We start from the raw sequence: 143,692 nt of genomic DNA on the forward strand, positions 1-143,692 counted from the left end.
AAAAAATCATCTCTCCAATTTCTCAATGTGAACAATGCTTTTTAATTGGCTTCAATTTTGTATGTGCTGGTAAAATAGTTTTCACCACAGTAAATCCCAAGCAGGACTAAAAGTCAATACTTTTGTGCAGGTTTTCAGTAGTAGAGTCTATGTAATGATTAGTAATATATAATGTAATTAATTTTATATCAATATTTGACACAATAAAATAATGCAGGTACGTGTAATTGATGATACATTGCTTTCTGAGAAGCTCATAGTTGTTCTCTGTGCCATAAAATCATTGTTCCTTTTTGGAGTGATTTGAAACTTTTTTTCCCTCAGGGCTCCCCTTCCGAAATTTCACAGAGTAGTAGGTGCAGGCATCTGCTGGGGTGACGTTGCTGATACGGATGGAAAATCTAGGATGGCATAGAGACCAGACAGAGGTTAGAGAGAACAAGGAGGAAGGAGGTGGGCTGCCATGGAATGGTGACTGTAATCATCATTAATTGAAGGAAGCAAGAGGTAGGATGCTGTGAACAGGATGATCCCCTCCTCCCGCCCTCCCTTCCTTCCTTTTTTAATTGAAGTGTAATTGACATATAACATTATATTGGTTTCAGGTGCACAACAAAATGATTCAGTATTTGTATACATTGTGTGTGCTACAGGAAATAAGAATGAAAATAGAATTTCACAATTTCCACATTCTAATGTAATTATTTAAAAATCTTTACCGGAGAATATTTACTCTATTGAAGCTATTACTAAACACAAGTGTTATATATTAAAAGACCATCTTTGGGAATTCCCTGGTGGTCCAGTGGTTAGGACTCCGGGCTTCCACTGCAGGGGACCCGGGTTCGATCCCTGGTCAGGGAACTAAGATCCCACAAGCCACAGTGCTGCCAAAAAAAAAAAAAAAAGCCATCTTCATTAATAGATTAGAATGAATTATTCCTTTCCTATTTTCTCTCACTACATTTTGTGTGTGTATTATGTCTTATTTTATGTCTATATCTATTTATTATTTTATATTTATATTTTGTATGTTTATTTATATTTATACAGTTTCTGTATTTATTAGCTAGTAAGCTCCTGAAGGGTAAGGCTAGTATTATGTTCATGGTCATCATCTTCTACAGTATGTTACACAAACAAGCACTCAAATGTTTACTACAGTGACTGGAAATCATTTGAGTCATTTAACTTGTTCAGTGCCTATTATGTGCCAGAGAATAAGTGATGAACAATACAAAATACAGCCTTCCCTGAGAGCTTACAGTCTAGTGGGAGGAAGACAGACAGTAAACAAAATAAATACATAAGGTATAAAGTCTGTCAGCTGGTGGTAAGTGCTGTGGAGAAAAAGAAAGGAGGGGAGTGGGACAGAGTATTAAAATCTGAGTAAAGACTTCAAGAAGTGAGAGGGCAGGCCCTGTCTACCTGGGGAGCGGGCAGAGCATTGCTGGGGAGGGGACAGCAAGCGTGACCGCTCTGAGGCTGGCACATGCCTAGGGTGGACACAGGACAGCGGGAGGCCAGTGTGGTGGACAGAGTGAACAAGCTGGCAAGTGCAAGGAGAAAGGGCCAGGTCATGGGGCCTTCTAGGCCAGGGTAAGGACCTTGAGGTTGACTCTGAGATGATAAGAGGGCTTCAAGTGAGGGGTTCATTTGCTTACATTGAAGAAGTTCAGTCTGGCTTTTGAGTTTGTATTAGGCTATAGGAGGACAAGAGTGGAAATAGGGAGCATAGTTAAGAGAGGAGTGTAAGAAAACAAGTGACAGACGGTGGTGGCTTGGACCAGGACCTCAGCAGTGGAATTGGTAAGCAGGGGTTAAATTCTGGATGTTATTTTCACCAAGATTTATGGGGAGCGAGAGGAAGAGAACCATCAAGGATGGCTCCAAGGTATTTGGAGGAAAGTGGGAGGATGGAGTTAACTGAGGGGAGAAGGCTGAGGGCACGGGTTTGGAAGAGATACCAGCAGCTCTGTTGTGGACACACCTACCACACTAAGACCCCTACATACGAACATTCAAGTTGTGAACTTTCAAAGACGCGAATGTGCATTCGCATGTCCAATCACGTATTAGTTCATGTGTCTGGTGTACACTGTCACACGCAGCTTGCCCTCCGTCTCCTATTGCTGACAATCCTTCAGCTCTACCATCTCCCACCTCCTCTCCCTCCTCCAGTCAGTAACTCTTCTTGCCTGTTCACTCGATGCCAGCCCCTGGATGCCAGCTGTTGTACTGTACTACTGTACTTTCCAAGGGACTGTACTGTAAGATTAAAAGTGTTTTCTTTATTTTTTGTGTTTGTTTGTTTTTCATGTATTATTTGTGTGAAAAGTATTATAAACCTTTTACAGTATAGTACTATATAGCCGATTGTGTTACTTGGGTACCTAGGCTAATTTTGTTGGACTTACGAACATGCACTCAGAACGGAACTCGTTCGTATGTGGGGGACTGATTGTATTAGATATCTAAGTGGAAATGCAAATAGTATATGAGAGATGATCTCGAGTTCAGAAGAGAGATCCAGTTTGGAGATATAAATGAGGGGGTTTTCAATCTACTGGTGGTATTTGAAATACTGGGACTGTCTGAGCTACAGGTGAGTGATTGTAGACAGAGAACCCTGAGGGACTCCAAAGTTACAGCGTGAGGGAGACGAGGAAATAGCGAAGGCCGGTACTAGACACTACAAGAAGAAGGTATTTCAAGGGGAAGGGAATGATCAACCCTGTCACATGCTGCTAGGAGGTCAGGTAGAAAGATGAGACAAAGGCTGAGACTGGCCTTTGGATTTAGCAATTAGAAGTTTAACGGGGACTTGACACGAGCCAATGGGGAAGCCAGTTTGGAATGGGTTCAAGAGAGTGGGAGGAGAGGAATTGGAGCTACTGGTAGAGAGGGAATGGGAAATGGGGAGGTAGCTGAAGAAGGAGTGGAATCAAGAGGGTTAAAAATGTCTTTTTTTTCCCCATGAATGGAGAAGTAGCCTGTCTGTGGGTGATGGGCATGATCAAGTACAGGAACAATTTGATGTCTTAAGAGAGTCAAGGGGGAATGGGCATGAGGGGGAGGGAGGGATTGGCCCTAGGTAAGAGCTGGGTAACACTTGTATCCAGGAGACAGGAGGGACGGACTGGGAAGGCAGAGTAGGAGACCACAGATGCAGGTAGAGAAGTAATTGCGGGGGAGAAAAATTAACTACCTAACAGGATAATGGATGAGTTCTCTCCATTTTCCAAACTCTCCAAAATATGTATTATTACATAGATTTGCAAGATATTAAAGGAAACAATCCTTGCTGACATATGGACTTGTGTGAGTAATGCAGTGAGAACAGTTTTAAAGCTTACTCTAGAAGCTACTCTAGGGTCAGAAGTGCCCTCTAGTGGTTCATTTAGACCTTTACTTTTTTTTCTTATTTTCTTGCTCTAGATAGAAGTGCAAAATAACACTATCCACATTTTATTTTTTTAAAAAACAATTACAGTTCACAGTTTAATTTAGAAAAATATCATGCATTGGGTAAAATAAACCCAAACCATCTGCAGTCCAAGCTGGAGTGACTATTAATTAATTATCATTGCTAAGGCTTTCTCTTGTAAATACATCATTCTCTCTGCCATACCGCCAGTATTTATGTACATTCTGCTTCTTGAATGAGTCATTTTATTAAACTCAGAGGAAGGACGACTGGTGGGCCGCTGCTGATCCAAGGCTGAAAAATCTTCTTGATGCTACGAAGAGTATAAACTCCTCATATTTTCCATTCCTTGTTTCACTTGATTTTGTTGTCATTGGGTTTCTTCTGCCTGGTATGTTCTCTCAACCTGGGTGAGTTAACTCATTTCCTCATGATCTTCCAGACTACCTTCAGTCTCCCATGCTATGCAATCTCACAGTGGGCTGTGCTTCTTTCTCCCTCATGCCATTTCCCTCAACTGCAATAAAACAGTCAATTCTGTAATGATTGTTTAATGTCTGTTTCTTCTGGTAAATCACGAGACCCGTAAGGGCTGAGAATGTGTGTGGCTTGTTCACCACTCTCTCCTCAGCACTTAGTTCAGTGCCCAGCGCATGAACAGACACTATCCTGCAGGAGGCTCTTGCCACGCCCCCATTAACATGGTTCAGATCCCACTGTGGAGGAGATTGTATTTCAGAAATAGAATTCTATTTCCTGAATACAATTGGCAATTGCTTTAGGTGTACCAGTAACAGATGTAATAATCTGTTACAAAACTGTTCCAGCTACTCTTTCAGTAGCTCAGTTTAAATTTCTAGCTGGCAAAGCAACGCTTTACAAAGAAGGCAGAATCCTTAGATATGACCCAGACCTTAACAGATCATTTTTTCCTAAATAGAACTAAGGGAAAGACAATAAGATGCCAATGCAGAGGAAATAATAATGAGACTATTTCACGTTGTACAGCCATATCTGTGACCCTAACAGACACAGGCCTACTTATTCCCAGATTTAGAAATATTCCGGCATCTCCAGGACTTAACTCAGCAACGGTATCTCTAAAATGGACAGGGTGCTAGTGTTTACCTACCTGAGGCCCTTAGGCCATCCCAGCCTCATCCTTAGACACCAGAGACTGAGAACAGGGGAATGGCGGGCTGTGAAGGATCGCACCACGGTTCCCTGGGTCCTAGACGTGTGGCTTGGAATTTAGTGGGAACAGAGTAAAATGCTCTGAGCAGGAAGTTGGGTTTGTGTCTATCTGGAAAGTCTGTTATTATCTTATCTTCTCCCACCCCCAAAACCTTCACCCCCACTCTAAATAGTTTAACTTCTTGGTGTTATAATAATTTTGGTGCAGTCTTTTTGTTGTGGGCCCTGAAAGAGGTCCTCTTCTATTGCTTGTCCAAAGGTAGCAGGGTTTTCCTAAAATCACTACTTGAACATTTAATGGAGGCATATATGATGATTAACCCCACTCAATAGGAATTTCTTTTATTCAGAACACCTTCAGATTAAACATCAGCATGAATACAAACACACATGAGTATATTTATGGCGTGTTCTGTCAAGCTTGCTGGTCCTTCCCTCATGAGGCTCTTCCCCATGTTGTTCACACGGACGGCTCCTTGTCATCCTTCAGGTCTCGGCTTACATGTCACTTACTCAGAGAGGCTTGGCCAGACCACCCAATCTAATTAGTTCCCTCCTCCTTTACTTTCTCTCATAGACCCTGTTATTTTTCTTTATACAATTCATCACAAGTGTTCACAGATTTTTTTGTGTTCGTTCACTTAATTCTGTCAATTCCATTAGGCTGTAAGGTTCTCAAGGGGAGGGGGCCTTGTTTGTTTTGTTCACTTTTGTATTCTTGAAGCCTAGCACGGGTGCCTGACATGTAGTAGGTGCTCTATAAAAAAATTGCTGAATAAATGAGTGAATACTTTCTTGGCTGTTTCATTTACACTTGTCCCTTGTACTGAGTTTTAGTTCCTGCTACTGCACTGTAACCCCCAAATTGATAAGAGAGAATTGCAGTGCCACTTCCCTCCATCACTGACTACTGAGATGGCAATTCCTTTGTGGAGAAGCTGCTGGCTTCTCCTGGGCGGTTGTCATGTACCCAAAGGTGCTCAATAATTCTGTTCACAATAGTATGACTGAGGCAATCAGGAGAGCTGTCAGAAATGCCTTTAAAAGTTACCCTCATTGGGTTCTTGGGCACCCGAAACTGTGAACTACTGACATAAGTAAGTGAGAATGAGCAGAATGTTGAAAAGGTGTGTGTGTGGGAAATGAAATTCAGATGTACACGTCCTTCCTTGCGCGCCAGGAAACTAACTGAGCCTCTTGCAGCAGCGCCTCTGCCCAATGGGGGGCGGCAGCATTCCAGCAACTCACTCCCTGAGGTTGTGTAGGCGGCAGGAGCGATTCGCGTTCAAAATCTTTTGACTCTACCCGCTCTCCGTAGCGCCTTAGCCCGCTAGAGTTTCAAGGCGCGTTGTTCTTTGACGAAGCTGAGTCCTATACACCGCCTGCTGCTTTCCAGAGCATGGCTTCTCCGAGTTCCTTCACCTACTGTTGCCCTCCATCTTCCTCCCCTGTCTGGTCAGAGCCGCTGTACAGTCTGAGGCCCGAGCACGCGCGGGAGCGGTTGCAGGACGACTCGGTAGAAACAGTCACGTCCATGGAACAGGTGAGCTGGCTTGACTGGGCGAGGCGCCCGCGCGGGGGCTTCTGGGAGCGGGAGTCTGGTCCTCAGGGCCGCCGGTGTGCGGAACCCACCGGGGAACTACAGCTCCCACAGTGCACCGCGGCGTCCCCCCTCTCTGGGAAGCTCCCGGCGCCCAGGCTTGGGCTGGAGAGTGGAATGCTTGTGGGGCCGGGTTGGGGAGGGGTCGTTGTCAAGGTTGGAGGGAGAGGACAGTACCTGGGTCCCCTCTGCCTTAGGGAGCGGAGAGAATCTTGTTCTGTGCCTGGAGGACTGAAGCAGCCCGGGTGGGTCGGACAGCCCACTCACTCCATTTTGCCAGCCATCGGGAGGTTCTCGTATGGATAATGCACTTTCCCCACCCTGCTCATAGTTTTGGGACATAGAGGGGAAAAGAAGTGGCCAGACTGCGGTCATGCCATTCCGTGATGTTTAATTTATGACCCACAGTGCCAGGTTTGACGCCTGCCTCGTGGGGGGACATTTTAGTAGCCATTCAATCATTTGAGCACCAGCAGTGTGTTGGTCACAATGTCGAACTCTGGAAATGCAAAGAAATAAAACAGCCCCTGATCAGGAGCATGGCACAGCCTGGTTGGGGAAGACAGAGAGGAAAACAGCACAGTTTGGGAAGTGCTGTAATAAGAGTGTGAATTTTGTACTACTTGCCATTCACTGAGGCCTCGAAGTAGATGGGACCTATCACTTTGAAACGTGTTTGCAGGATGAGTAGTGAATTATAGTTTTGTTTTTCTTCTCGTTCCTCAATTGGAATTGGTCCCAAGTTAGTTATTATGGAAATGGTTACCCATCTGTCACTAGGAGAAGTGATCAGAATGATTTTTTTTTAGCACTAACAAGTAAGCATCAGGCTGCTTACTAAAATAAGATCTTAGTAAGATCAATCCCTAGGCTTAATCTTAGAGGGACCTGCTTTGATTTTCATGCCTGAGGTTGGAAGCCTCAATTTTGGCAAAAATTAGTAATGATAATTATTATATTATATATTTATGACTAAAATAACAAAAACAAGGGCTTGAATACACACGTATATACATAGTAGCAGAGGGAATATTTTAACTGGAGATTTAAGTTTCATGGGTTTTAGGGTAGAAGGGAAACTTACCTTTTGAATCTAGCTTCCCAGGTTAGTTAGCCCACCAGTGTGTCCTTCTACAGAAATCTTCTGCAAATAATTGCAAAGAAATCTCCCATCAATGAAAAAGCTACTACAGGATCTTTGCAGTATTCCTAAGTGATGGATTGTTGAGTGGATTCAGGTCAAGCCTTTTTCTTTTTATCTGACCTAAGACTATGGGGTCACCTTTTGCGTAGTTAACTGAATTGACCCAGCAGATAAGGCTATGGATAGATAAAATGTTAGTGGAGAAAAGGGAATCAGAATTTGGTCTAATTTACGGACCAGAACAGAGACTTCCATGGTTAGAGGGGTAAGTCAAAAACGGGAGCATCACCAGGAGCTTTACTGATCTGCTCTTTCTCTTTTGCTTACACTTATTTTTTCAGTCACATGCCCTGCTTAGTTCCTATGAGGGAAGAACCAGCACTTATGTTCTAAGTGCTTAGATATAATGAGCGATGCAGAAATGGATGCAACAAGGTACTGGCCTGCAAAAGGGTTGACCAAGGTCTGGGCCACGTGTGGAAACTAGGTTCTGATATGGAGCACTGGTACTGTAGGATGTCTTTCAGATCTAGGCCCAACTGTGTGGTGGATAGTAAAGCATCTTATACTTCTTTTCCATGTCATTATTCCAGCTCACATTTTAAAAGTCTAGGATAAACAGTTCCAGATCATAGGAAGATAACATAGTATCTCATTCTCGTGGCGTCCTCAATGTTTTAATAATGATTATAGTGTCCATTTATTGGGTTCCATACCCAATAAATGCTCTCCATACATTGTATCATTCAATCCTTACACATTTTACAGATGAGAAGACTGAGTCTTAGAGAAGGACTAGGTTGGTAGGTTAATGATGATATAGTCATAAGAAAAAACAACCTTGCTAGGAGTTGTTTACAGAAGACACTGCTGTTATTCCTTTGGTTCTGACTGAAGATTCCATTTATTCTTAGGGGTTTACTGACAGCCAATTTTGTGCCATTGCCAATAAAAAATGCTTGTCACCTGCTTCCTATCTGATTATCAGGAGCCTGTTTATTTGCTTAACAATGATTTGATAATAGGAGTTAAACCTCTGAACAGTGGAAAGAGTCCTTAGCTATGGGTCCTTCTGTTCCATTCATTCATTTTCATTCATCCAACAAATACGTGAGTGCCTTCTTTGTGCCAGGCACTGTTCTAGACACTGGGCATAAGGGAGTGAACAAAAGAGGCCAAGTGGACGCCTTTATGAAATTTTTGTTCTAGGCCAGAGAGGCAGTCAATTAAAAAGGAGAAAAAAAAAATCTATCCATCTATCTATCTAATGTTAGAGAGAAGTGCTGTGGAGAAAAATAAAGCAAGATAAGGGAGATAGATGTGCCAGGCATGGGTGGGATAGGAGCAAGGGAGGTTTTTATATAAGGTGGTAAAGGAAACCTCTGCTGATGTAATGTTTTAGCTGAGAGCTGAAGTAGGTGAGGGGACAAGCCATGTGTGTATCTGGGGGAAAAGCATTCTGGGCAGAGAAGGCAGCAAGTACAAAGGACCTGAAGCAGGGGTGTGCCTGGTGAGCGGAGAGCCACTGAGTAGAGAGGTTAGCAAACAGAACAGGAGATAAGGTTGGATCTCGTACTTTCAGATACCCTGATTGAGATGGGAAGCCATTTGGCTGAATAGCTTCCATTTACCTCCCCAGATTCACTCTACCCTTTTCTACCCTGCTCTGTAGATGTGCCCCAGGAGGTGGACCTGCACTGACAGGCAACCTTGCTTTCTGCCTTCTGTTTGCATTTGGCCATGGGGAGTATTGATAGGGGATGAGAGTGAGGGAGAAGGATGAGACTGGCGTATATATTCCCTTCCCGCAGGATTGTGTGGGCTGGAGTGTCTCTAGACTTAAGGTCACATCTCCAATTAGGTGCCTTCTCCATGGAGCTCTCTGTCTCCCTCTCTACCCCTTCTCTTCACATTTCAGGTCTAGAAGGGGATGAAGTACCCTTGTGTTGCTAGCCCCTGTGTTATGATATGAACTCTCCTCAAATCACCCACTTTGAATGTGCCATCTGCTTCCTCCCAGGAGTCAGACTGATCTATGACTGGAGGGTTTTGACACAGTCTGTTGAGCATTTCAGCAGGCTCATTTAGGTCACTGTTGAGAGTAGATTGTGAGGAGACGAGCGTGGGTGCAGGGAAACCAGTTAGTGGCTGTTGCAGTACTGCAGGTGACACGTGATGGCAGCTTCGCCTCAGGGCTGTGGTAGTAGAGGTAATGAGCAGTGGTGAGATTCTGGGTATCTTTTGAAGGTCTCTGTTGTGACAGGCTGTTTTATTCCTTGACAAGCTGATGAATTTGATGCTCGGAGAACCTTTTATGACTCCAGAAAGCAAGATGTGGTTGTATTATTAGTGATTGTCTTCCTTTTTTGTGCCACCTGCAGTCACCCCATTGCAAATGCTCTGTGATTCAGGCCGGTAGGGTAATACTGGTACAATCTCAGAGGTAGCAGGTTTGCCAACAACAGTTGTTACTGAAGGTACTACTTTTGTTTTCCCTTTAGACTGCCCTTGAACAGGGGCAGAAACAGTCTCCATTTGAAATGGCATGATGTCATTAGACAACATTCAGTCAAGTGCCAGTCAACTCTGAGGGGAATCTAGAAGAATTATTTGTCTCAGTCAAAATTCTTTTCTCTTAGAGGGAAAAAAAAAAAAAAAAGAATATGCTGGAAGCAATCACAGAATGACTCAGCAGAGCATGTAATGAAGTGCTAAATTATGACTGCATTGCATGAGGATTTCAGGGAGTGGAAGCCGATCTGTCGTGGGGTGAGGCGGTCAGGACGACTTCATGGAGGATGTGGGACTGGGGTTAGGCTGTAAAGGATGGACTTGGGGCGGCAGCCATGCCAGTGGGAGGAGCTGTTACGAGGGAAAGACCTGGTTGGCTGTGGTAGGGAATTAGGTCAGCTGGATGGGTGGGGCTGACCTGGTGATGAATGAGTGCTGGTGGCGGGTGGGGACTGGATGAAGAGCCAGGCTAACGAGCTGGCTGCAAGTGACGGGCATTGCACCACTGCAGATCCTGAAGGAGGGAACATTAGGGATCCAGGAATGAATCCCGAACTCCTGCTGTTGACTTGTTTCAGGTTCTAGTATCTGAAAGATTATTAAACAGAGGTGGAGCAAGTCCCTAAATATAGTCACACTAACTAGATTTTTATGCTTCTGATAGACGGGACCAGAGCCCTGCTTGTTAAGTGGTCAGTAGGCTAGCTATGTGAATCAATTTTATCTTATTGAAATTCAGCATATACCATGTTGCCCAACTATAAGAAAGTGCAAATATCAAAATTTCCCCATTTTCCCTATTAAAAAGTCCCCTAAAGTGTTTTTTGGTCAACTCAAGAATACACATACTATTAGGTATGTAGGTAAACAAACCAAATGCTTGTTTACAAAATTTGCATTTTAAATTTAGGTACCTATGCCTATTTAAAATCACATACTTTATAAAATCACACTAATTTAGAAATACTGTTCTTTCTCCTCCTCATATTCATAAAACATTTGTCTTCAAACTCTTCACATCCATCTTTGACCTTTGTGTTTTTATCATCACTGGAGCTATACTTTGGATCAGTGAATATGTTTTTGCAGACCACACTTTCAGTTTTTTGAGATACATCCCTTTTAAATATGGGGAAGATATTGAATATTTTATCACAAGTTACAATTATAATTCTTTTACAGTGTGTCCAGTTGGTGCATATCTTTGATCATCGCAACTTAAACACTTTATTAACTTTTAAAGTGATCTTTAAAAGGGTTTACAGTGGCAGTTTGCACATGCAAGTGTGAGTTCATATCCCCAGGAATTAAATCTGTGTTTAATTTGTCTCCTTTCATTGATACCATCAGCTGACTTCTGTAGGCAGCCAACATCAGACCTTGACTGAGGTTGTTTCAGGATGATGTGTCAACCCCAACTCACACTTTGTATTCAAAATAAGGAATTGAAAGAACTCCCCACAGCAAGGGTTACTTTGTAAGGATTTCTTATAAGGTGACTTGTTTTTTCTGAGGGATAATTTTTTTTTAGGAAGAATCCTTTTCTTATAGTTAATCTATTAATGATTCTTTTCCCACATCTTCAGCATTAGCATGAGTCTCAGGCAGCAAATCTGCTTTCTGGAAGGGTCCTCCTCTGGGAGAGAGGGGGAGATGTAGGGAGAAGCGAAGGTCTATGATACGAAAGTTGGTGCATCATGAGATTTGCTTTAGATAGAAGCTGTGAAAGAGAAAATTCCAAATGCATTTGTTGTTTTTTACCACTCAGCTATGAATGGAAATTATTCTGTGCTTCCGATTGGATTTCTAGAAGAATTCCAGGAGCTATCTTTTAAACAGAGCTGTCAAGAATGCAGGCAGATGGTTAGATCTGCATCTATGTTGCCATGGCACCTAAGTCTTGGGGACGTGGGTGCAGTCACTTCATCTCTGACCCCTAGATTCTCACACAATCTCTCCATCGTTGAAAACCACAAAGTAATATACATACTAGTTTATATCATGTACACAGACTATACACACACACACAAATATATATTTATTAGTTTATATTATGTAAAGATACATGTGCATATACATCCATATAAATATATAGTAGGGGAGGAAAAAACCTTTTCCTCTACCCAGCTTAGGTTCTCTAGCTGGGGCCCTGTAAATTAGACTGACCAAAGACAGATTAACAAGAGAAAAATAAACAGAAATTTATTAACATGTGCATTGTTGTGTACACACGGGAGCACCTATCGATGAGTCACCCAAAGGGGTAGTTAGAACTTGAGTTTATATGCCATTTTAGGCTAAAACAAAGAAAAGGGTTTGGGGCTTCTGGGTTGGGGAGACAACTTATGTTTCCCCTAAGTCCAGGAAAAGTATGGTAAACAAGAGTTGTTTAGTAAGGTTTGTTATTCGGATTTAAGTCCGTGCCTACTCCATAGATAAGAGTTGTTAGGAGTCCTCCACTTCCTGTTGTGGAGAGGGAGACATCTTTACAAAAGGAAACTTAATGCCCTGTTTTTAGAGCTTTTCCTTCACCTCCTGGTTATCAATGGCCTTTAGCTCAAAATAATCCATATGCCAACGAGGCATATTTTGGGATGGCATATTCTAGGACTCCTCAATATGTATAGTCTTAACTTCAGCAAATGTAAAACCATTCTGTACTTAGCAACACCTAGCCAGTGCCCCGTCAGGAGCAGGGGTAAACTTCTGACAAGCTAGTAGACTTACCTCTGAACTCTTGTGTTCCCCTTTCGCCATATCCTAAGTGATCAAGTGCCTCATGACTGGAAAAGTGAGAGATGTACTGTTAGGACTTAGTTATGTTATAAAGAGGCTTGGGAGGGCAGGCAAGGGTTTTTCTAGGTATGTCTCTACTGGAGAGTTAGAATTGCTGGGTTGTAGGGTCTGTGCCTTTTCAGTGTTATTACCTGCTACCATGTTGCCCTCCATAGTGACTCTAGTAATTTAAGCACTAGTTAGTGGTGTACTGGAGATCTATTTTGTCCACATCCTCTCTAAGACTTGATATTGTTAGTGGTCAGCGGTCTTAATTTGGGAAAAAGAGTATCTTTTACATATGTTCCAAATATCTTCCCTTAGGCCCTTGTTTGCCTTTAACCTTGCTTATATTTATGTTCTTCTTTGTCTTTTTCCTTATAGTTTGGGTTTTTGAAGAAATCTTTCTCTATCCCAAGAATATAAAGATATTCTCCTATATGCTGTTTTAATGACTTGACTCAAGTTTTTCATGTTCAAATTTAATCAACCTGGAATTTATTTATTTATTTTTAGGATGAGAGGTAGGAAGTAATTTTTATACCAGCAACACTTACTGTCCATGTTTTTTCCTTTGATATTGGATTTTCCCATCTCTGCCTTAAACCAAGTTTTCATATATGCATGGGCTTTTAGGAATTCTTTAATGAAAAATGCTGTTAGAGGAGGATTATTGAATATTATAGCATAGTGATGATAAGTACCTGTCCTTTGAATGAGGCAGGTTACTGCTGATAACATAGCCTGTGGATCTGTAGGCCATTGGGAACTTTTTTCTAGTGTTCATTTTGGTTTAGGATTTAAACTTAGTTTTCCTTCGTTACTTCTGGAATACCTGATGTTAAAACAAGGTTTTTTTAAGGGAATTGGCAGTGAGGGCAGTGGGTCTCAAACCTGGCTGACCATTAGAATCACCTGGGGAGCTTTTGGTCTTCCCCACCACCCCGGGTTGTACCCTAGACCAGTTAAAACAGAACCTTTGAGGGTGGGACCCAGGCATCAGTATTTTTTAAGCTCCTCAGGTAATTCTAATATGCAGCCAGGGTTGAGAACCCATGGTTCATAAAGGATCTCAGCCTTGATAGAGAGGAATGCCAGCTGGTTAAGGAGACTAGGTCAACTCTGACCTCCCTCTGAATTTTGTACTCAAAGTATTAGGATATTTGTTCAGAGGAATGTTTTACCTTCTCACCTTCATTTATCCTTTGCTAATTAAGAAGAAGAAAAGTGTGGTGAGCAGGTTAAAAAAATCCCAGCAATAATTATAAGTTAAGAAAGTCCTATTTGAAGTCAAACTCAAGCATCAGCCTCTGAGCTGAAATCCAGTGATTGTTACCACTACTAAAAAAAAAAACCTTTGATCTATCAAAATCAGCATACATCAGAATCCTCTGGAGGACTTGTTAAAAAGAATCCTCTGGGTGGGCCCCATCCCAGTAGTTTCTGATTCTATACATCTATGACCTGAGAGTTTACATTTTTAACAAGATCAGCTTGGTTGCAGGTAAACTACCTCTGAGCTACTTGATCTAATGGTTGCTGTTGCTGGTTTTTTAATCCATTCTCCTATTGATGGACAACTGAGCTGTTGCCAGATTTTGGATATAATGAATAATGCTGCTATAAACATTCTCGTAGAAGTCTTTTTATGATCATGTGTTTTCATGGGTAAAAACCTACATGTGGAATTGTTGGATCACAGGGTAGGTGTATGTTTAGTTTTAAACGAAACTGCTGGCCTTTTCCAGAGTGATCAGACATGTCACACTCTCATCAGCAATGTGTGAGGGCTCTGGTTCCTCTACATCCTTGCCAACATTTGGTGTTTTCCCTCTTTTCAACTTTAGTCATTCTGCTGGTGGGTGTGGAGAGGTATTGTTAAAGAAAAAATTATTCATGACACTTGTTAAAGGAAGACTTTATTCAAGGAGGACTGCTATGATGGGGTTTTGCAGTAGGGGAGAGAGATTGGGCTCAAGTCTGAAAACAGCAAGGAAAGGTGGGAATTTATAGCCAAGGAGCAAGGTGGGGGGATTGGTGGATGGTAAATTAGTAAGAGGAATCATCAAGGGTAGGTGGGGATTCTGGCTAAACTGACTTAAAAGGATTCCTCGTGAAGGCAGGCCAAGGTGGTCAGACATCACTGGGGGATGGTGGAGGATGAGGAACCTGATCAGACAGTGGGGACGGGGGATTCTGGCTAAACCAACTTAGCAGGATTCTTGCTAAAAATAGGTGATACGATGATGGACACAGAAGTATAAAAGTCAAGGCCTAGTTGGGAGGAGGATTCAGAGGAGCCTGACGAAAGTTTGGTCAAGGAAAGTCTCTGCTGGTGTCACACTGTAGAGTATTTGCTTTTAAATGGACAGAAACACTCTCTAATTGGTTTAAACATTTATTTAGCTACTATACATATAAATGTACTGGTGTGTGTGTGTGCAGATGTATTTGACTTTTCAAAAATCTTTCTTATACCTAGGTAAAGTAGTTGTGATGGAATCTTGGTTCCTCCAACTTTTTATTACAAAAAATGTCAAATATACAGAAAAATTGACAGTATCTGTTTGTCCTCCACCTAATCCCCACCCCCCCCCCCCCCCCCCCGCCGGCTATATAAACTGTTCAAGGATAAATTTTAAAAGAAGATAAAATCATGACTCACACAAATATAAAATGAACACATGTCCAAGATTTTATTTGACTCATGGACCCAGTAAGATATTACAACTAGTTCAGACAGGAACTCAACATACCACCTTTACAGTCAGATAGGGATGCTGAAGTAAATTTGCAAATGGATGCAAAACTGGGCAATATTCATAGGGTTACAATTACTTGCATTTTACTAGATACAATTTGTATTTCTCTGGACAGAAATTGTTTGCATTACTATCAGTTTTCTGCAAATTCTACCTCTACAGAATTGTGAGATAGTCTTGTCAAGGACAAAGGTGGAGGGACTTCCCTGGCGGTCCAGTGGTTAAAGACTTCTTGCTTCCGCCACAGGGGGCATGGGTTCCATCCCTGGTCAGGGGAACTAAGATCTCACATGCTGTGCAGCTTGGCCCCCCCTCCCCAAAAAAGGACAAAGGTGGAGATAACCCAGTTGAAACCATGCACCTCAGATTGGGACTCAAACCCAGCCAAAACTCAGATTGGGACTTGAACCCACGAGGCCGGGACTTGAACCCAGCCAAAATCTGGATTGGGACTTGAACCCATGAGGCTGGGACTTGAACCTGGCCAAAACCCACAGTCTTCCAACTGAGATCACACACCTGGTTTCAGAACTTAATGAAGCTCAGGTTCTTGATGTCTCATCGCAGAAAGAATTCAGTGAGAGACAAAGTGATAGATAAGAAATGGATTTATTTAGAGAGAAACACACTTCACAGACAGAGTGTGGGCCATCTCAGAAGGTGAGAAAGGCACCAGGGTAAGGGGTTGTCAGTTTTTATAGGGGTGGGTAATTTCATAGGCTAATGAGTGGGAGGAGTATTTCAGCTATTTTGGGAAGGGGCGGGGATTTCCAGGAATTGGGCCACTGCCCACTTTTGGATCCTTATGGTCGGTCTTAGAACTGTCTTGGTGCCTGTGGGTGTGTCATTTAGCTTCCTGATGTGTTACAATGAGTGTATACTGAGGCTCAAGGTCTAGTGGAAGTTGACTTGTCTGCCATCTTGGACCCATGTGGTTCTAATCAGTTTATGTCATGTCCTCGGGCTATGTCATTCTTTCAAGGGTAGTGCCTTGCCCCCTTCCCTCCTGTTTCATTCCCCCCTCAGAGATTTTATCCCATATTCTTATGGGAAGCAGAAGGGCGATGGTCCGTCTTCTGTAACTGCTTCAGTAGGGGCGTCGACCCTGCCTGTCAGGGAGTAAAAATCTCTGGATGCCTGATCTAGGGGCCACAGGGGCAAGACAGCTCCTTGTTCTAAGTCAGTATGGGCTGGAATCCTCGCATAACCATCATCTTGGTGTGGAACTGTTGTAACTGCTTCCAAGGCCTTTCTATGAATCTCCTTGATGATGAAGCACTTTTTGTAACAGCATCAGAGTACAAAAATATCTGTAAATGACAAAAAGACTTAAAAAGCATGGTTAAACATCTGATAACAGTGTAATCGATAAAGAAACTTGGTTATAATAACCAGAATTACGAATGATTACATTTTTATTTTAAAATAAATGTTTTTTTGTTTTTTTGTTTTTAAGTTATACAATTTTTATTTATTTATTTATGGCTGTGTTGGGTCTTCGTTTCTGTGCGAGGGCTTTCTCCAGTTGCGGCAAGTGGGGACCACTCTTCATCGCGGTGCGCGGGCCTTTCATTATTGCGGCCTCTCCTGTTGCGGAGCAGAGGCTCCAGACGCGCAGGCTCAGTAATTGTGGCTCACGGGCCTAGTTGCTCCGCGGCATGTGGTATCTTCCCAGACCAGGGCTCGAACCCGTGTCCCCTGCATTGGCAGGCAGATTCTCAACCACTGCGCCACCAGGGAAGCCCCACGAATGATTACATTTAACTTAACATACCAAATAATCCTAGTTAAATATTTCTCTTTAAGATACCTCAGGGGCCCTCTAAAGTACCCCAAAGTTAGCTGGGAATCAAAAGAAACTTAATTAAAATTTGACATTTGGGAAGCTTGTCAAGAAGTTTCAAAACACTTGGTCAAATAAGATCATAGGTCACTGTGAGACAATACTTATTCCTTAACTAAAGTTACAGAAGATCTCAAAAACAAATACAGATCACTTAAAAGGCAAAGAAACTTATACCAAATCCAATCTTGTCCCAGCCCATTCCCAGCAAAATCCATTTACCCAACTAAATTTAATCCAGTCTTAGAAAATCCTGATCATGTATAACTCTTTTCAGTATTCATTCTTCACACCTTCTTTTACTAAAAACACATATCTTACATTTCTTAGAAGTTTTTTTCACATTGAGTTACTTTTCTTGTTGACAAATTTGTAACAGAAAAAGGTCTTATTTGACCTCTAATAAACCTAGGTACACCAGAAGGATTATACTTGACATTGATCATTGATGACTCTAACATGTCTGTGTTAATCAAACCAACAAGCTTAAGCCACCTTCAATACCAGATATCAGTTTAGTACTGAATATTTTTCAGATGACATGAACCTGAAATGCATTCTGGCCAGATTATTTTCTGTTTCTGAGTATATATAAGCACTTAATTTTTTTCCAGCCAATTAAGTAGAGCTCTTTTACGAATTCATTTTTGGCAATATCACACGCCTACAACACACATATAGATACATATGAACACACAAACAAACACAGAGGCCTCATAGTTCCCATTCCAAAATTTCAGTCCTGAGTCAGGTACAACATAAAACCTATCAGTTACAAGGGGTTGGATTCAAATTGGGCTTCTGGAAGATGGAACAAATCAAGGTCACCTATCTAGATGGCTAAACCCTTTTTACTAGTGTTTACAGAAAAGACACTTAGGATTTCTATTTATCCTTGACAAGTCAAGTTATAAATTACTTTACCCTCTTTTTTAAAATTTGCATTTAAAAAGGTGGCAGAGGTAAGGGTTCCTGAGAAGACCAGATGGGACACTTGCATCTCAAAGATACGGGCAAGTTCCTCCTAGGATGACTGTTTCCCCTTTGTTTAATACTTATAAGTCTCAAGATAAATAGGGAAGATTTGGGGAGTGGTAAAAGGATTGGTGGGTTTTGGATTATTTTTGGAGCCACACCTCTGGTCCTGTAAAAACTACATTTGTAAAACAAGGACAGTTTTGTTTTCTTTTTCAAAGAATTGGGTGGTTACCTCAATGATATTGAAGGACTGACCTACCCATTCATTTAAATTGGAAAGTTTTACTTTTCCTCCTTTAGCTTAGGGGAGAAGGCCTCTTCCAAAATTCCTATCAGGCTCTGAATATCAGCTGTGGTTAGTTTAGTCAGACCAGTGGCCTCCTGTTTTGGTAATCTATTTACAAACATTTTTGAGGATCTTCCCTAGGTTTAAGAAATATGTACCTGGGCTTCCCTGGTGGCGCAGTGGTTGGGAGTCTGCCTGCCAATGCAGGGGACACGGGTTCGAGCTCTGGTCTGGGAGGATCCCACATGCCGCGGAGCGACTGGGCCCGTGAGCCACAATTGCTGAGCCTGCGCGTCTGGAGCCTGTGCTTCGCCAACGGGAGAGGCCGCGATAGTGAGAGGCCCGCGCACGGCGATGAAGAGTGGCCCCCGCTCGCCGCAACTAGAGAAAGCCCTCGCGCGGAAACGAAGACCCAACACAGCCATAAAAATAAATAAATAATTAATTAATTAAAAAAAAAAAAAAAGAAATATGTACCTTATATTTAGACACTATATAACCCTTTTTACTTAGTAACCACTGGCTGGATACCTTTGGCCAAGCCCAGAACCTCGATATTGCACATTCCAGGGTCTACTAAGTCTTTTATTTTAGCTTCAGATTATCTGTTCCTTTTTGCTTTTTGTTAGAACAATTTGGTGATGAGGGTGGTTCCCTTGCCCCTCAAGAAACAGAGTGGCCCCTAACTTAGTTAATAAATGTCTTCCCATTAAAGGGATGGGACAGTCAGGCACAAACAGGAAGGAATGTAAAAACAGCTGGCCATTGATCTTGCACAAAAGGGGTTCCAGGAAGGTGTGCCCCTGTCTCTTCCCTAACAACCCCATTACGTATTCCTTATGATTGCTAAGGTTTCCAATCCTTTGGGTTAAGACCAAGGTTGCACCAGTGTCTTTAAGAAATTCTGTCAAGTGGCCCACTACATCAATGACCACCCAAGGCTCAACATTAGTTATGTGGATGGTATCTCTAGGCAGAGCCACTTTCGGCCTTGGGCCCCTTCAGTCTTCTGATTGCAAAACCATCAATGGCTGAGGGGCCCCCGTCACCCTCTGGCGTATGGGGCATTCCCTCTTCCAATGCCCTGGCTGTTTGCAAAGGGCACATCAATCACAATCCTCCCTCCAGTCCGTTGTATCCACACAGGGTACACTGGCCTTGTATGGCTACCCATGGGCTTTGTGGTCTGCCAGGGCCAGGTTGGCCCAGAAAAGCCAGCTTCCCCTTTGGTGGTCTCTGAGTAGACAAAGCCATTGCCGTCATTTGAGCCTTTTGCATATTTCTCTGGGTGCGTTCAGCCTTTTCGACCATATCCCTATTACTGAAAACCAAATAAGCCAGTTGGAACAAATTGTTCATCAGAGTCTGAGGACCAGCAGTTGTCTTCTGAATTTTGCTCCTGATGTCTGGGGCAGACTGGGCTATGAAATGAGTAGCCAAAAGGGCCTGTACCTCGGGGGAGGAGGGATCCACGTTCGTTCAGGATCCATGGCCCTGTAGGGTGGGTCAGTTAAAATGTACTCAGTGTACTTCCTAGAGCTATCCCTCCAAGCTACACATGCCTTAAATTCCTTTTGGGTTCCATCGCCTAGATACAAGGCCATGGAAATTTGAACATAGGGTACTTCACTCAATTTTAAATTTCCTAACTCATATTGTGGCCAAACCTGATTACATAACCTACTAAGTTTTTTCCTTTTCATTCCTGTTGTCCAAATCTTTCCCAGTCCCAGAGTATATGGCCCAGAGAACTATTGGTTGGGATTGATGCAGCCTGACCCATTTTAGACAAGGCCCTGAGCTATCCACTCTTAGGTCAAAATCCACCGTGCAATTTGGTGAAGCTTTGCACTTATGATTTTAGATGCTCTCCCTTCCAGGGTAGTCTCCTAACCAGGTGTTAGTGCCCAAAAAGTTGTCACAAAGAAACAGCATAGAAGACATCCCCAATGGTGTTGACGATGAGCGAGAGTTGATCTAGCTGTAAGTTGGGAATAAAGGGTCAGCACTTGTAAGGGTCAGAGGGAGGGGAGTAAGAGCAATAAAAAGTACACCTTGGTGGTCACACAGGTTTTCTGGGGTTAACAGAAGGAAGAAAGAAAGAAATAGAGCAGGAATGAACAAGAATGCAAGAATGTAGGAGAAAAACCTCAGAGTCAGGGAGATGAGTATAGAGATTAACAGTTCTGTCCTGGATCTGCCGTTGCATGTGCATGAGCAACAGGATTGACCTGCCGGTCAAAAATGAGCAGACATTGGCAGAGCGTCCTCCCCAGTACACCTGGCTCGCAGCATCGCATGGGCCTCTTTAGGACCAAGACCTAACTCTCAACATTCTTACCTTATCACCATCCCTTCGTGGTCGCCAGCTGAAACCATGCACCTCAGATTGGGCCTTGAACCCACGTGGCAGGACTCGAACCCAGCCAAAACCCTGATTGGGACTTGAACCCACGAGGCTGGGACTTGAACCTGGCCAAAACCCACAATTTTCCAACTGAGATCACACACCTGGTTTTAGGACTTAATGAAGCTCAGGTTCTTGATGTCTCATCACAGAAAGAATTCAGTGAGAGACAAAGTGATAGGTAAGAAGTGGATTTAGGGACTTTCCTGGTGGCGCAGTGGTTAAGAATGCGCCTGCCAATGTAGGAGACACAGGTTGGAGCCCTGGTCCGCGAAGATCCCATATGCCATGGAGCAGCTAAGCCTGTGCGCCACAACTACTGAGCCTGTGCTCTAGAGCCAGCGAGCCACAGTTACCGAGCCCACGTGCCACAACTACTGCAGCCCGTGGTGCCTAGAGCCTGTGCTCCGCGACAAAGAGAAGCCACCGCAATGAGAAGCCTGCACACCACAACAAAGAGTAGCCCCTGCTTACCACAACTAGAGAAAGCCCCGGGCACAGCAATGAAGACCCAAGGCAGCCAAAAAATAATAAATAAATAAATAAATAAATAAATAAATAAATAAATAAATAAATTTATTTTAAAAAAAAAGAAGTGAATTTATTTAGAGAGAAACACACTCTACAGACAGAGTGTGGGCCATCTCAGAAGGTGAGAAAGGCACCAGGGTATGGGGTTCATTTTTTATAGGGGTGGGTAATTTCATAGGCTAATGAGTGGGAGAAGTATTTCAGCTATTTTGGAAAGGGGCGGGGATTTCCAGGAATTGGGCCACCGCCACTTTTTGATCCTTATGGTTGGTCTTGGAACTGTCTTGGTGCCTGTGGGTGTGTCATTTAGCTTGCAGATGTGTTACAGCGAGTGTATACTGAGGCTCAAGGTCTAGTGGAAGTTGACTTGTCTGCCATCTTGGACCCATTTGGTTCTAATCAGTTTATGTCATGTCCTCGGGCTATGTCATTCTTTCAAGGGTAGTGCCCTGCCCCCTTCCCTCCTGTTTCACAATGATGGACACAACTTTTCCTTTGGGTGTGTGTGTGTGTATACACACATGTATATATGTATATGACTGTTTTTTTTTCCCCCGAATCTTTGAAAGTAAGATGAAGATATTATGACACTTTACCCCTGAATAATAAAGTATGCATCTCTTAAGAATAATGTTCTTCTACATAGGGCAATAATATCACACCTGAGGAAATTAAAAGTAATTCTATAATATCATCTAATATCCAATTTATTTTTAATTTTTTATGTTTTATTTATTTTTTGTTTTGTTTTGTTTTTTGGCAAAGCCATGTGGCTTGTGAGATCTTAGTTCCCCGACCAGGGATTGAACTCTGGCCCTCCGCAGTGAAAGCACGGAGTCCTAACCACTGGACCACCAGGGAATTCCCTCCAATTTATTTTTAAATTTCCCCAATTGTCTCAAGATTCTTTTTATATCTTTTTGGTGTGTGTTTTGAATCAGGAGCCAATCAAGTTTCCTTTATTTCAGGCTGTTTAAAATTTTTGAAGAGCTAATACCTTGGGACTGAGTTTTTTGGTGACTAGTCCTGATGGCATTTCTTATAACATTTCATGTAGCAATGTTTCTGAAACCAAACAGATGCTTTAGGATGTCATCCTCCTCCCAAGAGAGCCATATCACTTTCATTAACATGGTCACAAACTGTGTGCTTTGTGCCCAAGGGAAATGAACCTATGGGCTTTTTGCTGTTTATGCAAGAGAAAATTATCTGCTATTGTAGGGCTGTTAATAACCCTTTGTATTGTACTCAGTTGGTAGCTGCCTTGACTGTGGGAGCTCTCGTGCAGAAAAGAGAAATTAACTAAAATAGAATAGTCCCTTCCTTTGGGATGGAAAGGAAACATGGAAATTCAAGATAAAATGAAAGGCCAGAGAAAGCAGACATGCTTTAGTATCCCTATGTTGAAGCCAATCCCTCCCTCCTTCCTTCCTTCCTTCCTTCCTTCCTTCCTTCCTTCCTTCCTTCCTTCCTTCCTTTCTTCCTTCCTTCCTCCCTCCCTCCCTTCCTTCCTTCCTTCCTTCCCTCCCTCCCTCCCTCCCTTCCTAATTCTGATTTGAGAGCTGTGTAGTGTTAGAGTTCTTCATGACTTAGGTAACTTTGTTTTTTAATAGTTACCCTCAGTTCTCCTGTAGTTAAAGTGAGAATTTCGATAAAATTTTAAAAAAGAATTTAATTATAGATCTTGCTTCATAGACATTATGCAGTTGTTGTGACTGCTTCTCTTAATTCTGTCCCAAAGGCTAAATTTCTAATTCTACTAATGTTTTGGAGGTCCCCAAGACCACTCCTAGGTTCACTGATTCACTACTAGTGTTACCTGAAAACTGGTTTGCCTCTTGGTGGGTGTTGAGCCAAAAGACACAACCGAGCCAAGGATCGGGAGAAGGAAGGATTTATTACTTGCAGCAAGTAAGGAGAACACCGGGGATCTTTCCCAAAGCAGTGTCTCTCCCAACAGCAAAATTGGGGAAGTTTTAAGCTAAGGGTACATGCATATTCATGATGGGGCTTGGGTGGTCAACAGAGTCCAAGCTTTAGTTGATTGAAGTCAGAAGTTCAGAAAAGGTCAACATCATCAGCCCTTAGGTTCCAGTACATCTGGTGGTTGAGGCTTCAGGCTACTCTTTACCACTGAAAGAGAACTGGGAGTCTTTATAACTAATATATTATCTTTGCTATTGTTATTTCTCTTGCCTGATAACAGTCAACGTCTGCATTCTTTCTTCTCTTAAGATCATTGATTTCTAAGACCTATTCAAGGGCAAGCATTGTGGCCAGGCTTAGATCCCAGAATGGCTTAGGCCAAAATGGCCTCTCTTATGTCAGGAAAGCCATGCCTGGTTTTCTTTCTCCGGGGACCCTCTACCTTATCTGCTTACACAAAGATTCAGAGAACTCAGCATATAGCTGTACTCATGGTTATGATTTATTACAACAACAGGCTACAGAACAAAATCAGCCAAGGGAAAAGGCTCATGGGGTGAAGTCTGCAGGAAACGAGGCACAAGCTTCCAAGAGTCCTCTCCCAGTGGAGTCACAGAGGACGTGTTGAATTTCTCCAGCATTGAATTGTGACTGCACATGCAGAACTACCAGGGAAGCTCATTAGAGACTTGGTGCTCATGGTTTTTACTGGGGCTGGTCACATAGGCACCCTCTTTCTAGCGTAATTCCAGACTCCCAGAAGGAAAATAGCTGTTCACCATAAACGACGTTGTTTATACAGTTTAGGCTCAGTGAGCCTCTCTTATCAGTCCTGGGAATGGTGAGAGCCCTCCCGAGATCCAGGCTCCCAGACTCCAGCCAGGGTCTACCTTTCAAGTAGGCCTTTCTAAGGATAGTAGTCTCAGGCCTGCTATGTTAACTCGTTTGTATACAACTAGCTTTCTTCCTTTCCTTCCGCTATGCAAATCAGAACATTCAAAGAATGCTTACATCTTCCCAGTGACAAAATTACTACGATTTATATCACACTAGCAGACTGTATGTGGAGAAGGAGAGGCAAAAAAGGATGTTGCATATTTTGGGGATTACTTTCATTTTCTTATCCTCAGATGACTATTTTTTAATTTCTATATTAATCCATTACTATTTGTCAAAAAAATTACAGGCATATTGCTAGTATTATTTTAAAAGTTGTACTCTAAAAATCATACTTTGTGCTCTGAAGTGATCTTTTTCTATTAAAAAATACACTAGTTCCTAAAAACAACCCACAGAATGGGAATATGACAAGGAACTTGTATCTATTGATAGAATATATAAGGACTTACTACAATTCATTAATAAAAAGACAACCCAATTTAAAAAATGAACAAAGATCTGAATAGACATTTCTCCAAAGAATATCTACAAATGGCCAATAAGCTTGTAAAAAGATGCTCAACATAATTAGTCATCAGGGAAAGGCAATCAAAACTATAGTGAGGGCTTCCCTGGTGGCGCAGTGGTTAAGAATCCACCTGCCAATGCAGGGGACACGGGTTCGAGCCCTGGTCCGGGAAAATCCCACATGCCACGGAGCAGCTAAACCCGTGTACCACAACTACTGAGCCTGCACTCTAGAGCCCACGAGCCACAACTACTGAGCCCATGTGCTGCAACTACTGAAGCCTGCGCGCCTAGAGCCCGTGTTCCGCAACGAGAAGCCACTGCAGTGAGAAGCCCGTGCACCGCAACAAAGAGTAGCCCCCACTCGCCGCAACTAGGGAGAAGCCCATGAGCAGCAATGAAGACCCAACGCAGCCAAAAATAAATAAATAAAATAAATAAATTTATTAAAAAAAAAACAACTGGGCTTCCCTGATGGCGCAGTGGTTTAGAATCTGCCTGCTAATGCAGGGGACACGGGTTCGAGCCCTGGTCTGGGAAGATCCCACATGCCACGGAGCAACTAGGCCCGTGAGCCACAACTACTGAGCCTGCGCGTCTGGAGCCTGTGCTCCGCAACAAGAGAGGCCGCAATAGTGAAGAGGCCCGCGCACCGCGATGAAGAGTGGCCCCCACTTGCCGCAACTAGAGGAAGCCCTCGCACAGAAATGAAGACCCAACACAGCCAAAAATAAATATAATAAATAAATAAATAAAAGATTACTATTAAAAAAAAAAAAGGGAAGGAAGAGAATCCTAGTGATTGGAAAAAAAAAAGCTTAAAAAAAAGACATCAGTTTAAAAAAAAACAAAAACTTGTGAGATACTACTTGACACAGACTAGGATGGCTATGATCAGAAACATAGATAATAATGTGTTGCTGAGGATGTGAAGAAATTGGAGCTCTCATATACTGCTGATGGGAATATAAAATGGTACAAGTGCTCTGGAAAACATCTGGCAGTTCCTCAAATGATTAAACATAAAGTTATCATAATGATCCAGCAGTTCCACTCCTAGCGATGCCAAAAACTCGACCTCTGTGTACTGGGGCTGAATCGAATCTTGAAGATAGTTTCGGGTGAAGTAGAAAAGAATAGCTTTACTGCTTTGACAGGCAAAGGGGGACACAGCAGGCTCCTGCCCAGAAAAACTGTGTGTCCAAACCTGGTAGGCAAATTTTTTTATTTAATGATCTTCCTGACATATGTTTCTCGTATTTTTTTTTTTTTCTCATCCCTTTCAACGTATAGCCAAGGAAGGCACGACTGAAAAATGCAGTCTGTGTTTCATTTAAGCTGGTGCTTTGTATTAGTCCCACATCAATCTGGCATGGAGAAAGCATCGTGAGGGGTCTGGGAGAACTTTCTTACTTCTTCTGAGTCGAATTCTCACAGTGACTTCGGTCTGTTTTTTGAAGTATTATAAATTCTTGGCCAGATAATCCCTGAAACTCATGTTCAAAGGCAAATACCAAAGCATATCCTAAAACCAAATATAAATGAATTTTAGACGGGCTGCCATTTTAGCTGATTCACATCACTGCTCCCCTCATCGTGATTCTTGCACACTTGCCAAAGGGACTGGAAGCTCCAACTCAGGTGTTTCAGAAACAAATAATGCATTTTTGATATTTCCCAGAGAGGACATTATTATATATCTTGAAATCTCAGCAAGGACTTGCCTCACCACAAAGCAGGGATGGCCGTGAAGGTGAAACCCTGTATCCCGTTGACCAGCCCCCTCCTGCACTGCTGTACCCTTTCCTTACAGAAGCTGTGCTGTGTGACCACATCATGGTGTGATCTTCAGAGGAGACAGGTCATCTCATTCCTTTTGTGACCTGACTTTCCGAGATCCTTTGTTTTATGGGACTGTGGAGTCCGGTGTGTGACACAGGTCCAATGACCAGATGTGCTATGTCTTTGGTGTTTCCATGATTGATGTTCTTGTAAATCCCTTTGGGGATTTTAATACTGTTCAATCTATATTTAAACCATTAAATTTGACAATAAGAAGTAGGACCCTTGGCAGAAATTAGTTACATATTTGAGAATGGCCAGTTACCTAACACCTAAACAACTTCATAGGGCAGGCAAGAACAGGTCTTTCAAGCAAAAGGGGTCCATCTTCACCTGCTCCCTGAGTAACTGGTGCCAGGGTGCCAAACTCCAGAATCGCCATTAGTTTGCATATCATGGATTAGTTTACTGGAGAAGTCGGTTGTGATGCTAATGTGGTACAGGGCATTCTTTTTCTCTCTGTCCTTGTCCCAAGCCTGTCATCCTGCAGAGCCCCTGAATGCAGTCTTGTTATGCTGTGAGGTACAAAGTCACACCAAGGAACTCTAGCCAGTAGGCATTTGTGGCAATAGGAACATACAGTTGATAAAGTTCTCATCTGTATTTGTTTTCTCTCTCCCATCTTCTGCATCCTTACCAGGCAAAAGTAGAAGAAAAGATCCAAGAGGTCTTCAGTTCTTACAAGTTCAACCACCTTGTACCAAGGTAAGGTGTGGTTAAGTGTTTGAGGGGACCCGGGAAATACCATCTCCCATGGGAGCCTTTCTTCTTTCCTCCTTGAGCTTGTCGAACCTCAGGGGATGAGTCCGCTGTGAGGCTGGTGTTCCCTGACCTTGTGGCTCCCTGGAGACGCTCCTGACCCCAGCTCCTGCCACTATTAGAATACTGTCTAGAGGAGCTGCTCACTTGAACTGAGCCATCAGGTGTTACATGGGGATGCCCTCAGGGCCTGAACTCTGAGCTCTGAAGGTGGAGAGAGGAAGTTCATGACCTTGAAGCTTAGTTCTGACCTGCTGCGCTGGTGTTCAGAACTCTCAAGGTTTTCATATAGCACTTTGAAACAGATGTAGAGTCCAGGGGGATGGCAAAGGATGGATTCCTTTGATGTATATTATGACTTGACTGGGAAAATGTGAGAAGTTTGAGCTTCTCCCAGCCTGGCCCTTACTGGTGATTGTGCAGCAGATTCCCAAGGGCGACATTTCAAGTGAGAAATAAAATGTCTTTTGTTTTCCTTGGTGCTTAGTAAGTTGAAGCCTTCTGAGCTCTTTGATGTCAGAAATTCCAAAAGGAGGATTATAAGCAGAAACTTATTAATTTGAACTTTCATTTTCTCTTTTTTTCCCCCAATTTTATAATGTATCACACTAGAATTTCATAAGGTTATTTCATTTATTAGCATTTCTCTTCTAATCACAGATTGCTTCTCTGAAACTGTCCTGTGTTATCTTTCCTGATCAGTAGTCCAAATTGTGTTTGGTCATTGTTTTGTCTTAATGTTATAGCACTTTTCCTTGACGGTCTCTGGACGTAGTCTAGTTGGGCCGCTGGTTGATTCTCTCTGGATGGGAAGCTGAAGGGTCTGAGGTCCAGCCTGACCTCCTTTATCATGTCTCCCAATTTCCTGAGGCCTCCTAACACACTAACTCCTGGCAAGTCAGTCTCTGGGTACTTCTGCTTACTGGAGCATTACAGATACTTCTAGCCTGAGTTAACTTTGTGTCTTTTTTTTGCCACCATTCCATTTTGCCCTTATCTCCATGAGAAGAAATTTAGTTAAAATATTCTGATTAGCCAAGGCAGAAAACAGTTGGAAAAATGGAAAGACAGGTGGAAAAGTCCTCTTCATCTTTCTTCCCTGGAGAAGAAAAGGAAAGCATCAACTAACCAGAGGAGTCTTCTTCCAAACTGCTAACCTAAATCTCTACTTTAACCCATAGCCCAGACCTCAATAAATGAATTATTGCTCTTGTCGTGAGCCACAGTTGGAGCTTAGCAAATGACACCATTTGTGTAAACAGCTTGGGGAGAAGGAGCTCTCTGCCCGGTATAGGCTGTTTCCCCAGAGGTGGTAGGACTTGGTGATGGTGAGGGGCATGGTGGCTTCAGGAGGGGTTTGTGGTTAGAGTTGCATCGCGATGACTCGCCTGATTGTGTTCTGAGTCACTGTGCCCTGTCTCCAGCTCTGGACACATATGCTCTGTATTTCCAAAGGGACCTTTGGTCATTTGACATTCCTTTTTCACCCACCATCAGAATAGAGCCCTTGGACTTTTCCTTTTATTCTTACTGAGATGGGAGGGAGAATGGGAGGTTATAATCTGGGAAGAAGCTGTGTTTTGGGAGTGGTGGTAGAGGACAGTAAAGGAGTAAAATCCCCTGATTCATAGGTCTTAGGTCAGGTGTGGGTGGAAAACAAAAATGTTTCTGTTGGGTTTGGATCCTTTGTGGAAATAGAATATACCAAGGCTCTGGGTTTATGTCAGGAATCTGACATTTCCCATTTTGTCATTGTTGCCTATGAAAATGAGTGTTTTAAAGGATGCTAATTAGCATCTTATGTCACAGCATGCTAATTAATATTAGAGATATTACACACTGTGGCCACATGGCTGAGAATGTAAATCAACTTATCAATATAAGGCTGGAGCCAAACATCTTCACCATAGAATGAACTTCTGGGGTTTAAGAATAAATATGAAAATTTATCAGCATTTTAAATTACTATCACAATTACAATATTTAACATTTTAGTAGTCAAATTTTAAAAATCTAGTATTATATGGCAGGGACAAAACTTCCTTGTTAGCTAAAGTGAATATTCAGATAGAGCAATTAATCTAGGTGACATGGCTTGTTTGTGTTTCTGAGGTCATGCTGCTGATGAGATGTGGCAGAATCACACACACTCCCAGGATCACTGACCATGCCCAGGTCCAGGGATGCCAGGAATGGTGCTGAGCGAGGCATCCATCTATTCAGCCTTTCAGAGCCACTGCCAAATAGAAGATGGGGCTGAAATTCAAGGCTGAAGCTGAATGTTGTTACATTCTACAGTTTATTCCCCATCCCAGAAATGATTTTCCTCACTCTCAGACTGTGAAACATGCATTCTCTCCTGGAGTGAGGTGGTCCCTCCCAAGGAGCTTTTGGACCATGCTTTGAACAGTTTTGTTTATCAGTATCCTGCTTTCCCATAAAAGTTAATTTCTCTTTCCCCGTGGTTAGTCATTCTGACAGTTTCACATGCTTATGAATTTACCCTTTTCCATGTATTATATTAGCTTTAGTAAGACACCTGAAATGCATAAACCACACACACACACACACACACTCAAATAAAATGTTTAAATTGTTGGGGAGTTCCCTGGTGACCTAGTGGTTAGGATTCCAGGTTTTCGCTGCCGTAACCCAGGTTCGGTCCCTGGTCTGGGAACTGAGATCCCTCAAGCTGTGCAGCGTGGCCAAAAAACAAACAAACAAAACATTGTTTTTTTCTTGGGAAAAAGTAGCCTGGTGCTCCTTGGAAGGGGGAAATATTGATAATGCTAATAGAGCACTAAAGGTTAAGTGTTGGCAGTTGCTCTGAAGCCAAAATGCTCTGAGTTAAGCTCTCAAAGCAGTTTTCATACGGGCACCTGCTCAGCTTCCATGTTTTCTGCCATTTCTGTATGTGATGATACTTTAGCATTTTCCAACTCCTGAGCAGTTAAAAGATGTGGTCCTTCATACTGTTGTTCTTTCCAAGGTTCATACAAGTAAGTTCATCTTCCCTCCCATCCTCTCTCAAGTGACTTACTGCTTATGCGCCAGAGGCTTACTTTTTGACTGGAGAAGCCCCTGGCTTTAGTGGGTTTAAAACCCTCCCAGCAGCCAACAATGGACTGAATCCCTGTTCTCTCTTCTGTCACAAACAAAGGCATGAGTCTCAGGGATGGTCCACGTTTGGGGGAGGGAGTGTGTTTGCTGTCATTCGGTCTGCTGTGTTCATTTAAAGTCATTCATTCCTTCACCCATTTGGCAACGGTATCTAGGCGATCAGGCACTGCTGGGCTCTGGGAACAGGGCGAGCAAGGCTGACCCAGGTCCTGCTCCTGCTGGGCTCTCAGTCTCATGGGCAAGGTAGTTATTAAACAAATGAGTTCAAAGAACATAGTTACCAAGGGAGTGACTGTCTCTCTCTCTCTCTTTTTAAAAATAAATTTATTTATTTTATTTATTTATTTTGGCTGCGTTGGGTCTTCATTGCTGCGCACAGGCTTTCTCTAGTTGCGGCGAGCGGGGGCTACTCTGTGTTGCGGTGCGTGGGCTTCTCATTGCGGTGGCTTCTCTTGTTGCGGAGCAGGGGCTCTAGGCACACGGGCTTCAGTAGATGTGGCACGCAGGCTCAGTAGTTGTGGCTCGCGGGCTCCAGACCGCAGGCTCAGTAGTTGTGGCGCACAGGCTTAGTTGCTCCGCGGCATGTGGGATCTTCCTGGACCAGGGCTCAAACCCGTGTCCCCTGCATTGGCAGGCAGATTCTTATCCACTGCACCACCAGAGAAGGCCTACACAAGTATTTCTAAGTTACTTCTCCAACAGTGGAACCAGACTGCCAATATCCCAAATATATGTATTTATTTGGTCATTCCTGTGTGTCCCAATCTCCCACCCCTCTCTCCACAGCCACACAGATGCCCTCCTCAGCCAGTTGAGCACTCATGCCCTGCAGTGCGCCCTGCCACCCCACTCCTGCGCAGAGCCTGGCTTGTTCTGCTCCACCTAATTGAATGGCTTTGGGGCTAAATTATTCAGAAAGGAAAGGGAAAGAGCTCTAGCTTTTCTTTTCTAACACCCTACACAGAAAAGAGTTTTAGATCTAGAGGTGACTTTAGAATAAAAGAATGGTAAGAGTATTAGTTTGCTAGGGCTGCTATAATCAAATACCACTGATGGGGTGGCTTAAACAACAGAAATTTGTTTTCTCACAGTTTGGGAGGCTGGAATTCCAAGATCAGGGTGCTGGCAGGGTTGGTTTCTCCTGAGGTCTCTCTCCTTGGCTTGCAGAGGCCGCCTTCTCACTGTGTGTTCACATGGCCTTTTCTCTGTGTGGACTCCTCCCCAGTGTCACTTACTCTTTTTTTTTTTAATTAATTAATTAATTTATATTTATTTTTGACTGTGTTGGGTCTTCACTTCTGTGTGAGGGCTTTCTCTAGTTGTGGCAAGTGGGGGCCACTCTTCATCGCGGTGCGCGGGCCTCTCACTATCGCGGCCTCTCTTGTTGCGGAGCACAGGCTCCAGACGCGCAGGCTCAGTAGTTGTGGCTCACGGGCCCAGTTGCTCCACGGCATGTGGGATCTTCGCAGACCAGGGCTCGAACCCGTGTCCCCTGCATTGGCAGGCGGATTCTCAACCACTGCGCCACCAGGGAAGCCCACTTACTCTTTTTATAGGATCACCAGCTCCCATTTAACCTTAAATACCTCTTTAAAGGTCCTATCTTCAAATGCAGTCACCCTGGGGGTTAGGGCTTCAACATATGAAATTTGGGGATGTGGGGGAGACACAGTTTAGTCCGTAACAGTAAGGCTCTTAGTACAGTCTCTGGCTGACCAAAAGAAACTGGATATATGTCCCTTCAATTTAAAAGAATCATAAACCTCAAAGAAGAAGTTAAAATTCAATCAGCATTGTGGCCCTTGAAGCTCTAGATAAACAAACATTTCCCGAGATTTTAGAATAACATTTACATATTAGCATTTTTGTGTGTGTGCTTGCGTGCATGTGTATGTGTGTTTGTGATTAAGTGGATGAAAGTGAAAGGACAGTTTCCCTTGTGGAAAGAGTCACTGAAAGAAATTTCTCTTCCCCTGCTTGTGGCTAAAGTTGGTCTTCAGATGAAACCAGCTAAAGGAATTCACTAGTTCCCTCTCAGCAGGGCTTCCAGGGCCTGGCTATCTGTGAGTGGGGTTCAGGGTGGGAGGAGAGCTATTGGGGAGCCCCCTTTGGGGCTGCCTCAGGTCCCACCCCTAGGGACCGACTCAGAGCTGCAGGAAAGGTGCCTGAAGCTTCTTTCAGTTAGATGTTTCTGGTCAGGTGAGGCTTCAGGTAGCTTCTTGTCACTTCAGGATCCCGAGGAGTAGCCAGAGTCTCTTCCTCCCTACACGTAGAAAAGCCTTTGCCTCTGAGGTCTTTCATTTCCTAGGACTGACAAGCCCCTTGTCAAATGATAGGAGTGAGAAGACAAGGGAAAGGGTTGTTCTCCAGGGCTGGTTTTTTCTTTTCCCCACAATAAGGGGAAGGATTTCTTTGTGGCTTAATTCAGCTCTCTAGAAATACCGAGTCCTCCAGGGAAGTTTAACCCCTGGCTGACAGGTCTCCTGCAGTGCGGCATGTGTGACCACGCGAGAGACTGATAGGAAGTACCCCTGAGTCAGAGCGGATGCCATCTGCAATCTAACCACCCCCTCCTTGTCCTCTCTGCTTGCTCGCATTTTAACTTTCCCTTTGAGGTTTGTCATTCTTTTTTTTTTTTTTAATTTATTTTATTTTATTTTTTATTTTATTTTATTTTTGGCTGTGTTGGGTCTTCATTGCTGTGCGCGGGCTTTCTCTAGTTGCGGTGAGCGGGGGCTACTCTTTGTTGCGGTGCGCAGGCTTCTCATTGCGGTGGCTTCTCTTATTATGGAGCACGGGCTCTAGGGTGCGTGGGCTTCAGTAGTTGTGGCACGCGGGCTCAGTAGTTGTGGCTCGCGGGCTCTAGAGCGCAGGCTCAGTAGTTGTGGCGCACGGGCTTAGTTGCTCCACGGCATGTGGGATCTTCCTGGACCAGGGCTCGAACCCGTGTCCCCTGCGTTGGCAGGCGGATTCGTAACCACTGCGCCACCAGGGAAGGCCATGTCATTCTTTTTAATTGACAGGACACGTACCCAGGGAGAAGTCTCTTTTGGTTAGTCAGAAACTGACGTTACCATTCCTCTATTCTTTCTCTTGTTCATTCGACAGTAAATGTTGAGAGCCTGCTCTGTGCTGGGCCCAGGTGCTGAAGCTAGATGCAATCTCCCTTCACGGGGTTATAGGGTATGCAGTAGGCAGGCAGACCCAACAGCGAATTCCAGTCAATACCCGGTCCCTTTCCCCAGCATTACACTTAGGATCACAAAATTTTATTCACAAGAAACCTTTCATGCCGTCTTGCCCGACATTTTAAATGAGGTGGAAAGTGTTCTCTTTATTGGAACAGAGTATTTTCCCTTCTCTCCTCTGTGGCTTAGCATCCCAGGGTATTTGGCATATTCAAATTCCTCTGACTATTTTTCAGACTGAAAAGAACTGACCTGTAGAAAACCCTCTCTGACTTGATCCTTTCATAGTTAGAAGTCAGGAGTTCCCGCCTCCAAATTCTGTGCTTGCCCTCACCTGGATTGGGTTTCTCAGCCTCCTCTCACTTCTTGAGTGGGTCCCTGCCTGCCCTGTTAACGGTCTCCTGTGCCCTCCTGGTTTTTCTCGCCCATCACACCTATGCTGGCCACACTCAGCCTGCCCAGCCAGGGCCAGGCCACGCGGTGTGCTCTCTTCAGCTGTCCGCTGATCTCATTCCGTTCCCTCACACCTCTACCTTTCTGCTCTTCCCGTCTTACGAGCCCTAACCACAGCACCCATGTCGCTGCTTCTGCTAAAGGGTCCTAGCAAGATTGCCAAGAAAAGAAATCATACAACAGTGCCTTCTGAATGGCTTCATCAAAAGTTTATACTCCTCAGCTTCAGCTGGGCCTTCACTCCGGTGTATCATCCTTCATTCATGTTGTGTAGATTTCCTAACATATTCCCCACGATGGCCAACCCACACTCTCCCAGGTCTTGCCTCCTAATTCCTGAGAAAACTGAGGCCGTCCCCCGTTTCCTTGGTTTCCCTCTTCCCCACTTCAGAGTCCTCTGTTTGTCTAACTTCACACTCTCCCATTGTTTCTGTCTCTGAGAATGTAGACTCATTCATTATTTTCAGACTCACCCCTCCTCCTGATGCCCTCACCTGAATACACCTCCAGTGCTTAAAGCCCACCTGTCCCTGTGCTCATTGAGCCCTGAGCCCTGGACCTCCTTGAGAGAGAAATTGAGTCTGGCCGTCTCTTCTTTATGATCTGGAATCTGCTCTCCTCACTCCCTGAACTCTCTTGAGGGGCACCAGCCACTTTGTAGTTTGTCCTCTTTTTCCTCACTCTTACTGCACTGTTGGCCGCTGTTAAAAACCTCCGTGAGATTCTCTCCTACTGCTCGGCCTGTAAGGCGACACTGCCTTTGTCCTTCCTCTGCTTGTGTACTGCTCTTTCCTTCTCTCCTCTGGCTCCTGGTCCTCCAAGCCCTTAAAGATGGGTCTTCCCTCAGTTCTGCCTTCAAAGTTTTCTCTCTGCTCTGTCCTCTACTCCTGCAGCTTCACCTGTCACCTGCTTGCAGATAAATGATTCCCAGTTCGTCTGTGTCACCTGGATCCCTCTCCAGGGTCTCACATGTGTTTCCAGCGATGTGACTGACATCCCCACCTGAATACACTTCCAGCGCTTTAAAGTCCACCTGTCCACAGTCAGCTTGTCTTGGGCACCGTGCTAGGTGGAGCCCTCAGAACCCTAAGTTCTTCCCACCTGGTTGACTCTTAACAGCATCTTGCCCTGTCTTCCCACCTCATCTCTCTCCCCACTTAGTGCTTTCATCAGTACAGTTTGTAAACACATATTGAATACCTACTGCGGTCAGATAATTTTTCTAAAGCACAATTCTGGTCATTTTTTCTCAACTGAAAACCCTCAGGGTTTTCCTTTGCCTATTTTTTTAAATTGAGGTATAACTGACATAACATTATATTCATTTCAGGTGTGCAACATAATGACTCAATATTTGTATATATTGCAAAATGGTCACCACAGTAAGTCCAGTTAACATTCAGCACCATATATAGTTATAAATTCTTTTTCTTGTGTTGAGCACTTTTGAGATCCACTCTTCTAGCTACTTTTAAATATGCAGTATAGTATTATTAAATATATCACTGTGCTGTACATTACATTTTCATGACTTATTTATTTTATAACTGGAGGTTTGTACCTTTTGACCCCCTTCACCCATTTCACTGCCCTCCCCCTCCACTTCTCACTTCAGGCAACCGCCAATCTGTTTTCTGTATCCACAAGCTCAGGGCTTTTGTTTGTTTTTTGTTTTTTTTGGTGGAAGCCCTAGAGTACCACATATGAGTGAGATCGTGCAGTATTTATCTTTTTCTATCTGACTTATTTCACGTAGCATAACGTCCTCAAGTTCCATCCATGTTGTCGCAAATTCCCTTTGCGTATTAAATTGAGTTAAATTCCTCAGCTGGCATCCCAGATCCCTATAAAAAGGGCCTCAGCTGCCTTCTTGACCATTCCTCTTTCATTCCTAATAGCCAGGCCAAATCCCTGACCTGCACTCCCCCTGCACGCTTTATACCTGTCTGCATGATATAGTAGCCGTTAGCCACTTGCACCTGTTTAAACGTAAATTAATTAAAATTAAATAGTTTAAAATTCAGTTGCTCAGTCACACTAGCCACATTTCAAGGGCTCAGTACGCACATGTGGCTCGTGGCTACCTATTGGACAGCACAGACAAAGACACTTCCATCATCCCTGGAAGTTCTCTTGGACGGCCCTGGTCGGTTCCTTTTGTTTTTGTTCCTTCTGGCTAAACTGTCGTCCCACCAACTCCTCACCTCCTCTGCCTGTTAAAATATTCTCCTTCTTCCAAGTCCCCACCTCAAATTCCACCTGTTCACACAACCTTCCCTGATCGTTCTTTTCTGAATGAGATGCCCTCCCCCAAACCCTTTAGAGCCTCTAGTATTTTATCTGTTTTCCCTTTATGAAACCTCCCCAGTTTTCCTCATATTGTAGCCGCTTATGTCCTTATCTCATTTCCAGTACTGAATTAGAAGACTTTTTGAAGTAAAGACTACTTCTGGGCACAGTACAGTGGGAGTTCAATAAACAATTGTTGAATTGAATACCTAGGAAAGAGAGTGGTTCTTCTTTCATTTCATTTCTGGAATCAGCAAGCACAGTGAATGTCTTAAATTCTGTACTTTTTTCTTTCCTTCCGTAATCACACAGACCCCTTCTGTAAGACCCAGCGAGAGGTGCAGCCCCTGTCCTCTGCCTGCCTGTGCAGGTGGCCGTGGTCGGCACAGTCCATCTTAGAGCCCGTGTTGCTGACATCAGGGCCGAGGAGAGCGACTGGCTGTAGAATACAGACATGATCCTCAGGCCAGGGCTGTGGGTCAGCACGTGGGAGGTGGAATTTCGGGGAGGGACTACTAGACGGATGAGTGAGGGGCAGGCAGGGTACAAACCACAGACTTCAGAGAAGTGACCCCAGAAGAAATGACCAGAACGACAGAGGCTAACCAAATCAGGGAAGTGGTGAGACTCAGATTTAAATTGCTTACAGGATGGGGAGCCGCAAGGTATCTGTTCTCAGCTAGACCCTGGAGGAACTTTCTGGGTAGTTTGTTACTGCCTAAGTGTGCTCACGGTGGCATTTCTAGCCCAAAGCTACCAGCCACGAAGGAGAGTTTGTTTTTAACATTTTATTTATTTACTTATTTTTTGGCTGCACGAATTTTTTTTTTTAACATTGTATTTATTTATTTATTGGCTGCGCCGTGTGTTCGTTGCGGCACGCAGGATCGTCGTTGAGGCATGCAGGATCTTTCGTTGCAGCGCACGGGCTCTTTGTTGCCATGCACGGGCTTTTCTCTAGTTGTGGCCAGTGGGGTCCAGAGCGCATGGGCTCCGCAGCTGGCAGCACGCAGGCTCTCTCTCATTGAGGCGCGCGAGCTCAGTAGTTGTGGCGCACGTGCTTAGTTGCCCCGCGGCATGTGGGATCCTAGCTCCCCGACCAGGGCTCGAACCCGTGTCCCCTGTATTGGAAGGCGGATTCTTTACCACTGCGCCACCAGGGAAGCCCCGCTCCAAACATTTGCCAGCGCCATTTCCAGACACATTAGGGACGTTCAGAGGCTGGCCTCCTTTCTCTGGTTTAGCCGCCCTGGGGAGCTAAAGAAGTTGCTGTTTTCTACTCATTGACTGGGGGGGGGATGACCAGAAGGTGTGAGTGAGTGTGTGCGTGTGCATACCCGTGTTCTGTAGTGGGGGAAGCCGAGGCTGTTAGAGTAGGTTTACAAAGCTCTTTATCGTTCCAGGCTTATTTTGCAGAGGGAGAAACACTTCCATTACCTGAAGAGAGGCCTCCGACAGCTGACAGATGCCTATGAGGTAAACACCTTGCCCAGGAGCTTTCTCTGTCAAATTATCAGTCAGATCTTTCTCCTTTTTTACTGTTTGGATGTAAAAAAATATACAAATCAATTTTCACTGCAAAAAAAAAAAAAGACACTATGGGCTTGCCCTGTCGCAGATTCACTCACCATCCCGTGTGGCTCTAGCGGGAACCGGGTCCGCAGCAGCTCTGCCCCACAGAGCCGGGACTCCTACTTCTGAAAGGACAGAACCCGATCTCTATAGTCTCGTCCTCCCTCAGAGCTAGTGGAGGCCCCAGATGGGGTGGGGCTTTCACCCCCATCGTGGCTGAGGGGGGTTCACGTGGTGTTCTTCTAGACACCCCTTGACTGCTAAAAGGTGGTCTAGATACCTGTTCATCCCCACCCCTTGGCCCTGTAAGCTGATCTAATTTCTCTACTGGCCAAAGGACCAGTATATAAGTCCAGAGAGTAGTCCTGCGGTTTAACACTGTAAAAATGCCCAAACGTGGAGTGGATTTTAAATCAGTATACCTTAGAGCCCTAGGGGTCCGCGGAGGGGCTCAGGGGAGGGCAGCGGAGGTGGAGGGGAGGGGTGTTGGGAATAGGGGCTGAGTAGCAGCCAGAGGGTAAATGTGAACCAGAGGCCGCCAGTTTCCCTGCCCCACTTTACATAGAGCAGCTCTGCTTTTAATTTGCTTTTATTTGGGGGTTCTACGTTTGATTATTTACAGCAGGAATTTGGGCCTATAGACCCAAGCGGGTAGCATAAACGAGAGGTGCGGGCTTGGTTGGGGGAGGGTGCGCGGGGTGGAACTGAGGCAAAGCAGAGGACCCGTGCTTTTACTCTGTTCCTGCCAGTTGCTGCCAAACAGCAGTTGCAGACCCAGGGTTGCCGGATCTCTTCTGGTTTTTTCAAATGAAGCCAGAAATTCAGATTTCTCTGTGGATCTCTCAACATGTAAATGTTACAACCAATTCTAATGAAACAAACAAAACACTACAGGGAACAAGCAGGACACATCCTTGGGTTATGTTTGGCCTGTGGACTTGCAGTATTCAATCCTCAATGATTAGGGTCCAGGCAACCCTGATACAATTAATACCATGACAGCTAACAATTCACTGAAGAGTGCGCTAAAAGCTTGCTGTTCCTTGTCTCATTTAATCCTCACAGCTACTCCAGGGGGTAGGTAAGTCTTTATTTCTTTATAGATAAGGGAATAGGCATAGCAAGATTAAGTATTTGCTCAAAGGCACATAGCTAGTGAGAGGAGGAGCTGGCACTGAAACCCACAGCACTGTCTTCTGTCACCACACCAGCTGCCCCCAGGTGGGGAGCTAGCACATTTACGTGCACATGTATGAAGAGGGCAGTTTGGGCCAATGGAAGGAGCACTGGACTGAGAGTCTAGAAACCGGCGGTCTTGTCTTATCTCTGACGTTTACTGTCTGTAATCTGGAAAAAGTTCATCTCTCTGGATCTCATTTATACACTTTGGATTCGTAAAACTGGGGCAGTAATACTGCCTGCCCGCCTAGCCTTGAATGCTTGAATATTTACGGCTTGAGTTAGGATCAAGACCTGCTCACATGTCACCTTTGGAAACCTTTCCCAGCTCCCCAGGCAGAGGTAGTCAGTTTCTTCCACGTGCCCATTATAGCGTTTATCCAGGTATATGTATGCATTTGTTTTGTTCTGCCTTGTTCCAGAAAGACACTTGTACTTACATGTCTGTCTAATTGCCCTCTTCCTCTACAGAAAACCACACACATCCTAAACAAAGTATCTTAAGAGTAGGAACTGAATTTTACTCATTACTGTGCCCCCAGAGCTTGGCTTGAGGAGATACTTACTGAATGAGTTACTCCAGGAAATCCCTTCCTGAGGTTGTGTATCTTCTTGGGTCTGCACTGAGAAAATAGTAGCACTTAACTTTCTGGCGTGTGAGAAGTCCTCTGCTCGGCTTCTTTGGATGCCTGTCAGGGAAGGACCCATTGGGTTCAGGTTAAACTCCTTTGTCCCATTGTCCTTTTCTCACATGTGGTCATTTCAGCTCCTGGCTAAGGCCACCAGGCAAAGTGTCCTTCATTCACTGATTGTTCATAGGTTGTCCTCCTCCTCCTTGCCAGGCTGCCAGGAGGGAGACAGATGTCTCCCTTTTCACACTGAACAGTTGGAGACCCTGCTGCCTTTTCAGCAGGGTCTTGGAATGATTCTGAATAAGGGTGTGTTTTCTGCCCTGTTCCTTTTGCAGTGTCTGGATGCCAGCCGCCCATGGCTCTGCTACTGGATCCTGCACAGCTTGGAACTCCTAGATGAGCCCATTCCCCAGATGGTGGCGACAGAGTGAGTCTGGCTTTGGGGAACCTGGGGTGTTCTCCGAAATTGTATTTTGACTTTGGGGTTCTTTTTGTTTTGTTTCTGTTTTATTTATTTTGAATGAAAAACACAGAGCACTACAAAGAAACCGTTGCCCTTCTCTTGACCTCCAGTAACTTCCTGAAACTCTTCCACTTCAGAAGCCCATTGTATGCTCATGGGTAGAATAAGACTTTGAACTCCCAAGAGAAGGATTCTGTTTCTTCTGTGGCCTTTTCTTTTGGCTCTTGCTCTGGTCTTTGAGAAAAGTCTTCATCATCAACTCTGGAGAAATATGATTTTGCCAGAAAGTACAGTATGCATTTGAATAGCTTCTGTGGGGAAACACGTGGCAACCCAATGGACAGAAATGCCTTTGCTTTCCGTAAATACCTCCATAGAAGTCCCTCCTCACCAATGCCTGGGGGGGACAGTATGGCTCTTGATGGCAGTGGATGTGTTACCGTCTTGGTGTACAAATGTCATGACATCATTTTCCTAAGCTTCTGATTTATGGTTAAAGATCTAAGCAACTAGGATTCTTCCCAAAGTGCTGGTGCAGATGGTGTCCTCAGTGTGGCTTCTCATCCTTAGACGCTCATCATAGTTTGTATTTTAAAGACGAAACCGAACATCACTCTAGTCTGAGGGGTACCTGAGGTAGCGGAGGGCCGCCAGGAATTGGATCTAATGCTCCAGTTCTCACTGAGAGAGATCGCGTCCCCTCAGCAGCACCTCGACCTCGTCTCTCCCGCTGCTGCTCTGGAGGGAGAGAGTCGGTGGGAGGCCCCTGAGCCAGGTTCCTCTGCCCGGAGCACCCAGGGGCAGCTGTGCGGGGATGCGTGGAGGCCAGCACATACCCCTCCCTGGCGCAGTCCCCCTGCCTGGGTCACACTGGCAGGTCAGAAGAACAGAGCCGCACATTGTCTCATTCATTCCGTCTTAACAATAACCTCTCATTCTTGCCTTCCTGGGCAGGGTGTCTTGTGATGGATGTGGATAGGGAAGATAATAAAGAATTAGGCCATTAACCCTTGTGATGTGTACGATGCTTTCAGAGGGAGAGGAAAAATATGCATTGTCTTCCACATCACAGAGCTGCTGCAAGCCTAGTTGCTTCTAGCTCTGGATGTAGAGTTGGACACAGTTTCTGCAGTAACAGGAATTTAATTGTCAAAATAAAGGCCTGTGTGTTTTTGAAATACCAGTTGGGGGTTGTGGATTGTTTGGGAAGTTTCCCCCCGTCCTCCACATACACAATCAGGATGCACGCTGGGGGAATGGGAATGGGAAAGTCATATGTGAGAGGAGACAAAAGACATGGGAGGATTTTGTGAGTGAAGTGCAGATACCCCCTAAAGGAGCAGTGGTTTGGAGCAGGAAGGATGCCCCCTAGAGGTGGACGTAGACCGGTCTGAAGTGGGAAGATGGTGATAAGGGGCTTCCTGACGTGGAAAAACTCGGGTCAGCATCGATTTTGAGTTTTGTCTAGGTTGTATACTTGGTGTTTTATATGTAAGGCTTTTCTGAGGGAATAAGTGTCAGAGCAACTTTTGTGGCAACATCAGATAGGAAGAGAGGACCCCCTTAGAGGTCTTTTCACACTGAACGATTGGAGACAACCTAAATATCAACAGTTGGGAATGCTGTAAGTGTAAAGTTTAGGTAAAGTACCTATGTCATGATACATACAATGAAATACTATGCAGCCACGTAAAAATTTAAAAGTTAACAGGTGTTAAATAGACTTATTGTGGTGATCATTTTCCAGTATATACAAATGTCAAATCATAATGTTGTTAAATCATCTGAACCTAATATAATGTTACATGTCAATTATACCTCAATTAAAAATTTATATATATATATAAATGTGTATATTTGTATATAAAAATGTATGTATTTATGTAGAAAGATATTTAAATGGAAAAAGGTAAAGATTCATTTTTTATAGATTAAAAATAAAGTTGGTTCTATGCATAGAAAAAAACAAGGATATATACACACATGGTAGTAGTTATTTGTGCGGATGGTGGGGTTGAAGGTGATTTTTTTCTTTTCTTTTTTAAGCTGATTTGCATTTTCTAAAATTTCTACAATGAAACTATTGTTTTGTAATTAAAAGCATGTTTTAAAACTAAAAAGCTGATTTGTCCTGATTGCAAGAACCACTTGATAGTTAATGACCGAAATTTTCTGTTTCACAGCCAACTTAAAAGCTTTACCTATGGTTCTTCTGAGCATTGATTTAACAGACTTTTAAAGAATTACTTATACTTCCCAATAATGTACTTTGTTCTGTGCCTAGCAGGCAGTTAATTCTAGGTGCAGATAATATTTGTAATGAACAGAGCCTAGTAGCTCTGGCTTATAAGGGAATAAACTCTTTTTAGTAAGAAACAGAGAAATCTTAATGACTTCTATAAAAATATGGGGATTTTTTTTTTTTTAAAAGACTACCTGATTTTGGATATTGCCTTTTTATTTATTTTGCACAGGGAAAAGAAATGCTTTGAAAATGTGATTAGGTTTTTTTTTTTTGTTTCCTTCTTCTTTATGCAAATATTAAGGTGACCTAGAGGTTGAGTTTAGATCTGGAGTTTAATTATTTTTCTGCTGTCCTCTCTTGCCCCTCCCCAGCCTAGTGTGCAACACACTCACTCACACACACACACACCCTCGCAAGTTTCTCTCTCTTTCCTATTTTGTTCACTGTTGTACTTCTGTTTGTTCTGGGAACAATATGACAAGCTGAGTTCCCTCTAGTGGACAAAACCACTTTTGTCAGCTACTGTGATTGCTGACCAAAGCCAGCAAGGCCAGGCTTTTACTGCTGGTATCAGACCTTTCAAGACTAATATATTCATAGGGAGGAATTTAGTGTGCCTCTCTTAAGAGATTGTATCCACAAATTTATACATGTGTTTACCTAAAGTAAATTAATATTTTGGAACCAGACTAAGTGAATTTGCTTAGTTAATGATTTTGGAACTAAAGGAAGCATCTTTTAATGAGAATCCCATGCGTTGTTATTGAACGCTACGTTAATGAAACACACAGAGTAAAATGAAAACCACAGGGAAACTACTGTACTGTTAGATCTTTTAGCTTCTGTAAGATCTGAAAAGTATCTTTAACTTAAAAATTGTTTTAGGACTTTTCCACTTGTAAAGTTTTTCTAAAGATTAAATTTAAATTTTCATGTGTCAGTGTTTTATTATTTCCCTTTCGAAAGGTTATTAGTTGCTTGTCCCCTGGATAGCTCCTGAAATATCTTTCCTTTTAAATTTAATTTGTTTCCTTATCTTTCAGTGAAGATACCTTACGTGGTCATTTGTCTTCTGGGCGTTTTTTTGGCCAGGTGCTGCTGGCATCTAGTAGGTGGAGGTCGGGGAAGCTGTGAAATATCCTCCCCAGGACAGTCCCCACAACCAAGAATTATCCAGTCCAGAATGTCACTAGTGCCACAGTGGAGAAACCCTGCTCTAAAATAACCAACTTCAGACTTGACCGCACTTCCAAAACAGCAGCACACCAGGCATCGCCAGCTCTTGATGAAATCAGATAACCTGCCGTCCTCCCCAGGGCGACACTGGCCTCCTGGAATCAACAGGAGAGACTGCCTGTCTTTCCCCTGTTCATTGCTCTCCTCTGCCAGGGAAGGAGTTTTCCTCTCCCTTGTATCAGCTGAAGCTGTCTTACAGTATGAAAATCGGAAGACTTAGCATAGATGTCTTAGCCCGATGTCAACTCATCCATCCTGCATTCGCATCTGCTCCTAAGTCATCTGCTCAAGGATGACTGTGCCTATTTCCAAAGCTATCATCTTTCTAACTTATTCTAGGCCTTAAGTCTATCTGTGGTAACCTGTCTGGTGCTGAAGTTTTTCTTAAATCTAACCTAAATTCTTCTTGCTGCAGATTAGCTTCAATTTTTGTTTCTTTACTAGAAAGTTTGCATAATTACCCTCTGTATGCTTGAGGTATTTTGCTGAGTAGCTTCCGCACTGTGGTTTTCTCTAATGGTAAGCCTTTTAATCACTTTTATACTTAGCCATTTTTACAACTCTATTCTGAAATTCCTTTGAGTTGGAAAATGGAGGCTTGAGCCAGATATAGTTTTGACCAATACTGTGTTTATGATGCTTTGAAAAAGCATTTTCTTTATTGTTTACAAGTCATGGACCCTAACCTCTGGTCCTTTTTCTGCTATGTTCCTAGTTATTTCTCATATTTATATGCTTTATTGATCCCCCTACTCCTGCCATCTCTAAGTATATCACTTGCTACTTACACCTGTTTCGTTTGTTTTATTCTTATTGGCTTCTGATTTGTTTTATATTATTCTGGACTTTCTCTCCTTGGAGGGTTTCCCTGCTCGTTATGTATTATTTGCTTATATACTATGCATGCTTTTGAGTCCTCCATCCACACTGGTGACAGTGATGTCCAGAATCAACCACTTTAAGGCAGTCCTCAACCATCCCCTGAAAGTCCAAGTAAACCATCGATAATCTTGCTTTGAACTTAATCCTCTGACAGGTTTTACACACTTTTTAATAGTTGGATGATAAAGCAGTGGTGTCCAATAGAACTTAACAAGGTAATGGAAATGTTCTATAATTTATTGCAGCCACTAGCCACATGTAGCTATTGAGCAGTTGCAATGTGGCTTGTTGACCGAGGAGCTTAATTTTAAATTTAATTAATTTAAATTGAAATTTTAAAAGCCTCATGTGGCTAGTGGCTACCTATTGGACAGTGCAGATATATCACATTGCTACCCAAAATGTGGTCCCCAGACCAGCAGCATTACCATCACCTGGGAGCTTGCTAGAAATGCAGAATCTCGGGTCCCTTTAGTTCTACTGAATTAGATCTGCAGTTTGACAAGATCCTCAGGTGACTTCCACGCACACTCGAGTTTGAGAAGCACTGATACTTGGCTGTACATTGGAGTCACATGGGGAATTTTTAAAACTCTTGCCACTTGGGCCCACCCTCAGCGACTCTGATTTAATTCGTATTAGGTGTGGCCTGGGCGTGGGATTTTTTTTTTTTTTTTAAACATCCCCAAAGTGATTCTAATTATACAGCAAAGACTTGTGGTATTCAAACTTCGTGTGTATCCACATCACCTGGGAATTTGGTAAAAATACAGAGGCCCAGCTCTTTCCTGCTTCAGCAAGTCTGGGTCTGTGTTCTTTACTAGCCCTCCAGTGATTCTGATCTACACATTTGGGGTTTTTAATCCCTGATCTGGAAGATAGTTTCCCACTTTGCTGGAAATCGTCATGTAAGCGAGAATGAAATGCCTTTGCTGACTTGAAAGAAAATTGATCTACTAGATCTTTCAGTCATATGACTAAATGAGTGATTTATGCATACTTGTTTTTCACAAAGTGTGCCACTCTTGGTGTTTGCTCAGTGTTTCCCACATGTGATTTTTAAAATTAGTTAGTGAATTTCTGGTCTCTAAGACAAGTTTTTCTTTCCCTTTGGATCGTTAGAAGTATCATTCACATTTGGCTTTTCAGAATTGCTAGGAGTTCTGTTCACGACAGCTGGTAGCTTCACTGTCAGTTTGCCAGGTCCTTAAGGTACAAGTTGGAAAGACTCTGGATCAGAATGTTCTATAGTACGGAAGTGTCTCAGACTCAAGAAGAGCCCAACCCCTGTTCCCCACATAGCCCTCAGTCAGTCAGATGCAGCCTGTCAGCTGGGGGCAGTTGGTGTGGAGGGGTGATTTAATGGTGTCTCTGGTACATTCAGATCCCGGCCCATTCCAGACTTTAGGCTACAGGGTCAGGAGTATTGCATTTGCCATAATTCTGTCATGGGAGCTGGGGAAGGGAATGGATAGCTAGATGACTCTTTTCCGTTTTCTTTTTTAAAATGTGCTGTTAAGTTTTATGTCAACCAAAAAACTTTATTTTTGTGATCAGAAAACTTTTTGTATGCTAATGCAGCCAACTTTTGTTAGACCATGAGTTTACTAGCTATTTGTTTCTGGGAAATAGGATAAGAATTGATGAAGGTTTGGGAAACATGTTAGTAAAAAACTCATTTTTCTCTGCAAAAATTAATTGCTATTAAAAACATGTCACAGAACTGTCTTCCTTCTCTGATTATCAACTTCAGTTTCAATCCTTGTGTTTCCTACAGTAAAATTGTGGGTGGAACATGAAGTGAGTGTGGATTGCTTTTAACCTGTGATGATTTCAGGGCTTTACTAGGAAGTCAGCAGCATTTTCTATGGCTGTCCCTGCCCAGATAATGGCAGGTCTGAAATCAAAAGTCATCAAATATGACGTGGGAGAGGCGCAATCAACTTGTGTCTTAGTGGAGATTAAGTAGACTCTGTGCGATCTCTCTGGCAGCAGTAGATAAGAAAAAATGAGACAAAAGAGCCCAGGAAAAGAAGGCTGTCTGAGCACTAGAAGGACACAGATTTGCAGCTGGTTCTCTTGACTGAGGACTTGTCCTAGTAGGAAGCTGTGATCCTGCTACGTTGTGCGGAAACAGCTTGAGAACCAGGACTCTCCGGGGGCACCCCTTTCCGATAAACTTTAGAGGACCTTAGACAAAGAGGGGCTCTCTTGGTTTCACTTAAAGCAAGAAGATAACTTCTGGGCAGACTGATGCCATGCTTGGAAGCAAGGGCTTGGAGGCCAACCCTCAATAAACAGTTTCCCTCAGTGAAGGAGCTGGAGCCTCTGTGAGAAACTCTCCAAAAGCCTACAGCCTGGGATGCATTCCTGTGATAGGAGTCAGCAGTGCTTAAGTTTGCCACAGTGAGCTGAGCAAGCAGAAGCCCACCTCTTTCTTATTCTCCTAACCATGGAGGCAGACTCCATTGGAAGCTTGTTTCTTGTCGGTGAGCGGAGTAAAAATCAGTAGCCCACTGGGGCTTACACGGCAATGGGAGTCAGAAGGCACCTCTTTAAATATTCCTGGTAGGCCTAGGTGATGGCTCTAGACCAGCAATTGAGTATGACCACGATTTAGGCAAAATCCAAAGCCTGGGAGATACCCTAGAGGCAAGGAGAATGGGCTGGTTCCGTAGATCCAGGGTGGCAAATTGAGAGAAAAGTATGGGAAAGATTGGGTCAAGAAGTATGAGACTTACTCCCAGTTCTAAGAAAGGCTGTGTGTTTCTGCCCGGCCTTATGTTCCTTGCTTCACGACTAGGCAAATGCTTAAATACAAAACTCAGAAAGGAGGGCACACAAAGCTGATGATAGAGAATCAGGCTATCATTAGAGAATTAGGCCCTTTACAGGTGTTAACTGTATTCAGTATATATTCACTAGGTGGGGAGGGGAGGTTTCTTCCCTTTTGAAGAGGGCGGAGGCTTGGAAAGGCATGGACTGGTGGAATTCGGTGTTTTGAAATTAATGCTGTCTGACCTTGTCTTTCCCTTTGGCTGTGTACCTAGCGTGTGTCAGTTCCTGGAGCTGTGTCAAAGCCCAGAAGGTGGCTTTGGAGGGGGCCCTGGCCAGTACCCACACCTTGCGCCCACGTACGCAGCAGTCAACGCGCTGTGCATCATTGGCACCGAAGAGGCCTATGATGTCATTAACAGGTACAGTCAAAGCCGGCAGGGCTGGACACCCAGCTGGGCTCCCGCCTGCTGACAGTTCACCGACCATCGCCATCTCCTGCCTCTCTCCTGTTCGTTTCTCAGAGAGAAGCTTCTCCAGTATTTGTACTCGCTGAAGCAACCCGATGGCTCTTTTCTCATGCATGTTGGAGGTGAGGTGGACGTGAGGTGAGTGGGGTTTTTCTCAGGCTGCTGCGTCAGCAGATTCTCGGGTTTATCTGCCATCAGAGATGCCAAGCCTGGGGAACAACACAGGGAAGCTGCTGCCTTGTCTCACCGAATGACATGCAGAGTAAAGTGTCAGTGACACAGTTCATAATCACCGCAAATACGATACAGATGTCCTCAGGGGTCACTGTCACTTGACTTCTTTTATGTAAACGCCAAAATATAAGTAACACAGAAACATAATCAAATGCTTTGTTTTAAAAGTGAAAAATACATTTGTTTGGTATGAAAGGATATACTGTAAGATGTAACTGTATAGTGTAATATAATCTTTCATCTCTCTGACATGGGAATGGGAGATATTTTCTGAATGAATGTGATGAAATCATGAGAATGTTTAACAACTGTGTGAGAATTGCTTTGGGTGGTGCAGAAACCCTTAGGGGCCAGTAAGGTGTATGAAAAACAGTTGCATGAACTGATTGGAACCAGCTGGCTCAAAATGATCATTTTTCTCAAGAATCACAAGTACCGGGGGCTTCCCTGGTGGCGCAGTGGTTAAGAATCCGCCTGCCAATGCAGGGCACACGGGTTCAAGCCCTGGTCTGGGAAGATCCCACATGCCGCGGAGCAGCTAAGCCCGTGAGCCATAACTACTGAGCCTGCGCGTCTGGAGCCTGTGCTCCACAACAAGAGAGGCCGCGATAGTGAGAGGCCCGCGCACCGCAATGAAGAGGGGCCCCCGCTCGCCGCAACTAGAGAAAGCCCTCGCACAGAAACGAAGACCCAACACAGCCAAAAAATAAATTAATTAATTTAAAAAAAAAAAAAAAAAAAAGAATCACAAGTACCTAGCAAGTAGTTTACTCACCTGGCAGGAGGTTGCCTATGAAGCATATAGGGAAGTTACTGAATTAGTCATTACTCAAAGGCAGTGGTTCATTGAGATTTTATACCAGATTATTATTCTTTGGTCTGATAAATACATTTTTTATGAGGTTTCTATATCAAAGCCATCTTATTGCCTATTTGTAAATGTATTTTCCTCTACACAAGTTGATTAATATTCTGGCTTAACTATTGGTTTGAAAGTATAAGGGAAGAAAAAAACATGAAAGTTGTGGGGCACAAACACGTTGCAGATAAAAGTAGGTAACCAGGCTGCAAAGACCTTCAGTGAAGGATATTCTTCTGTCTGTAACCTGTCTGTTCAAACCATAAAAGTAGACTAGGTATCTGGAAACCTAGGTACCTGGAGAACTGTCTCTCTACTCACAACACTTCTGACATGAAATGTCGGGGTGTTTTTTCCTCATATTAAACAGTTCCGACCCTAACTACCCAGAGTTAGCACAGACATCACAGGTTAAGGGCTCAGTCCCACGAGACTGCCCCCATCTCAGACAGTGGTCACAAGCAGTGGGTTCCCAAGTTACCCACACTTCTGCCTGACTTGGCTACAAATCAGGGGTTCCTACGACCCCCTCCTCATTTCAATAATTTGCTAGGAGAGCTCAGAGTACTCAGGAGAATTTTTTACTGTTTAACTAGTTTATTATAAAGTATGTCATAAAGGATACAGATGAACAGCCACATGAAGGGGTATATAGGGTGAGGGCTGGAAACGTCCAAGCGTAGGGACTTATGTCCCCGTGACGTTGGGATGTGCCGCCCTCCCAGCAGGCACAGGGGTGCGTCCACAACCCAGAAGCTCCCCAGATTCCTTCACCTAGGGTTTTTATGGAGGCTCCACTATGTAGGCATGATTGATGAACTCATCGACCATTGGCGATTAACTCAGTCTTCTGGGGAGTGGGCCTGAAAGTTCCAACCCTCGAATTCCATGGTTGGTGCCTCTGGCAACCAGCCCTCATCCTCCAGGAGTCACCTCATTAGCATAAACTCAGGTGTGGTCGAAGGGCACATGTTATGAATAACAAGACTCTCCTATCGCCCATCAGTCAGGAAATTCCACGGGTTTTATGAGCTCTGTGCTGAGGAGAAGACCAAATACATATTTCTTCTTATATCACAATATCCCGGTATCTGTTGTTAAAAGATAAATGGAGGCCTATTAACAATTCTATGAATTTATTTGAGCAAAAATTGATTTGAATGAGGCAGCATCCCATCTAGCAGATAGAAAGGAGCCCTGAGGAGCTGTACAAAATGAGAAACTCTTATGGGCAGAAGGGAGCAGGGACAAGGAAGTTAAACCAGACAAAAAAGCGGGTTGGCTACGTCCACCAGGCAGATCACCTCACTGGTGCTGATCAGGTGAGTCCTGATTGACAGGTTTAAGATTCCATTTCTGGGAGGGCAGAAACCATAATGAAGTCACGGTTTGGCAATGTGGAGTTTAGCATAAGGGACTCCCTTTTGGGCCTGTGGTCTTGTTTTTACACTGTGTATGCCAGTGAAGCCAATGTAACTATTGAGGAAAAGCAGTATTGTGTTGACATCTTAAGAAAAAAGTTAAAAAATGTTTTCCCCCTCTTGGTCTCTACATTTTCATCCTGTTCTACAGGTACTCCAAATTTAGCTTTTTAAAGTTTCCTGAGATTGTAGGTGAAAGCAAACAAACCCTGGCAAGATTGCTTTGGCATTTTATCACATACCTTTTTCAGATATGATTACTCTCTAACTTATTCGTTCTGGCGCCGGTTTCCTTCTGTTTTCTTTCTTTTTTCTATAAGAGGTGTCCATTGAATTCTGGAGTTCAAAGAGACCCAATAATTGTTTTTTTGTTTTTTTACTCACAAATAACCTGTGTATGTTTATTTTTTATTTATTTATTTTTCTTATTAGTTATCCATTTTATACAGATCAATGTATACATGTCAATCACAATTGCCCAATTCATCACACCACCACCACGACCACCCCCGCCGCTTTCCCCCCTTGGTGTCCATAACATTTGTTCTCTACATATGTGTCTCAATTTCTGCTCTGCAAACTGGTTCATCTGTACCATTTTCTAGGTTCCACATATATGCGTTAATATACAATATTTGTTTTTCTCTTTCTGACTTACTTCACTCTGTATGACAGTCTCTAGATCCATCCACGTCTCTACAAATGACCCAATTTTGTTCCTTTTTATGGCTGAGTAATATTCCATTCTATATATGTACCACATCTTCTTTATCCATTCGTCTGTTGATGGGCATTTAGGTTGCTTCCATGTCCTGGCTATTGTAAATAGTGCTGCAATGAACATTCGGGTGCATGTGTCTTTTTTTTTTTTTTTTAATAAATAAATAAATACATTTATTTATTTATTTTTGGCTGTGTTGGGTCTTCGTTGCTGTGTGTGGGCTTTCTCTAGTTGCAGTGAGCGGGGCTGCTCTTCGTTGGTGAGCAGGGGCTACTCTTAGTTGCTGTGCACGGGCTTCTCATTGTCATGGCTTCTCTTGTTGCAGAGCACGGGCTCTAGGCGTGCAGGCTTCAGTGGTAGTGGCACGTGGGCTCAGTAGTTGTGGCTTGCGGGCTCTAGAGCTCAGGCTCAGTAGTTGTGGTGCACGGGCTTAGTTGCTCCGTGGCATGTGGGACCTTCCCGGACCAGGGCTCGAACCCGTTGTCCCCTGCATTGGCAGGCGGATTCTTAACCACTGTGCCACCAGGGAAGCCTGCATGTGTCTTTTTGAGTTATGGTTTCTCTGGGTATATGCCCAGTAGTGGGATTGCTGGGTCATATGGTAATTCTATTTTTAGTTCTTTAAGGAACCTCCTACTGTTCTCCACAGTGGCTGTATCAATTTACATTCCCACCAACAGTGCAAAAGGGTTCCCTTTTCTCCACACCCTCTCCAGCATTTGTTGTTTGTAGATTTTCTGATGATGCCCATTCTAACTGGTGTGAGGTGATACCTCACTGTAGTTTTGATTTGCATTTCTCTAATAATTAGTGATGTTGAGCAGCTTTTCATGTGCTTCTTGGCCATCTGTATGTCTTCATTGGAGAAATTTCTATTTGGGTCTTCTGCCCATTTTGGATTGGGTTGTTTGTTTTTTAATATTGAGCTGCATGAGCTGTTTATATATTTTGGAGATTAATCCTTTGTCCGATGATTCATTTGCAAATATTTCCTCCCATTCTGAGGGTTGTCTTTCCGTCTTGTTTATGGTTTCCTTTGCTGTGCAAAAGCTTTTAGGTTTCATTAGGTCCCATTTGTTTATTTTGTATTTATTTCATTACTCTAGGAGGTGAATCAAAAAATATTTTGCTGTGATTTATGTCAAAGAGTATTCTTCCTGTGTTTTCCTCTAAGAGTTTTATAGTGCCTGGTCTTACATTTAGGTCTCTAATCCATTTTGGGTTTATTTTTGTGTATGATGTTAGGGAGTGTTCTAATTTCATTCCTTTACATGTAGCTGTCCCGTTTTCCCAGCACCACTTATTGAAGAGACTGTCTTTTCTCCATTGTATATCCTTGTCTCCTTTGTCATAGATTAGTTGACCATAGGTGCGTGGGTTTATCTCTGGGCTTTCTATCCTGTTCCATTGATCTATATTTCTGTTTTTGTGCCAGTACCATGTTGTGTTGATTACTGTAGCTTTGTAGTATAGTCTGAAGTCAGGGAGTCTGATTCCTCCAGCTCCATTTTTTTCCCTCAAGACTGCTTTGGCTATTCGGAGTCTTTTGTGTCTCCATACAAATTTTAAGATTTTTTGTTCTAGTTCCGTAAAAAATGCCATTGGTAATTTGATAGGGATTGCATTGAATCTGTAGATTGCTTTGGGTAGTATAGTCATTTTCACAATATTGATTCTTCCAATCCAAGAACATGGTATATCTCTCCAGCTGTTGGTATCATCTTTAATTTCTTTCATCAGTGTCTTATAGTTTTCTGCATATAGGTCTTTTGTCTCCCTAGGTAGGTTTATTCCTAGGTATTTTCTTTTTTGTTGCAATGGTAAATGGGAGTGTTTCCTTAATTTCTCTTTCAGATTTTTCATCATTAGTGTATAGGAATGCAAGAGATTCTGTGCATTAATTTTGTATCCTGCAACTTTACCAAATCATTGATTAGCTCTAGTAGTTTTCTGGTGGCATCTTTAGGATTCTCTATGTATAGTATCATGTCATCTGCAAACAGTGACAGTTTTACTTCTTCTTTTCCAATTTGTATTCCTTTTATTTCTTTTTTCTTCTCTAATTGCCATGACTAGGACTTCCAAAACTATGTTGAATAATAGTGGTGAGATTGGACATCCTTGTCTTGTTCCTGATCTTAAGGAAATGCTTTCAGTTTTTCACCATTGAGAATGATGTTTGCTGTGGGTTTGTCATATATGGCCTTTATTATGTTGAAGTAGGTTCCCTCTATGCTCACTTTCTGGAGAGTTTTTTTCATAAATGGGTGTTGAATTTTGTCAGAAACTTTCTGCATCTATTGAGATGATCATATGGTTTTTATTCTTCAATTTGTTAATATGGTGTATCACATTGATTGATTTGCGTATATTGAAGAATCCTTGCATCTCTGGGATGAATCCCACTTGATCATGGTGTATGATCCTTTTAATGTGTTGTTGGATTCTGTTTGCTAGTATTTTGTGAGGATTTTTGCGTCTGTATTCATCAGTGATTATTGGTCTGTAATTTTCTTTTTTTGTAGTATCTTTTTCTGGTTTGGTAATCAGGGTGTTGGTGGCCTCATAGAATGAGTTTGGGAGTTTTCCTTCCTCTGCAATTTTTGGAAGAGTTTGAGAAGGATGGGTGTTAGCCTCTTCTCTAAATGTTTGATAGAATTCACCTGTGAAGCCATCTGGTCCTGGACTTTTGTTTGTTGGGAATGATTTTTAATCACAGTTTCAATTTCATGTACTTGTGATTGGTCTGTTCATATTTTGTATTTCTTCCTGGTTCAGTCTTGGAAGGTTATACCTTTCTAAGAATTTGTCCATTTCTTCCAGGTTGTCGTTTTATTGGCATAGATTTGCTCTGTAGTAGTCTCTTAAGTGCTTTGTATTCTGCAGTGTCTGTTGTAACTTCTCCTTTTCATTTCTGATTTTATTGATTTGAGTCCTCTCCCTCTTTTTCTTGATGAGTCTGGCTAATGGTTTATCAATTTTGTTTATCTTCTCAAAGAACCAGCTTTTAGTTTTATTGATCTTTGCTATTGGTTTCTTTGTTTCTTTTTCATTTATTTCTGATCTGATCTTTATGATTTCTTTCCTTCTGCTAACTTTGTGTTTTGTTTGTTCTTCTTTCTCTAGTTCCTTTAGTTGTAAGGTTAGATTGTTTATTTGAGATTTTTCTTGTTTCTTGAGGTAGGCTTGTATAGCTATAAACTTCCCTCTTAGAACTGCTTTTGCTGCATCCCATAGGTTTTGGATTGTCGTGTTTTCATTGTCATTTGTCTCTAGGTATTTTTTGATTTCCTCTTTGATTTCTCTAGTGATCTCTTGGTTATTTAATAACATACTGTTTAGCTTCCATGAGTTTGTGTTTTTTATGTTTTTTTCCCTGTAATTGATTTCTAATCTCATAGCATTGTGGTTAGAAAAGATGCTTGATATGATTTCAGTTTTCTTAAATTTACTGAGGCCTTGATTTGTGACCCAAGATGTGATCTATCCTGGAGAATGTTCTGTGCGCACTTGAGAAGAAAGTGTAATCTGCTGTTTTTGGATGGAATGTCCTATAAATATCAATTAAATCTATCTGGTCTATTGTGTCATTTAAAGCTTGTGTTTCCTTATTAATTTTCTGTTTGGATGATCTGTCCATTGGTGTAAGTGAGGTGTTTAAAGTCCCCCACAATTACTGTCTGTTGTCAATTTCCTCTTTTATAGCTGTTAGCAGTTGCGTTATGTATTGAGGTGCTCCTATGTTGGGTGCATATATATTTATAATTGTTATATCTTCTTCTTGGATTGATCCCTTGATCATTACGTAGTGTCCTTCCTTGTCTCTTGTAACATTCTTTATTTTAAAGTTTATTTTATCTGATACGAGTATTGCTACTCCAGCTTTCTTTTGATTTCCATTGGCATGGAATATCTTTTTCCATCCCTTACTTTCAGTCTGTATGTGTCCCTATGTCTGAAGTGGGTCTCTTGTAGACAGCATATATATGGGTCTTGTTTTTGTATCCATTCAGCAAGCCTGTGTCTTTTGGTTGGAGCATTTAATCCATTCACATTTAAGGTAATTATTGATATGTATGTTCCTATGACCATTTTCTTAATTGTTTTGGGTTTGTTTTTGTAGGTCCTTTTCTTCTCTTGTGTTTCCCACTTAGAGAAGTTCCTTCAGCATTTGTTGTAGAGCTGGTTTGGTGGTGCTGAATTCTCTTAGCTTTTGCTTGTCTGTAAAGCTTTTGATTTCTCCATCGAATCTGAATGAGATCCTTGCCAGGTAGAGTAATCTTGGTTGTAGGTTCTTCCCTTTCATCACTTTAAGTATATCATGCCACTCCCTTCTGGCTTGTAGAGTTACTGCTGAGAAATCAGCTGTTAACCTTATGGGAGTTCCCTTGTATGTTATTGTCATTTTTCCCTTGCTACTCTCAATAATTTTTCTTTGTCTTTAATTTTTGCCACTTTGATTACTATGTGTCTTGGCGTGTTTCTTCTTGGGTTTATCCTGTATGGGAGTCTCTGCACTTCCTGGACTTGGGTGGCTATTTCCTTTCCCATGTTAGGGAAGTTTTCGACTATAATCTCTTCAGATATTTTCTCTGGTCCTTTCTCTCTCTCTTCTCCTTCTGGGGCCCCTATAATGTGAATGTTGTTACGTTTAATGTTGTCCCAGAGGTCTCTTAGGCTGTCTTCATTTCTTTTCATTCTTTTTTCTTTATTCTGTTCTGCAGCAGTGAATTCCACCATTCTGTCTTCCAGGTCACTTATCCATTCTTCTGCCTCAGTTATTCTGCTATTGATTCCTTCTAGTGTAGTTTTCATTTCAGTTATTGTATTGTTCATCTCTGTTTTTTTGTTCTTTTTCTTCTAGATCGTTGTTAAACAGTTCTTGCATCTTCTCGATCTTTGCCTCCGTTCTTTTTCCGAGGTCCTGGATCATCTTCACTATCATTATTCCGAATTATTTTTCTGGAAGATTGCCTATCTCCATTTCATTTAGTTGTTTTCTGGGGTTTTATCTTGTTCCTTCATCTGGTACATAGCCCTCTGCCTTTTCATCTTGTCTATCTTTCTCTCCTTCTGTTTTCTTATTTGTATCTGCTAGACAAATGCTAGGAAGCCCCTCCAATAAAATAGGTTTGTTTCACTGAAGAGCACTGTAGCCATATTCCTCTACCCGAGCTCCTCTGGTAATGTTCTGCCATTCGAGCCATGCTTTTCATTTACAGAGGATTAAAGATGTGAATGATGGATGAAACCTAGCAGGTCTCATGCAGTTTCCCTGCTTTGCGTGGTTTCTAGTGCCCCAGTTCCATCACTTTTCACTTTGTCTTCCTTTAATTGTCTTTGCCTGGAAGCATCAGCCGTTACTCGTGAGTGCTGTTGAGTGGATTTGACCTCAAGAGAAGCAGCAGTTGATGGGGACAGTTTGGCATCTGGAGGCTAGCTTGTCTCATTCTGGGTTAGGCAGAACTGGTCTCTTGATCTTTCAGGTCTGTCACAACTCCTTCCAGTTTCTGATATGAGCTTATTCAGGCATTCACAGCTCCTGTGGACTGCCACTAATCCAGTTGGAATGAACTCATAGCAAGCACCATTTTTTTCTCAGTTCTTAAGAAAGGAACAGTTATGTACTCCTGACCTCCTAATCTAGGTTATATAACCGGGAGCATTCTGGGCGGGTAGGGGGAGATAGGGACCCAGCATTTGCAAAAGTTTTGGCGACAGAGCATAGAGTGTGTTCAGGAAAGGAGAAGTTCAGTGTTGCTAAAGTGCAGAGGCCTGGTGGGCAGGGGGAGAAATGAAGCTGGACGGCCAGGTTGGGAATAGCCAGCGGGGCCCCGAAGTCTCCTTGAGAAGGCTGGAGTTTATTTTAAGGGTAGTGGGAAGCCACTGACAAGTTTTAAGTAGGGAGTGACACAATCTGGTTTGTATTTTATTAGAAGTTCTGGGCTTCCCTGGTGGCGCAGTGGTTAAGAATCCGCCTGCCAATGCAGGGGACACGGGTTTGAGCCCTGATCCGGGAAGATCCCACATGCCACGGAGCAACTAAGCCCGTGTGCCACAACTACTGAGCCTGCACTCTAGAGCCTGCGAGCCACAACTACTGAGCCCGTGTGCTGCAACTACTGAAGCCTGCACGCCTAGAGCCTGTGCTCCGCAACAAGAGAAGCCACCACAATGAGAAGCCCACCACCGCAACAAAGATAACCCTGCTCGCCGCAACAAGAGAAAGCCTGCGTGCAGCAGCAACGACCCAACGCAGCCAAAAATAAAATAATAAAATAAAATAAATAAATTTAAAAAAAAAAAAAAAAAAAAAAAAAAAAGTTCTGCAGTTGCAGTGAATAGACTGTAGTGTTTTAGTGAAATCCTCTGGTTTCAGGGCTAGAGGGAGACGACCCAGGTTAATGGTGACTTGGATTTGGGTAACAGCAGAGAGGATGGAGGTAGTGGACAGATCTGAGAGATGTGACGTCTGGATAGAGGGAGAGAGGAAGAAGATGCTCGAAAAAGTGTGTTTTTGTTCGCTCCCATCCCCGTTCAGTGTGAGATCTGGCAGCAGGTCTCAGGTCTTCCATTTATGAGGCGACCGCATGTATTCGCCGCCTCCCTACCTCAGAGGTTATGTTCGGATTCAAGAGCAATACCTTTTGAAAACCCTTTGAGAGGCTTGAGACCTGAGAGCAGTCAGGTCAGACTTTCGAAGTTCGCTTACGGTAGATAGTAACATTTGGCAGAAAAGACCCTTCATGCTTCTGATGCCCGCTGGTATAACTCAGCCTCTGCTGTGCCTTTGGCCGGCTGAGCAGGCTGATAAAAATGCTGGGAGGAGAATAATGCCTGTGGCTCACTGGAAAGCCTCAGTGCACTTGGCTTAGTGTTATGTCCATATTGAACAATACGGAAGCTGGACCCTTCTCTCTCCTCCCTTTATATTCTTAGGAGCCCTTAGAAAAAGGATCTGTAACAGAATTAGAACAAACTGGTTTTGTCTGCAACATAAAACAGAGCTGAGATGTTGGATGTTTGAAAAGACCTGGAAGGGAAGAAAAGCAGTTTGTAGACGTGTTCCTAATGAGGGATCAGCTGAAATAAAAGGTGTCCTGAGAAGAATTAGGGCTGGCAGGATGGAATGACAAATTATTCCAAATCATTTAGGATAACATGGGGGGAAAAGAAAAAAGACATGTTCTTTCTTTTCTCTTTAAAGAGTGTGTGTGTGTGTGTGTGTGTGTGTGTGTGTGTGTGTGTGTGTGTACTGGTGGGATGCTTGAAATCAAACCCTTTTCTTTGCTCTAGAAGCCTAAGGAATGGATCTGAGTGGGCTCATATTCTGGTCCCTCTTGCCTGGTCTAAGCAGCCAGTGTGGTCTGGCGGCCTGCTTTGGAGTTGTGTCTATTTGGAAAAGATACAGTTAACCTTTAACTTGTCCATGCCGTAAACAGACAAGTCCTGGATCTAAAAACAGTACTGACAACTGAATGAGCATGTCAGAAATACCTGAATGACAGCATGGAATTTTGGGAGCCATTGTAGGTCTTTGAAAGAAGAGCTGAATTCACTGTCAACAGGAATTGTTATGGCTGTTATTTCGTCTGGTGTAGATTTGACCATGTGGAGGTAGGGAGAATAGAATGTCATGTTCTTTCACTGAGGCTGTGCCATGAGCAACTCTATCGAAATAGAATGTCAGAGCTCCTGGTTGGAGACCCAGGAGGACTGACAGTGGGCTTAGAGTGAGGACAGGCAGAGATTGCAGCTTACGAGGCAGAGAGCAATCCATCCAAAAAGTTCAGTGAGCCTTGTTCAAGCTCCTCCTTAAAGCTTAACACTTTCCCCTCTATTTCTGTCCTTCCAGAAGTGCATACTGTGCCGCCTCGGTAGCTTCTCTGACCAACATCATCACTCCAGACCTGTTTGAGGGCACTGCTGAATGGATCGCAAGGTGAGAGAAGCTGGGATTTGTCCTGCCTCTTAGACAGCAGGCGGTCAAGACTTCTGAAAAATAAAGTGCAGAAGGACCAGAGAAGGGAATATAAAATTACAAGAGATGTCTGGGTTGAAAGATTGTGCATTTCAAAAATACTTTAAAAGTTTTCTTTTTTTTTTTTTTTTTTTTTTATAAATTTATTTATTTATTTTTGGCTGTGTTGGGTCTTTGTTGCTGCTTGCGGGCTTTCTCTAGTTGCGGTGAGCGGGGGCTACTCTTGGTTGTGGTGTGCGGGCTTCTCATTGCAGTGGCTTCTCTTGCAGAGCACGAGCTCTAGGCATGCGGGCTTCAGTAGTTGTGGCACACGGGCTCAGTAGTTGTGGCTCACAAGCTCTAGAGTGCAGGCTCAGTAGTTGTGGCGCACGGGCTTAGTTGCTCCGCGGCATGTGGGATCTTCCCGGACCAGGGCACGAACCTGTGTCCCCTGCATTGGCAGGCGGATTCTTAACCACTGCGCCACCAGGGAAGCCCTAAAAGTTTTCTTTTTTTCCAAACTTTCTTTAATGTGATTGGCAAGGATCAAAACCTTGGGTAATCAGTATTGGTCAGAGCCTAAATGGATTTAAACCAGTTTGGAGAGCAATTTGGAAATATCTCAAAGATGCCCTTGCTGATGACCCCAAAATTCCACCTCTCCAGAAACTCACACCACATGCATGAGAGAGACAAACATAGGACTTGTTTATAATAGTAAAACGCTGGAAACAGATTAAATGTTCACAGGCACAAGATAGATAAGTGAGTTGTGGTGTAGTCATACTGAAATATAATATAGCAATTAAAATGAATGAACTAGAGCTACACGTATCAATATGGGTGAATCTCAAAAACACTGTTGAGGAAAAAAGAGGATGTTAAAGAAAACATGCAGATCACATTTGCTTAAAATTTGAAAACATGCAAAACAATTCTATACTGTTTATGGGACGAATCACATGTAGTAATATAAAAACATGCTGGGAACGATAAACACCAAATTCAGGATGGTGGTTACTTCGGGGGAGAAAGTAAAGAAAATGAGATTAAGGGAGGTCTGTACTTCTACTCAGGAGACTTCAAGTGTATCTGTAATTGTTTGTTTAAAATAAAAAAACCTGAAATGCATATGGCTAAATCAAAGCTAGGTGTTAGGTACATGTATGTTCTATATATTATTTGCTATACTTTCCTGGGTCCTTCAAATTATTTCATAATTTTAAAAAAAGGTATAGTAGATTTATACGTACTATTGAGGAATTATATCTAAGCTGTATTTTATTTTTTACATTTTAATTTTTATCAAAGTAGTACTTACTACTATGAAAATACAATTTTCAGCTAAACCAAATGAGATACTATGATCATATTTACTTTTTTGTATAACTTTTACTTTCCTGGAATTAATTATTACCTCTTAATTCCCGAATTTTCTACCAGATCTATAAAATTATTCTCAATACAGTTAAACACTTCAGGTAATGTATCAGTTCTCTTTTGTGTGTGTGTGTGTGTGTGTATGTGTGTGTGCAAGTGCGTTTTGAGTTATCCCTCCTGCGGCCTCTGCCCTCCTGCTTCAGACTGGACAGATTGCTCTCAGCTTGCCGCACAGCAGGCATCCAGAAGCTTCCTTTCAGCATGAAATTCACTTCACTTCTCTGCTTTGTTAAAGCCCCGTCCTCCTTTTTCTTGGTTTACTCACTCATTTTAATGAATCACATATCGTATTCCAACAGATCCCCAGAAAGAGAACTTTGGAGGTGCATTTTAAAGATTTTGCATGTATTTTTATTCTAGTCTCACACTTGATTTATAGTTTATTTGGTTAGAGACTTCTAAATTGGAAACTGGATAAATTGTATTCCTTCAGAATTTTTAAGCATTGCTCCATTATCTTCTGGCTACCAGTGTCATTGTTAAAAAGGCTGATAATAATGGTAACCAGCATTTACTGAGGATTTGGTATGTAATACTCAATAGTAAGGGAGCGATAGTTTAAAGATTGAGAGTATATAGCCTTTTGATCTGGACTACCTGGGTTTGGTTCTTTTTTATACTTTCTGTTTTTCTCAGTTGAGATTTCCCATCTTTTCATTCATTACAAGTGTATTTTTCTTCACTTCACTGAGGTAAATATAAAATTATAATATCTACTTTAAAATTCTTGCCTGGTCATTTTAACATCTGGCTGTCTCGGAGTTGACATGTCTCACTTGCCTGAGTGTCTATGTCAAGTAATATTTGGACTGTACCCTGGACATTGTGATGTTATATTGTAGAGATTGGATTCTGTTAGATTGCTTTAAAGAGTGTTGATATTTTTCCTTTAGCAGGCAATCAACTTGGTTAGACACACCTGCAGTGGGCAGGGGCTCAGGTCTTGGATCCGTTCTTGGTCAGAAGCTGCTTTCAGTTTGCCCAATGCCATGTGTGATTCAGGGTCAGGTAAAATTTTAAGCAAAGTTTAAACATGGAATTTGGGTTTTCCTTCTCTGGCTCTCCTCTTTCTGGGATTCCTCCTCAATTACTGTCAGCCTGGTTCTTCTTGCCAGAAACATGGTGGGCCTTCTGTTAGCTTCAGCTGCCTTCCCCTGACCTGCTGCTGCCACTGTTAGGTGACTGTAACCATCCTCAGGGCAAATCAGGAAGAAAAAAAATAAGGTGGGGGAGGGGAGGGACTGACTGCTCCAACTTTCAAATCTCCAGCTTTTTTCAGTTTGCTTAGCCCTCGGGAAGTTGTTTTAGTGTGTTTTGTCCAGAGTATATAGTTATTTGCAGGATTGGTTTGTTAGGCACTTAACTAGATGTGAAATTCTGACTGCCTGGGTTTGAAGCCCAGTTTTGTCATTTATTAGCTTTGTGCCTTGGATAAATTGTTTAACTTCTCCATGTCATAGTTTCCATATATAGCAAATGATGGGATATTGCATTTGACATTAAGCTAAAATACAAAGAAATTAAGCGACCAAAACCTGTTAGGGTAACCACTGTGCTTTACTGCCTCCCAATCTACTGTATTCCCAATCCATTGTTTGTTTTTGTTTTGTTTCTCTTATTCTTGCTGTTTGAAAAATTCATGATGATGAACCATGATATGGATTTCTTTTTCCATTCATTGTGCTGGGCACTCAGCAGTTATCTTCAGTCTAGAATTGCATGTACTTTACTTCCAAGAAACTTTATTATTTCTTTGATAACTTCTTCCCCTCCATTTTCTTTGTTTGCTCTTTTTATAACATCCAATAAGTGGAATTGGTCTTCTAATTTTTCAAAAATTTTTTGCCTATCTTTCATCTCTTAATCTTTCTTATTGTGCTTTCTAAGAGATTCCCTTACCTTTTATCTTCTAATCCCTCTGTTGAGTTTTTATTTCTGCCGTTCTATTTTAACTTTTAATCCCCATTTATAAAGAATACTTCCTTTTTATATTCTCTCCTGTTCTTGTTTCAGGGATATTTCTCCTTGCAGTGTTTTTATTTTGTATATAATATTTTATCTAAAGATATAACTTAAAGTTTACTTCTGCTCCCTACATTATTTCCTCCAATTTATTTTTGTTTATTTGTCTTATTTTTGTTTTTTTTATATAAAAGTCTCTTCCATGAAAGAGACTTTGCTCAAATGTCTGGTGTTCATATTTAAGTGTCAGGTGCTAAAAAAACTGTGTGTGCCAGGGTGGGCTGGGATGCAGCCATTCACGGGGGAATTCTCATATATCAATATCTGTAGGGTTTTTCCCTTGGGCTTATCCATTTCCCTAGAGAAGAATCTTCCAGATTCCTGGTTGAGGTATGAAGTTAGCAGCCAGCTTTGTGAAACACTCATAGGGAAAGGGGCTGAGGGTGCCTGTGCTCAGATCTTAGACTCACTTAATCCCCGCTCAGTACAGTGCTACGCCTGCTCTCAGCCGTGCTGGAAATCCTGGAATTCAGTCCCTCTTCATTCAGCCCCTGAAACCTCCCATCTCCTGCTGGGTACCTGGAGGTATAGCTGATTCTCTTATAAATGTACCACCAGTCAACTTGGTTCAAACTCATTCCACTTTAGGGGTACCTGGTGTTCCCCAGTTTGTCATCGGAACATATCACCTTGCTTTCTATTTCTTTTTCCCTCTTTTCCTCCCAGGGCTGGTGTAGGTTTCTCGGTTCTGTTAAGTCAGTTATGTCTTATCTCTCTCCTTTTCCAGCTTTCACAATTTTGTTATCTCCTGTATTCATATCCTCTCCTATTCTCTTTACCCTTGTGGGTTTATCATTTTTTAAAATTCCTTTACTTTCATTTTACTGGACTCTTGTGTTCAATCAGTTATATTTAACTAGAAGATACTCCCAAAGAATTTTTCTAAATTGCTCTCATGCATGTAAAAACAAAGGGATGGAAAGTACAATATGTAAATAAATGTATATTGTGTGTGTGTGTGCATGCGTGTATGTGTGGAGAGAAAGAGAGACTGAGACATAGAAACTCAGCTGGTGAGAGGAACTAGGAGGCCAGGCTCAGCAGGAGTCGTAACTTTTTATTGTTTATTCTTTTATACTGTTTTATTTTTATTTTTTTAACTCAAAAAACATTTTTAAAGGTAAGTTAAGAAAAAAAAAATTCAGAGGTCCCTTGCATGTTCTTCACTCATCACACCCCTCAAACTTGAGCTGTTCCTATGCTCCGTGAAGCCAAATGCACTGGAAAGAAAACTTGGATTGTGTGTCTTTGGGTGGTGGTGGGGTTAGGGGATAGAGGATGCTGAAGAATCTGTTCAGGGGATGGTAGCCAGTTCTTGACTCTGCACTCTGTGCTGTGATCTCCCTGGGCCTTGGGCCTCTCTGAAAAGGTCCTCTGAGTTCCCAAGGCCTCTCCTTTAACGAGAGGTACCTGGAAGACGGGAGGTATTACAGGTTCCTTTCTCTTCCACCCGGAAGTTGGATTAAGTGCTCATCCACCTGTGCACCTGTCAGGATTTGTGAGGCAGACACACCTGTAGGGAGTGTGACTCTATGTACATACCTGTAGATCATTGGAAGTAAAGTTCTATGTTATATGAAAACATACTGAAAAGAAAATCTCTTATTTCACAGATAAATCTAACCGCTTATAATCCACCACTAACCACTCATTTGCTGTATATGTTTCCAGAATTCCAGAAAAATCATGCAGTATATTATCATTTTATAACTTTTTCATGTAATGTATTTGGAACATTTTTAAGTATACTTATGTAGCATTATTTTAAATGACCGTGTAGTATTCTGTTATACGGTAATACCATAATTTATATAACGAGTCCCTTACTGTTGAGCTTCTGAGTTGTTTCTAATATTTCACTGTAATAAATGGGAATACAGTAAACATTCTTACAATCTGATTTTTGAACACATTTCTTGCTTACTTTATAGGATTAATTCCTAGAAATGACCCTATATTGCTGAGCCAAAGATTACTCATGTTTTTATGACTAGAAAATACACTCTTAATATATAGTCTAATCCCAAATAATAATTATTATGATAATAAAGTAATTTGAAAATGTAGGAAATTGTGATTTTAAAAAATAAGTTTACTTTGAATAGTTATAAAGGTATATATTTTTACTATAGGAACTTTTTGAAAATACAGAAAAATAAAGAGGAAAAATATCAGCAATAGACCTGTACTAAAAGATAACCAGAATTAGCAATTATTTTTCAATTTTATTTTAACCTGATGGTTATCACACTATACGTATGATTTTATAACTTTTTCCAAAAAGTAATGATTTGAGGTACTATGTTTGTTACATTAGTAAACTATGTCTGAGTTTCCTTTTTTTTTGAGGAAAAGGCATTTCTAAAAGTTAATTAGCATCTTTCCATTCATAGTTGCAGTGTTGTTTGTTTTTTTAATAGAAGTATAGTTGATTTATAATGTTGTGTTAGTTTCTGGTGTACAACAGAGTGATTCAGTTTTATATATATATTCTTTTTCATATTCTTTTCCATTATAGTTTATTACAAGATATTGAATATAGTTACAGCTACTGAATATAGTTACAGCTATTGAATATAGTTGCATTAAACTAAGCAAACTCATCCTTTGCCATCCAGGTGGTCCTGCACTTGTGCTCATTGGTTGACACTCAATCTGCTTTTCTCAATCTCCTTCCAGGTGTCAGAATTGGGAAGGTGGAATTGGCGGGGTGCCTGGGATGGAAGCCCACGGCGGCTATACTTTCTGTGGCCTGGCCGCACTGGTCATCCTCAAGAAGGAACGCTTCTTAAACTTGAAGAGCTTATTAGTAAGTACTTGGTGATCCGTCTTCCTCTCAGGCCCCAGGCCCCCGAGATGTGACTGCTCAGGCATGCCGGCTTAAGGGACGGTTGGCTGTGGGAAGGGCTAACAGTTCCTGCCTTGAGCTGTGAACTAACAGTCCTGTAATGAAGCTTCAGATGCAGTTGCTGGAGTGCTCAGCACTGTACCAAGAAAGTGCAGGGGTGAACATCTGTGCTCGGTTTCAGTTCCCTTCTTCCTGCTTTTCCATCTTCCTGCTCTGAACTTTCTGTACAGTGTGTTAGGCCAATTCCAGAGGCTTCTTGAATCCCTCAGACATCTGGTATGAGCCAGAGTACCTTCCTCCTACTTCAAAGAGAAGTATAGCTTCAGCCTCTTAAAACTAGAGGTTATCATGTGCCTTAGAAAGATTCTCCTGGGAGAAGAAGTTATGAGAAGAGCTTTGAGGCACTTTGAAGCCAAGCTTTTATTACCTGCTGCACTATGTGAACGTTTAGTAACTACCTTTACATGATCTAGGCACAGCCCGGTAATGCACAGAGCAGGTGGCCCAGGCATTTATGTCCCGACTCCAAGCTCCTGCCCAAAATTCAGAATGAACTCAGAGCGCAGTCAGCTTCAGGGACTTGTTAGATTATAGCTAAATTATCATTGGAGGCCTAGTACACAAACACACACACACAGAGCCACGAAGGAGCTATCTTTGGGGAAGCATTTATTCCCTCACCATGACCTCAAAGCAAACCAGCTGCAACTGATATTCATCTCCTCTCCCCAAGTTCAGATGTCAGGTTCCCATCATAGGAACGATTGTGAGACCCATCTTGAGCTTCCAAGACAGTTTCTATTATACTCTATACAGATATGACCAGCAACATTTTGTCCTCACCTTTAGGAAGCCTCCTATAGCATACTCTTCTTGAAGGTTCTTACAGCCTTGAAGGTTTATGCCAACATGGCCAACTTTGTGCACAGACTTTATCAGACATTTTGAAAACTGATCACCAGCAAGGCGTGAAACATAAAAGCTCCATCTCCCAGGCAGAAATAAGGAATAAGCAGATGCCTCAGTTACAGTAACAGTGTTCTGGATTTGAACCCTGTCTGCACCACTTCACAGCCATATGACCTTGGGAAAATGGTCTAATCTGTTTTAACTTCAATTTTTTTCCTCTGTAAGGTAGAAGTAACAGTTCTTTGAAGGTCAAAGGAGAGAACATGTGTAAACAGCCTGGTACATAATAGGTGCGACCTTCTTATCCAAACTGCTCCCTCCCCTCTGTTTGCTCTGGGAGAACTAAGACCCATATTTGAAGGATTTTATGAATTCATATAGCCAAGGGAAACAGAATAAATCCATGGACTCAGGCACTGGAAAAAATTAATTAGTCTAGGTTAGAAACAATCTGTGGGGCAAGTAAAAGTGAAGCATGGACTCCCTGCTGTAGTGCCTGTTTCCTTGAGTAATGCTTCGCCTGCTTGCATTAAATGGCATCAATCCTAAAGCGCTGGTTCATTCAAGACTGACTGGGGATATATTAGTGCCTGCACCTGCAGTGCAGTTTTTCTGTGTCTTTTTAAGAATTTTGGATTGTGACTCTCTATGGGTGGGTGTTACTTTGAACAGGGATATAATCTAAAGTCTACAATTAGTAATTAAAGGAGGGCTGGACTCCTCCTTCTGAAGAGAGTCCTTAGTGACTCCTTTCAGGAACTCAGTCTAGTAAGAACGTAGGTACAGGGGAAATACCGTACTCTGTACCTTTCAGTTTGGTGAGGCAGCTCCGTGAGTCACTGGCAGGTGGCTGGAACTGCCTTGGGGGGCTGGGAGGGAAGTGGAGATATTATCTGCCCGGCCAGTTGGTTACTCATTCCTCGAGGCCAAACCCTTCACTATCTCCATATTCATAGTAGAGTGTGTTTAGAAAACTTGGAGATAAGTGAGGAATGCATCATGTGTGACCACAGAGTGACACCAAGAGCCATTTTACAGGTTCAGAGTAAACTCTTTTCTTCTGTCAGCCAGCCAGTTTCCCCTGGGATAGCAGAGAGGTTAGACCACACAGAGCCATCCTCGTTCACCAGGGCTAACGGCTTCTGCCCCCAGTCCTGGGAGAGACAAGGGCCATGCTAAGAAATCTTGGATGGGGCTTCCCTGGTGGTGAAGTGGTTGAGATTCTGCCTGCCAATGCAGGGGACACGGGTTTGAGCCCTGGTCTGGGAAGATCCCACATGCCGTGGAGCAACTAGGCCCGTGAGCCACAACTACTGAGCCCGCGTGTCTGGAGCCTGTGCTCCGCAACAAGAGAGGCCGCGATAGTGAGAGGCCGGCGCACCGCGATGAAGAGTGGCCCCCGCTTGCCGCAACTAGAGAAAGCCCTCGCACAGAAACGAAGACCCAACACAGCCAAAAATAAAAATAATAAATATATATTTTTTAAAAATGTCATCTTTAAAAAAAAAAAAAGAAATCTTGGATGAATTTCCTCAGGTGCCAAGTAAAAGTCAAGAGTAGTTTGAGATCATCTGATGACTTGTAGCACAAAATTCCATTTATCTGCTTTTAATAAACTTCCCCGAGCAGGGCTGGCCTTAAACTTCCTAGTTACACCTTATTTTTTAAGAGAGGCTTGCAGGTTTCCTTTCAGGCCAGCTTGGCACACTTGTTCTCTCAGCACCAGAACCCACCTGGAACCCGGGAAAAGGTGGTTAGTTGTCTGTTAGGCCCTGAGCAGAGATTCACGCTGGTTGCCTCGTGAGGGTTAGACTAGATGTTGCACTGTAGTGTAGTCTGTGGCAGTGAGGGTGAGGAAGTCCGAGGCCAGAGCACCAGAACTCGGGTGCCAGGAAGCCAAGGGACGGGACCCCTCCCTCCCAGATTGGCCTCTGGGGATCTGGGCTTGCTGGATTTGGTGTCTCTTTTAACCTACCGCTGCCTCTCCCTTCTCTGTCTCACGCTCAGCAATGGGTGACAAGCCGGCAGATGCGGTTTGAAGGTGGATTTCAGGGCCGCTGCAACAAGCTGGTGGACGGCTGCTACTCCTTCTGGCAGGCGGGGCTCCTGCCCCTGCTGCACCGTGCGCTGCACGCCCAAGGTGAGCCCGGCGGCTGTAGGCAGGGCTGGGTGGCTCCCGCCAGCTGCTGGCCGCGTCGGAGGCCAGGGCGCTTCGTTAGAGGGGTTGAAATAGGCTGTCTGTCCTCGGTTTTGAGGTGCCCAGCGTGGCCCTTCCCGCCTCAGGCTAGGATTCCGTCCCAGTGGTTTAGGGGCCACTGCTGCTTCACTCTGGCTGTGGCTAGCGGGGGAGGCAGGTGCCTGCCTCCGCGGTGCCCAGCACCTCGACTCCGTGTGAAGCCATATGAAGTTTCCGATGCAGAACTCTCTATGTGTCACGTCAGAACTGAAAACCCACACTACGCACATGGTCACAGCAGTGACAGAAAGGCAGTTGCGTAAGCGGGCAGAGAGCCAGAACCCCTGGGGCAAAGACCCACCGTGCCTGGCTGGCTGTGTGGTTCCCGCCATTAGAAGTGTCGTATTTTAGATTCACTGAAGAATCCTGGATGCGGGTTTGTCCCCCCCCGCCCCGCACCACTGGAGCGGAGAGACCTGGGTTCACCTGTGTGGAGCCTCAGATGGGAATGCAGATCCAAGCAGTGAGACAGAGAGCAAACTTCTGGGAGCCTTCCCTTGTTACCTCTACACATCTCAGCCCATTGGCTGCCTCCGGAATCATCTTTTTCATTTATTTTATGTGAGAACAGGGTGTCTTGAGGAAACCAGTGGGAGAGGGGAGGTCTGGAGGCCCTGCTGGGCACGGATCTGGTCTTGGAATGAGATCCCTTGGCCCAGAGGGAAGCTTTTCTTTGGACTTAGTAGTTGGATTATTCATTGCTCAAATGTAGAATATGAGATTCTTTTCTACTGCCCCCATCCCCCGCCCTGCCCCACACACGTTTTCTTCTTGTTTGGCTGTTTTTTTCTGAGCCCCTTTCTTTCGTTTCTTAATTTCATTTAAGTTGTGGCCACTTTGGGTACCGAATTGAAGTCAGCAGAGCCTCTGTCCTGTCTCCCCATCGCCCCATCCTCCCCATCGTGGTCTGTCCTGAGAGTCCTTGGCCTGGAGCCCCCGGGCTTTCAGTTTCAGGGTGCTGAGATATGTCTCAGCTGAGATACGTCCCCTGACTCTGGAACCTGCACGGTCTCTGGCTGAACACTATAGTAGGGAAGTCGGAAGTCCCCCGAGAGTCTGGCATTTCAAAACAGAAATAACTTGGGGTTTTAGTGATCTCTTTATTTGGAACTGGTGAGGTCAGGCCTCTGGGTCACACCGTCAGCCTTTCACAAACCTGTCCCTGGCAGGATTAAGATGCAGTCATTCTGCAGCTGCCAGGAAAATCTAGTGAGGGCGTAACAGGAGGGCTACCTGCCAAAGTCTTCAAGGGGGCCCTGGTTCACATTTTGTTTATCGTAGTGCAAGTTCTGGAGGACTAGTCATATTCAAAGCTCTGCCTGTGGGAAAAGTTAGTTGCCTGTGAATCTTGGTACTTCCAGCTTTTTTCACTGCCTGGAAGGAGGCCCATGTTAGGCCCGAAGCTCACGTCTCAGCAAACAGTGGACCTGGACTAGGCAGGGGTCCGGAAGACAGGAGTGTTTTGAGTGGCGGGCAAAATGCTGACGTTGGGAGTCAAAAGGAAATGCGACGTAGAACGATATTCACAATATACTGTGATCAAAGTTAGGTTTCAAAGCAGTATGTATGTAATTCCATTTTCAGTGAAGAGTTGACTCCAGAAAATTAAATGGAAGGTATCTGGGTTGTGAAATGACAGGTGATGTTTGTTTTCTTTCTTTTTTACTTCTATTTTCTAATTTTTCTACAATTAATATATCTTTCTTACATAAAGGAAAACAACAAAAGTTATTTTACAAAAGAGAAATTCTATAAACAAAACTAGTAGCAAGGTGGGGAAAATATTTGGATAAATGATGAGGAGCTTAATTTCATTTGAGAAAGTCATACCAAGCAGTAAGAAACATGAACAACCCAATTGAAAAACAGGCAGAGGATCTGAACAGACAGGTTCAGAACAGACAGAAAAAGAAGAACTGATATTATTATAACTTCTACTACAGCTGCTACAACTACTAAGACTTACCATGTGCTCACTGCAAGCCAGGGGCAGAACTGAGTATTGCACATATATTTTCTCATTTGATCCTCCAAACAGCCCTATGAAACAAATACTATCCGGGAGTTCCCTGGTGGCCTAGTAGTTAGGATTCCGGGGTTTCACTGCTGTGGCCCAGGTTCAATCCCTGGTCGGGGAACTGACGTACCACAAGCTGCATGGCCAAAAAAAAGAAAAAGAAAAAGAAACAGGTTCTATCATTATTCCCATTTTACAGGTGAGGAAACAAAGTACAGCATGGGTAAGTGACTTGCTTTATAATACCTGATTGCCAGCTATCATGGTATCAGAGCCCTGCCATCTGTAGATGGCCATTAATCAGACAAAAAGGTGATAGTTAAAGAAATGCAAATAAAAACAGTGGGACCCTATTTGTTTTTACTATCAGATTAGCAGAGATTAGAAAATTTGATACCCTATGTTGGGGAAGTGTGGGAAAACAGGCACTTTTCACTGTTAGAGGGGGTGTAATAGGTGTGTCATTTTTGGAGGGTAGTTGGAGATACCAGTTTAAATTATTTAAAACCCAGTGAGGGCACTGGCAGGAATTTACTTGCAGAGACATTGCAGAGGATGTGTGTTGAAGTGGAGTTTTAATAGCAAACAACCCAACTGCCCATCAAAAGGCTAACAGTTAAATAAATTATGATCTCTTCATACAGTAGCTGCATTACAATGGGCTCACGTGGAAAGCTCTCCAGGACACAACGGAAAGTGTCAAAGGCCAGGCCGGAACAGTCTATCTGTGTGCACACAGGCTGGCATCCACTCAGCTTTTCTGGAAGTATACACAACTCCCCTTTAACAATGGGTACCTTTGGGAGAGGGTAGGAGATGGAGGGAGGGAAATGTACTTTTCCTATTGTACTGTAGGCTGCTTTTTTTTTTTTTCTTTTTTTTTTTTTTACCATGTGTGTTACTACTTTTATTTTAGTAAGTGAACAAATACATTTTTAAAAGGTGATGATGATGATCATACTGATAACTAAAAAGATGACATGGGACCGGCACACTGTAGCACATGAACCCAGGCCAATCCCTATCTCTTCCGTAGCCCATACGGTGACTGCCTTACGTATAGAAGACAGTATTTGAGTACAAGAACAAATTGCTATTAATATCTTTAAAATATCAAATGCTGACTAAATTAGTGAGTCACTTTGTTTTTGTGGAGCAGTAGGGTAGCAGCAGGCCTGTGAGTTTCTGTTTGGATTGATAGTTACTAGTTGCTGCCATGTTCTTTGGGAGGTACCCCAGGCTTTATTTGTCCACCTGTGAAATTGAGCTACCTGTGGCTGTACCTGTCAGTTACTGTTTGAAAAACTTTTGATTTCTCAGATAAAAGGAACCTTTGAAATGCAGAATGACATTATAATGGGGATCTGTGTTTTAAGGGAGAGATGTAAGGGATTTAAAAGGCCGACTCCAGTGCACAGTTACCACCCTGTAATCATATCTCCCTTCATCTCACCGTAATTATGTGTGTTGATGTGCAAATTCAAGATCTCAGGAAGTTCCTTGTCGAGTTTATGAACTTTGAGCCTTTAGACTTCAATAATGTAGGGGGTAACTGAAACACTCTGTAATCTTTTTAATAATAAACATAGCATTTTCTTTTCAGATTCCAATTTTAGCGATAGGTTATCATTTACCTTAAGGTAACAGTCTTTTATTTCTTATAGGATATGAAGTAAAGGTATATTTTGTACAGATGTTAATGCAGTTATCCTAAAGTTTAGTAAATATGCTTTTAAAAATTATAGCTTTGTTGAGATGTAATTCACATACTGAACAATTTACCCATTTAAAGTGTACAGTTCAGTAGTTTTTAGTGTATTCAGAGTTGTGCAACCATCACTATAATCAGCTTTAGAGTTTTCATCACCGCCCCCCCAAATCCCTGTACCCATTAAATGCGCTTCTTAAAAGAAGAAATCACAAAGGAAAAAATCAACACTGTGATTACAGCATATGTGTAAACTATATTTATGCAATTAAAAAACCCCATATAACCAAAAAAGTAGAGCCAAAAGGGAGAAATAGGTATACCATATGATACAGATAAAGAGTAAATATAGTAAAAAGCTAGATTAATAAAATTGACTCTTGGATCTCAGAAGACAAAGGACAGACACTCTCAAAAGGAAATAGAACTAATAAGCAAAAGTTATGGGAACAGTTCAGCCTAATTAGTAACTAAAGGCATGCGCATCAAAACAAATGATCAGGTACTGTTTCTTTTTAACATTTTAATTGCTGAGAACTTTTTTTTCCACAGTAACCAGTGCTAGAGGTAGTACAGGAAAATCTTAAATTTTGCTGGCAGCTATATAAAGTCTTAAAGCAGTTTATCAGTATCTATTAAAAGCCTTAAAAATGTTTATTCCCTTTAACTGAATCATTCCACTCCTGTGAATCTACTTGAAGAAAATAATCCTAGACATAGAGAAGATTCACAAAGATGTTTATTGCAGCATTTTTTATGATTGCAAGGAACTGGAAACAACCTTGGAAACAAGATAGAGTGAAGTCCCATCATATATGTATGTATCTCCTACAGAGTCCCCTGTGCTCACAGGTGGAGAAAGAACAAAGAGGAAAGTAATTAAAATAGTGTGAACGCTTCCTTCCGTAAGCCTGTGTGCCAGGCTGAGCATGAGAGGGGGGACCTGAAAGTGCTCCTCCTTCCTTTGGCTCAGTTCCCATCTGCCTCTTCTAGTGTGAGCATCTCAGGGGCAGGGTGGGACTCGGGTGGTGAAGATGAGTGGTTTTTGCACGTGGCCCCCAAACATCAGCTGACCGTGCACCTCATCCAGTGCTCAACCCAGGAGACGGTGATCACTTTCCGACTGCACCCATCTCTCTTCCCATCTCTCCTCCCATCTCTCATTTAAGAAATCTAAAAATGATTATTTTCTATAGTATTCTATGTATATAAATATGCCAAAATTAACTATTTTGCCTACATATTCTCTTTATGTACCACATTTACTATAAACTTTGATGAATTTTTACCACAGAAGATTCTCTACTCATATATATGAGAGTTTGGATCCAGAGCCTATATTGATGCCATTACCTTATGCTTCCACTTAATGAAATGCTATATGGCTCTTTAGAATGATGGTTATGAAGATTATGTAGCAGAACAGAAAAATGTATGCCTGTAGAGTTAAATGAAAAACGTAAGATACAAAATTATCATAACCTGTATAGGAAAATGCATAGAAACACAAAAAGACTGGAAGAAAAATTAGCTTTCGGTTGTCGTTTACAGATTGTTTGCTACCTTTGTAGCCCAGGTATCAAAGTATAAAATTAACCAGAGACTTAATGCACATTCTATATGTGTATTCCCACATAAATGTTTCCGTGCACATCTATCTATTGATTATTTGTCCCTCCTCCACCCTTGATAACCGTGTGGTCCACAGGAGTCTCTGACTGCTGATTAAAGTACTGCTGATTGGCAGTACTTTAATATTATCACCAGAATTGCCAATTTCTGCTTGGGCTATCATATTATATGATGCAGGAGGGTGGTTATTAGAATGCTTCTTAGGGAAATTTTTTGAGCCAAAAAACTAGTTGGAGAATTCCCTTTACAGATAGACTAAATCCAGGCTAAGACAAGTATCAATAGAAGAAACAGACATTATTACCCCATTAGAGTTCACTTGGCTAATTAGAGTCTGGTTAGCAACTTTCAGAGATGCACTGGAGGAAATGTCTTAAGAAGCCCAGGGAAAGGAATTGTGAACCAAGTCAGGAGCAGTAGCAGAGGTCAGTCTGGTAAGCTGAGCTAAACAGTTTGTCCATGCCTGCAAGGGACATGGTTTAGGGTGGTCATCCAGGGTAAGGGGACACTTCAAGTAAAGCCAGTGCCGCTCTGACCTGCTGCTCTTTGACTCTTCAAGATTCAGGAGAAGGGACGTGTCTCGGGACTTGGGTGAAGAAATCAAGTGTCCCAAGAATGTAGTTTTCAAGATTAGTCCAAGGAGAATAGAGGGAAACCCTGACAGTTCCTAATGGATCCTAAAATACAAAGAAGTCATTGATCCTTTGCTGGACTTCTCCTAGGCTCCAGCCCACACTGATCCTTTGTCTTCTGCAGGTGACCCTGCCCTCAGCATGAGCCGCTGGATGTTTCATCAGCAGGCCCTGCAGGAGTACATTCTTATGTGCTGCCAGTGCCCCACCGGGGGGCTTCTGGATAAACCTGGCAAGTGAGTGCCTTGCCTCTGGGGAGGGAGGGACGGGGCGGGGAGAGAGGGGTGAGCACCTGAGGCCTACTCAGAGCCAGACGGGGTGGGCCTTTCCGGGCTGCTGCTTAGTGCACGTGTGGCATGGGAGGAAGCAGCCCAGCTGGGAGCACCACCATCCAGTGCCATCCATCCATCCTGGCCCCTCCAGTGCTCTCCTTTCCCCAGCTTACTTGCACCCCCTCTCCAGTTAGGTAAACAGATTGCTGTGGTGGTAGCTTTTCTTTCCTCTTTTTTATTTTTATTTATTTTTTTATAAATTTATTTATTTTATTTATTTATCTTTGGCTGCGTTGGGTCTTCGTTGCTGCGCGCGGGCTTTCTCTAGTTGCTGTGAGCGGGGGCTACTCTTCGTTGTGGTGCGCGGGCTTCTCATTGTGGTGGCTTCTCTTGTTGCGGAGCACGGGCTCTAGGCGCGTGGGCTTCAGTAGTTGTGGCTCGCGGGCTCTGGAGTACAGGCTCAGTAGTTGTGGCACACAGGCTCAGTAGTTGTGGCTCGTGGGCTCTAGAGCACAGGCTCAGTAGTTGTGGCTTGCGGGCTCTAGAGCACAGGCTCAGTACTTGTGGCACGCAGGCTCAGTAGTTGTGGCTCGCGGGCTCTAGAGCACAGGCTCAGTAGTTGTGGCTCGTGGGCTCTAGAGCACAGGCTCAGTAGTTGTGGCTCACAGGCTCTAGAGCACAGGCTCAGTAGTTGTGGCGCACAGGCTTAGTTGCTCCACGGCATGTGGGATCTTCCTGGACCAGGGCTCAAACCCGTGTTCCCTGCATTGGCAGGCAGATTCTTAACCACTGCGCCACCAGGGAAGCCCCTCCTCTTATTTAACCAAACTGATTTAAATAGAAGAGGATACAGGATTTTAAAACTCCTGAGTGTCATAAACAGAGATTACAATCAAGGCAACTATTACCGAGTAGATTCAATACCTTTAGGTGCCATACTAAAAGAAAAAAGGAAACCAGTCAAATCCTGTTCCCTTTGCTGCTCACTCCCCACTCCCCCAGCACACACACACCCTGCTGCCTCTGCATCCTGGTCCAGCTGAAGGCCAGTCCCCAGCAATTTATCAGGAAGAATTTGGCCCATTCCTAGAAATTTTGATGTGGGATTTTTTTTTAAAACTATATTAATTTAGCCAGCGCTACCCTGGAGAGCCCTTTCCAGAAGACAGCTGACAGGACTGACTAAGGTTACAGTTCCTGCTATGAAGCAGGGCGGAAGGATGGGGCTCTGAAAAATGCTGCTGGGGGAAGCCAGGCTTCGAGGTGCGTGGAGGGTGGGATGGGACGCGTGAGTGCTCCCCGGGCCTCTGCGTCTGTGCGGTGGCCTTGTTGTCAGAGGCTGTGCTGGGGCCAGATGGGGAGCAGAGGACGCCTGCTCAGCTTCGCCCCGTCCTTCCAGGTCCCGGGACTTCTACCACACCTGCTACTGCCTGAGCGGCCTGTCTATAGCCCAGCACTTCGGCAGTGGAGCCATGTTGCACGATGTGGTCCTGGGTGTGCCCGAAAACGCCCTGGTAAGGTGGGATGGGGGGCTTACCACTGCTTCTCCACAGGGCCCCCAGGATGGGGCTGGCAGGAGAGCAGAGCACCCGCTCTTGGCCTGCAGAACCGGCTGCACGAGGACACGGACAGGCTAGTGAACTCACTGTCCCCACCCTCTGTCTGCAGCTCGTTCTCCATTCATGAGCATCTGGCTGGCAAACTCGAGGTTCCAGGCGAGGGTCCAACCTGTGACAGAGGTTTTGTGCCTTTGTCCCACAGCCTAGGACCCAGACCACTTGTCATTAGTTCCCATCTCCCAGGAAGCTGGCTCAGAGGTAGCGAGTGTCTGCATCTGCAGCCAGCAGCCCTCCCCATGTGGCTGACTGTCTTCTGGAGCTCTCAGCTTGCGGCCATCCCTCCGGAGAAGCCCTCTCAGACCACCTTCTGTAAATGAGATGCCCCGAAACACTGCCAGAGCCTGGTTTGTGCCCTTCATAGCACCAGCACGATTTGTCATGCGTGTGTTTAACTGGGTTTTATCTGCTTCCCTCAAAAACTGTCAGCCCCGTGCGGGCGAGCTGTTCACCCCTGCATCCAGCCCCAGGCCAGCCTGGCCGCAGGAGATGCTTGTGAGCCTAGCCATGATCCTGAGACTCAACTCCGGCTAAGACTGTCTACGGCTGTCAGATGATGGGGCCTGTGCAGATTGTCATGAAATATTCCAACAGAAGAAACACAAATGGCCAGTAGGTGGATGAAAAGATGCTCAGCCTCACTAGTAACTGAGAAAATCCAAGTAACAACCCTTCAGCTGTTTCAAGTATTTGCCTCCTATGCAACCCTCTTCCGTTCTTTTCCCTCCCTCCTTCCTCAGCGTAACCCCATCCTAAATTTGACATTTATCATGCCTGCAAATGTTTTTGTGCTATTACTACATAGGTATGTATCCACGAACTATATAGAGTTATTTTGTATGTTTTCGAATGTTTTATAACAGTATCTACCCCACCATTTATTCTGCATCCCTTTTCTCACTGACCATTACCCTTTTGAGGCTTAGTCGTCTTCATATGTGTTGCTCTAGTTTATTCATCTTAACTCCTGTATGGTATTCCCTTGCCTAAGTGTACCCCAGTTTAATTTTCTAGTCTCCTGTTGGTTAACACTGAGATGGTTTCAGATTGTGCTGTTACACAAGGTGTTGCAGTGAACATTCTCGAGTTACAGTTTCTGAGAGAGATACACCTTCATCCTCACCAGATGGCCCTGAACCTCGCCCCTGTGTGCTTGGGTTATTTAACGCTCACGCGGCACCAAGATAAGTTGCTCCATAGTCAGACTTTTCCTTTCTGCCAACTTGACAGATGTGAAATGGTGTCTCAGTTTTGTTTTGCATTTCCCTGATTACTGGTGAAGCTGAGCATCTTTTCAAATGTTTGTTGGCCATTTGTGTTATGTCTTCTGTGAATTGCCAGCCAGCTCCTATCCTTTGCTCATTTTCGTATTGATTTGTAATTTTGTTTGCTCTTTTCTTATGTATTTGTAGGAGTTCTTTGTGTGTTCTTGATACTAATCCTGTGTCAGTGGTGTGTGTGTGGTGAATCTCTTCCAGTTTGTGACGTGTCTTTTCACTTTGTTTTTAATGTTTTTGTTGAATAGAAGATTTTAACTCTAAAGTGAATAATTTTATTTGCCTTTTCGGTTTTTGAGGGTTTTTTTTTTAGGGGGGGCATTACTTAAGAAATCTTTTCCTACCCTGAGGTCATAAATATATTTTCTTCTAAACAATTTAAAGTTTTGCTTATCCCATCTAATTTTTTAATTCTCTTGGAATTGATTTCCATCTATAGTGAGGGTGGGATATAATTTTATCTTTTTCCCATTTTGGTTAACCAATTGACCAGCACCATTTATTGAAGTTTACAACCTTTCCTATTGATGTGTATGACACGTGTGTCTCACACTCAAGTTTCTGTATATGAGGTGACTGTTTCTGGACACACTATTCTGTTGGTCTGTTTGTTATCTTCGCTGTCTTAAGCAAATCTTAAATGCAGGTAAGCAAGTCTCACCTACCCACCTCATTCTTTTTCTTCAAAACTGCTTTGGATATTCTTTGCCTTCTGCATTTTAGGATTTCCTGTGCATTTTAGGATCAGCTTATCAAGTTACACACACACAAAAAAAAACTAGTGGAATTTTTATTAGAATTACATTGAATGTAAGATTAATGGGAGGGAACTGACTTTAACATTAAGGCTTCCCATTTATAAGCACAATTCTTCAGATTTTTTACATTTCTTTTAATGGTCTTTTATCATTTTCTCCATAAAGGACCAGCACATCTTTTGTTAGACTTCTGTCTAAGAAATTTATAGTTTTTGTGTCTATTGTGACTGGAATATTTTTCTCCATTTTATTTTGTAAGTGGTTGTTACTAATGTATAGAAATGCTATTGATAATTATAGTTTAACTTTGCACCCAGCAGCCTTGCTGAATTCTTTTCTTTTTGGCTGCTCCACGTAGCTTGCGGGATCTTAGTTCCCTGACCAGGGATTGAACCCGGCCCCCTGCAGTGGAAGTGTGGAGTCCTAACCACTGGACCGCCAGGGAATTCCCTCTGAATTCTCTTGATAGTTGTAATAGTTTGTCTATAGAATCTCTTGGATTTCTTATTTAGAACATAATGTCATCTTCAAGTAAGGAGTTTTGCTTTTTCCTTCCTGATTCTTAAGAATTTTATTTCTTTTCTTGCCTTGTAATGTTGGCTAAAACCCCCATGGAGTGTTGACTGGAGGTGGTAATAGAAAGTGTTCTGATTGTAATGGGAAGGTTTCTGTAATTCCATCATTAAGGAGGATGCTTACTGTGAGGTTTTGGTAAACATTTCATATCAGGTTCAGGATGTTCCCCTCTGTTCCTGGTCTACTGGGTTGTTTTTTTGTTTTATTTCAGTCATAATCTAGTGTTAAATTTTATTGAATGCTTTTTTCTCATCTGGCTTTTCTCCTTTAATCTGATGTTGTGTTTTGTTAATGCATATTCTGATGTGACCTTGACGTTACAGGATAAGCCCTGCTTGGTGAGATAGAGTGTGGGGGGTGTATGTGCTGTTCTAACACCTGCTAGATTCACTCTGCTGGTATTTTTGGCTAGTATTTTTATTTAGGATTTTTTGCATGTGTGTTCATGAGAAAGACTGATCTGATATTTTGTTTTACTGTATTCTTTTCCAGTTTGTGTTTCAGGATAATATAGCCTCATAAAATTAGACGGTGTCTTCCGACTCTACTTTTTCTTTGGAAAAGTTTGTATAAGTTAGAGATTATCTTGTAAGCTAACACTTGCTTGAGAAACCATGTAGGCCTGGTATTTTTGGGGGGGAATGGTGGTAGCAGAAAAAACAATTGTTATTGATTTAACTTATTCATATAGGTTTTAAAGAATTTCTTCTTGAGCAATTTTGAAAATTCGTATTGTTCTATAAAACTATTCAGTTTATCTGAATTTTTATATGTTTTCGCATGAAGTTGCTCATAGTATTTTCTTAAAATTTTTTAAATCTCTTGCAATTATGTCCCCTTCTTCATTGTCCCAGGGTGGAAGAGTCCTGAATACTGGCCTAGGATTGTGCCCTGTCTCAGACCAAAGTTTATTTTGGGTTTCTGTGGTGCAGTGGGATAATATAAAATAATTTATATATGGCCTGACACCTTTACTGAAGTGTAACAGGGTTGTGGTCCATTTTCTTGATTATAAATATAGATGCATGTTCATTGTTTTAATAATTGGAATATATATAAAAGTATAAATAAGAAAATTTAAAACAGTCATGTCACGGTTCCTATTTTGGCATATGTCCATTTTTTGCCTATTTATATAAATCACATCTATCAACACTTTAAAAAGTAAGTTTGGGATAATATCACGCATACTGATTTCCTCACTTAATATAAGTATTTGCCAATATCATCAAATATTTGAAAGCATGTTTTTTAATGGCTCTATAATATTCCTTTGTGTCCCACATACTGTAACATGTTTTTACCAATACCCTGTTGTTGAACATTAGGGCCTTGTGAGATCCTAGCGCATCTCTGATGATTCCTTATGTTACATTTTTACAAGTGCATTTAATGGGCAAAGGCTGTGCACATTTCCAAGGACCACTGGGGTGATTAACTGGCATCTGTTCTTCTCTTTGCAGCAGCCCACTCACCCTGTGTACAATATTGGACCAGATAAGGTGATCCAGGCCACCATGCACTTTCTGCAGAAGCCAGTTCCAGGCTTCGAGGAGCATGAGGATGAGGCAACAGCAGAGCCTGCCACTGACTAGAGGACACGGTGTGCCGCAGCTCTGTGTTCACCCACCTCCCCACTCAGACCAAGGTTTATACATTTCGATACATACTGCATTCTGTGCTGCACAAGCCTTGGCCGCTGTGAAGCTTGGTCCTCTGTCCTTTCTTGTTAAAACAAAACTGATGGCTCTGTGTTTAGAGAACACAGTGGTGTGGTTTTTAAAAAATTCTTTCCACTCCTGTCCAACCAAAAAGTCTTCAGCCACGCGGCATCTGAACCCGCTCTGGCCTGGCCAGGGTTGGCTGGGGAACAGTGCAGCTCTCCAGTGCGACCGTCGCATCGCAGCGAATGATGTTTGTGAGTGTTACGGCATCCGGAGTTGCTGCTGCGATTCCTCCTTGTGCCACCGTTAAGTCACCAGGAAGGTGGCCTCCGTGGGCGGAAATAAGTCTGCTCCATGCCTAGGCAGGGGCTTTGGGTCCCACCAAAATGAATTCTCCAGGAAAAAAACATGGTGGCACTTCACTCAGAGGTGCCCGAGGCGCTCACCTCCCAGCCTGGTTACTTGCAAGGGGAAGGAGCTGGGGTGGGAGGAGAAAGGTCTCAGGAGGTGTGAGTCCCTCCCTGTCCACACTGGGCACTGACCACACATCTCCAGGGCCGGCTTGGGCAGGTGCATGGGCAGGATTTGCTTCAGCCCCACTTGTGGTGACTTAGACCCGGGAAGCCAATTATGAGTGGAAAATGAACCTCTAGTTCAACTCTGTGCCAGAGGAAGCAGCCCCAGAGCCCCCTGACTCAGCCCACCCCCTCCCCCAGGTGCCCTGAAAAGGCCCTCTGAGGACCGCAAGGCAGCACCTTCAGCCCGTGGCCAGTCTGTTTCCATCTGTCTTCCACCGACTCCCAGCCCACCCTCCTCAAAGACGGTGTTGTCTTCTCTTGCCCCAAGTATTAACACTACTAAGAAAGACTTTCAACTTAATTTCTGACTCAGGATTTATTCACATCCTGCCCACTCCAGGCTCAGAGAAATAAAACCAAGCGCTAGATAAGCTGGGTGCTGCTGAGGCAGTAGCCACGTAAACCTGGCCGGGGCAGGGCTGAGCGCTGCCTGGCATGTTCAGCCTGGCAGGGCCTCTGCTGCCCTCACAGAAGAACCCTTTCTCAGTCAGTGGGGTGTTGAGGAGTTGGCTCACTTGTCCACTGCTGCGGTCACAGCGAGCTCCATGTCGCTGGTCTGGCCTTTCTCTAAGCAGCCATGGGCTGTGGGCAGATGGGGGCCTGGAGATGCAGCATAAGGCTCTTCTCAAAAACTCTGGCCATCTGCTGCCTCTAATTCCCTAGTGCTTTGGTGTATTGGGCTATGTATTACCTCCTTGAGATAGTAAAAGAATAACCTTTTCTATGATGTCTCTCATTTGTGACTGGTACCAAGAAAATTCCTTCCAAGTGCCCAGTGTTCAGAGTTCTGCAGCTTGCTCGTGGGTCGCCAGTCTCCTCCCGTGTGTGACTGCAGGCCGGGCGAGTCAGTAGTTACAAAGAGGTCTGACTTGTCTTCCTCCCTCACATCCCTTCTCCAGTCGAGGACAAGGAGGGGAAAAGCCCCCCGGAGCACTTCAGTTTGTCCCAGCACTCCACACAGTTTCACGGTCTGGGAGTCTGTCTCCTCCAGCTGGCTACGAGCAGGGTCTGCGCTCCCGAGCCCTCACGCAGGCACTCAGCAGCGGGTGGGGTGGGTGACATCCTGGCCAGGGGCAGGGCGTAATCCTGTGTCACCTGGCGTCCCTCGTCTGGGCAGAGACCCTCTCCCAGGGGGAAGCCGAGAAGGCGGGTGCTCTGTGGCCTGCCCCTCCTTGACAGGAAAGGAGAGGGTACCCTCGGAGGTAGAGCATAAGCCAGAGCCACGTCCTGGAATGTAATTCCTGCCCCCATGCTGTTTTTTGCTGGGATAACAAAAGTTCAGGCTACAAAGCAACATATTGAAATGCACCCTTCCCATCACTACAACAAAAGGCTAGACCCTCTAACACCACTAGCCTCAAGGTATTACGAGATTAATTGCAGTGATAATTGGTGTGGTTGAGACAGAAGGGATTGCTTCAGTCTGAACTGGCTTTATACCAAGGAGGGAGGATTTGAGGTGGGCCCCAAAGGGTAGGGGAGTTTACACTGGCATATCCATGAGACTTCTCTCTGCTCCCATTTGGGTCTGCAGGGTTTCCCAACTTAAAGAGCATTCAAAGTGGGTCCTGCAGGTAGATTCTCATATTTATCATGTGGATCCTTAAGTTGGAGGCACTTACACAGGATTCAAGGTAGGTTGCCCCAAATAAATATTTCCCCTATCAATAAAGAAATATAAGCCGACTACAGATCTCTATATCCAGATGGGCCCCACCGTCCCCCTTGGAACTATCTCAGACCCACCTTGAATGCTGTGTAAGTTGGGAAGCCTTCCAGACCCTACGGTGAGCAGAAGCGGGACCTCTTGGATAAGCCAGTGTGAACTTGCCTGAGAGAACAATACCAGTCAACAATATTCCTAAACTGCCCTCTGTTTGTGGTATCGTTTCTGAGTTAGAAGCCACTAGTTAGATTCTGGCCACTGTGTTGTGACAATGCAGGAGTGTCCTTGATGAAGCCACTTCTCAGGAAGACCTCACACAAAAGCAGAGGCCATAATATTAAATAACAGTTCCACGATGTCCTACTATGGAGGACTAGCCTTAGATCTTGGTATGTTGCCTCCTGGTGATTTAACTTAGCAGAGAGATGGAGTTTAGAAACCCCTGGCAGGGTGGTTGCTTACATGACCTTGGCTATTTCACCAGTATTAATTATGCTGTGCTTCTGGCAGGAGCCTGATAGCCGGGAACTGAACATGGAGCTTCTTGAGTGCACTATATTGTTGGTAGAAGTGGAATCCATTGGCATCAGAAGTCAGAGATGTACAGATAACAATGCTGACATTCCGTTATGAAAGCTGAAGAACTTGTCTCTTCTTCCCACCATGTTTACATTGATCCCACCTCCCTATGGAAGAGGGTCACTAGACTACGTGCAGGAAATAGCCAGCAGCTTCAGCATCCCGAGTCAGAGGAAAGGGTAATGGCTGGGGTGGGAAATGACTGTTCTTAGGCCTGCAGGCTTCCTAGACCCTCTGTGGCCAGGGCTACTAAGATACAGGCACTGCAGAGACCAAATCTTAACAAAGACATAGGATGTCTCGTTCACCGTCTGGGATAAGTTCGGTGCAATGAAAGTCTGCTCTCCTAATGCTGATAATAGGGCTTGATATTAATACAAGGATACAGAGGTCTATGATGGACGGCTGTTCAGTGTTGCTTTCATTTGGGGATTCAGGTATTCATTTTGGGGAAGTATTTTGCTAATATTTTATTCTTCCACGATTTACACCAGGGGGCAGCAGACTTTCTCTGTAAAGGGCCAAATTACTAAATATTTTAGGCTTTGCAAGCAACTACTCAACTCTGCTTTACAGCTGCAGACAAAGCATGGCTGTGTTCCAGTAAAACTTTATGAAAACATGGTAGGCCAGATTTGGTCCATGGGCTGTAGTTTGCCTACCTCTGATCTAGCCTAAATCCCATCCATATTCATTTAGCATTCTTCTACATCTTTTCATGGCTGGGATGCTTTCCATGTACATAATATTAGTGTTAAATGACAAAATGTACTTGGTAAAGTTCGGCCCAAACATTTTAGCCACCCACATGCACTGCTCAGGGCATTCATTGCCCTTGAACAGGAAGGAGAATTGTATGATTTAAGGAATTGTTGCAACTGACAGAAAACCTGACCCAAACAGGCTTAAAGCAAAGAGGAGATGTGTTGATTCATAAACTGAATCGTCCAGGAATTAGCTTGGCTTTCTGAGTGGCTTCAGTGGCTTTCCTTCCATCTTTCTATATCGGCTCCAGTCTCAGGCTCTCTGCATGTGGTTCTAAAATGGCAGTAGCAATAGCTCCAGACCTTACATCCTCTTAGGGTCAAGTTCAGCAGACAAGAGCAGCTGGCACTTTCTTCCCAGTGAGTATCATTGCATTTCACTGACTTTGATCAAGTCAAGTGCCTTTCTGAGATGCAGTCCTGTGGCCAGGAGATTACAGTGCACTGATTGATCAAATGCTTCTCCCATGAGTGGGAAATGGGGCTCCATCAGAAGCACATAGTCCAAGAATGGGGAAGGAATGAAGCCCCAGTGCAAATTAGGGTTGTAGCCAAAAGGGGGAGATGGATGCTAGAGAGGCAAAATCACCACGTTCTCTCCAATCTCTCCAATGGTGGATTCTAGAAACCTGTAGTGGACACTGTGGCATCCATTCCTCCCCTCCCCAGCTGTGGCAGCCAAAAGACTTGTGTGGGTGTGTCCCCCCTCCTACCTCCAGGCTGGGCCCTGATTGGCCTAAGTCAATCATTTTAATCCATCCCTCTGCTTGAGTAATTTGTTCAGGTTTAATAATAACCCAGGCCCAAGCCAATCAGCATGGTTTGTCCTAGCCTCAGTGACTGATTCAGAGCCAAGGATGTGGCCTAAAATAGACCAAAGAGAGAGAAGCCCTGGACATTTGATGACAGGGGAAAAGCAGTTCTCTCCTATTAGGGATGGTGGAATGTGTGGCCTGGGACTCCGACAACCATTTTCCTACCTAGAAGGAAGCCAGCCTTAGAGGCCAGTCCACACAGACTCCCTGAGACACTTACCGAGAAAGACGGCCAGAACCCTGTCACACGACGCCTGCAGCCTGGATCTGCCTCTGCATTTTTCAGCTGTGTAAGCCAGTGTGAGTTGGATTTACTATTTCTTGCCACCCAAAGCATCCTGATACATACAAAACTCTGTTGCGGATTAGCCCCAGAGCCATGAACTCCTTACCTGCTGCCTGGAGAACGCTGATCGCTCTTCTCACCTCCATCCAAACAACCCCTGAGACAGCCTCCTGGTCACCGTCTCTCCTCATTTGATCCTTGACTCAACCGCATGAGGCGGGTGAGGCAGGTGTGTGTCTGCATTTTACAACTGGAGAAGCAGGTCAGAGAGCTTAAGTGACTCACCCAAGGTTTCCTAGCTATCAAGTAGTGGAGTCTGAACCTGAACCCAGACCTGCTGCCTCCAAAGCCCATGTGCTTCCACCACCCCACGTCTCTGAAATGGGTGGTCTCGGGGGTGGGGAGCAGTAGCTAAACCTGCATGAGTTAGCTCCAGGGGTGGACGACCAAGGCCCTGAATGCCTGCCCCCATCTTCACCAGGACAAGGACGGTGACAGCGAACAGCAGCGGCAGGCTCACCTCACCCTTCTAACCCGCTGCCCACTGTCTGTCAGGTCCCTGGCATAGAGCAATGCCCCCTGCACCAAATGCGTGCCACCCCAGTGCAGAGTGTGACGCTGCGTGAGTCACAAGCAAGGCCCCGGTGAGTCAGTCTTCCCGGGAGCTGACCACAGCCAGCCTTCTCCACTCCAGCCCGGCATGCCTGACTGGTTCCTGGACATCCTCTTTCACTTCCTCGCAATAGCCTCCTTGCCTCTGCTTTTTACCAGCTGGTGCAGCAGGTTCAGAGGACGGGGCCAGGCGGCTGACGATCCTCCCTCCTACTTCCCGGGCACATCCAAGGAGACCAGGCGGGCGGGCAGAGTGCTCACCGCCAGCCCAGCTTAGTGGGAAGCTTTCTCTGCCCCCTGCAGAAACACAGATGTGGGAAAACAACAACAATGACAATAATGCATTTAAAAAAATAAACTTTCACTGAGTTCCCATATACCCCTGAGTCAGTTTCCCCTCTTGTTAGCATCTCATATAAATATGATACATTCATCCTATAACTAATGGGCAATATTAATATATTAACTAAAGTGCATACTTTGTTCAGAATCCTTAGTTTTTACCTGATGTCCTTTCTCTGCCCCAGGATCCCATCCAAGATACCTCATTACATTTAGTCATTATGTCTCCTTAGGCTGCTCTTGGCTGTGACATCCTTAGACTTTCCTTGCTTTGAGTGACCTTGACAGTTTTGAGGACTCGTTAAGTATTTTGCAGAATGTCCACCAACGGATTTGTGTCAATTTTTTCTGATTAGACTGGATTTGGGGGGAGGAACACCACAGAGGTCAAGTGCCCTCTGATCACATCCTATCAATGGTACATGCTATCAACATGGCTCATCACTAATGCTGTTAACCCTGGCCACCTGGCTGAGGTTTGTCAGGTTTCCCCACCATAAGGTTCCTCTTTCTTCCCCTTCCCCTGCTGTTCCCTTTAGAAGGAAGTCCGTGTGCACAGCCCGCACTTAAGGGATGGGGAGTTATGCCCCACATCCTTGAGGGTAGAGTAGCTACATCAATTATTTGGAATTCTTTTGTTTGGGAGGTTTGTCTATGCTCCATTTATTTATTCAATCATTTATATCAGTATGCACTCATGAATATTTATTTTATACTTTGGGTTATGTATCAGTGTTCCAATACTATGTTTATTTTAATGCTCAAATTGTTCCAGCTTTGGCCATCAGGAGCTCTTTCAGTTGGCTCCGTGTCCCTTTGCCATACCCACACTTTCTTACTTTTAATAATAATGCATTTTCCATCCCTTTTCTTTCAAGAAGTATTGCATGTTGGTAATCGTTGACATTGGGTAATGGGTACATTAGGGTTTTTTTTTTTTTTTGGGCGGTGTTGGGTCTTTGTTGCTGAGTGTGGGCTTTCTCTAGTTGCAGTGAGCGGGGGCTACTCTTTTGTTGTGGTGCACAGCCTTCTCATTGCAGTGGCTTCTCTTGTTGCGGAACATGGGCTCGAGGTGCACGGGCTTCAGTTGTTGTGGCACGTGGGCTCAGTAGTTGTGGCCCACGGGCTCTAGACCGCAGGCTCAGTAGTTGTGGTGCGCGGGCTTAGTTGCTCCGCGGCATGTGGGATCTTCCCAGACCAGGGCTCGAACCCGTGTCCCCTGCATTGGCAGGCGGATTCTTAACCACTGCGCCACCAGGGAAGTCCCTACATTAGGGTTTAGTATTCTACTCTCACAACCTTTGGTCACATTAAATTCTTTCCATAATAAAAGGTATTGCAGTTTTGTTATCTTGGATGCGGGACCTCATGTTGCCATCTGCTGTACCTGTGATGGCCTGGGCCGATGAGACAAAGCGGGTGACAGGAGCCTGGGACTTCAGCTACCAGAGTCAGAGCAGGCTCAGTGGCACAGCTCTCTCAAGGGGAAGGCTGGGTGCACCCTGGGGCTGCAGGGACTCTGCTGTCCAGGCGTGCTGACCAGTGCCTGGCAGGAGCGTGGTGAGTGCCCTGCAGTGGCCCCTCTGTGAGGGGGATGATGACGGGGGTGATGACATGAGTACCCTGGAGACCTGCACCATGCTCCCAAGGAAGGCGAATGCTTCACTGGTCTCCACCCCTCGAGTCCCTCCCCTCTGTCTCGAGAGCAGTGGCTGCCTTGGGCCTGGATCCCACGGTGGCCAGTCTACATGGTGGGATGTGAATGGTTAGCCAGCCCGTGCAGGGGGCAGGTTCTGGCCCACCTTCCTTTCACCCATAGCCTCCACCCAGCTTCTCTGCCGGCTGCACCGGAAGCCCGGGGCTGGTTCTGTTCGGGCAGGAAGGAGAGCGCAGCAAGAGCTTGAGAAGCGATGACCTGGCCCTGTTCCCTGCCCCTCCCACCTGCCAGCCCTCTCTCATCAAGGGCCCCAGCCTCTGAACTCCTCTGGCATTGTAGCCCGGACATGCACACTTGTGCCACATGCATGAGTCTGGTCTCCAACTCCTCTAAGCTTCTTGGCGGCAGGGCCTAGGCTTCATTAGGTGCCCTGAATCTCCCCAGTGCCTGGCACAGGGCTGGGCTGAGAATACGTGCCAGTCAAATACCCATGGATTGAACTCATGCAGACGCACCCTCAGGACTGACCTAACAGTGCTCAGAGATGAACATACACACATGCTTGTGTCTGTGTGTGGTGCCTGTGACAGGCCAGGCACTGTGCTTGGGGTGCAGTAGCAAGCACGAAGATCACACCTGGCCTCATGGGAGCTCCCAGATGGAAAGGCCTGCCGAACCGTTCATGGCAGCTCGCTGCAAAGGAGAGGGCCCTGGACTCACTACCTGGTTGGGAAACAGTCAAGTCATTTGAACCAGAGTTCCCCTACCGGAAGTCTCCCACCAGCCTGCTATGGATGTGACTGACATTCCTCCTCTCAGCTGGCTGGCCTTGCTGTGTGGCCTTTTGGTCCAAAGCCGCTGGCCACTGTCCTTTAGCCCCGGCTCCAAGCCATTGATGACTCCATGTATTTCATTTCCTAAGTTGAGATATTTTCAAATGGTAACAGATTATGTCTTGCTGGAATCCCTTCAGAAGTCAAGCAAAGCCTGTTTGTTACCACAGCCTTTGGTATTCAACATATATTTACTGCCCCTTTCTTGTGAGGATTTGAACACACTGAAGGATAGGGTTTATTCACTCCATATTTCAACGAAACTCAAATGTTTGCGTGGCCAGGACCCATGCCGGCAGATAGACCCAAGAATTGTTACATGTGAGTCCTTCCAAAGTGCCAGGCTTTCCAACTTATGCCTTCACACCTCACAATGGCACTTTGTGCTACTGCTGTCCTGATGCCTCAGGAAACCACGGCAGTTTCACCCAGAGCCAGTCCAGATAGGTGGGCTCAGAGCCTGGCCCACCCAGGCACTGGTTCTGAAGCGTTCAGGCTTCCTGTCCCCACCTTGACCCTAACGGAGCAATGACAACACTTACCAGCTGGGTGATGTTTGCTGGGAGAGCCTCCAGAACTCGAGCAGGGGCCTGATGCCATTAGTCCTGCGTACAGCTAAGCCTGCTTCTCAAACCTGGTCCGGGAATGAGTATTTGGCCAATTTGATTCTCTACCTGAGAAATGAACTAGAAAATATTTTTGTTTACCCCCTTCTCGCGGCAAGTGTGGGGCTGTATTAAGTAAGCCCATGCCTTAGTAAACCCCAAACTATCGAACCCCACAACTGAAGGACACTGTCTTTGCCCATTCATGATCCAGCAGTGCTTCAGAAGGGTCCTAGTTCCTACCATGGTTTTTCCACTGTGCATCCAAATGTAGAGGCTGGTAAACTCCTTTTCCCTACCTGGGTTTCCTCCTCAGGCTAGAGAAACTGTTTTGAGCAAAGAAAAGCTCTAGTTTTATGTTCCCGGAGGCTGTCCAGAACGGAGCCTGGCAAACAGGCCTGAGAGATAGCCTTGCTCTGGCTGGCTTATAAACCTGCCTAGTGACAGAGGACAGCCAGTGTGTGGCATAAAAATGGCTGCTGCCCCATGGTATCACCCTTGCTTGGGGCTTCAAAAACAGGTGGCAGGGCAGCCCTCACTAGTGTTGGAGCCCCACGGGGAGAAGGGAAACACCCTCAAGGCAGTGCTATTAATAGGACTGTTTAAAAAGCCCCTCTATGCCCCCTTTCTCCAAGTGCAGCCTTAAAGAGCCCGGTCTCAGACCCAGCTGGCTAATTCAGCTGTGACTCACTTTCCCAACAGCTTCCTTTTGTTCCCTGGGTTACTTTGCTGTTGGGAGTTACTTTGCTGAGTGCATGAGACCCACCTGGGAGAGCTTGTTAAACAGCCCGACTCTGGCTGGTGGGCCATGGTATGCTGCAGGTCAGAGGAGCAGGAGCCCAGGAATCCTCTTAACAAGCACCCCCAGGGCACGGCCAAGGATCCACTTTAAGTAACACCACCGTGGAGGCTTCTGAACAATTCTGCCAGGCAAAGCACCAAGTGTCCAAAGTTTAGAGATGCCACTGAGTAGCAGAGGGAGGGGATGACACAGTCTCACTCCGGCTGACAACAGATCTAAGGTACATTCTCCGGTTTTGAACCCTGGAGTGTGTCACTCCAGTTCTGGGGTCGGTCCCCTGCCGTCTCTTTATTCACCCTGCCTTGTACAGGGAGGGCACATCTCAGGGGTGGGAAGCATCTGTGAGATACCGAGAAGTCCACCCTCATGCAGTCCGGAGACGGCCGCAGGAGCCGGATTTTTCCGTCTTGCAGATTCAGCCCTGGTCACATGCTCTATGTAGATGACGACAGCTGGCACCTGAGTGCTCCCTTGGTCCTGAGGTCAAGTGCATTATAAGCATTATTTCCTTTAGTCCTCACAGCCACATCATGTGGTTAAAGCTACTATTATCCTCATTTTATAGATGAGGACACCGAGGCTGAGAGAAGTAACTCGCCCGAGATTACCAGCTACTGACAGAGCCGGCATTTTGAACTCAGGCAACCTGACTTCAGAGCCCAAGCATAATCTACTACACTCTATTATTAGAAATCGAATTCGGCTCTCTTCAGTCCTAGTTCAGGGCTCTCATCTACTCTAGTCTTGTTTTTTAAACCTTTCCGAGTTGATAGCTCTGTGAGCTGACATAGTTCTTTGCTGAAGTGGTAGCTACTCTACAGATGGGATTAGCATATCAAGAATTTAAAAAACTGGGCCATTAATACCCTTGCCCTTGGGGCAACTGTAAAGGAACGAAAATATCAAGCTCACCTCTGCAAGAAAAAGAGGTGGCTTTTCACAGGACCAAGCAACTCACCAGGGCGGTCCAGAGCGCAGTGCCGAGAAACAGCCACAGAGAATAACCTCACTGAGTGAACCGTGGTCAAACTTTGGTGACGTGGAGGACATACACTGGCTTCCTAGACATGCCTACCAGAAGGAACTTAGCTGTGGCTTTCATCTGTCCCCTTCAGCAAGCACAACCTCCAGCCCGGCTGCTCTTACCTGGTTCTCCTTTCCAGGCAGCTGCTCCCAGTGGCACCGCCTCCTCTCCACCACTTGTCAGTCAGGTGGTTTGGATTTTCCCAGGTGAATCAGCTATCCTGTTGTGGCCCTTTTCTTCCAACTGGTTTACTGAAATTTTGAGAAGCCTAAAACTCAACCCCTTGTCCGGCCAATATCCTGGAGCCAGGGACTGGCTCTTGGGGACGTCCCCTACCCCAGGGCTGGCTCGACTGTTTGCTTCACACTGCATCTCCTCACCAACACGGCCGCAGCTGCAGCTTGGTTCTGAGGCCCAGCCTGACCAAGCCAACTGTGTGTAATATGGAATCTACAATTAAGTCCAGATATACAAAGGGATGTAGTAAAGCGCAATGAAAGGGGAGGAAATCATACTAACTTTGAAGGCTTAGGAAATCACCCGACCTCTCATTCCCATTTTTTTCCCCCTTATTCGTGTCTCTTTCCGTCTTAAAAAGAATGACTTTAATAAATGGGATACTGCTCTCTCCCAGCATCGTTTTCCTTATCGCGATCATAGTTTTGGGGGGTTGGTTTGATCACGTTACAAAATGCCTCTTATAAACATGAAAAAGAATATATATATATAACTGAGTCACTTTGCTGTACAGCAGAAACTAACACACTGTAATTCAATTATACTTCAATAAAATATATTTTTAAAAAATGCCTCTTATGGAAACATGATCCACCACCACCTGTCAACTCCCATTAACCAAAACGAGATACCATGGATTTGACAACCAATTGATAGGAGCCCCAGCACCACCTCTCTAAAGAGTGACAAATCAAAGAACTGATTTGACTTCTCTCCCTCCCTTGGACTAGGAACAGCAGTATTTCCTGTCAGCCAGACAGGAAAACCAAAGCTGAGCTGTATTCTGGCCATAAATCCTTTCTTTCAAGGTCAAATGAGTTCAGGCCGGTGTTGGTCCCTAGCCCAAGTAGAGCTAACTGGATGCTGTTGAAGCCTCCTTGACTTCCAGCCCGTGGCAGCACTGCTGCCTCCTATTACCATGTCGGAACTCTCTAGAAACTGAAAAGTCCTACAGCATACCAGTCACCCCTGGACTGGACGTTTCGTTACCAGGAGAAACCCAAACTCACAGCTCCGGGCTACCAATTCCCCAAGGGTCATTTATTTAGCAGGAACTGGATCCAGAAATGTTGCCCTGGATAACCCCATCCCTGTTGCAACCTTAAAAGCTTCTATCCAATGAGCAAAGTCACCCCCACTGGGTTAGCCACCCTCCCCTGCCCAGGCTGGACTGAGCCCTTAGAACACAAAGGGAACCACTCTGGCTTCCGGTCGCGCCCAGCCTGCAGGCTCCTCCCTCAGGCTCCCACACAGGCCCCCAGGCCTCCAGGGGGCTCTTCCCTCTACCAAGGTATCTTGGCCTCTGCCGGGGCAAGAAGACACCACCACCAAGAAGGATAAAATAAGTTTTTATTTATAGTCTTATAGTAAAGGGGAAGCCTTAACTTGCAAGACAATTCTTCAGCAGTATGTACAACATACTTTTTATCTCCATGGAATGGAATCAAACACAGACTGAGACTACAGAGTATACACTAGAAATCAGCAAATGCCAGGAACAGAGTAGGAAAAAGACAAAGAAATGAGGCCTAAACACACAAAACCCTTCACTGGGATCTGCGGACCGCAGCCAGAACCAGGGCTGGATCACATAATGGGGACAGGTTCCAGGACAGCTGGAAGGGGAGGGGGACGAGGGTGGGGAGGGGTCTGCACTGGGGTGTGGGTTTAGTATGAGGTGAACCGCTCTTGGTATTTACATAGAAAATCAGTTGGCTCTATTTCTTAGAAATACACACGGAAAGAAAGGAAGATTTGATCATTACTTTATGAATCTGTCGTTTTGCAATACCGACATCATCAGAAATAGGGACAATTCACTCAGATTCAAATTTCAGTAGCAGGAAATAAATATCAAAACATCACTGGCCCTCAATACAAAACCTCTACCCCACCCGACCCTCCCTCCTTGTCCCGCCCCCTCCCACCCCCTGGCGGCTACCGCTTCACTGCTGCTGCCCCCCACAAACCACACGAGTGTCACGCGGCCCTCCCTAAGGCTGGCTGAGAGAAGCAGGAGTGAAACAGGCCAAAGACTCTGCGCTGCAAATCTGTCCCCACTTCCTTTTATACCACAAACTTCTTCAAGGATCTGGTCTTTCAACACGAGCGATAAATAGCCTTTTAGGGGAAAAAAAAAATCCTTAAAAAGAAGGGGGAATAATTCTGATTACTCCAAACTGGTCATCTTCTTAAAGTAGAGCAGTCCACAGATTCACAAAGTCTATCAAACAGCGGTGAGGGTGGCCCGGGAGGAGAGGCCTGGGAGGGGCAGGAGTCCCCCGGGCACATGCGCCCGGCAGGGCTGGAGGAGCTGGTGGGTGGTCAGGACACCATGTGCTCAGAGGTCTGGCCGGCCGTCTGTCCTCCACAGAAAAAGCTGCCAAGTTGGGGTGTTTTGGTTTGAATATTCCTGGTGGGGACAGGGAATCCCTGAAGGGAAACGTTAAAAAAAAAAAAATAGTGGAAATGGGGAAGGAGAACGAGAGCTGTTGTCCAAGAGCTTCTACGTAAAAATAAAATTAAAAAAAAATAAAATAAAAAAAAAAGAAGGAGAAAAAAATAAAGAGTCTCTTAAATGGTTCTGAGGGTTTTAAAGATGAACTGAAAGGAGGATAAGACGATGGAGGAGACAGACAGTTTTTATTGCTGGCCTGCCCCGTGGAGCTTAGCTGGCCTCCATCCGGAGCTTCTTCCTGCTTTGGGGCTCTTCGGGCTCCGACTCCGAGCTGGAGTCTGAGCCCCCATCGAAGGCAGAGATGGTGCTGCCCTTGGCGTTGGTGTAGAGGCTGTTGTCTGAGGAGGGGTAGTTGGTCTGCAGTTGGGCACTCGACCTCGCCTTCTCCAGTGCACGGACTGAAAGGCAACCAAGCGAGCGGGTTACAGCCTTCTGGAGACTGGGGGAGTAACCGAGTCTCAGGTCAGGGTCCAGCCTGTTCTTCCGAAGGGCTTGCTGGCCCCCGAGGCTCAGGGTGGCTCATAAGTAACTCCCTTATGGTGGCTGTTCCACCTGCACACTTCATTTCCCTCCGCCTTTCCCAGCCAGAGCTGAGCGCTCAGTGGATGTGGCCAGCCACTCTGCAATGCCACCCAACCCTAAAGAGAAGGCTTGTGATGTCACTGTCCTGCTGTGGAAGCCCAGTACAGAGACAGGAGCACGAGCTCCCCGTGGGACCCAGTGGTGCAATAACAGCGAAGCTGGCCTGGCAACGCCAGGCTCCACAAGGGTGTGAAGGCCACACATCAGCAGGAAAGGATGACAGAAGATGTATCAGCCAAAGAAAAGTTTTGGCTTAGCTCTCAGGTACAAGATCCACTTGGAAAGACAAGCTGGACACTTGGAAGCAAGTCACCAATACACACAGAATACCTGGGCTTTCCGACACATAGCCCCTACATGCAGGCTGCTCGGCCCGGTAACCAACCCGCTGCCGCCTCCCGCTGCCCATCCCTCGTTTCAGCTCATCTTGAGCCTGGAAGGTCAACCCATTTATTTTAGTTTAGTTTATTTGAGGTGTTCTAACCCAGGTGGTTACTTGCATTTCCTTTTACTTGCATCTTCCATGAGGGAGGAAGAGAAGTGAATTCCCCAGGAACAAAGAACTTGATCAGCTCTCGCTTTCCCCTGTGGTTGTAGGAAAAGGCGGATGTGAGCATTGGAGAACAGCATGGGCCTGGCCCATAGGCTGCCCTGATTGGACTACCGTTGACAACGGGGAGCGCTCACTGTCCCTGAACACCTGGAGTCTCTGTGGCGCTTACACAGCACACTCCAATTCAGGGACCTCATAGCTCTTTTGAGACACCTGACGCCAGGTGTGACCCCTACGACAAGCAGAGCACCTGAGCCCCAAGAAGGGGAGAGAGAGCAGGTCAGAAAAGAGTCTGCAGTGTCTAACCCCTATACTCCACTGTTCCCTCACTGAGGGCTCAGGTCCTTCCTCAGGATGGCTCTACACTCGACTACTCAGGCCCAAGAAGCAGGGCCACAGCTGCTTAGGAGCACACGCTCTGTAACTGGTTCTGACTCAGCAGGCCTGGGTGCGAAGCCCTGACCTGGCTGGAGCACAGCAGGGCCAGATGCCCCACAAGCTCTGCTGCTCACCTTGCTGCTCCAGAAGAGCATTCTGCCGCTTGAGGTCATCAATATCTTGCTGGTGTGTGTGGTTTTTCCTTCGCATATACTGGATATACTCTGTGGCTTTGTCTAGGATTTGGGCCCGGGATGCCTGTTGCAATATGAGAAAAAGCAAAGGGGACAAAATAAAGACCTAGTCCACGCAGTGAAGAAACCATGCCTTTCAGCAAAGACGGCACGAGGGAATGGAAGCAGGAGGGTGAGGGGGCACAAGGCTGAGGAAACGGCATAAGTGCTATCGGGAATCTTGTTTATACCAGTCAAGGCACCAGTTGCTTTACATAGCTTACCTCACTGGCTCTCTCTGAAGAGATGGAGCTCCACCAGGAACCCAAGGCTCAGAGAAGTTTACTGGTTTATTCAAAATAAAAGAGTGTAGAGCCTGGATTCAAACGCAGGTCCATCTTACTCCTGAACTTGTACCCTGCCCACCCCCTTTGGTTCTTTAGGTTGCTTTCATGTCTTCAGCCAGGCTATTCTGAAAACATTAAAATGCTACTTAACTGAGACCTTAGGCCATTCACTCTCTGCTAGGGCCTGGCTATAGGCAGCTGGTCCAGAAAGACAAGATCAAGATCTCAGCTGGAGGTGGCTCAGGATGGGAAGGGGTACAATGCTGTCAGGATGGGAATGGGTACAACGTTGTTCATCAAGGTCCTAGATTTCAGACAAGCTTTCAGACCGTTGTTAACTAGTTCCAATTGAGCCATGCTGCTTTGTCATGATTTCAGCCTCTCTGGCTAAAGAGAATTTTGTGAAAGCTGTCAGAGATTGATGTCAACACAGGAAGGGCATGGGATTGAGCCATTTCAGGAAGCAACCACACCTTTACCATGGCTGTGGGTAGCCTAGGCACTGCCCTGTCAGAGGAACAAGTTAATGAGCTAATAAAATGGATGTCAGGTTACTCGGCCCCTGGAGGTCAAAAGTACCCGGAAGATTCCCTCCAGGTTGCAAACATGGCCAGAGTTACTCACGGCCAGGCAGCCAACCAGCTGAACTGGTGGAATGGTACAAAGCCAAGAGAACTGAAGCCCAAGGCAGGGTAGTCTAGTAGCCGAAGTATGGTGGTGAGGCACCTCAGGCACCTGAACTGGAGCAAAGCTTCTTAAATGGCAAAGAAAACAGCCACACTCAGGCGAGCAAAACTAAATCCACCTGTAGTATATTCTGACAATCTCAACTCATAGACTTCAGCAGGGCTGGGTATCAGAGAGGTTTGGAAGGCCTGGGTTTATTCACCAGTCCTCACAAGTACTAGAGTTTCCAGGCTTTCCTCTTATAGCATCCTTAAGGCAACTTCCTCAAAAGGAAATTGTTCATATTCAACCATTTTTATCTGGTGCAAATTACGTACAAGGCACGGAGCAGACACTGTGGGGAAACAGAATGTATTAGTCACGGCTTCTTCTGCCCAGAAGCTAACTTACTATCTAGTTGAGGAGATAAATATATTTATATACAGACAAATCACAGGGCAGTACCAACAAGTGTAACTTGAGTAGTACAGATTAGAAAGGCCATGGGAAAGATGGCTTCTGGCTGGGGTGGTCACCTTCTGAGTGCCAGGCATTAGCCTCAGCTCTGCACACACAGGCTCCTATCTGAACCAGTGAACCCTGGGTTAGACTGAGGTGGAATCTGTGGGAAAGGGTAGCTCTGGGCAGGGAGAATAGCACAAGCAAGGGCATGAGGGTGGGGACAGGACCAGGCCTATTTCTTTAGTTGAGTAAGTCAGCTTATGCAGAAAAGAATGAGAGCACCTACCAACGGGGGCTTGCAACTCTGGCTACAAGGCCGCTTCAGAAGCTGTTTCCCATTTCTGCCAAAGGGGACTTATTAGGGTTAATTACTGGGTGATAAAATGAAAAAAAAAAGGGGGGCACATATTTAGAAGGGACTAATTAAAATACCCTGCCTCTCTGGATGCTAGAGATGGGATTAAAAACAAGTATTGTAGGACAGGTGGCAGGGTGGCAGACTGGGGAGAAGAGTTTAGGAATCCAGGAGACGGGTACCTCCTAGGTCCTGTCGTTAATGGGCTCTGTGACTGCAGACACAGTATTTCTCTCCGTGGCTACTCCTTATCTGATGAGAAATTCTCTCAGACTCCACCTAGCCTTCCAAATTCTATGCACTCCATCACTGATCTAATTGTTATGCATATTTACATCGCAGTCTCTCTTTAAATTTGCCTATGTTTTCAACTAACTGTTGTTCCCAGAAAGCAACATTAACCCTTATTTAACTCCTCACTTGCATCTGCCACAAGGGAAAAAAGCAAAATCTCTGAACAAGAGAGCACTTGCGGACTTCCCTGGTGGCGCTTGCAAATGTTCAGAGATACTTTTTAACAAATGACCACACTGAGTAGCAGCCTGAGTGCTCCCAGTTTCTTCTTCACATATTTATACATGAAACCACGAAGTGAAAACGGAGAAGCACGCACAGCACAACAAACCAAAGAGAAAGATGCCATGAGAGATGGAAGTTTTTCCACCTCAAGGCAGTTTTCGGATGAAGATAAAATTCATAGATGCTCAGAAAACAGTGTCTTGGGATCAAGAGGTCTCCATAGAAGGCCAGATTGGAATAAACCCAGCACGAAGCCTCCAGAATGCTAATAAGCACCGCCCTTCCTCCACACACTCCCCCGTGCCTAAGTAGAAGCACCTAGGCCACTTGGGGTATCCCTGACCCCCACTTACTAAGTCCAAAAGCATGGTTCAATTAACTTTATTTTGCCCCCTCCAGGGTACTCAACAAGAAGTAAAGTCCCACAAGAAAAAATTTAAAGTACAAAATACAGAACTCCCCCAAATTTACATGTGCATCTAGTCCAGGGAAGAAAAAGCAAAAGGTTGAAGGTAGAAAATGCTAGACGCAACTAAAATCCCCTCTCTTCCAGTTTTACAAACCATGCAAGATCATGTGACCTGCCACAGGGTTAAGGTGTGCGCAGGCCCTTGCCTTTATGAGTTTATACCGTGAACAGCTGACACGAAGCCAGCAAGAACCCTGGGCTTTATGGCCTGGACTATGGAGTGGCCCTGGGCTTTCGGTTTCTGTTTTCTAAACCGTGCCCAGTCGGCTAAGTCAGCAATCTTCGTGTGAGTGTCCCTGAGCAGATAACACTTGGTAGGTCAACATGTCCACAGACTGACTGTTGCCTTTGGGTACCCAGTAAGGACCTGAATAATTTCTTTCCTGCTAGTTTTTACAATTCGAAGGTACCAATTCTCATTCTGCCTTTCTAAGCAGAAACATATCTCTTTAATGGTTTGGACACAGGATGGCCTATGGCCAAGGGCACCGAAAAGGCATTGGGCCTTCTGGGTAGTAGTTTAATGCACAGCGGCAGTCAGGCTTCTCTTTCCCTCTGGGAGCCACGCAAAAGGACATTAGACGCCCTTGCCCAATCGCGTTCCAGAGCCATGGCTGCACACAGCGATACAAATGATGATGATAATGGCAGCAGCTGAGTTACTTACTAAATGCCAGGCACCCTCAGGCAATATTCTGATGTGTTATTTCCCCTATTTTATAAATGAGGAAACTGAGGCACAGAGCTGTAACTTGCCTGATATTACATAACCAGTGGGTAACAGTGAGTCAAGATTTGAACCCAGGTCTCCAGGACACCCTGTTTTGGGACCACAGAGGAGAGGCTGTGGAACTAATGAAGAAGATCAATGGAATTTGGAGAGTCTGAGCAGGAAGAAAAGGACTACGAAAGAGTCACCCAATTTGTCTATAAGGATGTCAATGAAGAGCCTGGTGAGGGTGATTTCCTTGAAGGAGTGATTTTAGGTAAATCATCTTCACACAGGTAATGGGTGCAGGAGTGAGCTGAAGCTGAAGCAAAGATGAAGACTGGTTTTTAGAATGAGGCTGAAAAAGTAAGAAATGGAAAAAAAGTAGCGTGTAATAACAGCAGCATTGAAGGAAGATTGTTTTTCTTTTTCTTTTAAAGGCAGGTGAAACTCAAAGTGACCCCTAGCAGAGAAGAAGCAAATACAGAGGAAAAGCCAGAAGATGCAAGTTAGCTTGAAAGAACTGACTGAACCTGGGCCTGGGCGAGGGGAAACGCTGGCCCCCCACACTGCTCTGGCTTCATTACCTAAGAAGGGGAAACCCAAAATGGACAGCGGAGAAGACCCAGCGTGGCAGAGGGGCCCAGCGGTTCCTGTGCCACCTCTCCTGCTCGGACGCAGGTGCTGGCCTGTTTGCATCCCTGCCCAGAGCAGCAAGGAGATGGAGAAAAGGGCCACCCCAGCCTCCAGAGGCACCCACTTAAACAGAACTCTGCTTGGGCAAAGAGTGTACTCACCTCGTGTGCTGCAGCAAGCATCAACTACCTATTTCACGAGAGGCCCCAAAGCCAAGAGTTTGATTCTAATTAGTACCTTTTAAAGGTCCCAAATGATTCTTGAAGTAGTTAACATTGATGTTTAGGATGACATCCAAGGTCATTAAATCCCATTTAAGGCAGTGGTTCTCAAAATTTTTCATATAGGGCAAGAGTCCCACACATTTCTGGAGCTGTAAATCTTTGTGTTTATTTAGACAAAAATCCAAGTTGTTTAGAAAGCAGGTGGGGAGAGGTGAGGAAGAGAAGAGTCGTACTAGCTTGTTAACATTAGGGACACCATTGCTCTTCCCTAGGGTCCTAATGCTGACCTGAGAAACAGTCATCTTTGCTGTATTTATCATTTTTTCCTCCTGTCAAAATCAGATCCTACCAGGCTGATGCTACAGCTGCCCTGCTCCACCAAGAACCAAAACGCCACATCCTGGGGAATGAAAAAAGAACTACTGCCTGACTCACCAGCTGACATGTTTTGTTATTTTAAAGAAAATAAAACCATTATTTTCTGAAACCTGCACAAACTTCTATGCATAGTAAGGTAAAGGGAGGCCTAGGGCAAAGCTGGTGTACATTTTCAATTGAATAAGCCATGTTCTGGAAACAAAAATCAAAGCACAATAAATTCAGGTCTGTATTAAACTAGTTCATTCCAAAATGGAACCACCATCAATGCCAACAAGGGAGGCTGGAAGGCTGTGGGCTCAGAGCCAGCACAGCCATGTGGCCCCTCAAAGGCTTCTTGTGCCTGGCCCTTCCAAGCCCAAAGGACCATTTTCTTGATTACTAGGGGAAGGCAAAGCTATCATGCCCCATTAAGGGCTTAAAGCTGGGAGCCAGACATTTGTTTAAGGGTCAACACAAATCATGTTTCAAACTTTGTATTCTTTTATCTTGAGCCCTTGGTAGTCTGAAATGAAGGTGTGACATTTCCCCATCAAACTCTGACCACAAGGGACGGGAGCACAGGGTTTCCCCAAAGAGGAAATACAACTAGTAAATAAACATGCGGAAAAGGATTTAATCTCACAGGCAATAAACAAAATACAAAATTAATTACTACCTTTTGCCTACTAAATTAGTCACCCCCTCCAAAAAAAAAAATTCCAGTGGTGGTAAAATTGGTACTCTCAAAACAATACCAAAAGACTAATCTTTAGTATTTGCTTGAAAAAGAAAGAAAAAAAAGAAGACATGAAAACAATCCTCCTGGAAAGCATTTTGGCAACATACAGCAAAAAAATCAGATGTTCTTACCACTAGACCCAGCAATCCAACTTCTGGGAATCTGTTTTATGGAAACAGCCACATGCACCAAGATGTTCATCTCTACATGATTTATAAAGTTAAAAGACTGGAGGCAACCTAAATGGTTAAAAGAAACATGCCTAATGGCTAAATATGAACACTCTATCACTTGGGGAAAGGGCATGTTATGTGAAAGCATCAAGCTATATAGCCTTTACCCATGTAAAGCATGCGTATGAAGAAACCAGAGGGGAATACACAGATTGATAACACCATTATTCTCTTGTTTCTTAGACTCCATCAATAAACACATGGATTTAAGAGCAGCCTTTGCTGGGGGAGGAAAAAAAAGGGGCGAGCTTTGTTTAACATCCACTTTAAGATGGCACCCAGTTTCAGTCATGTTAAAATGGGGTGTGGGATGGGGAGAGTGCATCTTTGAACCACACTGTCCAGCACAATAGCCACCAGCCACAGGTGGCTAATAAGTACTGAAATGTGACTAGTCTGTAACGCACTGTGGTATCCTAAATGGGAGGGAAATCCAAAAGGGAGGGGATATATGTATATGTATGGCTGATTCGTTTTGCTGTGCGGTAGAAGCTAACACAACATTCTGAAGCAACTATACTCCAATAAAAACTAATTAAAAAAAAGAAAAGAAATGTGACTAGTCTGAATTGAGATGTGCTGTTAAGTATAAAACACACATTGGATTATCAAAACAGTGCAAGAAATAATATAAAATATCCCACTAATAATTTTTACTATACTGATTATATATGGAAGTCATACTTACTTTTGTATATTAGGTTAAATAAAATATATTATTAAAATTAATTTTACCTGCTATTTGTGGCTCACATTAAAATTCCACTGGACACCACTTGTCTTAGAATCTTAGAATAAAGGAAAGGTTGTAGTTGTGTTAGAGGAATGGAAGGACTGTTTTTCTTCTTCCCATTTTTCCAAAGTTTCTGCAATTTTGTTAGAGGGGGAAAAAAAAGAGAAATGCTAGAGGGAAGGCCCAGTAACCAATTTCTCTTCTTTCAAATCTCCAGATGGAAAAGCGGTGAGTTTCCTGACTCTCTAGTCTTCTCTATGGGAGTGAGCCCTCCCCTACTCTGTAGTGCAGAGACTTCCAGAAGGATGGACAAAGCTTCTGCCCTCAAGGAGTGCACCCTTCAGTTAGGTGATAAGAACTGTCACAGAAAAAAGGAAGACATAGGAGAGGCCCCATAAAGGGCCAGTGGGGTGTCAGGGAGAGTGATACCCCAGGGTTCTCAGGGTGCTGAGGCATTTGATACGGCCCTTGAAAATGGGCAGGTGGAGACTGACTGGCAGGGGAGGCCTCACTGGGGAGAAACACAGGAAGGCACATGGGCAGGAAACATGGGGAGCTGAGGAGCCCTTGTAAGTGGGTCTCTCCATTGTGAAACCCCTATGTCATCTGGGTGGTGAAGCTGGAGTTGGGACCTTGGTGGAAGGAAAGAACTCAGATAAACCTGAAGATGACATTCCTGGGGAAACAGAGGAGGGTGTACACTGCTTCACAATAAGGGAAGGAGCAGAAAAAGCAGGAGGGCAAGTTGGGTACCTTATTCAGAGAACAAGGAATGCCAGTCCTTACCTTGATGGGCACTGAAAAGCCCTTGGAGGCTTTGGCAGTGCAAAAATACAGTTAACAAAGAATTCAGTGAATCAGTACATTTACAGTTGCTGAGCCTGGAGCTTAAGGGAGACCTGGACAACTATGGACAACAACTTAAGATGTAGAAAATTTAAGAATAAAAGAACTGCCCAAGTTGGAGTCTGGCCAGGTAATAACCCTGTTGAGTAGTAGGGTGAAATGGGTAGGGCTGTAGTTTACATTTCATTTAAAAGACAACCCCTTTAGCAGCCCAGATATGATGTAGAAACACTACTGCTGAATGAACTGCCTGCCTTAAAGGGTGTCCACTAGAGTGAGCTCCTCCCAGTGTAACAAGGCCAGGTGGAGAGAGGGCTTCCTTCCTTCAGTCAATAAACACTCGCTCTGCTCCCTACTGTGTGCCAGGCACCAAGGGAAGAAATATGACCAAAGATGTTCTCCCTGCCTTCAGTACTTACTACAGTGTAGTATGGGAGACGGGTAGACAGTCATCAAGTAGCCACACAAATATGTATACAGTTACACCTGGGATAAGCCCGGGTCACAGTGCTGAGTGAGTTTAACAGGGAGACTGACCTTCAGCAGTAAGAACTACTATGTTCCCTGGTATAAGGGGCTATTTGGTTTCAGCATCTACCTGTTAAGGACACTGGGCTTTAATGAAGATGAAACAAATTAGCTCCGTGTTTTAACCTCTTACTTGATGCTCAGCATGTTATTATTGTTAATTGTTAGGTATAATCCTCTCCCCCAACAAGAGAGCAAGATCCTCAAGAGTAGACACCATGCATTAAACCTCTTAAACCTCTACGGTGCTCACGTTTAAAAACGTGAGCACAACCATGCGGGCTGTGGCGGTTTTCGTCCAGGAGCTGAGCAAGCCCACCGTTTCCTATGGCGCTCTCACTCCTCAGCTCCTTTCTGGGAACCTACCATGAGCCGGAGTCTGTGACAGAAGCCGGCGTCTGTGACAGGAGCCGGCAAAGGCAGTGCCTTCAGAGTCTCACCTAAAGCAAAGGGACTCTGACTCACTGATTCTAAGAACTCTTACTTGCTGACTAGAAGAGACACTTTTCTTCTTTATTTTCATCTTAGGTTATAATCTCTTTTTAACATAACATAGCTCTATCCAGAAAGGAGAAACCCAGAGCACAACTGCCTGAGCGAGCAGTGAAGTATGATAAATAGGCATTTAGGAAGAGACTCAGAAGATGAAAAATCACTATAAACCACTGTTCAGCTACATATGGCACTACTGAAACAGAACCTTCTTTCACTAAAGTCAGCCATGCTAAGGAGACAGTGATTGGATACAGTCACTCTGGTGCAGGTGCTGGGGCCAACTCACCAGGGGTGGGCACAGAATTACAGCCCCACGCAAAGGCAGACTGATGGGCTCGCCACCAGGTTTGCCCTCCACATAACAGCGTGAGCGCAGTGCCAGCAAGCCATTGGGCAACACTCCCTAGCACCCAACCGAGGACCCTCAAAACAAGGAATAATTCTGTTCAACAACAGTAATGTCTTCCTTTGAAAAGTGGGACCACAGTCGTTCTTGCCCTTGCTCCCTTACTCTGGTTGACTGGCTGATGGTTCTAATGCCATTCCGTCTTTCCTGTGGGCTCCATGTCCAGCTGAAAAACTATGGGAAACAAAAGACTCAGGCAACAAAGAGTTCAAGAGTCTACTTGTGAACAGTGTGACCTATGGCAAAACCCAGCTGGACTGCCAACTATAATGATCTATTTCTCAGAGCAGCTATGTGGACTCAGACAAATTTATAAACTTTCAGTGACCCTTAACTCTGCACTTCGGTGTTGTCTACATATGCTACTTCAGGGGGTAATATTTTAGTAGCAACCCTAGTATGACATACTGCCAGGATTACTGACCCTATCCAGGGGAAGCTCCCAATATAAAGACAAGATATAAGAATTTAAGCAAGATTTCTTTAAAATATCCTTAAATTGTTTACCCCTATGGTGGGGCAGAAAGAGTGAACTTGGCAACCAGCAGTGCTGAGTTCTAGTCTCTGTCCAGCTACAGACTGATCTTGAGCCTGTTTCCTCATCTCTGATACATTAAGGATGGCAGGAACCCTAGCAGTAGTAATCGCCCAATTATAATAGTGTAGTACTCACCTCAGAGAACTGCTGTGCAGCTTTCATTTTACATTGCAATACAGATATTAGGTAATACTGAATTTTTTACTTAAGTAAAGGGTGACCATTTTATAGTAGAAATATAGGAAACAAAGGATAAATAGAGTTTGGGTCTCACATTTAAAGGTTTTTTTTTTGTTTTTTTTTGTTTTAGTACAAGTATCCCCCATTCTTGGTTAGGATCCAATTCAATCAGTATTAGTTTCTTTTTAAAAAACAAAAGGCTTATTAGAACACATAGGACAGATAATCCAAATACTAAGTGAGAAGTCACCTGGAACATAAAGGTGAACAAGTCAAAGGAGACTGGGGGCCTTCACTTCAAGAAACTGATCTGAGCATCCCCAAAACTCACAGGGCAAAATGATCATTTCACGATTATTTACATAATGTCAGAACCTTAATTACTGCAATCCAAATCAAGAGTTACCCAATTCCCTTTGGTTCAAATACCACTTAAAAAAAAACTGCAACATTTAGGGAGAACTAGGAAGTCTGAGAGACCAAAGTATTCTGTTAGACTCACTGCAGCACCTGTGAAACAGTGTTGGCGGGGAAGGAAAATAATGAAGATTGTGGAACTTAGTGGGAAGGGGCTGGGGTTCAACCAGAGCTAACAGCCACTTACTTCCTTTATTCATGCTCAACATGAACATTTGGACTGGAACACACAAAAGCATTCTGAAATCAGAAAGGCACCTGGTAAACTTCCACTGGGGCTTTGATCAGCTAGAAGAAACCTGGCCCCTCGACCACTCCTTTCCCCTAGTCTTGCTACTTCTCTGACCTCATCTCCTGCCACAGTCCCTTCACTCACTCTACTCCAGCCACTCTGGCCTCTGTCTCCTTGACAGGCCCAGGAATGCTCCCAGGTTCCTGCCCCTGGACTATTCCACTTGCCTTCCCTGGCCTGGAATGCTAATCACCAGATAGATGCATGGTTCTTTCCTTCACTTCCTTCAAGTCTTTGCTCAGATGTTGCCTTGCCAGTGTGTTTTTTTTGTCTGCCCTAATGAAAACTGCAACCCTTCCTTCCCTGTTTTTCTCCATAGCACTTATCTGATATATATATTTAATTATTAGTTCATTTTCTATCTTTTCCTCACCACACTAAGAGTTTCTGCTTTTGTCTACTTTGTTCACTGCCGTATTCCCCACATCTAGGACAATGACTGGTATGCAGCACACCCCCAGTAAGTATCTGCTGAATGGAGTAAGTGAATAAATGAATAGGCCACAAAGAATGACAACTGTTTGGTTTGTAAGGTTACCAAATTCAAACTGTCATCTTCCTTGAAGAAAGGAGACAACAGGATTTAGGGTAATGTGATTTTAAGGACTTAAGGAAGAATGTTATGACGATGTAAAATAGACTGGATAAAGAAAAAGGTATAGTTGAGCTCTTAAGACTGACCTCTCCCAAAATGTTCTTGAACTTAAGAAAGCCTAAGAATCACCTGACTGCTGGTTATAAATACAGATCTCTAGGCCTGCCTCCTGAAAGACAGATTCAGTAGTGATTCTGATGGGGGTGATCCACAGGCCATTTCTTGGGATACGTTGCCCCGGCGCCACTCCTGATTAGATGTGAGACTTAGAAAAAGGCAGCTCTTGTCCATTTACTTCACCGAAGCCACTTTAATTGATACCATGGCATATGAATAAGCACCTACTGTCAATAGTTCAGACAAACACAAGAGATAATCCTTTGTACATGTGTACTCTGACTAAAAGGGTGAGCCTCTCTCCCCATCATAAAGATTTCCTGTGGTGCTTAACCGTGTTGTACCCAGGAATGCTGTTATTCCAGGTAAGCACCTTGGTCCAAGGCCATTAAGCCAAGTGCATACTAAGTAGGCCTAACCCAGGGCAAATTCTGGTTTTGCAATGCTAGGTATTTACATGGCCTGTCTTATGTTTTTCATAAAGGTCAGACCTACCCCATCCTTTAGCCACACAGCCACACCTCAGATAAGGTATAAAGCACGTGGCTTACCAGACTGGCAATATAAATAAAATGAAACCATAATGGTCCCAAGTTTAATTCTGGATAACCAAACAAAACCAGTACTCCTACCACAGAGCTAAATCTGGAAAGCCATTCAAAGCCCACCTGAAAGCAACAATTTTTCTTAAAACGGTTGCTTTTTTTTCCGGTTGCTTCTTTAACACTGCATTATTGAACCAAAAACCAAAAACACACAGGTCTTCTTCCAAGTTTGCCACTTACACACTGAATAGCTGCAGAGAGTAGCCAGTTATATTGTGTGTCAAGGACGGAACTAACTCTGCAAACACATATTTTCTCCAAATTCCAAGGAGTGACCCTAACCCACAGACTTTTTACTCAAAGCTTCGGACTTTGTTTTTCAAATGTAGAAACAGCTGGTGCCTACCTCTCCAGGGAAAACAGTTTCTGGAAGGCCACCAGTGGGGTAGGGGGATGGTGGAAGAAGAGTAGTTATTTTTTTCTTCCATTTCGTAAGAACATGTCTCTTTACTCAAGCCCCACATTTAAAATGCTCTTTACATGCCTTTGAAGTAATAACTGTTGGACTGGGAGATCACTGGTGTCCAGATTGGTTCACATACATTCCTGGGAGGTTTCATTTAAAATAAGTACTCACTTCGAACCATATAAAAGGAATTCTCATGGAGGTCCAGAGAATCACTGACCTCAGGAATCCTTAGCATTATCCCAAACTACTGTATGCTACTCTCTATATTACACTGTATAGTTATAATAATTTCTCGAATGAGTAATTTATTATACATAATACTAATTTTAAAAGAGAGCTCCTACTGATGTCTTAACAAGCAGCTCCATTACATCTGACATCGTTTGCTAAGGATGAACTACAGTAGGTAAGGTGTGTGATGACTCCCCGAAGAATCAAAGATTAAGGAAACCATGTCACCCAAATATCCCTGACTCCATTTCTTTCCAGAAGGGTGAGTGCCCTGTTAAACCTCACAGTGAGTTCCAAGTTAGTGGTGGTTAAGCTAATCAGCTTTCTCAATAAACTCACCTTCTCTCCTTGGAGTGATGGGACCGAGTCCCGCAAACTGTGAAAGCTGTCTTTGATGTGGTCCCTACGTTTTCGTTCCAGTGCATTATGATGAGCCCGTTTGTCAGCCTGGAAGAATGGGAGGAAGAGCACATTAGTGATGTCAGTCCTTCTGCTTGGTACAGGTGAGTGGGTACAGCCTGGAAGTATATGCTGTCAGCGCTGTCCCAGGTGACTGGACTGGGAAGGACTTGTCGAGGTGGGCAGTTAGGAGTCTCCAGAATTAGGCTCTGCTAAAGGGGGAGAAAGGGGTGAGCAAGGCTTTCGACAGGAACATCCAAAGTAGCTCGATGCATCCAGTTCATGCATAAGTAAAATAAAAGTTATTCATGGGGACAAAGTGTGACTCTCCTGCAGCATCAGTTTTCTCCCACAACTTACTTATGTGACACAACAGCCGCCAGTCCACGGCTGGGAGGTGACCAGGGAAAAGCTGCAGTGGGCCCCTTCATAAGACGTGATCACCCCCACTGTAAGAGATTCCCCATGGTGGGTACCCAGGAAAGGAGTTAGGTCACTGGTGCAGTGTTTCTTTCCATGTGAAACCATCACCATGAGTCTGCTCTGGTCTCCAGCTCGCTAAGAGGTACTAGTTTTAAGACCTTCTTGCCAAATCATACAATAGAAACGAAAACCTCTAGAAAACCCAGATGCATGAATCTGCGATCATTATGACAGAGTTGATATAGACGCCAACTGCATTCTGAGCTCCTACTTTTTAAAGTGCATCTAAGGTGCTATTCAGCCAAGGGCTTCCCTCACACAGGCTGCCAGAAAGGCGGTTTTCAGACAGTAAACCTCTGACACTCACATATTCTCAATACATCTCCTCAGGCACCTGTGGCGTGTCATGCTTATTTGGCGGTATCTAAATACCCACAGACCAAACTCCTTATCCTGTCCTGCTTAGAATCACAAAGAACAATCAGCTGGAGAGGAACAGAGACTGCCAAGTAATCAGTGGCAAAATACACTGGCTTCAGGTGGAAGAGACAGTGCTGGAGAACACTGCAAGAGAGCTTTGGCAGGTCCCCATTAAAGGGGCGGTCCCTCCAACGAAGCACAAACGCTCACTTAACCCGAAGCAAGAACTTCACATCTGCGCTCCGGGAATTATGGGAAATACTATACTCTGAGAATTTACCCCCAATACACAAGGTTGCACTGGGCTAACCTAAAGAGGAAGTCTGTACAGAGGAAGTTCAGGTAGCTTTAATCTACCCAGACACAGCACCAGGAATTTTAAAAATGAAGCAACAGGAGTAAATAACTTGGCTTAGCACAAGAATGCCTCAAATGAATCTTTATACTAGACAAGATGTTCGGACAAAAGTCTATAGAGACAAGAGTTATAGGAATGAAAGGACTTGAAATTCTAGTATCTAATCCTAAAAGTCTGAGTCATTACAGAGGAAGAAGAGGCTGCGAGCAGCTGTGGTAATTTTAGTCACTTCCTGGTCTCTCGAGCACACCTCACCTATAGCTCTGTTGAACTGGACACATGGTTCCCATCACAGCCATGGTTCTCCATGGCATAGCACTTATTTTCAGGACAGACGCCTGGAACACTTCTAAAGCTCTCCTAATCTTACGCCTGGATTCTCTGTAAAAATGAGTGTCTGCTGAACTCCAGGGATATGTGGAATTTACAGGGAAACGGAGGGAATGATCAGATAACCTGAGGCTAGAGGAAGGTATCATACAGCATTAGAGCAAGAAAAGTGCAGGTGCCTTCTATCAGCAGTATGAATAGCCTGAAAGAATTAAACATATTTAAGTACCTAGTCCTTTTCTAACTTACCATTCCCTCTAGTCATCTGTTGATACATAGGTAAGTTGGCTGGGTCTTAGACTAAAGACTTAGAGGGCTGAGAGATGGCATTTGGCATCTATCTGTCTCTCCTGTGTTTGCTACACACTCCCTAGGAGGGTTTATTTACATGCAAAATAATCGCCCAGCTTTGGTATCCAGCAGCAGCCCAAGATACTCCTGTCTACTAAATCACCCTGATTCCTGGCCCTCCTCCCAGCTTAAGAGCTGTGCACAGAAGCAGTGACACCAGTTACCCACAATCCCTCTTGTTGATACAAATAAAATTCTAATTGTCTGTTTTCTTTCTGGGAGAGTCCTGCAAATCTCAAATGGCTAAAATCAAGTTGGACTTGGTTTCACTCAGGCCTGCACTAGAAGGGTGGAGCTAAGTATAATCTAACACCAAAATCATCCCCACAATGCACTACCCCCTTCCCATTCACTGAGCCCTGAAAGGACTCAAATGGACAAGTCTTTCGGTTAGAGGATTGTAAGTGAACTTGGCTGTGGACCATCAGCAGAAATCTTGGCTTCTCATCTGGGAAGCCAGCCAAGTTTGAGAAGTTGGCTCAACAAGGAAAGGCAGCAGTCCACTGCCTGGTAGAAAGCCTGGGCTGGGGACTGTTGTTCTCAAAGTAGTGGATGGAATTTCTGTGGTGGTTCCAGGCCCAATTTAACCAGCAGAAGAGTGGAATCTTAGACCAATCCCTGCTGCCATGTCCATCCCCAAGCTGCTACACTTAACCAGAGTCCATTTTAAAGCTCTCAGAGACAATGGCAATGATGTATTTTTCTTCTTCTCCAGCCTCACTTGAAAGAGCAAGTTAAAAACATGCAGAACTAACATGCCTAATTCCAGGCAACTCTGAACTAAATAATACCTCTAGTGGCTTGAAGGACCTTTACACATATGAAAAACCTTTACACAAGACTGAGAATTCTGTTTGGGAAACATTTCCAAATGTCCAGCCGGATGAATTCCCTTCCCCCGCAACTCATCCAAATGGAGGGCCAGTTGCCAGGCTTATCACTGCTTTGTTAACTATCTTCGCTTGCGGGCAACCCTTTTTGAAAGGGACAAGATTTGAAGACTCCCAGTGTAAGGCACCTGAGATCCTCCCACAAACTCAAAAGTAGTTTAAAAAAAAAAAAAAACAGGTGGGGAAGGGCCAAACAATTGTGTGTCTTGAACAAATAAAGCTCAACTCAGATGAGTCAGCTTTCTCTCAACTATACTGAGAAAGATGTTTGATAATGAAAACGGGTGATACCAAACAAATTCTAGGAGACAACAGAAACATTCTTGGGTTGTACAGCAGGCCCACAAATACCTCCCCTATACATCCTACAGGAGCAGTGGCTGGATGCTGTCACTCTTTAAGTACGCTGGATTTGCAGTTTCCAGCAGACAACCCTTCCTTCAGGGCATCCTAGGCTAACAGAAATACTAAAGAGCCGTGTGATCTTAAGAGTGGCCCACAGATGCTCAACAGGAACTCCGACACCAAATCAATTCCAGCTTTGACATCTCTGCCAAGGTTTTTATTCAGCCTCTCAGTATTATTTCCACCAAACTTTCCATACTGGCAGCCAGAATAAAAATCTTCACCTACAATTTGTCCATCTCTGACACTAACAAGCACATGTTATCTTAAGTGTTGTTAAATGTTGAAGGCAAATGTTATTTTGTTAGCCAAGAAGTTGCTAAACTGGCAGTAGGTCATTCAAGCTAAGGAGGGCTGTTCAAAACTGAAGAAATCTCTTTAAATTATTTCCTTCCAACTTACTGCATAGAGAATACATCTTCCTTCAAGGCATTACATCAGTCAGCAGCATTATTTCCTGCAAGTTCTAGGTAGGCAAATCACAAGGGGACATGAATGATCCATTATTCAAGTATGACCAAGGTTCTCCAGAGCAATGTCCTCTCTTGCAGGTCACGTGACACCTAACCCCATCTATAAGGGGAATCTTCTCAATTCCAATATAGAAAATTCCCACCATATATTGAATTAGAGTTGCCCAGTAAACACTTACTGCCTTTAAGAAATTTAAAGGCTATATTTTAGAAAGAAGATAGTGTTGCTTATGATTACTTAATAAGCTACTCTTATTAAACACTAAAACTGGAAATATACAGGCTCAAAATTCTCATCAGAAAAGATCTATTTACTACTTCTGATGGGAAGCAAATAGGATAAATAAAACTGAATTTCTAAGCAACTTAATTCACTTTAATCAACATGAAAATTGCAACATGAAATTATGGGCAGCTAGGATGAGAAATTCACAAAGGTCCTTAATAGGAGATATAAATTGCAACTTCCCAACACCTCTCCTGCTTGAAGTCGACTGCCTGGTATACATTTTTAATATCCAATACATACATGTGTTTTCCAGGCTATTCAAAAAAATCACTTCGTGCCTAAAAAAACTTGGGAACGCTATCATCCAAATATGCCATCATACTATACCCATTTTCCTTGATCAACTATTTTACCATTACTGGAATCTTGAAAGAAGACTTTTAAATATAAGAACACCCTTCAACAGGTATTTTTAGGAACCAAACCTGGCATCCACATCACTGTCAACACTTGAAGCAGACACCAAGTACATGTATCACGTAGCACTTCTGCCATGCAACTAATTCCGGGTAAAAGACAGTACTTTCCTGAGTAAATTCCAATCTCAAAGGTGACCAAGCTCATTCCCTTCTGAATACATTGCAATTTCTAAAGAAACAAAGAGCTCTGACAAGTTAGAAATATTTCATACCAGAAAGGTCCAGAAACAGAATTGTACAAATCTGTTTCTAACCCCCCCAAAAGATATACTGTAACTGAAACACGTGCAGCTGTCATGAAGGATAAGCTGAAAAAGGTCTTAGGTTTCCGACTAACACACTAACCCTACGTTTCTTGTATACATTCATTCTTTAAAAAAAAAAAAAACCCCAAGCAGAAACAGAACAAAGATCACCTTGCATGAAATATACCTGCCCCAGAAAACTGTCTTTGAAATGCAACTTTTTCCCTCCAAAAAAATAATAAAAATAAGATAATATCAGTGGGATTCTGAGACATATTGAATTTAATAATAAAAATTATTGTTTGGGATTACTTCCTTTAACAAAGCTTACTGGTCACCGGAGAAGTTGTTTTCTGTTCGCACTGAGGCAACAGAAAAAAATACTCGTCAAATCAGTTTCACTTTCTGTTACTGTTCGCCTGACTTCCTAACTCTGTTATTGCTGAGTATCCTACATTTCTTCTGTAGTAAGGCTGTAGCTATGGCAGTGACATTATAAAACATGAATGAATACCTCTTTTTATATTAGGACCCACAGGACTGTTTCAAAATAACTTTTTAAAAGTTCTTCTGCAGTCCTAAATATTTGGTTGTTCACAGTCCACACCCTTTTCTGAACTAAGGCAAAGCTTAAGAACCGTTTCCCCAAAATTAAAAAAATATATATTTATCTATACTAAATGTCAGGAAATAAACATAGTCACACAGAAAAAAAAAATCCTTTTTACCCTATGTGTTCACAATAATTGCTTGATATGCTACGAAATTTGTCTATTGCTTCTTCTCTCTATGCCATTGTGATTATCTTGTAACAGATAATATTTAAATATCTCAGCAAGTAGATGTGTCAAATTAAAAACAAAGGGTCAGAACCACTCCCTGTGCCCACCCTCCAAAATCAAAGGGAAAAATCCTAAGCACCTTAACAGCGAACTGAAAACCTCCAGACCAGACAATGAGATGAGCACTCTAGGAGAGTGGGGACATTTTCATAATTTAATAAAACGATTTACATCAACAGTCATGTGGACGGGCATTCTGAAAAGCAGAAAGCGCTCAAGAACTGGAAGCCAAAATTTCACAAAGAAAATCCTTATCTCACTGGAAAGCCAATATAATTCCAATTTAAATAATGATTCTTCAAAGGAAGCCTAAACAATCCCTACCCTCCAATCCTGATCAAGCCCTAGGGCAGATTTTACAACCGGAGACTTGGAGAAAAAAAATGTTTTAAGTAGACTGTGTTCCAAACATGAAATTCCATGTTTACATTATTAAGGATAATAGTAACTGAAAAAAAGGAATTTAATTTTCAAACGTATGTATAAATATTAAGTATCTGACAATACTTCAAATATTCAAAGTATTGTCTTCAAATACTTCAAGGAAAAATAAAACAAAACAAATTCTTTTTTAGTGACTAGTACCCAGGGATAATTTTAAAACCCCTGGAACAACTGCATTCTTGGATTTTATGGAAATATCAGCTTTCCATAAGTAAAGTTTTTCTAAATGCCTAACTCCTTCGACAACCTTAGAATCTGTGCTCTAATGAAGAGCAGGTACAATTAAGAGGGCTTGCTTTTATCCTGTGATAATGAAATTATTAGACCAGAGGTCTCAAAGTGGCATCTTGCAAATTCTAACAAGCCCCTAAACAACTTGATTGTCTCATAATTTTAAAAATCAGAAAAATAACATGAAAGTCTGGATTTGTAATCTTTCTTTTAAAATAGGAAGGTAAGACAACACTAAGCCCTCTTTCCCACATAACAGCAACCCACTGGACTTTAGTGGCTGCCTTTTTAGAAGAGGCATGTGCACTCTAGTACCCCAGTCCTCACCTCTGCTCTCTACTTTATTCCTGACCATCTCACTGCCTGGGCCCCCCAGAGACATCTACATTTTGGACCCTCATTCTCTACACTTCCTACTGCTCCCATCTGTCAAATGTTAGATGCTATGGTTTACTCATTTCTCTTCTCCTCTGATTCTGATTTATTTTGTCTCTATTCTTTTTTCTCCCTCTAATCTATTCATGGAACACCCATAGTACTATCTCACACTCCAAGGACATGAGATTTGTGTCTGTCTTAATCCACAGAACCATACACTCACTGAGAACATTAACATCCAAACTCTGAGAAATTATTGACGACACGGTATGGTCTCAACCATCACCTGTTAGCAAACCTCTCTCTACAGTGCCACTTTATTTCAACAGTTCTTTTATTGTCTTTATACTGCTCCTTCAACTCAAATATAGTCAGACCACAATAAGCGGCTGAATGTGACACGTTCACATTCAACCTTTGGCCCCTCTACATTTCCAATTTCTGCATTAGAATAATACCAGGTTGTGCTACATTCCATAGGTCTACAGAAGTCACATGACTTTTGGTTAAAGGTGATTACTGCATGTGGCTTCAACTTCACACAACTATGCAGACACGGTTTAGAACCTACTTGTTCCTAAGTCAATCTGGCCACTTTTCCCTGAAATAATACTACAATTTACTTCAGCATGATGTGTTTCTCATTCCCCACTTCTATAGTGACAGCTAGAGCCCCCAGCGGAAACCTACAGAAGGATTCATTTCCTTGCATACAAATTCTCACTCACCTACAGTCACTGAACCTCACCACCTGAGAACCTAGAATTACGAGGTTTGCAAACCCCTCCCCCCCCACCTAGAACCCCAGAACAAGGCCCCACCTCACCTTAGCGGTTAACAGGAGAGTTTACTACAATATTAAAAGTAATAGAACGATCTCTTTTTCTCTCTGACCCCAAAAAGGACTAGAATTGAACGGAAATGAAAATGAAACGGAGAGTAGGAGACGTACCGCAGATTGAAACCTCGGTTGCTCTTCCTGGAATAAGAGAGAAAAAAAAATAGAAAATATAGAAGTTATTTTTACACTTCACATTCAATAATAAGAAAGAAAATGCCGGCGGCAGAGGAAGCGGCGGGTGGGGAGTCAGCCCTACCCCCCCCCTCCCCATCCCACGCCCCCATCCCCCCTAGCGGGATCCGGTAGCGGGGCAGGGGGGTCCCGAGCGCCGCCCCTCCTTCCGGGATCCGACCCGGGACAGAGGGGGTCCAGAGCACTGTCTCCTCTCCTCGCACCCAGCTCAGGGCGTCTGGGCAGTCCCAAGCCCTCTCCGCCCTCCTTCACCCGCCAGGATCCGCCGCGGGTCACGGGAGGAGGGGGTCGCGGGCCAAGGGAGCAGGTCCTAAGCGCGGTGCCCTTCCCCAGGATCCGGACAATGGGATCCCGGGCGCACCCCGTCCCTGTCCCCCGGATCCTGAACTGGATAGGGTGGGAACGGGAGGCCGCAGCACCTTCCTCCACCGGGGGAGGTGGGGGTCCCAGAGGCCGCGTGTCTCCTCCCCACCTCCAGTCCCAGAAGGCCGCTCCGGCCAAGAGCCCGGAGGAGAGCGAGCCGGGAGCGCGACGGAGGCGGTCCCGGCCCAGGGTGAGGAAGGGGAAGGAGGCGGCGGCTGCCCGGCCCCCTGCCGCCGTCGCCCTGCTGAGAACCCCGGCCGCTGTCCCCGCCTGACAACCCGCAAGGGAAGGAAGAAGCCCCAGGACTCACGTCGCTCTCCACCTCGATGTCATCGTTATCGCTCATTTCCTACGGCCCAGGGAGCGGCCACTGCAGCGGCGGCGGGGAAGGGGGAGGGGTGGAGGGGAGGGGGAAGTCACCGACAACAACAAGCCGAGTCCCCCCACACACACACTCACTCACTCACTCACTCGCTCTCTCACTCACACACACACACACACACACAACACGGGCGAGAACCACCTCCTCACTGCAGCACCGGATCAACGGCGGCACGCACGCCCGGTCGGCCCCCTCCCACGTGACCAGGCTCGTCACGCTGGGGCCGCCGAGACTTGTAGTTCTTGTCCCTTTGACTGACGGCCCAGCTAGCTCCAGAAAAACTACAAATCCCATAAGGAACTGTAAACAGTCGTCGCCAGCCCGGCTTGTTGACGGAGCCCAGAGCGCCTGCGTGCCCCGTGGAGGGGGGGCGGAGAGAGAAGCGGCGCGGTGCCTGCTGGGAGTCGTAGTCCGCAGACCGCGAGTTGTCAGGAGATTTTCCTCCCGAGGCAGCAGAGGTGGCTGCTGGGAAGACAGGACACGTGGAGGGAGCTGGGGCTCCTGGAGCCGGGCACAGGCTGAGCGCCGGGCGCCGGGCCCAGGGGACAGGGTGGAAGCTCTGGAGGAGTAGCCGCCTGCCTAAATAACGCTGCCTCTCCTTGGTGCGACTGGTTTTACTCTGTCTTCTAGATATGTGAGTCGCTCTGCCTTGCGCCCTGGGGCGTAACGCCCCTGCTGGGGGGATGCTGCTGCGGCGAACTTGGGGGCGCGGCTCCGGATGCCCACGCGTACCCCTAGGATCTGGCTGTGGGGAGGTGTCAATAGTAGGTGTTAAATGGTATTACAGGATAGGCGAGATGACCGGCCTCGCTGAGGGATCACTCCCAGCCACGAGAATCGTGTCTTCATTCATCCGGGAGTGACCATCTTGTTACTCACGTGAGGGTCGTCCATTCACAGACACCCGCCCCTCAACAATCGTTTACGTGGAAATAAAAGCTCCTTCTGAATTTGTTGTAGCCTAAGCAGTTTGAGGAGTGTCCCAGTTCAGAGTACCATAATTAAGAATTGTGAAAAGTATCAAAATGGAAAACTGGTGCAGCTCCCTATCCAGTTAAAATCTTATTTAAGTACTGTGGCATGAGGTGTGATCGTATCCATTTCACTAATATATATTGAACGTCCAACATGTGCCAGCACGGGAATGCCGTAATATCTAAGACTGGAACGGACCCTGTCTTCATGAAGCTCACGGTTGTGGAAACAAAAGTGAGACTGCCCTGCTGCCATTTTAAGAGTGTACATCAAGTCCCACAGGAGGAAAAATACTGCTGATAATAAGATACTTTCAGCCTTAAGACAAAGTATCCGAACTGCTCTTTTACATCTGCTGTCTAAAATGAATGAAATCTTGAGCTTTTCCCATCAGTTACTGATTCCCTAATGAAAACCATTTTATCCCTGACTTTTGAATACAGAAACTTGGGAATATGTCATTTGTGACATATCTTCCCATGTGAGTATACTATCTATGCTGAAGAGATAAATGTAAACATGGTAATCTTTACATTTTTCCTTTAAATATCTGTTGTATTTCTTATTCAGTGGTCCAATCCTACTGAAAGTCAGCAGTCTTTGCAAGTAAACTTATCTTTCCTAAATGCTTTTGTCTCAGTCTTCCTTTGTACACTAAGTGGGGGAGACAGACATAAGCAGATCATTATAGAAGCTGCTGGGCTAGAAGGGAGACAGGGAAGGTAGTTCTTGAGTGAGTTAATTAGGTGGAACCTAGGGCTAATTCATGATTACAACAATTATTGAGTGGCAGTTATGTGCAAAGCACTATAAGGCAACCCAGGCTACAAGTTAAAATCCCTCTGGGGGTTTTACAAATTCTGATGCCCAGGCCACACCCCAAACCAGTTAAGTCAGAACCTCTGGGGGTGAGAACCAGGTAGCAGTATTTTTTTTTAAAGCTCTACAGGTGATTCCAATGTGCAACCAAGATGGAGGACCCCTGCTACAGAGGATGCCAAGATAAATAAGATAGTCTTCCACTGAATCGTACACTTTACAAGAGTGAATTTTATGGTTTGTCAATAATTTTAATAAAGCAGTTATATAGAAAATAGGATAATCTTTGCTCATGTGGAGTCTAAAAGCTGGAGTAAATTATGAACACAAATAATTGCAACAAAGACAGACTATCTGAGTGTTAAATTAGCTACACAGGCAGTGAATGATGTAAGAGCTCAGAGGAGGGAGAATTATTTCCAGGTCTGAGGTGAGGTGGGGAGGTGTTGGTGACCCGGTAAATCTTCTTAGACTGTCAGCTCCACGAGCGGAAGGACTGGATCTGCAGAGACTGGGTCAGATTTTGGTCACCGTGAGTCCTCAGTTGTTGGATGGAAGACTGGGCAAGTAGGAGAGGTGAGGAGGAAAGGCTTTCCAGGTAGAGAGACTGGTGATTTTAACACATCTCTTCTTAGTAATTGATAAAATATGAAGACCTGTCAATCCAGTTAATAAGCACCCAATTGTAGAATATGTTCTTGTCAAGCACTCATGGAACATTTACAAAAACTGACCATGCTTTGAGCCATAAAGCAAATATTAACAAATTTCAAAGGACTGTGATCTTAGCATGTTCTTGGGCCTAATGCAATTAAAGTAGAAATAATAACTAAAAGATAACTAGAAAATCCTAATAAGTGTTTTGTTTTTTTTAAATTTATTTATCTATATATTTTTTTGGCTGTGTTGGATCTTCGTTTCTGTGCGAGGGCTTTCTCTAGTTGCGGCAAGCGGGGGCCTCTCTTCATCGCGGTGCGCGGGGCTCTCACTATCGCGGCCTCTCTTGTTGCGGAGCACAGGCTCCAGACACGCAGGCTCAGTAGTTGTGGCTCACGGGCCCAGTTGCTCCGCGGCATGTGGGATCTTCCCAGACCAGGGCTCGAACCCGTGTCCCCTGCATTGGCAGGCAGATTCTCAACCACTGCGCCACCAGGGAAGCCCTCCTAATAAGTTTTAAGTGACCCAAGTGAAGGGACTTTCATGAGGAAGGCACATACGTAGGACAGAACTAGACATATGAGTGAAGAAATTTCCTCTAGTTTTCCTTTTTAGTACTTTTCTGATGTGAATAATAATCTAAGACCCCAAGAATTCATTTTTATATCTGTACACTTGAGTGTCTTTGGTAAAGTACTTATCAAGACCGGGCCTTGGCACTGGGCAGCCCAATCTAACCCCTTGCTGCTTCAACTTTGGTTCAGTGGTGTCCACATCACCAGGGAGCTTGCTAGAAATACAGAGCCCACCCCAGACCTACTAAATCAGATCTGCACTGTAACAATATGCTCAGGTGTTTCATACACACATTAGAGTTTGAAAAAGCTCTGATGAGGGAGAAGGGGGACAGCAAATTGGGGGGCAGACTACCTCCATTTTCTCCTCAGCTCTTTTACAATTTGGCTTCCACTCTACCACTTGACTAAAATCACTGTTTTTTTTGGCCATGCCAAGTGGCTTGTAGGATCTCAGGTCCCCAACCAGGGATTGAACACAGGCCCCCAGCAGTGAAAGCGCCAAGTCCTAACCGCTGGGCCACCAGGGAATTCCCAACTAAAATCACTCTTATCCAGGCTACCAGCTACCTTTTTACTGCTAAATCCAAAGCCCTTACCTCCTTGACCTGACAGTGGCCTTCTTCACCGTGGGCCACGCCTCTTTCTCAAAGGCCAAGAACTCTCCTTTCTCTTACTTCCTTAACTGTTCCTTCTCTGTCTCCTCTGGTTCTTCTTGAACTGTCAGTGTTTGAGTTCCAGTGGCTCTGTGGTGGCCCTCACCTCTTCCCCTCCCACCCTCTGCCTGATGGGATCCTCTGCCTTGTGAGGCTTTCATGACTATCCCTCTACCCTCTGATGGCGACCTCAAGACTTGAACTCTAGATGACTACATTCAGTTTGTTTCCTGACAGGTCTACTTGGATTAGTCCACAGGCAACTCAAAACTTGAGGCTTATGGATGAGAAAAAGTAGGTTTGATTCAGCATTTGGAGTATGATTCATTCATATGAAGTCTAATGTATCTGTATGAGTATATATGTATAGAGAAATGTGTAGAAAAATATTCAGCAAAAATGTTAACAGCTTTTGTCTCTGGGAGGTGATATCTCCAAAGATTTTTCTTTTTCTTTCCTTTTTAAGTGAGCAACATCATTCTCACCAAAACAGTAGGGCTATTAAAAGACAACCACAGGGCTTCGCTGATGGTGCAGTGGTTGGGAGTCTGCCTGCCAGTGCAGGGGACACGAGTTTGAGCCCTGGGCCTGAAAGATCTCACATGCCGCGGAGCGACTAGGCCCGTGCACCACAACTACTGAGCCTGCGCTCTAGAGCCCGCGAGCCACAAGTGCTGAGCCCGCGTGCCACAACTACTGAAGCCCACACACCTAGAGCCTGTGCTCCACAACAAGAGAAGCCACCGCAGTGAGAAGCCCGCGCACCGCAACGAAGAGCAGCCCCCGCTCACCACAACTAGAGAAAGCTGGCACGCAGCAACGAAGACCCGACGCAGCCAAAAATAAATAAATTAATTTATTTAAAAAAAAGACAACCACTATCTCAGTAAGACCATTATCTTTCTTAAGCAGCAAACTTCTCCAGCCATAATCCTGAGGAAGATGTCCCATCCTTTCCCCATGTCACTTATACTTGCTTTCTCTTTTTTTGAGGGGGGCAGGGGGGATGTAACCACAAGGATACCAGCAGGAACCATCTGGCATACTCAAATTAGGATCATTTGAGGAGTTTTAAATAACAAAGTTGTTTATAAATATGTGGGCAGGGTGTAAAGAAACTACAAGGGATTGCACACTACCATTGGGACTCTGTGCCCGCCCCTCGGCCTGTAGGGGAGAGGGAATGAGTGGTTATTAGAGCTGGGAGGGGGGCTGTATGGAGAGGGCCCTCTGACAGGAGCTCAGACCCGGGGCCCAGGACAATTCAACCTGGAGGGCCAAAAGGAAGATCTCTAGCACAGCAAAGGACCCTTTCCTCCTTTTATCACATTTTCAGAGAGGGCTGGGAACTTCCAATCCTTCTTCTTTTCTCTACCCTGCAGCCAGATTGATCTAGCAGGAATAATATATCTTCACTCTCTTCATTAAACCTTACTATCCCTCTCAGTGCCCTTGGGATAAAGCCTAGACGCCATAGTTTGGCACATAAGGCCCTTCATGATCTGGCTCCTTCGCTAGCTTCATCTTTCAGCTGCTGATCTCTCACCCTCTATACTCCAGCTGTACGGAATTTCTTGCCTTTCCCCCAAAGGACCATGTTTTCTTTTGCCTCCAGGAATTTCCACATTCTGGCACCTCCCCAAACTACTCCCTCTTACTTCCCTTTTATTTTCATCCTTTGGGGATTAGCCATCACCTCCTCTGGGAAGTCCTCCTGGATTCTCCAAAGCTGGGTTAGTGGGAATGGGGTGAGCCATGGGCAATCGGTTTCTCCTCTTGTTCTCCAGGCTGATGAGTCACTCCTCCTCCATTGGGTAATAAAGGAGGGAGCAGAGAACCAGAGTATTCCTACTATATTTTTTTCTCCCTGAAGAGTAGACTGTTCAGTGCCTTGAACTTTCAGCCTCCAGAACTGTAAGCAATAGATTTCTGTGGTTATAAACCATCCAGTCTGTGGTATTTTGTTATAGCAGCACAAATCAACTAAGACAATCGCCATCTGTTTTTATTTGGTGTTTATTTACTTATTTATGGACAATCACCCCACTAGACCGTAAGCTCTGTGAGGTCAGGGACCATGCCCATTTTGCTCCTAATCATATCCCTGGCACCCAGCACGATAGCTAGCATGTGGTGGGTACACAATAAACAGTGTGGGACTGAACCTTGCAATTGTTTATTTCCATGCCATCATACTTTATAGACTGCATAGATAAATGTTCATTCATTCTTAAAAGTACCTGGAGAAAAAACACGAAAATGGTTTCACCTTTGCCAGAGAGCTGAGTAGCACTTCCCTACCTGACCTGAACACCCAGGGTTGATAGAAAACGATGAGTCTATTTGTTTGGGTTTTGCTCCACGCGTTGTGCTTGGCAGGGCAGTCCCTGCTAATAATGCCTGGCTCTGAATTCTTCTCAAAAAGTGTTTCAACAATTCTGAGGACTTAGGGGTCAGCGTGGAGAGGAGGAGATTATGTCAAGGGCCAATCTGTGTTTAGCCATGCCTTACTTGTAGTCTTTTGAACTGATTTGACTCCTTTGTCAGAAACGAAAGCATCTGTTCACGGCTTTCTTAAGAAAGGGCCAGCATAAGATGTTTGTTTGATAGGGTTAGTTTCCTTATAGACATTGGAAGTTTGTTGATGGAGGTTGTTCCACTGATCACTTTGGCTACTGTTAGTGATATACAATAGTTTATATTAGGTAGGAGAAATTTAATATAATGGAATAATATTTCTCATGTTTGATCATATGATCAAAGCTCAATTTAAAAAGAGTAAACATGCAAAAATCACAGATCTTTAATTGGAGATGTTTGAGGTGAATGGGGACAATAGCTTTTATTTAAAATAATAATGCAATCAGAGTCTTCATTGTGAGGCTCTCCAAAAGCAAAATGCATTCCTCAAGGCAGTTTGGAAGTCCACTGCTAAGTGTGCCAGATTCTGCAGCTTTGATCTGTCTTCTTGCTTATTACCAGCCGAGAATATTTTGCCTACCAACCCCAAGTTCCACATGTATGCCCCAGGGCACGTGGTTTCTTCAAAGAAGTGTCCTTTGTCTCCTCCCTGTGACAAAACTGGGGACCTTGGAAGGAATATGGCTCTCTGAAGCTTTGTGGAATTCAGATACCCACCACTAAAACATTTAATTAACAAATTAATTGATTAATTCTTGGTGTTATTTAAACAGATGGCTCAAAAACATTAGACAGGGCTTCCCTGGTGGCACCAGTGGTTGAGAGTCTGCCTGCAATGCAGAGGACCGGGTTCGAGCCCTGGTCTGGGAAGATCCCACATGCCGCGAAGCGACTGGGCCCGTGAGCCACAGCTGCTGAGCCTGCGTGTCTGGAGCCTGTGCTCCGCAACAAGAGAGGCCGCGGTGGTGACAGGCCCGCGCACCGCGATGAAGAGTGGCCCCCTGCTCGCCACAACTGGAGAAGCCCTCGCACAAAAACGAAGACCCAACACAGCCAAAAATAAATAATAAATTAAAAAAAAAAAAAAGAGATTATCTGAGGCCATAGATTAAAGGATGCAGGCCCTGCACACATCTTAAAAAAAAAAAAAAAAAATTAGACATTTATGGGAAGGAAAGATGGAAGAGAGAAGTGACTGCAGGGGTCTATAATCTTGGAGTACCTCACAATCAGAGTAGATGTAGCTCTAAGTAAGGGGGCTTGTCTTGATTCTACTGGAGCTCCACGTCCTCTACAAGCCTCACCTTCCCAGAGCAAACAGGAGAGAACCCGCCCTAGGTGATGGAGCTATGCAGATAAATGATATATGCATGTGCCAGTATTTCCTTTTTTTTTTTTTTAAGAATTGAGGTATAACTTACATAAAGTAAAATTCACCCTTTTAAGCATACATTTCTGACAGTCATGCAACCTAGCACCACAATCAAGCTATAGAACAGTTCTACCACCCTCTAAAATTCTCCTGTGCCGCTTTCTAGTCAACCCCTCCCACCGCCCCCAGTCCCTGAAAACCATGACTGACCTATTTTCTATAGTCATAATTTTACCTGTTCTAGAATATCACAGAAATGGCATCATACAGTATATAGCCTTTTGAGTCTAGCTTCTTTCACTTTGCATTTGGGATTCATCCAAGTTGTTGCATATGTCACCAGTCCATTCTTGTTATTGCCAGGTAGTATTCCATTGATGGATATACTAGTTTGTTTATCCATTCACCAGCTGAAGGACATGTGGGTTGTTTCTTTTTGGCAATTATGAATAGAGCTGCTATAACATTGCATCCAGGTTTTTGTGTGAACATAAGTTTTCATTTCTCTTGGATAAGTACCTAAGAGTGGGATTGCTGGGTCGTATGGTAAGTTAATGCTTAACCTTATAAGAGACTTCCCAGGCTGTTTTTCAAAGTGGCGGTACTATTTTGCATCCCCACCGGCAGTATATGAGTATGTATGACAATATTTGAAAAATAAAACATTTCTACACATCACTTATAAAAGCAGGTAGAAAGTAACTTTCCCAGGATTGGGAAGGGCAACTCAGAGACAACTCTAAATTTGTGTGCTAAACTAGCGAACAGAGGGCACAGAAATCAGCTGAGAATGTTTACTGAGTATTTGGAGCAATGCTGCAAAGGAGAGTGTTTATTTAGGATCACAGTTAATACTGGCAGACATTTGTTGAGCACTTTCCATGCCCTGGGCATTGGGCTTCCTGCTTTACATGCCTCTTCACAGTGACTGTTGTTATTTTCCCACCTTACAGGTGAGGGCACGAGGCCCAGAGAGGGTAATGACATACCAATTGCAACCCAGCTCATAATAGACCTGACAGGAAATAAAATCCAAGTGTGCTGGATTCCAGACACTGTACCCTTATAACTGCTCCCCTATGCTAGCCTCTAAGCTACTAACAATTACTACTAGTTATTAATGCTCCTCAGATTGTACCTTCTGCTCTTCTTTGCACACAGAAACCAGGCGAGAACATGGGCAGATATAAAGCTTTCTGCCAGGTAGCCCTGAACTTCTCTGCTGCTGCTCCTTCAGCCCAAACCTACAGGTCTTTCCTGCCAGGCTCAGCTCTCAACTCTCAGCCTTACTGGCTTCCTCTGAATCATGCTGTAAGTCGCACATCACGTCTTTGGCGATTTGGAGAATATTCTAGGAAGAAAGCCTCTTGCCATTGAATGTGGGGAAGTCCAATGGAATGACATTTCTCTTCCAGTTTGAGAAGGTCAGGCTGAGAGTCTGCTGACAAGCAAAGATCAGGTTCTTCCTGTCTAGCTCTTGCTTTGATGTGAGTCATTCCCACCAACACACGGAAGCACAAGGAGGCAGAGTTTTTAGGGGGATCATCTTGTGCTCCAAATGTTGGGTGCCTCAGAGTACCTTAGAATCCTAAATCCTCAGATCCCATACAGCCATGATTTAGAGCTGACAGGGACCCCGTCACATTCTGACCCCCTTGGGCCCACTGAATTAAATTGCTACCAGAATTCTGACTCTACCACTTACTGGCTGTGTGACCTTAGGCAACGTGATTAACCTCTCTGTGCCTAAGTTTCTCTGCCAGAAAATAGGGAAGTGATACTTACACACAGGGTGTTTTATGGACTGAATGAACAATGATTCGAGCACAGTGCCAGGCAAATCGCAAGTGCTTAATAAATGATAGCTTAATATTAATACAACCCAGAGACTCTGAGTGACACTTCTAATACCAAGGTATCTCAGAGCACAGAGTTAGGTAGGCAGCGTGGTGCCGCAAGCAGGATGCTTGACTGGGACACAGGAGAAATTTGAGGTTAGGAACAGATTGGCAAATTAATTAGCTTTGTGACCTTGAACAGTCATTTAACCTCACCTCTCACTTTTCTTCAGTAATTACCTCTGAGAACCATACCTTATGGTTATCACTCTGACCTTTTAAAGTAAAAACAAATAAAAAGAACCGTCTGACCAGTCCTCTCCTTCAGATTGTCACATCCTCGTTTATTCTACTCAGTAACAGTTTCAGAAGGAAGGATCCTGGTGTCTAGAAAAACTTTGCGTGTTTTCCCAGAAAGAGACATTTCTTAATAATAATAATAATAATAATAATAATGGTAGCACAGTACTGAGCATTTTTGCTGTGCCAGGTGTTGTGCTAAGTCCTGCATCATCACAGCCCATTGAAGATGAAGAAACTGAAGTTGCGCAGGTCAAGGTCACTTGCCCAACATTACTTAGCTGGTAGATGGCTGAATCAGGATCTGAACTCAAGCCTCTCTGATGCCGAAATACGTGATTTTAACCACAGCACTGCTGCCTTGGCTGGGAACATAATAGAGAACTTTAGAATGGAAGGGAACTTTGGAAATGACCTAGTCATATGATCCCAAACCACTCCTTTTTTTTTTTTTTTTTCTTTTTATAAGTTTATTTATTTATTTAGGCTGTGTTGGGTCTTCGTTTCTGAGCAAGGGCTTCCCCCAATTGCGGCAAGCGGGGGCCACTCTTCATCGCGGTGCGTGGGCCTCTCACCATCGCGGCCTCTCCCGTCGCGGAGCACAGGCTCCAGACGCGCAGGCTCAGCAGTTGTGGCTCATGGGCCCAGTTGCTCCGCGGCACGTGGGATCCTCCCAGACCAGGGCTCGAACCCGTGTGCCCTGCATTAGCAGGCAGACTCTCAACCACTGCGCCACCAGGGAAGCCCCAAACCACTCCTTTTAATCGAGCTCAGCATAGTTGTTGCCACCTCTAGCAAGTTACATAAGCTCCCTGCGCGCTCCAGTTGGTAGCGTAGTGAGTTGGAGAACCCCGGCTTGCAAATTCCTTACGTGGGACCCTTCTGTGATCAGCACAGTCTGAAGTTGCCACACACTTGACTGAGACAGGAGGTCAAGGGTGTCCGGGCAATGAAAGGCAGCAGTCCGACATGCTCAGGCTGTGAAGTAGACGGTTATGTGTCTAGAGCACTCAGTTGCTCTTTTTTAGGGCAAATAGGGAAAACGCTGCCGGAACTGTCCTTTACCTTTCCAAAATCTAACCGTCTCTTCCAACTGCCAACACCGAAACCCAAGCCTCTGGCATTTCCCTCTGGGTTTGGTAGGGATGGCGGCTCCTGGCACAGCCTTTCTGCAAGCTGAAGTCAGCACAGCCACCTCACCCCCTTCCTCCCCATCCCTGCCAGTGGCTTGTTTGACCTTGAACAAGTCTCTCAGGGATCAGTTGACTTGTTTAAGCTCTAAGCATATTGATTTAAATAAATAAATAATTAGGAACGATGCTGTCTGTGTTCATAGGAAAATTTTCTTGCGGGGCCACACTCCCCTCTCCCCCCACCCCTGCAGCGCAATTACAGGCCAAATGCTGTGGTCATTCAAGAAGTATGAGAGGAAATTTGCTTTGAAATAGGAGGAGAAACTGACCTGGCTGGTTTGGTAATAGGTCCAAGGAACACAGTGTCCTCTGGATGCTGACAGCTGCTGGTATAAGTCTGTTCCTCTTGATGGTCAGGCCGACCGTCTCTGGCCAGTTGACTAATGGCAAGAGGAAATGGTCAACAACAGTTATGGAAAGCCCACTGCATCCTTGACAGCGAGGCATGCTGAGATGGGAGATGAGAGAGATTTTTATGTACTGATAAAGAGCAATGAAAAGTGACATGCATGAAGCAGGTTACAAAACAAGGCATAACATGGTATCACATTTCCGTATTTTTAAAAATGTAAGTGAGTATGCATAAAAGTATTTGAAAGAATATACACAAGCTCTTAATAGAAGCAGGATGGAAGAAGGCAGAGAGGGGATTTTCATTTTTTATTATGTATACTTTGATATTATTCGAATTTTTCTAAAGAGAATGCATTGTTTCCCTCCTCCAATATTCTCTGGTATTTATTACCATATCATTGTTTAAAGTCAGGTTTATTGAAGTAAAATTTATATATCATTATATAGTAATTATACATATACTATAGTAAAATCACTCTTTTTAAAAGTGTGTGGCTAAATGAGTTTTGAAAAATGTACACAGTCATGTAAACATCACCACAATCAAGATATACACCATTTCCACCACACCCAGAGATTCTCTTCTGTCCTTTGCAGCCAATCTCCTGCCCTTCCCCCAGACCAAGTGACCACTGCTCTGATTTCTATCCCTACTGTTTAGCCTTTTCTAGAATCTGAATAAATAGACTCATACAGTAAACACCTAGTTTTTTATGCCTGGCTTCTTTCATCCAGCATAATGCTTTTGAGATTCGTCCATGTTGTTGCTTGTAGTAGTTTGTTCCGTTCATTGCTGAGTAGTATCCACTGTACTATAGTTTGTCCATTTGCCAATGTGGCTTGTTTACTGCTTTTGGCAATTACAAATAAAGCTGCTATATACATTTTTGTGTAGTCATTGTGTAGACATAAATTTTCTTTTGGGTAAATACCTAGGAGTGAGATTGTTGGATCGTATGTTAAGTATGTGATTAATTTTTATAAGAAACTGCCAAACTGTTTTCCAAAGTGGCTGTACCATTTTGCATTCCCGCCATGCGTATCCCAACTGCTCCACATCTTCATCAGCCTTTTTAGATATGGGCAGCTTTGGGTCTGAGTCATTCTAATAGGGGGTAGTGTTATCTCATTATGTTTTAATTTGCATTTCCCTAATGACTAATAATATTGAACTAATAATATTTCATGTACTTATTGGCCATCTGTATATTATTTTTGGTGACATGTTTTTTGTCCACTTAAAAATTTGAGTTTTCTTTCTATATTGAACTGTAAGAGTTCTAACATATTCTGGATATAAATTCTTTATCAGAGATGTGTTTTTGAAATATTTTTCTCGCAGTGTGTGACTCATCTTTTCATTTTCTGAATAGTGTCTTTTGAACAGTAAAACATCTTCATTTTGATGAAATGTAACTTATTTTTTTTAATGTAGTTTTTCCTTTTTTGTGTCATATTTAGGAAACCTTTGCCTAAGCCAAGGTAACAAAGATTTTTTCCACATTTCTTTTAGAACTCTATGGTTCTATCTCTTACATTTAGGTCTATGATTCATTTTGAGTTAATTTTTTAACAGCTTGAGATAAAATTCACATGCTACGCATTTAATCTATTTAAAGTGTACAAGTCAGTGGTTTTTAGTATATTTAAAATTGTGCAATCATTGCCACAATCTAATTTTAAACATTTTAATCAAACCGAAAAGAAACCTCATACCTACCAGTAGTGACTTCATATTTACCCCTCCCATCCCCTCAGCTCTAGGCAACCACTAATCTACTTTCTGTCTCTACAGATTTGCCTATTGAGTTAATTTTTATATATGATAAATGTAAGGTTCATTTTTCATTTAAAGTTCATTTTTTGTACATGTATGTCCAACTGTTACAGCATCACTGTTGACAAGACTATCTTTTCTCCACTGAACTACTCTGTCAGCTTTGTCCATAATCAATTGACTTACATGTGTGAGTCTATTTCTGAACTCTTTATTCTTTTCCATTGATCTACATGCTATCCAGATGTCAAAATCACCCTGTCTTGATTACAATAGATCCATAAAAAAATTGAAATATGGTAATGTGAGTCCTCCAACTTTGTTCTTCTTTTTCAAAATACTTTTGACTATCTGTGTCCTTTGCATTTCTATAAGTCTTAGAATTAGCTTGTCAGCTTGTCAGCTTCCAAAAAAAAAAAGCCTGCTGGAATTTTGATGGGGATTGCTTTGAACCTTCAGGTTAATTTAAGGAGAACTGACATTTTAACAATATTGAGTCTTCTGATTCATGAACATGGCATATCTCTCCATTAATTTATGTCTTCTTTAATTTTTCTCAGCCATATTTTACAGTTTTCAGCATTAAATCTTGCATATGTTTTATTAGATTTATTCCTAAGAATTTCATGTTTTTTATGCTAATGTGAATGTTATTTTTAAAATTTCAATTTGTAATTGTTTACTGTTAGTATATTGAGATATGAATTTTGTGTGTGGACCTTGTATTCTGTGACTTTACTAAATTCACTCATTAGTTCTCTTTGCTGTTTTATGGATTCTTTGGGATTTTCTACGTAGATGATAGTATTTTTATTTTTTCCCAAATGTATGCCTTCTATTTCTTGCCTTATTGCACTGGCAATGAGCACCAGTTCAGTGTTGTATAGAAGGAGTGAGAAGAAACATCTTGCCATGTTCCCAATTTCAGGGGGAAGATATTCAGTTTTTCACCATTAAGTATAATGTTCTTTATCAGTTTGAAAGTTCTCTTCTGTTCCTAGTTACCTGAGTGTTTTTATCATGAAAAGATGTTGGATTTTGGCAAATATTTTTTGCCTTTTTTTTTTTTTTGCATCTGTTGAGGTGATCACATAGTTTTTCTTTTTAGTTTGCTGATATGGGGAATTACACTGTTGATTTCTTTAAAAGTTGAACCAACTTTGCACTCCAGGGATCAACTCTACTTGGTCATGATGTATTATGCTTTTTACATATTGCTGGATTTGATTTGCTAATATTTTGTTAAGAATTGTCACATTTAGATTCATAAGGATATTGGTCCAATATTGGTTCTATTTTCTTGGTGAGTTTGTGTAAAATTGGTACTATTTCTTATTTTCTAGTTTGAATACTTCTATATTATTTAAATTTTTTCTAAAGAGAATATAATACATTTGACCGTTGAACACGTGGGTGTGAACTGCCTTGATCCATTTACATGTAAATATTTTTCAATAGTAAATACTACAGTACTACATAGTCCGTGGTTGGTTGACTCCACAGAACTGGAGGAACTATGGATACAGAGGGCCAACTATAAGTTACACGTGGATTCACACCGAGTTGTTCAAGGGTCAACTGTACTTAAAAAAATTTCTATATTGAAATAATATCATACTTATAGAAAATAGTACAATAATAATACAGAAGGTTCCCACATACCTTTCACCCAGATTCCCCAGTGTTAGTATCTTACATAGTCATAGTACAATGATCAAAACTAGGAAATTAACATTGATATAAAGTTACGAATGAATCTATAGATCTTATTCAAATTTCATCACTTGCCAAATAATGGCCTTTTTCTGATCCAGGATTCCACACTGCATTTTGTTGTCATGTCCCCTCAATCTCTATTCTAAAAAAAATTTCCTCAGTCTTTAACTTCAATGATATTTGCATTAATTTTTTAATTGAAAAATAATCAGGGACATATTTTCCTTATCTCCCTCCTTCCTTCTGAATAATTTTGTCCTATTAGCTTGGGCCAAAACAAAGTATACACCAATGGAGAGTGGGTAGTGGTAGTTTCAGTGGACTGTCACAGGTAGAGGAACCCAAATGGACTGAGGCATCATCTATGAATAGGGGATAGTGATTGCCCAACAGGGTTGTCAGGATCTGAGTTGAGTGAGAAGGGCCTCTATGCCAGCATACGGGAGAAGGGGGCCAGGTGAGGTGATGAGGGCATTTGTGAAGGGTTGTGATGGCAACAGAAGATTGGTTATATACAGGGGTCTTGATCAAATAAATGTATCAAGAATAATGAAGGACAGATGTCGCCATATCAGAGAGAGAAGTTATGATATATCTATATATCTATATCTATATAGATATAGATATAGAAATATAGATCTCCTTAGCTCTATACTCTGAGAAATTCAGGGAGGGGCAGCACTGTAATAGCAATGGACATACCAGTACCCAGATCTCATCTTCTAAATATCATTCTCCACTAAAAGAACTCTTTAAAGAAATGGCTGATTTCAGGGCTGGGGCAAGGAAAGTACAAGATGAGCCTAGAATTCTTTTTGTGTGAGAAATTAAGGAAGATCTAGAAGAAGAATGGAGATATGTCAAAAGAACAGAGAAGCCAGTTTGAGGGACCCCAACTTCCCAAATCTGGGATAATTTGAGTATCAAGGTAAATAACAATAGTTATAGATTATAACCCACTTAATAAAATGAGAATCGATGAGTCTATACTGAAATAAATGAATAATAAATGGAGAGAGGAGAAAGCTTTTTTTTTTAACCATGAAATGCCAACTAATGAATATGAAATAAAGGTAGAATTAGAAAATCACTTTGGCAACCAAAATAATAATAAAAATTCAGCCAAAAAGCACGAAGCGGGGACTTCCCTGGTGGTCCAGTGGTTAGAACTCCTCACTTCCAATGCAGGCGGCAGGGGTTCAATCCCTGGTCGGGGAACTAGGACCCCACATGCTGCACGGCGCGGCCAAAACATTAAAAAAAAAAAAAAAAAAGCATGAAAGGATGTTTAAGTAATGGATGAAAGTCGAATGAGGAATGGATATTTACATAACTTCAAAGTACCTCCCAACAAATATTTGATGATTACAAAAAAATAGTGTAACTATGGTGGGAAAAACGGGCAGATACCACCTAATCAAGTGATCAAGGTTAACATCACAAGCAATGGGACAAATCAACATCGAGCACCTCTTGAGTGCTTGATCGAGCTACCATCTTTTCTGTGATATGCCTGACAAAAATGCATAAACTAAATTTAATCATGAGGAAACAACAGACAAACCCCAAAAAAGAAAGGTCTTGAAAACAACTGCCCTATGATCTTGAAATGTTTCAAGGCCATTGAAGACCAGGAATGACTGGGGAACTATTTCAGACTGAAGCGAGTTGCAGACATATGACAATAAAATGCTATGCATGATCCTGGATTGAATCCTTTTGCTATAAAGGATGATATTGGGACAATTAGTGAAACTTGAGTGGAACACGAGGATTCAATAACAGTAATGTATTGATGTTGGTTCCTGATTTTGATGGTTAGATTACTGTAAAGAGAAATAATCAGGGAAAAGAAACAACTATTTATCTACCCAAGACCTGCTACTTCTCTGGTATTCTCCATCTTAATTGGTGTTACCACCATCTACCCAGAAATACAAGCTTGTAATAAAGGAGTCATTCTTGACATCTTTCTTATAACCTAAAAGTCCATTTGGAACAACCTAAATACCTACTGATAGACCAATAATATTTTGAAACATCTATGCCTTGGAATATTATATTTTTATTCAGAGGAATGAAGTACATCTGTGCAACATAAAAATAAAAGGAGAAAGTTGTGAAATAGAATAGAAGATCCCCAATCTTGTCAATTTTTATACCTGCAAAGACCAAGCGTGGTGAAGGATATTCCAAAATGTTAAAAATATTATCTCTTTGGGATGAAATTATGAATTTTCTTCTTTACTATTTGGATTTTTTTAGTGTGATGCATTTAAAAAAACACAATAGGGACTTCCCTGGTGGCGCAGTGGTTAAGAATCCGCCTGCCAATGCAGGGGACACGGGTTTGAGCCCTGGTCCGGGCCACAGCTACTGAAGCCCGCGCGCCTAGAGCCCGTGCTACGCAACAAGAGAAGCCTCCACAATGAGAAGCCCGCGCACCACAACAAAGAGTAGCCCCCCCTTGCCGCAACTAGAGAAAGCCCGCGTGCAGCAACGAAGACCCAATGCAGCCAAAAATAAAATAAATTAAATTAAAAATTAAGAAAAATTTAAAAACACAATAAAGATATTTTACTTTTGAAGAATCATTTAATATAAATGATACGGTAGAGACTTAAAAAGGAGATAGAAGCTATTCACCTTCAAGGAACTTCAAAGCTAATAGGACAATGTAAAAATTATGTATATGGTACAGAATACTTATAATAACAAGAGGGAACACAAATTTACAGGCAAACTGCAGCTATAAAAAAGAATGAGTGGGGCTTCCCTGGTGGCGCAGTGGTTGGGAGTCTGCCTGCCAGTGCGGGGGACGCGGGTTCGAGCCCTGGTCTGGGAGGATCCCGCGTGCCGCGGAGCGACTGGGCCCGTGAGCCACATCTGCTGAGCCTGCGCGTCTGGAGCCTGTGCTCCGCAACAAAAGAGGCCGCGACAGTGAGAGGCCCGCGCACCGCGATGAAGAGAGGCCCCCGCTCGCCGCAACTAGAGGAAGCCCTTGCACAGAAACGAAGACCCAACACAGCCAAAAATAAATTGATTAATTAATTTAAAAAAAAAAAAAAAGAATGAGGACATAAGAAAGAAGGAAGACTGGACTTCCTTGGTGGTCCAGTGGTCAAGAACCCGCCTTCCAATGCAGGGGACACAGGTTCCATCCCTGGTTGGGGAACTAAGACCCCACATACTGCGGGGCAACTAAGCCCATGCACCACAACTAGAGAGAAGCCCACGCGCCACAACCAGAGAAGCCCATGCGCTGCAACGAAGACCCAGTGCAGCCAAAATAAAATTAAATAAAATTAAATTAAATTTTATAAAGAAGGAAAGAAGAAAGACTGATACTGGCGGACTTGGACAGACTGAACAAATGGGGCACAACTGGAAAGGTCTTGGCTATGTGATGGATTTTGAAGGAAAGAGGGTCATGGGAGGCAGAGGGAAGGCTGTTTTCTGAGAGTGGGGAAGTGCATGCCTGGTTCAGAGATTTGAGCCAGGGTGAGGGGCTAGAGGGAGATGCTTAGCTGGCATGAGAGGCAGTTTTCTTCCTGATTTTTTGTCTTTCCTTTATCTTCTCTCATTTTTGATTCCTCCTTCCCCACTGCTCAGGGCCCTAGGGGTAAAACGTACCCCCTATTCACTCCAAGGAAAGCATGGACAAAATTCCCATACTAGAGTTGAAAGAGTTAATGGGAACAAAAGTTATTTTATGAAAAATCAAAGGAATATATAAGGAAAATAATGTCTGATAATACAACGTAAAAACAATTAAGCCACCTATGTCTGGTTTCTTATTCTAAAAAATTCTGTGAAAATATCTAAGACCTGTACATAGCCCTAAGTTTCCCTGCTCTTGAAATAATTTCACGCTAACTCTTACAGGCCTAGCATAACTTTGCAGGCACCTGGTCTGTTTTCCTATCCTCCCAGTTCCTCTGCCTGCCTCTTAGTCATGTGTTCTCTGGGTGCCATCTTGTTTCCTAGTGCAGGGAAGCTGGTCCAACAAATACATCTTGCTCCACGCAGGGGCAAACACCAGCTTCATTAAAATTCAACCTGCTGGAATCTCTAGAAGCCTCTCATTTTCTCCTAGTACAAGTTAGTATAAGGGCACACCTAGTTCACAGCTGAGCTTTCAGGCAGTACGGATGGACATCTTTAAGCCCTTCCTACTTAAAAGTCTTTGGCTCTACCTACTTTAGAAACATTCTGTGATGATTCACTCAAATGAGTCCCTACACAAAAGGAAGGGTCTTGTAAAATCTGCCCATTATAGCTTCACAACCTGATAATAACCACATAGTAAACATACCGTTCATATAGTATGAATTAGTACATTTACAGCACGAGGAAGGTCCTTCTCATTTACCAAGTGAGGTGGTAAAATCTTGCCTGGAGGGCACATGTTGGGGAGGCTTGGGAGTAGCTTTGCAAGCAGGTAAAAGCCGGAGATCCTCTTTCCAGCTATTCTCTCAACTAGGTGGTTTAAAGATTTTTAAAAAATTAAGTGAATTCCACCTCAATAAATTGTTTTAAAAAATTGTGTCTGTATCCAACTCAACAGAGGGATAGCTATAAAACCCACCTCAAAATATAAGTAGATTAAATTCCTTTGGTTAAAGTAATTCTGTTTGTAATAGTTTCAGGGGGGAAGTTCATTTTGTACTTGGCTTATTTCAGTGTGGTTTTTGTAAAGATTTTTCTAAGACTAGGGTCTACAACAGGTGTAACCTCAGCTCATGATAAGTTTTTGAGCTTCTGTTATGCAAGACCCTTGGGAAATACCTTATGGGGCCTGAGACCTTCTAACACCACCAAGAAAACGATTTATGTCCTTGTGGGAGGCATATAAGATGAATAGACTTTATCATTTACTTCACAAACTCTTTTACTTACTAAGTGCTTAGTATTGCATGAGTAGTAACCCGTGTAAGCCTTCTAACAGCCCTCTGAGGCAAGACTCTCATTAGTCCAGTAAAGCCGAGGCACAGAGCAGTTGAGGGATATACCTCAAATCTCACTGCTATTAAGTGGCAGAGTCAGGATTTGAACCTATCAGTACAGTCAGACTTCAGAGTCGATGTTCTTTACACATCGTGTTGTGGTGCTTACCTACTAGGATTAAGCAGTGGAATTCCAAGATCTGAACACCCTTCCCAGAAGATAGGCTGACAGTTGCAATAAAGGAAGAGAACAAACAATGTCTACATATTTCCTGTTAAAGTAGGTCTTTGTTTAGAAATCACACATGCTTTTTATGTTAGAATAGGGACGCACATCCTCTCAGGTCTCAATGTGTCCCCCCGTGACAGGATAGTGCCGTGGGAGGACCATTTCTGCTCTGAGGAAAGTGGTAAACAAGAGGCAGACCGTCTTCCCTCATCGACAGATGCCCCACTACGGGTATGGGCTGCCCCCTCTGTACTCCACCCCCAGTCCCAGTGAGCTGCCCAGTTTGGGGGCCAGGGATCATTCAGATAATGGAAGAATACCACCCTCAGGCAGAGGATAGGGAACAGTGTGGATATTGCTTGGGGCTGCATTTAATAGGAAATGAAGGGAAAGTAAAATTATTTTGGTCAGTCTTCGTCTTTAAGGCTCTATAATTACCTTATTGCTATAAATGGAAATGGAAGTACCATCTGGACCAGATGGAGAAGTAGTGTCTCTAATTTTGCCAGTCCTTAAGAAAGCCACGCTGAACCTATCAGCTGAAACTTAGAAAAGTCTTTATTATGAGGTGGTATACTCATGCCGCACAGTCTGTCTGGAGTACACTTTAGATACTATTCAGAACGTTTAGAGTCATAATTTTTGCCCTCCCATTACATCTTACTATGGAAATAACATGTATGTATTAAATATGATTATTGATAGTGCCTTTGTCATAAAGGTTTTTCTATGGCTACACAATTATCTTCACCTGTTCTCCTCGCTACTGAGCGGAGGAATTTTTAGAGCAGGTGAGTTGAGTTTTATTTGAGAGATTGAAGTAGAGCTTTAAAGGCATTTGATGAAGACACAAGTATCAAAAGAAGAAAAGAATGAGCTCTGAAAAGTCTGACTACTGCACTAAAATAGGATCAGGTACATGGTTAGGGATATCCAGTTCCTTTTATTTCTGCTTATGTTGTCGACCACACAAACTGTCCCATAAGCGACAAGTCCCATGCTCTCCTGCCATCAGCAAAGATGGCTAAAGCAGCAGCTCCTGATTGCTTCTGACCCACACCCTGAGTTTCTTGGGAAAACATATGTTCAGAAGGGGCTTCCTATTAGGGGCAAAGGGTTGCACTGGTCCATTTTGAGGGCAACCAGAAAAAAGGAAAGATCTTCTTAGTAAACATGGAAGAGAAGGTAAAATGGGAGTCAAATCACCACATTGTGGAATGACACATGACCCCCTTCATAGTCCAAAGACACTGGCATCTTCCTGGGTCTGTCTTTTAAGAGATGTCGCTGCAGAGCTGGGTGAGACTCTGGTAGATCCCTACAGCATTTTTCAGGTTTTAGTTTAAACCACTCTTTCCTTTTCCCAGATTCTTTGATAACGCCAAGCCCCCACTAGCCATTAAAGGCCACCTCCATGTCCCAGTAGTGCCTGCCTGACAAAATCCCACAGTGCCCAGCACACAGAGAAAGGAGAACCTCTCTAGGTTGGAAGGCACAGATAGTTTTGCCTGTGTTTAGTCTGCTCACGTCACCTACTGCTTGGAGGTAAGCACTGGCAGTTTCTGGGTCCAGGATCACATTGTCTGGGGAGAGGCGACCAGAGGGAGTGCTGGGTGGGCGGCTGAGGGCAGGGATGAGGTCAGTTTGGGAGAGCAGCCTTGAGTCCAAAGAAGGCTGTGGCTGGGGCGGTGCCCTCCACATCTCTGCCAGGGAAGGGGCGCCTGCCTGCCCTGGGCGAGCCCGCTAGCCATTAGAGGACCGCGTATCTGCAGCAGGCCTCACTTTTCCTCTCTCAAGACAGGGAAAACCTGGGGGACCCATGTGTGGCCCAGTTCAGCATGTGCCTCAGAACCACCTGCTGCGCCTGGTGAGGGCAGGGCAAACAAGGTGCCAAAGGTATAGAGTTTAAGGAGGCGCTTGCTCTTAGGGTCGGGCAAGTGCCCCCTTCCCTGAGTTCTGGCCCTTCTCCCAGCACTGGGCTGAGTGGTCAGGAGCCAGCCTTTCTTAGGCTTAAGCTTTACTGCCATCCCGAGGCCGCTGGCCAAGCTCAGCCTATCAGCTCACCCAGACCCACTGCTCATTGCTCACCCCTCACTTCTTCCTCCTCCGGGGGCCTGATTCCTCTCTCTCCACGTGCATGTCAATAACCCTACCCAGGTGCTTTCCTTAAGTGTGTTGAAACACTTTCGGATGACAAGGAATGTGATAAGGGGCCCTGCCTGGCACCCTCTCTGCACACTCAGGTCAGCTGACTGCTGACAAACCTGTCTCAGTCTCCAGGGTTTGCCAGGCATATTATCCCTTCTCCCTTCCATAAGTAACACGGGCTGGTGCCCATTTAGATGCCTCACTGGGCTTGTTATTCTGAGCAATTTATCTCCCGTCTCCTCCAGGGCAGTCGACAGGTTCTTTAGGGACAGAAAAAGGAAAATGCTTTGAGCTCCCAGCCAACAGGTGCTTTCCACATGTATCTTCTCTTCACACTAAGAAAAAGCCAGGGCTGCTTTCCAGCTGCAGGGAGAAGCCTGCCTCCCTCCTCTGTTCCTAGACCAATAGTGACCGCCCCAGGGGGAAGCAGGACTTTTCATCACCTTTTAGCTCCTGTGGGATATCACTGAGTTGTTCACCTCTCCTGGAGAAAGTGTTGGTTCTCTTGCCCAGTTCAGTTAACGTGGAGACTAATGGTTTAGCTTTAATGTTTTCACCTCTAGGAATAAACACAGACTTTTTTGCAAAACAAGGATGAGTTGATTTACTTCTTAGGTATAAGCAGGAGGGCGATCTGCACATTCTGCTCCCCAGAAGTGGCATCTGGAGGAGAAGGATGCAACCTAGGAACAAGCCCTCCCCTCACATTTGCAAGGCCTGGGGGGAAAGGACAAATGGAGGCCCACACACCACATGTCTACATCTTCAAAAGTTATAGATCAAGCCAGGGAACTGCTTAATAAAATAAGTTGTATCCTCCTACTTTGACACGTATACTTTCATAGTAACCTAGAAGGTCAAGTTCAAATTGAGAATTCTTGACTTCTTGGACTTCTGCCCAGGGACATGGCAGTCCAGGGAGTGCCTGCCCAGCCGTTCCCACCCACCTTCTCTTCCCGTTGTGGCTTTGCTCTGCACTGAGAGGGGCCTGTGCACACACATGTGGACACACCAGTCTGCATGTCTGAGCTCCATTCATATGTTGCCCTTGGCCAACCTTGGGTTTTGGGAGCATTAACCAGAGAAGAAGACAATGCAGTCCCTGGAAGTAAGCTCAGGGCTGTTTGGACAGGAAATTTGGGGACTGTTGTCTAGAAGAGGGGGCTGGGGCTTGGTTGTGTGTGTGTATGTGAAAATATCACTTTGGTCCTGAGGGAGGGCAGCTCCCAGTGGAGGGCCAGAGAGGGGACTTTTAATAGGGCCTAAGGCAGCGGTGCCTCTTGCCCAGGTGCAAGGGCAGTACTACCGGGAATAAACAGCCCCCCTACCAGGACCTTCCTCTTCTATGGAGACACAGTCTTCTCCAAGACCTTGCCCTCACATGTGCTCTGGATCACCAGGGAAGAGGCCAGTAGGGAGAAAGTGGCCCTAGTTCTATGCTACATGGACCCAAGTCTACAAGGAATTCAGTGAACCACCTTCTTATCAACTGCCAGGCCTCCAGCGACTGCTCATGACTAATGCATTTGATTGGAGCCCCTAACCCAATGGAAAAAATGGCCATTCCCAGGTTCTATGGGATCCAGCCAAATGCCTTGTATGGAAAGGAGACAAGGGTAGAGGGAGTGTTGTTAATTATGTCAAAGCCTGCCAGGCTAATTGTTCATGTTTGGACCATTTTACTCTCTGGATAAAGAAGCAAAAGCAAGACATCTGATGACACCACTGTTTTTCCCCCTTGGCCCATGTCCCTTCACATACCAGTTTAAGATGTTCCTGCTATTCTGTAAAGAAAACAAAGAGGGCTCAGGTACTCCCCATATGCCAGCCCAAGTCCTGAATGAGACTCCATGACTTTTCCTAGATAATCCACAGCTTCCTTAACGAAGTGGACCAGCATTCATCGTGCGCTTTTGTTTTATAGGCTGTTTTATGACTGGAAAGAACCTGCTTATTGTAAATCTCCCTTGTGGGATTTACACAGGTGTTGTCTGTTCTATTTTCCTGACTCTTTCACACATTTATTTAACTTCATTTATTACTTGGCAAGAACATTTTGTATTCTAAATCTTAATCATATAAGAAAGAAATATTGTCCAACAGACACAGCTGTCAGTGTACTTATTACGGCTTTGTTCATTTAAAAGGTGGGGTTTCTCCCCCTTGGTAGTTCTCCAGCTTTTAAAATACATTTTCTCTGTGAAGCACTAGCAATGGCTCATAAAATTGGTGTGTTTGAGTTTGTGGGCTTCCAAGGGTGCAAAATGCTTTCTTCAAGGAATAAACTCAAGTTTGTTATTGCTCCAGAGTTTTACAAACTGTCTTCTTTGCAAGGGAGGGACAAGAGTACATTCTAGTTTTTGTTTTTCTCAATTGCTGACTCCTAGGTTGGTCCCTGATTTCCATATCTGTCTTTGACCTCAGGGAGTTTTGGGGCTCTTCCAAACTCTCTCCTGGCATTTTTTTGGTGCTTGTGTATGTAAAATCTACATAATGCATAATTTACCATTTTGAACATTTTAAAGTGTACAGTTCAGTGGCCTTCACTACCTTCACAATGTTGTGTAACCACCACCACTATTTCCAGAACTTTTTATCACCCCTAACAGAAACTCCGTACCCATTAAGCAATAACTTCCCATCTCCTGGAATTTTTATCCTTAGCTTGTGCAGTGTTTATGTGCCTTAGAGCCAAGGAACCTGACTTCAAATATTTGCCCTGCCCCTTACTAGCTCTGGGATGTTTAACAACTTGCCTGATCTCTTTAAGTCTTGGTTACTCATCTGCAAAATGGAGCTAATTAGAATCAAAATAACAGCCTTCACAGAGTTGTTATGTGCACATAGTACCACACGCAAAGGAACGTCATCAGCCCTCAATAAGCATGTTGTCTTCTCCTTGTTGTCAGTGTCTCATTGCATCAGATGAGGATTCTCTGCTATTGTCCCTCAAATCCCTAGATCCTCACTGCCACCTGGGCTAGACCTGGTTCCCTCTCTACCCCTGAGGCAGGGCTAGGAGGGGATAAGGGCATTTCTTAATCTTACCAGTAATGACTAACATTCATCCAGTGACATTTGTCAAAAAGAGGAAACTCAACACAGAGACAGGTGCTAAGGAACGTCAAGGAGGTCTCCCAGCTTGCAGGTGAAAGACAGGATTTGAATGCAGTCTGGCTTCAGGGCCCATGTTCTCAACCACTGGACTCTAAGGCCTTGATGTGCTTCTCAGCATCTGGTAACGATGGTGGCAGAAACAGAACTTGGAGAGGGAATTTCAAGCTCACCCAGCAAGTCAGTGGCACAGCTAAGAAGACAGTCTGTATCTTCTGACTCGCCACCTGATGCCCCAGCCACTGGCTCTGGCTGTGCTGCAGGGGTAAATATTCTAAGAGTGTTATGTCAAAAGTAATCAGGGAATCAGGTAATCAACTTCCCCTTCCTTAGAATGAGGCCTGAGTCTTTAGGGAGCTTTTAAACATGAACAATACCAATGGCTTTCCTCCTGGAATATTGCTTTGATGGCTTCCCTCATATATCTTCCAAACCATATGGCTGGAGTTGCCTAAGGATGAATGTCACCAGCCACCTACCCACCCACTGCCACCATCCTGATGCTCAGTCCTCCAATACATCCCATCTTCAAAACTTTATTGACCGAGTGTGGGTAGTTGTGGAGTAACTTCTCATTTAAGACATTGTTTATATTTTCATGTTTGTTTCTTAAAATGGCTTTGTTGAAGTCCCTCAGTTGGGACAGAAGACTTTTTCCCTTATCCTCTAGGAACTGATAGAGTTTCTCAAGCTCACAGGTGACTTTCTGTCATTCAATTTCTGTTTCTAAATTAGATAGAGACAAGTGGTCACATGAACACTGAAGTAATCACATGCATCTTTCCTTTTCATCATTTCCCACAGATGCTGCTCTATAATTTCTTCTTTGTTTGATTCTGTTCCCATCACATACCCACTGTAAAGGAATTTTGAAAGGGAGACAAAACACAAATATATTTAGACCTTTAGAGTGTATGTCATGCAATGTAATTTCAAACTGAGTTTTTGCAACTCCAAGGCTACCTTCAGTGATCTTAAGCGATAATCTTAATAACTTCTCAGAAAATTAATTTTAATTCATCTTAGTTCAAAAATAGATGCGCCCATGTATTTCTAAGGGAGAATGGGACATGTCATGAAGTCAAGAACATGTGTCTGTGGGTGTAATTATGAAAAGACTGGGAATGAGTAAGTTATTCTGTAAAGCATGTGGGTGTCTGCTTTGTGGTTCAGTTCCTTGGCTCTGGAGTTGGGCTCTAGGGAAGTATATGTATCTTAAAACGTGAAAATGGAAAGAGTTCAAGGAACATGACTGGTTCTACTGCATCCAGACTCTATCCTTGACAAGTATCAGAGTAACTGAAGAATGGAGAATGAAGAGGGAATACAAAAGGCAGAGGGCAGGTGCTTTGGAGAGCTAACCTGCTTGGATCAGGAGGGCGTGTGCTGAGAGGTAATTAGTAGATAATTAGATAATTAGTAGCAGACATGAGATAATTATTTATCACCAAGAGCTGATGTATTGGGAGCAGGAACCATTTGAATCACAAGTGGTAATAACAGTTTTTAAAAATAGCCCAAATACAAAACACTCAATTAGAAAAAATTCAGAATCAGTAACCGTTAAGGTAGAGAAACGGTACTCAACTTGTGTTTACAAGTAACTTTTTTTCTTGGTCTTCTAAGTCAAGAATTGGCAAACTACTGCCTGCTGGCCAAGAACCACCCACACCACCTGTTTATGTTTGGCCCTTGAGCTAAGAATGGTTTTTACATTTTTTAATGGTTGAAAAAAATCAGAAGAGTATTTTGTAACATGTGAAAATGATAGGAAGTTCAAAGCTCAGTGTCCATAAATAAAGTTTTATTGGCACACAGCCATGCTCAGTAATGTATTGTGTGTGGTTGCAGAGGTCAGTAGTTCCACAGACACTAAACGGCCCTCAAAGCTTAAAATATTTATTAGTGGGCCATGTTCAGAAAAAAGTTTGCCAGCTCTCAGGCAATTCTTGCAAAGTGGGCAGTTAGTAGCTGTTCCCCAAGAAATGAGTTCCATTGACAAATAAACTGGGAAATGCTATTTTAAATAAAATCAAACCAGTTTCTTTCTTTTTTTTTCTGCCGCAACGCTGGGCATGTGGAAACTTATTTCCCAGACCAGGGATCCAGCCAGCGCCCCCTACAGTGGAAGCGTGGAGTCTTAGCCACTGGACCACCAGGGAAGTCCCAAAACC

At 43.9% G+C, this 143,692-nt stretch overlaps 2 protein-coding genes and 2 long non-coding RNA genes across 12 annotated transcripts; 2 read left to right on the forward strand and 2 right to left on the reverse strand.

The window, feature by feature from the left end:
• The first annotated feature begins 5,942 nt into the window (after positions 1 to 5,942).
• On the forward strand, positions 5,943 to 81,998 carry FNTB (farnesyltransferase, CAAX box, beta). Of its 5 annotated transcripts, none has more exons than XR_005018784.1 (13): positions 5,943 to 6,164; positions 27,274 to 27,338; positions 37,846 to 37,918; positions 40,161 to 40,252; positions 47,702 to 47,848; positions 47,951 to 48,034; positions 58,987 to 59,073; positions 65,233 to 65,362; positions 68,318 to 68,450; positions 70,763 to 70,786; positions 74,660 to 74,771; positions 76,207 to 76,770; positions 80,498 to 80,521. XR_005018784.1 is itself a non-coding variant. In XM_036843758.1 (13 exons), exons 1-13 carry the CDS (start codon positions 6,021 to 6,023, stop codon positions 80,627 to 80,629), a joined length of 1,338 nt encoding a protein of 445 aa, XP_036699653.1. In that variant the 5' UTR covers positions 5,943 to 6,020; the 3' UTR covers positions 80,630 to 81,998. The 5 variants fall into 5 exon arrangements, 2 of the variants coding, with proteins under 2 accessions (XP_036699653.1, XP_036699655.1); XR_005018785.1 differs by lacking the exon at positions 80,498 to 80,521 and adding an exon at positions 71,208 to 71,329 and having other exon boundaries at positions 76,207 to 76,316; XM_036843758.1 differs by having other exon boundaries at positions 76,207 to 76,321; positions 80,498 to 81,998.
• Positions 63,646 to 86,160, reverse strand: LOC118890659. The gene is made up of 3 exons (XR_005018790.1): positions 85,493 to 86,160; positions 70,513 to 70,699; positions 63,646 to 64,095 (listed from the first exon to the last, which is right to left on the reverse strand). It is a non-coding gene; the product is annotated as an uncharacterized LOC118890659 (long non-coding RNA).
• Positions 85,942 to 86,375, forward strand: LOC118890658. Its single transcript, XR_005018789.1, has 2 exons — positions 85,942 to 86,030; positions 86,158 to 86,375. It is a non-coding gene; the product is annotated as an uncharacterized LOC118890658 (long non-coding RNA).
• A 6,872-nt stretch (positions 86,376 to 93,247) lies between these two features.
• On the reverse strand, positions 93,248 to 116,606 carry MAX (MYC associated factor X). 5 transcript variants are annotated; one of them, XR_005018721.1, is made up of 6 exons: positions 116,357 to 116,606; positions 115,603 to 115,629; positions 108,093 to 108,200; positions 95,604 to 95,727; positions 95,039 to 95,123; positions 93,248 to 94,354 (listed from the first exon to the last, which is right to left on the reverse strand). XR_005018721.1 is itself a non-coding variant. In XM_036842942.1 (5 exons), exons 1-5 carry the CDS (start codon positions 116,390 to 116,392, stop codon positions 94,167 to 94,169), a joined length of 483 nt encoding a protein of 160 aa, XP_036698837.1. In that variant the 5' UTR covers positions 116,393 to 116,601; the 3' UTR covers positions 93,248 to 94,166. The 5 variants fall into 5 exon arrangements, 4 of the variants coding, with proteins under 4 accessions (XP_036698837.1, XP_036698839.1, XP_036698835.1 ...); XM_036842942.1 differs by lacking the exon at positions 95,039 to 95,123 and having other exon boundaries at positions 116,357 to 116,601; XM_036842940.1 differs by lacking the exon at positions 95,039 to 95,123 and having other exon boundaries at positions 93,433 to 94,354; positions 95,604 to 95,733; positions 116,357 to 116,605.
• Between the last annotated feature and the right edge of the window lie 27,086 nt (positions 116,607 to 143,692).

This window comes from Balaenoptera musculus, chromosome 2 (genome assembly GCF_009873245.2).
Source record: "Balaenoptera musculus isolate JJ_BM4_2016_0621 chromosome 2, mBalMus1.pri.v3, whole genome shotgun sequence".
In the NCBI taxonomy this organism is placed as follows: Eukaryota; Metazoa; Chordata; class Mammalia; order Artiodactyla; family Balaenopteridae; genus Balaenoptera; species Balaenoptera musculus.

Coding starts and splice junctions, on each gene's coding strand:
- FNTB (XM_036843758.1), top strand. CDS start 6,021: ATGGCTTCTCCGAGTTCCTTCACCTACTGTTGCCCTCCATCTTCCTCC. Junction 70,787..74,659: donor GGAAACAAAGTACAGCATGG/GTAAGTGACTTG, acceptor TGTCTTCTGCAG/GTGACCCTGCCCTCAGCATG. Junction 74,772..76,206: donor CTTCTGGATAAACCTGGCAA/GTGAGTGCCTTG, acceptor CCGTCCTTCCAG/GTCCCGGGACTTCTACCACA.
- MAX (XM_036842940.1), bottom strand. CDS start 116,392: ATGAGCGATAACGATGACATCGAGGTGGAGAGCGAC. Junction 115,630..116,356: donor ACATCGAGGTGGAGAGCGAC/GTGAGTCCTGGG, acceptor CTCTTATTCCAG/GAAGAGCAACCGAGGTTTCA. Junction 94,355..95,603: donor TGCTCTTCTGGAGCAGCAAG/GTGAGCAGCAGA, acceptor GTTGCCTTTCAG/TCCGTGCACTGGAGAAGGCG.